At 39.6% G+C, this 121832-nt stretch overlaps 2 protein-coding genes across 4 annotated transcripts in view; one reads left to right on the top strand and one right to left on the bottom strand.

Annotated features, from left to right (window-relative positions):
- Positions 1–4519: 4519 nt before the first annotated feature.
- Reps (RALBP1 associated Eps domain containing) lies at positions 4520–68097 on the top strand. Of its 2 annotated transcripts, XM_068354710.1 has the most exons (16): positions 4520–4840; positions 8595–8769; positions 8964–9049; positions 10163–10355; positions 12091–12319; positions 15217–15352; positions 24692–24844; positions 30468–30554; positions 43149–43413; positions 57963–58029; positions 58346–58482; positions 59671–59729; positions 60778–60928; positions 61717–61792; positions 63330–63432; positions 64995–68097. In XM_068354710.1, the coding sequence occupies exons 1-16, from the start codon at positions 4691–4693 to the stop codon at positions 65055–65057; spliced, it is 2130 nt and encodes a 709-aa protein (XP_068210811.1). In that variant the 5' UTR covers positions 4520–4690; the 3' UTR covers positions 65058–68097. The 2 variants fall into 2 exon arrangements, with proteins under 2 accessions (XP_068210811.1, XP_068210812.1); XM_068354711.1 differs by lacking the exon at positions 30468–30554.
- A 47059-nt stretch (positions 68098–115156) lies between these two features.
- The window catches only part of LOC137624073 (zinc finger protein 585A-like), a 413407-nt gene continuing 406731 nt past the window's right edge, over positions 115157–121832 (bottom strand). For both annotated transcript variants that reach the window (XM_068354708.1, XM_068354709.1), the window contains exons 2-3: positions 118838–119111; positions 115157–118168 (exon numbers count right to left, since the gene is read on the bottom strand). In XM_068354708.1, coding sequence (XP_068210809.1) covers positions 115268–118072 — 2805 coding nt within the window. In that variant the 5' untranslated portion in view covers positions 118073–118168; positions 118838–119111 and the 3' untranslated portion in view covers positions 115157–115267. The remainder of the gene's footprint in view (positions 118169–118837; positions 119112–121832) is intronic.

Genomic DNA, 121832 nt, shown 5'->3' with positions numbered 1-121832 from the left:
GTGACCACGTACATTTTTTTTCCTCGGCATGTAGCCTAAATGACTCACTTCCTGCCGGGAAGTTTTCGGAAGTATTGACAATCTCTAGTTTGTTCCGGTTGTTTTAAAAATCTATTCACCCGGTTATTTATTGTGATCTTTTCCACTTGTGTATGAATAAAAATGAAGATGAAAAGGTTATTCACTGATAAGATAATAGAATTATTAGTGGTAAATTGGTATTATTATGTATTGAATTAGCATGAATTTTATTTCATCCGTAAGTTGTGATGTTCGTATTGTTTTAATGTTGTTTTGTTTCTTAACATTTGCACATTACCATGTTCCAGTGAACATTTTGTAAGCCTTTGATAGGATAAGCCACATGGCACATGTGATAAAAACAGATCGATAAACTAGAAGTAACATATTTTGCTGTGTTTACCGTAAATAAAAGAAAAAAAACGTAAGTTGCTTACTCATATTCCGTTAATGAATTTGTTCATCTTGGTAACTTTGCTTGAAAAGAATATATCTTATATTAAAACATTACCCTATTATGAGAAAAAGTTATACATGTTTCCGCGAGATACAAAGTGGGCGGGGTCATTGCAATTTTGACGAATTCCAAAATACTAAAGCATTCCAAATTGTATAAGAAAATATTTAATTAAAATTAACATAAATATTGTATATACTATTGGTATTTATATGCAAAATTGGAACCATATTACAATAAAGAAGCAAAAGTCAACGGAAAGATGAGCATTGTTATGATTACAGAACCAAAGGTTTAGTTCGTGTGCGGCACCCGCAATGTTGCCAACTTAAAATATTCTAATCCTGGTCGGCACTTTTTATGGATCATGGCACTTTCCCTACGGAGAAATTAAATTGCGATGCAGTGCTATTTATTAATTTATTAGGAACTATGCATGCCACAGGGGAAAAGAATAACATGTGTATATTTTGAAATATATATCTCCATGGGAATATTATGCTTTGATTTTAATTATACTTGACTATTAGCTAACATATCGTCGAAATATATTGGATGACATTCGTCGGGTTTTTACAATATGCAAGACTTACGTTGTCAAAACATACAATGCTGTGATACCATAGTCTCCTTAAAATATAGTAAAAAGATAATTTAAAATTAACTTATTAAAGCAGCTATGCTTCTATGAAACTAAGCATGATTCTTCTCTTTGCATAGACGATATTCAAATGAAAATAAATAATGACTCTGTGCCGATATCTAGTAAAGTTCGAGATCTAGGTGTATTTCTTGACTGTAACCTGTCTCTAAATGCCCAAATAAATAATGTAATAAAAAGTGCTGGCTTTCATCTAAGAAATATTGCGTTTATAAAAAAGTACCTGGACGAAAATTCTGTTAAGAAACTTGTGATAAACTGTGTTATTACAAGGATTGACTACTGCAACTCTCTCTATCTACTACAATTTACCAAAAGTACAACTTAAGAAATTACAAAACATAATAAACAGAGGAGCAATACTGATAAAAGGTGTCACATCTAGAGAAAGGATCACCCCTATACTAATTGATTTACACTGGCTGCCGATTAAAGCGAAATTTGAATGTAAAAATATGTACAATAACCCACCAAGTTATCAGAACCGGTCGTCCAAAATACTTAAGAGAATTGCTACATATTGCGCACCCAACAAATCGTGTCGGCACGAGAATAGAGTTACAGATGGCTTCAAACTGTCGGAATCTAGATTTATGTCTACTTTAGGCTCCAGAGCCTTTACATATGTGGCCCTGAGACTATATAATAAGCTCCCACAAAACATTCGAATGATTGAAGACATTAAGGCTTTCAAGAGGAAACTGAAGACTTTCTTATTTTATGAGTCTTTTGACAGAGACGATTTAACAGTAAATGGACAATATGTGACTTGAAAAGATAGAAATACTGTGAACGAACAAGGTAAAACGACAGTGGAGGTCCTGTAGAGAGTGGGGTTCCCCTGCTGTATGGGACCGGAAAAGCAGCCATCAAAGTAAGTAACATAAACTGCGAATAGTCTGGCATACTCGCATTCCTAACACGTCCGACAACACTTAAATCTAGCCAACTACCCACATAGTAAGCGCAGAAGAGGAAAGCTTTGCGATGCTAAGAAACTGTTAAATGAGAAATTTGAAATCAATCAGGTAGGGGCAAGGCACCAGCCATCCATTAAGACACAGCCACCAAAGAGTTACTGGGTCCTGTGACTAGACAGATAGGACTATATTGGATTCACCTTTGGTTACGGCTCAATAGTCTGGCCTATTCTTTACATATTCTCCCTTTTCCTCATACACCTGACAATACTTGAGTAACCGAAAAATAGAAACAATTCAAGGAGTACTGCACTGTAACTCTTCAGTGGCTACTTTCAACTTGGTAAGCGTAGAAGAGACTCTTTAGCTATCGTCACCCTCATAAACTAACTGCCTAAGTCATTTTCTCCACTTGTTGGGAAATAAAAACAGCCTTCTCATTTCCTAATTCTTTATATCATTGTGTTGAGCTTCAATTCACAAATTCTTCTATTAAGAATTTGTGAATTGAAACTCAAGACAATGATATAAAGAATTAGGAAATGAGAAGGTTTCTTTTTGATTTCCCAACAAGTGGAGAAAATTACTTAGGAAGTTAGTTTATGAGGGTGACGCTATGGTAAGCAGCTCTTCTAGAAGGACACTCCAAAATCAAACCATTTTTTTTCTAGTCTTTGGGTAGCGCCATAGCCTCTGTACCAGGATCTTCCACTGTGATGAGTTCTCTTGCTTGAAGGTACATCCGGCCACATTATTCTATCTTATTTATCTTCCTCTTGTTTTTTTTTAATTTCTTATAGTTTATATATGAAATATCTATTTTAATGGTTCTAAAAATACTCTATTCCCTTCCTCCCTGGGCTATTTTCCTTGTTGGAGCCCTTGGGTTTAAACCATCGAGCTTTTCCAATTGGGGTTGTAGCTTATCTAACAACAACAACAACAACATCAATAATAATAATAATAATAATAATAATAATAATAATAATAATAATAATAATAATAATAATAATAATAGCCTTGGATAGTGCCATAGATTCTGTACCATGGCCGTCCATTGCCTGGTTAAAGACAGTAAGCTATCTTGCTTTAGGATACACAATAGACTAAAACACCCTTTTCTGACAATCAGGTCCTCCTCTTTTATAGCAATGGTGTGTTGGATACACTTAATAAAATGGCTAAGGTTGCTTGGTGGTTTATAAAGAGGTTACCATTTTCCTTAGCTTTTGTTATCACAACCTTTAGTACATGTTTTTTATGTTTTAAATTTTTTATTTACGTTTGTCTTTTATTTCACAGTAGACTTTTTCTTTGAGGCTTATAACATCCTTTTATAATCAACTAGGGCTACAGTTTGGTTTACATTATTATTATTATTATTATTATTATTATTATTATTATTATTATTATTATTATTATTATTATTATTACTTGCTAATATACAACCCTAGTTGGAAAAGCAGGATGCTATAAGCCCAGGGGCTCCAAAAGGAAAAAATAGCCCAGTGAGGAAAGGAAACAAGGAATAATAAAATAGTTTAAGAACAGTAACATTAAAATAAATATTTCCTATATAAAGTATAAAAACTTTAACAAAACCAAAATGAGAGAAATAAGATAGAATGGCGTGCCCGAGTGTACCCTCAAGCAAGAGAACTCTAACCCAAGACAGTGGAAGGCCATGGTACATAGGCTATGGCACCACTCAAGACTAGAGAATAATGGTTTGATTTTGGAGTGTCCTTCTCATTGAAGAGCTGCTTACCATAGCTAAAGAGTCTCTTCTACCCTTACCAAGAGGAAAGTGGTCACTGGACAATTACAGTGCAGTAGTTAACCCCTTGAGTGGAGAAAATTATTAATGATAATAATAATTACAATATTTCGGCCTCTATTGCAAAATATATCAATCAGGAAAGGCAACTTACAAATTTATATATCTCATATTCCTTCTTTGGGGATTTCTAATTTCTAGACCATTTCATCCTTTATTATATAACGGAGAATACAATGCAAACATGATCTTGTAGTTGAAAATTCTATTCAAGTAGATAAGGTGAAACTGTTGACACTAAAGTTAACCTGGGACATTGAAATAAAAATCTATGAAGACCCAGAATTTACCGGTTAAATTTCTTATTGCTTGAATTTTAATAGTATTTTCATTTCTTCTTAGAAAATGAAACAGTAATGTTTAATCTACTCGTAAATTTATCATCTGTGGTTTAGTTTCCCTAAAATAAAGATAAAATGGGCTGTCTTTACTAGGTTTTTTGAGATAATAATATTTAAAACGATGTTAAATAGCTCCAGTATGCTATCTATAAATAGCTATTATTGTATATTCCAAAATTTCTTTTAACTGCGCCAGAATTACTCCAAAATAGCAACCAAGTAAAGCAGAAAAACAGACCCAAAGAAATGAGAGAACTTTCAAAAACGAAATCTGGCAACAATGTTTACTTGTCAACAAATATGTCTGACAAGTAAGAAGTTAAGCATTCAGGGTTAACTTGTTCAACTAAATGTTGATAGTTCTTTTTTCCGATGATGATTAATCCACTAACAGTGTCCGGAGAACACTTCTGGAGTGTCGTTTAGAGACTGAGATAAGAAAATAAGGAAAAAATGGATGAAATTACCTACACGGATAACGAAACAAAATATTATGGCGATTTGTTTACACATTTAGACAGCGAAGCTACGGGCGTGATTCCCCTCAATCAGTTTCATGAGTTTCTCAGGGCGTCCAAGTTGTCTCCTGAAGTGTTATCACAGGTAAGGTGCTGGCACTCGAGGCCTTCGAAACACTTGTGAAATAATTGATTTTAGGATATTTTAACCTGTAGAAAGTCGGGTCATTTGTCATCTTTGGTCAAACCTGGGTTGGGTCAGCCCCCCCGGTTAATGGTAGCTTACCGGTATTATTATTATTATTATTATTACTACTACTACTACTACTACTACTACTACTACTACAAGCTAAGCCACAACCCTAGTTTTGAAAAGTAGGATGCTATAAGCTCAAGGGCACCGACAACGAAAACTAATAACAAATAATAATAACAACAACATTAAGAATAATAATAATAATAATCATTATTATTACTACAAGCTAAGCCACAACCCTAGTTGGATAAGCAAGATGTTATAAGCCCAAGGGCACCAACAAGGAAAAATAGCCCTGTGAGGAAAGGAAATAAGGAAGTAAACTACGAGAGGTAATAAACAATCTAAATAAAATATTCAAAGAACAGTAACAACTTTGAATTAGATCTTTCTAGCATAAATCATAAAAACTATAACAACTGATATTAAGGCTGTTGCTGTAGATTGTTATTATACACCTGAATTCAAATATACATTAAAATTAACACTATGGACATTGGAATTATATGATTGCCCGAGGCATATAAATCCGGTTTTTCACTGGAGTTTCTCTTTATTAAATAGTTATAAGAATAGAGAATAATTGAATCATAAGTCACTGTTGAATATGAAGAACAAAAATAAAATCCCTGTTCAATGTAGCTATATACTAGCTATTTATAGTTATTTAGGCTAGCCTATCTCAGTGAGAAATCTTTGTTGGGTCACCAGGCCTGTCGTTCGTAAAAAAGAAAAAAGGTAGAATCCTTCATAATCATGTCTGTAGGCACCCACACATAATTAATCGTATTTACGCGTTAGTTCGTCTAAGTAACACTAATTATTCACTTACCAGTCTTTGCCATGGCAAAGTGGTACATATTGCACTACGTGCATTAGCGGGCAAGTATTTTGGGAGACAAAAATTGGGTGACCCTACTATTGGCAAACCACCCAGGCCCCAAACTATTGACAGCCTCACTATTTATAGGAGGATTGTAGATTTGCAAATATATTTTAGCTTGATTCATTTATAGAAAAAGAACAGTTCAATCCTATTCAACGAAATCAAATATGCCCTAACCCAAAGTAAACCCCCCCCCCCAATAACCCTACAAATGTTGGTGTGTCATTATAGGGGCTTATTGCTCCAAATGCAATCCCCAGTCACCTCTATTAGAACTGTTTAGTGGGTACGTCTTCTGTTCTACAAGCTAACCCTATTTATTGATACTTGTCCTTCTGTGCTTAACAAATAGGTTGAATAATTTGAATAATAGTTTGATGCCAGCTAATTTTAGATAAGCAAGCCATTGTGAAATATTATCTTTGGACTTCTTCCAGGTTTGACTTTAGATCCAGGGCTCTAATATCTTTGGGCGTAGAAAATGTCCAAGTCGAATGGTTTTTAACCAAACCTCTTCATTCAACCTTTTCTAAGTAACCTAACATAACTTACAGTAGCTAGGATAGAACTAAACATTGAAAAATGAGTGAATCCCCAGTTAGAATAAATTGAATGGTGTTAGGAAGTCATTATTGGCTTGACCTTATCATCTGTATATCCATTGCCAAAACTGGTGATTAAGTTTATGGTTTATCGAATAGGTTTATGTGATATTAAATCCCATTTTCATTATGATAAACATTGTTATGGTAGATTTTTCATATACTGTAGCGTGTTTTATATTATTAAAAATATACATAGTTGGTGAACTCAGTGAAAATTGCTGTTCCTACGTTAATACAAGCCTATCGATCTCCAGTATAGGAAATATCTCAAGCGGAACTAGAATGCTTATTGAAATTGTTAACAATGTAGTTAACTATAGGTGGTAAGCACGGGGTAGTAGCCCTGCCCTTGCTCTTGTCGAAGAAGCTTCGCTTTTGTCTTCAGCTGTAACGAATATAGATCTGTTGTGCTTTATCCATCGCTATTTTATTACTTTTTCTTCATACTATTTACTTTGAATGGTTCATGTTGGGTTTATCTTAATGATGAAACAAAACAAGAATTTTCCTACTGGTGATATGGTGGGCATAGTTCCAGTTTATGGCTAAACTGGGGATTGATCCACACCCACTCTGCTCTTTTGTAGGGCCATGATGGATTGTAATATTCCACATGTGCTGAGTGTCAATCAGGACCTCCTGTTAAAGGGTGGGCATATTTTTTGAGGAGGAAGGAAGGCCAAGTCTAATTCAGTGTCATTATTAGCAACACCCTAGACAATGCTGGAGAGTGTATAGTACTGTGCTCTCCTCTTCGGCTTTTCTGGTAGCTAACCTCCTGGGTTCACGCCCCTGGCCTGGTTCTTAGAAGAATACTTCAGGAGCCAGAAGAACTCAAATCTACTTCGGCGAGTTTTTTCAGGGTTAGTGGAGTGTGATGTAATTGCCGCACTCTTGTATGTGTTAGGAGCTCTTCCTAAGCATACCACCAACAATGACCTTGACCTAAGGGTTTTCCCTTCCTTAGGTCTTGCAGCTAGTCCCTCTTTGTGAATTTTGAGGAGGGAGTTGGTGCCTGCACTCTTCTTGAACAAAGTGAAGAAGGGAACTGCATCCAGTGTATTCTTTCCAACCAGGAACTTTGTTTTTACGGTCTTTGTTCTCGAGTTTGAAACTTTTAACTTCTGCCCCCTTGCGAGAGAAATCCTTATTTTTCCTGTGGTACTTGCTTATTTTGATTAGGACTCCTGGATGTTTTCATGTGTGGTCTGTATGGTGTTTTTTTTTTTGTAGCGCTTTTGGATTAACTCATTAGCACCATTTTCGTGGAGTCGTCCAAGTTCATTTTCCATTATGACTGGGATTTTAGTAGTTTTACCACATGTCAAGTGTAGTTAATGAGTCAGTTATGTTTGATTCATGGTGTAAGTGGTTGGCCTTAGTCCCTCTTATTTCGCTGGAAATTTAGTGAGTTAGACATCGAGGAAGACTCCCCCCTTGACCTTTTATAGCTTATGGTTATCCAAAGGCTCTGAGAGTGATTTTATCCTGGAGACCATTGGTGGTTGCTCAGCTTATTGTAGCTACCCAAGCTCTGAACAAGTTAGCATTTTGCATAAGGCTCGCAGGTGGATATAGATGGGAGAAGTTGACGTGAATGTTGTCTTATTCGTATCCATCCCCTCTCTCCCTGCCTGCTAACTGTCACTGCCAGTCTTGAGGGGTAGAGTGAGGATATGTATCCCTTAGCCATTTCAACGAGGAAATTGCTGAAGACCTTTAGATTTTTTCTCTGGATTTATCTTTCCCTATTTTTACTCATCTTTACTATTCATGGTGGACTACTGCCCTTCACACTTCAGTAAATGATCTTCATAGCAGGGTGCTCCATCTCTTGCCCTCTTTAATGAAGAGTCAGCCAGTCATTCCTTCTTTGCTGTATTTTTCAAGCTACTTACAAGTACTGTATTCTAGTGTAGAGCTTCATAATGAATGAGGTAGTGGAGTGTAACCTCTCTCTATCATTTATAAACTAGTTCTTTTTCAGCTTTTAATTTCAGTAATAATTTTCATTATGATGTATGGTTTGAAAATTTGTCCATCGATCAGAAAAGCAATCAGAACAAAGTGTGGTCTACAATATCTATAATAGTTTTATTTGCTATGATTATCGAGTGAGTTTCAGCTCTAAGCTTCTCATTTCTTATTTTAGATTTGTCAGCTAAGTGGGGGAATCGATCAAGGATGGTATGGGAGACGCGAAGTTTTTATAGCCCTCAAACTAGTGGCAGCAGCCCAGCGGGGCCTTCCTGTTCGAGCGGAATCTCTTTCTCTTGGTGTTGACTTGCCACTTCCGAGGCTTCACACCAATAATAATACTCACTATGGTAAGTTCATTAACATCTTTTTAAATGTAAATTTTGGTAAATACTTCAGGTGATATTACAAGGCATTTAGATATATATTTGATGAATTTATACTTTTTATATTGCATGATTAGAAGCACTTTTATTGTGTATATATGTGTCTTGAAAATTGCTGTCTATTTTACTCTCTATATTATATTCCTTCAACTTTTCAGAAAACAGTCTAACTTTCACTTCCAAGGAATATGCATCGAGTCCAGATCTCATCCAGCTCAGTGATTCTGACTGCAACACATCTCATGTAATGCATTATTCCGTTGTAATTATGCTGTAACATTTTTGTTTTGCGTTCAGGTGGTATAGGACCAGTCATGCACTTAACCAGTACTGCACGTACATGTATTTTTGTATAAAAAAAAATTGTAGCTTATAATTAAATACAGTATAGAAATTAGAGTTGTAATTGCATATGTGCATTTTTTTTAAGCTCCTACGATTTTGTCATTTAATTTTTTCTATTCTGGTCTTTTTATCATTTTCATTATGATGAAAATAATTTTTAGAATAGATTAATATTCTAATTTTTATTGCCTTGTTTAGGAAGTTTTTATACATTACATACAAACATACACAAGTCCAAAGACTTGTTTATATGAATATGGATCACAACTTTTAAGGTCGTCCTAAGGAATAAGTCTGCTGTTACCAATAAAATGAAGATAATTAATGCAAAATTTGGGAGAGGGGATGAAAATATTTTGGATTTTAAATGTCACTGATAGCTGTAATAGGTGTGAAAAGTATTTTATTTCCACAACACTTTGTTTCTAAGTGTATACAAAGCTTTTGTCCTTTAATGTTGGGAATACCTTCAGCAAAGCTGGAACGACGGTTGGAATCGTTAACGAAGTAGTTAAGGTAGTTAACGACGGAATCATTAACGAAGTAGTTAAGGTAGTTAACGACGGAATCATTAACGAAGTAGTTAAGGTAGTTAACGACGGAATCATTAACGAAGTAGTTAAGGTAGTTAACGACAGGATGTGAGAACAGGCGAGTAGCGCAACTAGCCTCATGTCAAAGACTTCACTTTCGTCTTTGGCTGCAACAAGTTGTGTCTTGTCCAAGACTATATAATTGCTTTCTCATAACTTTTTCCTTTGAATGGTTGATTTCGGCTTCATGTTAATGGTTTCAACGACCATTCCAGCTTCTTTAAGACATTCCTGATTTTAAAGGACTTGAGTTTGTACAGCTAGAAAAAATAAAAATGTAAAATTTTCATTTCATGGATGATAAAGGGAAAAATAGGGGCTGCCCAGGTAATTTAAAATTAAGAATTAGATATTTAGAAATTTAAAAATCATAAATATGTTTGTGGTAAGCTCACCAACATGTTTATTTCTTTGTGAAGATGGTTGACGGAGGGTATCGCATGATGGAAAGTGAAGATGTAGACGGGGTAGACGAGAGGATGAGTGATCCGTCGGGAAGAATGCTGGTCCGGTCCCCCTCGGTATCATCGCCTGCATCTGATTCTCCGACCCCAACTAATAGTGTACACGAAAAGAGCTGGAGCCAAGCACATACTCACTGGCATGGTTTAAGTTAGTATTTACATGATTATGTTGCATCATTACCACCCATGTCATATGAATGTTTGCTGTTGAGATATTACTTTGTGTATCCAATACATGTTTAATAAATTAGGATAAGGAGCTTCTGTGTTAATCTTATAAATATTTTACAATTATCTATTATGCTTACAGTACTAATTGAAGACCTCTTTGTCAAAGTTTAAATATCAAACATTGGTTGTGTATCATTTTCATTTGGTTGTAGGCTTGTAGCAGTTCTGTTACTAAAATTATCGCTGTACCTTGTTCTATAAAAAACCCATCATATATATTAGCCCACATCTGGGGTCTTCAGAAACCTTTAGACACTTCATATTCAGTTTAAAGAAGGAAGATTCTTTGTTGGCTGGTTATCAGCACTGTGTAAGCACACCATCGATCTGTAGTTTCCAGGCAGGCAAGAGCTGTACCTTTGGTGTCTTATCTCACTGACTACAAGTTTCACTTTCCAAGACTTATATTTCATTATTTACACCTAGATTAATCTTTCATGCGATTCAAGGATCACTCATCTTGGGTTATCTTTCCAGGCAGATACAGTACAACTCTCCAGGTTTCCAGCTATTTATTGACCAAACGAGAAAAGTGCCTATACGGACTAAAGGATCTCTTTTGTATCAACCTCGTGTTTCTTAAATTCCACGGGAGCCGGAGAATGTAGATATTCTAGCTTCTTGGTGGCACAGCTAGCTACAGCAGCACTAACTTTCTAGTTACCCTAATTTCATCTGAACAATGCCTCAAACCCACACCAGTCTTCATCAATTTAGCATCCTCCATGGTTTTAACATTTTCCTAAAGGGTCTGCTTTTGGGAGAGCATTTTTGAGAATAATCAATAAGTTAGGCTCTCTCCACAGATCACTCTTCCTATGGGTAGAGGCAAGACTTACCTCTATTACAGTTGAACTAATAGAAGGTATACAACTTAGTAACTTGTACCAAACTTTGGCCATCTTTACCTTCTAGAGACTAAGGGGATCATCTCTTTTGCATGGGCAGAACAATACAGTATGCTTTTCTCTTGGCTGGCTGTTCCTCTCAACTGAATGACCAAGGAAAGGCTACCTGAAGATAAGCATTTGTTTTGGTCAGTCCAGTCACTTTCAAGGTATACGTATGTAAGGCAGTATTTCGCAGTCTTATTGTTTGTCCCCAAAATGGGAACTCCTCCCTGTTTTTTTTTCCTTAGAAAAAAATCCTAATATCAACTCTTTTGCACTTCTATGTGAAGTTGCAAGGTATTTGTATTTTTCTGTGGGGAGGTATCTCCATCATGACCGATTCTCTTCAGAGTTGAACCTCAAGTAGAAGTGAGACACCTTATAACCCCTTGTAACCCATCAGTTTAGGGTTGGCCTAGTGGTGAGTACTGTCATATATCTACAGATATGTGCCCTCTCCACTGCCTTCGATCAAAGACATCCTCTTCCACCGTACCTCTTCTCTCCATATCATCCTTCATCTTATCTCTCCATCTAATTCCCTGCTCTCCTCTTGATCTTCTCCGCCTAACAGGTTCTTCCCAAGCCCTCCTCACTCCCTCCCCCCCATCCATCCTCAACACGTGTGCCCACACCATCTCAGTCGTGACACCATCTCAGCCTCGATACTCTTATCACCTGTAATTTTCATTACGCCTGAGAGAAATACGAGTATCACAGTGTAATTTTTTTTTCATTGAAAAATGTGCCCTTTGCTTTCAGTTAATGATGAACACAGACAGTTGTTGGGAACAGAGGAAGACTCATCCGAGCATCAGTCATCTGATGAGGAGGAATATGATGTGTGGACCATAACTGATGAACAAAGAAGTTACTACACTGACCAATTTCGGTCTATGCAAGGAGATCTGACTGCATTGCTCTCTGGAAATGATGCCAAAGAATTCTTTGAAAAGTCAAAGTTGCCAGTTCATGAATTGAGTAAAATTTGGTAAGGAAATTTATGGTTTTCCTTTTTTGAAATATTAATTAAATACTGTAAGTGTGCTGGACCAATGTGGTTAAAAGAGATGTAGGAAGTTTCTGTACACTTATGTTATACTTTATGTACTTTTCCTTCAACAGATATTTTCTCGGTTATATCTTCATGAAATATTTTAAGGAGACATTGCTTCAAATAAAAAACTTTACTTAATAATGCTGGGTCCATTTAAATTACCCTGTGCCTAAGTTGAGATCTGTACTTGTTGAGAGATTATGGCCCTGCAGCACTCCATTTGCACTGCACTGGATTTGGATAGTTAAAAGTAGATAATTTTATCATTGCATTTTAAATAAATACTCGTTACTCAATGACTAATCAGCAGTGTATTGATTGGTCATTATTGTTTGTTAACACTTTTACCCCCAACGCTATTTGGAACTTTCCAACCCTTAACCCCCAGGCCTATTTTTTTTTTTTTTTTTTTTAAAGCACATTTTGCAATATTTAAATTGCGCTAACAGCCTTAATTTTCGTCATAGAGAGGTCAGGTTTGTCTCATCATTTTGGAAAATGCCTGAAGTTTATCATAAAGTTATCAAAAATATGCAAAAAAAAAATGTAAATAGCAGTGTTTTGCAAGGACGTACAGGTACGTCCATGGGGGTAGAGGGATGAGTTTTGTGGAACGTACCAGTACGTCCATTGGGGTAAAAGGGTTAAATACTTGACTTGTGTTTACTTGTCTATTGTAATAAGGGTCAAATATTGGATAATTGTCAATTTTTACATTTAATATTTTTCATTAAACAGTCCTTGTGTCTGATATCAACCCTCAGCATGATCAGCCATTACCTAATTAATAAGGAAAGTGGAAAGGGGGTTCCCCTCACAGTTGTATCACGCACTAACTACATCACTATAGTCCATTTCTTTTAGCGAGTCATATTTGAACCGACTCGCAATGGTGGCCTTTTAGCTCGGAAAAGTTTCCTGGTCGCTGATTGGTTAGAATTATCTTGTCCAACCAATCAGCGATCAGGAAACTTTTCCGAGCTAAAGGGGCACCGCTGCGAGTCAGTGCAAATATGACTCGCTAAAAGAAATGCACTATAGTTAATGGTGATAGTGGTACAAAGGGAGTTTGGGTTCAATAACATCAGGTGATATAGTCTTGAAAGGGATTCGTTTGAGTGATTTGTACAGCAAATTGGGTTTAAAGTCTTTGGTGTTTTCACAGGTTCTTGGAGTATCTTTGCAGATTTTAGCTTTGTCATTTTGCACTTTTGGATTAAATATTCAAGATTTTTATTAAATCAAATGAGATGATGTAAAATTCATCACCTGAGATATCGAATGATTGATATTTATAAAAAAAAAATACAATTAAAAATTACAGATTTTTATATTGGGTAACATTGGGATGATGTCTGTAGTGTGTTTGAAACACACACACATAGATAGATAGATAGATATACACTGATTGTTTGATTGATTCCAAACTATTATGAGGAGCTGTATGCCACAACCGAGTGTGTTTAATCTTAGATAAGTTCTGCCCAACCCCGATTTAACTAGAATATTTGTAATGGTTGATCTTAACCAAAGGCCTTGTCCACACGATTGAGCATGCCCGACGAGCAAACCATGATACCAGGCCACAATAGTTAGTGAAAATAAGGGTTGATAACGTTAGAAGCGGGGAAAACTAAAGATAGGGATCTGGCAACACTGTAAGATGCCAGATCCCTGTCTGTGGCTTTCCCGCTTCTGACGTCATTAACCCTCAATCTTACTAACTATTGTGGTCTGGTATCACTGTTTGCCCGTCGGGCATGCTCGATCGTGTGGACAGGGCTTAAGAGTTTTGCTGTTTGATCATGCTCTCCTCATTTTCACTGTTCAAACTAAGGGATATATTCTGCTTATATAAATAACCCCGATGTATACATGGCCACACTCGTTTGACCTCGAGTGCCTGTGTCTGATAGGGCAGTTTGGTCGTCTTTCTTGAAAGAGGGTCCTGCTCATAGCGAGTCTGGTGTTTTCTTAGAATATTTGAGTTCATTATGTGTAATTTCCAACAGAATTAACTTCAGGTGATTGCATGTAATTTGATACCTCAGTTACTGCTATAGGCCAGGTAAAGTCTAATGTAAAATTACTTTTATTTTCTATGAAATTAGAATTATTTGAAGTCTTAGGAATTCAGAAGTGGCTCAATCTTACTTTGGGTTTTTCCTTTAGAACTTTACTTCTGCATAGTATAGAGCATATTTACTGGGTCTCTACTCTGTGTTCTTCCTTTAGAACTTTACTTATGCGTAGTATAGAGCACATTTATTGGGTCTTTACTATTAACCCTTTTACCCCCAAAGGACATACCGGTACGTTTCACAAAACTCATCCTTTTACCCCACGGATGTACCGGTACGTCCTTGCAAAAAAATGCTATTGAAATTTTTTTTTGCATATTTTTGATAATTTATTTTAGAAAATTTAGGCATTTTCCAAGAGAATGAGACCATCCTGACCTCTCTATGATGAAAATTAAGGCTGTTAGAGCAATTTGAAAAAAATATACTGCAAAATTTGCTTGAAAAAAAAATAACCCTTGGGGGTTAAGGGTTGGAAATTTCCAAACAGCCTGGGGGTAAAAGGGTTAAAATTACCATCTGTCTGGTTTATCCATGAAAGCAATGGTTTCATTTCGTGTAGGCTTGTTTTGTCCTTGACATATGTAGTCAGTTGTATGGTAGAAACCAGTGACTGATTTAAATATTTTATGATCTATTGTAAGGTAACAAATTTACATAAAATTTATCAATAGCAACTTCTTTGAATTCTTTGTAGCTACTGTTATATGTACCTTTATAGATAATGAAAATTCTTTTTGCTTTCCTCAGGCAACTTGCAGATGTTACTAAAGATGGAGCATTGTCTTTAGAAGAGTTTTTCACTGCTATGCATCTCGTAGTCCTAAGAAGAAATCACATAGAATTGCCAGAAACGCTTCCACCGTCACTTAACCCTCTAATGCAGGTACTATAGATGCAGTTTTATTTCCGTTTACAGAAGGTCGTCGATTTTCAAACATCCGGGGATACAAACACAAATCCAACGGAAAAAACAAACATACGATAAAGAAAGACTGTAATCAAACAATATATCATTCAATACAGTAAGCAAAACAACATTAGTAAAAACCTGATATCTATTTTATATGAAACCTGATTATTTGTTGACTTTTGTAGCTGGGAATCATAGGCATGGGATTCAGGTTAGGCCTACGATAGGCCAAAATTTTACAGAATTATTCTTACAAACAATTCTACTTACAAACAACTTGGAAACAATTAAGTTTGTAAGTTGAGGACCTTCTGTATTGTAAGTTCAAGTAAGGTATATATTGTGTGAAGGACCTCTTAAACTTGTGAGTATACCTGACCTTCGTAAATCTACTATGATGGTAAGTAAGGGTCAATGTAATCTTGGAGTACATTTGATGTGTTGTAGGTTTATGAACAACTTTACACAAAAACCACCGCACCAATTTTGACCAAACTTAAGCCAGGCTGACACTTGCACGAATTTGTGGCACGCATTGTCACGATTCGAGTCGTGAACTGGCGTGAACTTGTCGTGAACTGGCGTGAAGTGTTCGTAAACCCATCGTGACATCGTGGCATGTCTTGATGAGAATTTTGAAATGTTCAAAATTTTGGTCACAACAAAATTTCATGACCGGGTTGTGAACTATGCGCGAACTGTTCGTGAACTCGTCGACACGATGCGGGAAGTGCGCAAACTATGCTTGAACTAGTCGTGCCAGTTCGTGTTAATGTGGACAGGTCATCTGTGATTCTGAGGTAATTTTTTTTTTTTTTTTTTTATCTTCCAGTTCGTGCCACAAAATGTCACGACTTGCCACGACAAATTCGTGGCAAAAAGTCTTGCAAGTGTCAGGGTACCTTTAGTAGTCGTGGGTATGACCTAAGAATGAATCTTTAACATTTTGGGTAAAGTACATCACAGTACAAGTATGCAGTCGTACTTTGAAAATAATCGTAATATTAAGTAAATGGCAAATATTTTGCTACTGTTATTTTTTGTATGGGAACATTACATAAAACCTACTGAGTCAATTTAAATGAAACTCGGTGGACATTTGGGGTATGACCCCAAAGGACAAATCCATTAGATTTTGAGGAAAATGAATCGAAGTACAAGTAGGCAGTGGAGTTAAGAGCAAAATAAGACTGCTTGGTGTGACAAAGGCATGCTCTCTACCGAGTGCCCCTCTAGTTTCAGAGTCTTTTCAGCCTCCAGCTAGCCCACTTTAAATGTAGTTTTCTCCAATTAAAGAACAATGCCTTTGGAGGTTCCTTGAAGTAATGAAATGGAACTCCATGGAGTGTACAAACTTTTCTCATTTAGAATAAAATAGTATTTGGGTTGTGTAAAATAAACTCATCTTATTAGTGTGGGATTTCGTGCAATGCTTTTTAATCATGTATTATAAACTTTTGATAGCTTTCCCCTGATTATATATTACTGGTGTTATAGATTAGTTTAATAAAATCCTGAATCTTATTTTTTGACTCTTATGGCTTTCCCTAAAGATTGTTATAGATTAATTTAATATTAACAAAACCATTGAATCTTGTTTCTCGACTCTCTCTTACGGCTTTCCCAAAAGATTTGTTATCAAGTGAGATGGGAAAACAGGACCTATATAAAGTTTAAAATACTGTATGAAGAGACCAATGGAAACATTAAAAGTAAAGAAGAAAGTATCGAAATTGAGGTCAGAGTGACGGTGCATAAACCTTAGATTCTTGTGCAAATTGGATTAATCATAAATGTGACTTCATTATCTATTGGGTCTGTTCAATTTCTTAGCAGTGCATCTTTGCATGAAGTATGCATATCGTCACCCTCATAAACTAACTGCCTAAGTCTTTTTTTCCACTAGTTGGGAAATAAAAAAGAAAACCTCATTTCCTAATTCTTTATATCATTGTGGTGAGCTTAAATTAACAAATTCTTATTCACAAATTCTTCTATTAAGAATATGTGAATTGAAACTCAAGACAATGATATAAAGAATTAGGAAATGAGAAGGTTTCTTTTTGATTTCCCAACAAGTGGAGAAAATGACTTCGGCAGTTAGTTTATGAGGGTGACGATATTTATGATGTACATTTGACTTCACTGTAAGATGTCTAGGGTTGATTAAGTATCTTAAGCCTTTTTTTAGCAGTTTGTATCAAGGTTGACCTCAACCTTTTCACTGCCAGTGGTGAACTCAATAAAACTTCTGATGTAGCAAAATCTTTCAAGATCGCACAAATCCTTGCTTGTTGATATATATTGGAAGGCTCTCATGAAGACCTTTCCATTGAATACTAACTTGCTTTAGTATGGATGATATGAAAAGATGTTTCCATTTTTCAAATTTTCACTAAGTTACAAATGGCAGAAATTAATGAATCCATGTAAAGCCATTAGAGAAATTTAAAAACAGATCTGAAAGTTTATATTCTAAAATCATTTTTCAATATTTAACTTAGCCGGTGATTATAATAGCTGCAGCTCTGCTGCTCGACAGAAAACTCTACGGAAAAAATCCGCCAGCGATCGCTATGCAGGTAGGGGGTGTACTTCAACAGCGCCATCTGTCGTCCAAGTACCCAGTACTCATTGTAAACAAAGAACTCAATTTTCTCTCTGTCGTGCTACCGGCAAGACCTACTAATTCGCTGTTGCTAACTGGATTTGTTTTCACAACTATTTGGTGAAGTACACTTTTCTAGTTTTGAGCTTTCGCTGTGCAGGCTTTCTCTTCAATAAATCCTTGCATTCTTTTTTTGATATCGGATTATTTGTTGATGACTTTGGATAGTTTTTGAATTCCCCTTTGACCAATTCAAAATGGCTGACCCTTCTCAAGTCCCAAAATTCAGGAAGTGTAATGCTAGGGACTGTTCAAGGCGTCTTCCGAAGGCCTCTATCGATCCTCACACCGTTTGTTCCAATTGTCGGGATAAAACCTGTCAATTGGAAGATCGATGTGAGGAATGCGTTGGGCTTTCGGAATTCGATTTTATCGAATTCCAAAAATATACACGTAGGCTAGAGAGAGATAGAGTCAGGAGAAGTTCATCTCGTTCTGTTGATTTTTCCTCTCCTCATGCCCCACAACCTATTCCTTCCCCTGTAGTGGTTGCTCCTAATCCCCCTTCTGGCACTCAGGAACCTTCGATGGCTGATATGATGCGTGCCATCCAAGCTCTGGGTGAGAGAGTTGAGTCCCTGGCTAGTGACCGTAACCAGCTCATGGCGGACGTCAAGGAGCTGAAGTGTAAAAGTGCAGTGGGAAGTGATAAAGTGAGTGATAGTGTTGTGGATAGTGTTGCGCTTGAGGGTTCGTCTGTTCGTGCCTGTCGTCCTCCTAGTCCGGGACCTCTTGCAAGCTCCCAAGTCCAGGGGAGAAGCAATGTCGTACGACCAATGGGTTCGAGAGGCTTTAATCAGCGAACAGACGTTCCCTCCGTGGTTTCGGGCGTATCTACCCAAGATCGCCCCACCCACACAAAGACGAGAGAGCCCATTTATTCCTCGTCTGCGGAAGAGGTTTCTCGCAAGAAACCATGGACCAAGGTCTCACGACCGCTTAAGCGCAAGTCGGTCCCTTCCGCGCAAGTCCAACGGCCCAGTTGTAGCCACTGGGTCAGTTCGGACTCGCTGCAGTCTTCCGATGACTGCTCACCTCCTAAGAGAGGCAAAGCGGTACCGCCGCAGACAGTTACACCGTCTGTCGCCGCACCTGCTCCTGCAGACCCCAAGTGGTCTTTGCTGCAGAACATGCAGTCACAATTAACGTCTCTGATGCAGGACTTTCGTGCGGAGAAGGTTGCTGCTGCACCAGCCTCTTGCCTACAACCAACCACACACTCGGTTGTGCGTCCTGTGGACGCTGAGGCAACCTTCTTGCGCACTCCAGTTGAGAGAGTTCCGCCACCCATGCGTTCCAGTGTACCCTGCCAGCCGCATGTTGACGTTCAGCGACGCACGGAGCCTTCCGTTGACGTTCGCGAGACACAACAACAGTCAGAGTTGTTTTGTTTTGACGCGGTGCGTCAACCTCCGCAACCCAGTGTGGTTGCCACTGCTCACCCGCATCAGGCTAGACAGTCTGGAGTAGACGCTGTGCGTCCCCGCGCTGCTATGGTTGTTGCCAGCTCACAGACTGGGCAACAGTTCCATGACGTTGCGTCCGGTTCAGTCACGCGTGCACCCGTGCGACCGGACTCGGCTGACCAGCCGTTACCTACTCCATTGCCGCTTCCTCCTCAATACTCGGATGATGGACTTTCGGATGATGATGGTGCCGCTCACGTTGATGAACCACATTCGGATCTTGACGAGCCTAAGTCCACGCAACCCTCTTTGGACTTTAGAAAAGTTCTAGCTCTGTTCAAAGAGATGTTTCCGGACCAGTTTGTGTCTGTGGCTCCGCGCTCTCCTCCGTCAGAGTTTGTATTAGGTATGCCGTCATCCTCGCCTGCCTTTACTAGACTCGTCCTCGCACGCTCGTCCAAGAGAGCTTTACGAGTGGTAGGAGAATGGATGCAGTCCAAAAAGAGTCTAGGGAAGACAGCCTTTATGTTTCCCCCTGCTAAACTCTCTTCTAAATCGAGCGTCTGGTATGCCACGGGAGAAGTTCTCGGCTTGGGAGTTCCTGCCTCTGCCCAGGGCGACTTCTCAAGTCTTGTAGACTCTCCCCGCAGGCTAGCCATGAGACGCTCGAAAATATGTTGGTCATCTTCGGACCTAGACCACCTTTTGAAAGGGTTATTTAGAGCCTTTGAGGTCTTCAACTTTTTAGACTGGTGTCTGGGAGCTTTAAGCAGGAAGATCTCTCCGTCAGAGAAGGAAACTTCCTTGCTCATCATGTCCTGCATGGACAAGGCCATACGTGACGGGTCTAGTGAGCTTGCTGCATCGTTCGTATCCGGAGTCCTCAAGAAGCGTGAGAACCTTTGCTCTTTCCTGTCAGCTGGAGTGACACCTTGTCAAAGATCCGAACTTCTGTTTGCTCCTCTTTCTAAGTGCCTCTTTCCAGAGGACTTGATTAAGGAGATTGCTGCTTCTTTGATACAGAAGGACACTCATGACCTGGTTGCGTCCTCTGCTCGCAAAGCCACCCCTTTGCCTACCTTGTCAGCTAGACCAAGGATGGACACTCCAGCGTCCCGATTTATTCCGCCCTTTCGTGGCAGAGCCTCCAGCAGAGGAGGTGCTCGTGCCGAAGGAAGACGTGGAAAGAAGAAAGGAACCAAGTCCTTTAAAGGCAGAGTCTGACTGCCAGCTTCTTCAGACAGCAGTGGGAGCCAGACTCAAGAACTTCTGGCAGACCTGGGAGAAGAGAGGCGCAGATGCACAATCTGTGAAGTTGCTCAGAGAGGGGCACAAGATCCCGTTTGTACGAAAACCCCGCAACGTCTCCCATCGATCTCTCTCCCAGGTACAGAGAGGAAGACAAGAGACGAGCATTGAAACAGGAGGTGTCTCTCTTACTAGAAAAGGGAGCGGTAGTCAAAGTCCTGGACCATCAAACCCCGGGCTTCTACAACCGTCTCTTCTTAGTGGCAAAGAAGACAGGAGGGTGGAGGCCGGTGCTAGACGTCAGTGCGCTGAATGTCTTTGTCACAAAGCAGACGTTCTCCATGGAGACCACAAAGTCCGTTCTAGCAGCGGTCAGAAGGGAAGACTGGATGGTCTCTTTAGACCTAAGGGACGCATACTTCCACGTCCCCATCCACCCAGACTCCCAACCTTTTCTGAGATTTGTTTACGAAAAGGTTGTCTACCAGTTTCAAGCCCTGTGCTTTGGCCTAAGCACAGCTCCTCTTGTGTTTACGAGGCTGATGAGGAATGTAGCCAAATTCCTTCATTTAGCGGACATCCGAGCCTCCCTCAATTTGGACGACTGGCTTCTAAGAGCTTCTTCCAGTCGTCGCTGTCTGAAGGATCTAAAGTGGACTCTAGATCTGACCAAGGAATTGGGTCTCCTTGTCAATATGGAAAAGTCTCAAGTGGTCCCATCCCAAACTATTGTGTATGTAGGGATGGAGATTCACAGTCTAGCTTTTCGGGCTTTTCCGTCGGCCCCCAGAACGAGCCAAGCCCAGTTATGCATCCAGAACATGCTGAAGAAGGAACGGTGTTCAGTCAGGCAGTGGATGAGTCTGATAGGGACACTTTCATCCCTGGAACAGTTCGTATCGTTGGGAAGACTACACCTCCGTCCTCTTCAATATCACCTAGCTGTTTACTGGAAAAAGGACAAGACGCTAGAAGCGGTCTCGATCCCCATTTCCGAGAAGATGAAGTCTTGCCTGACTTGGTGGAAGGACAGTATCAGCCTCAGAGAGGGTCTGCCCCTGGCTGTTCAGACTCCCAACCACGTTCTCTTCTCGGACGCATCGGACACAGGCTGGGGCGCGACATTAGACGGTCGGGAATGCTCGGGAACTTGGAACTCGAGTCAAAGGACAATGCATATCAACTGCAAGGAGCTACTGGCAGTTCATCTGGCCTTGAAAAGCTTCAAGTCTCTCCTTCAAGGCAAAGTGGTGGAGGTGAACTCGGACAACACCACGGCTTTGGCGTACATCTCCAAGCAAGGAGGGACCCACTCTATGACGTTGTACGAGATCGCAAGGGACCTCCTCACCTGGTCAAAAGGTCTAAACATTTCGCTAGTAACGAGGTTCATCCAAGGCAGCTTGAATGTCATGGCAGATTGCCTCAGTCGAAAGGGACAAATCATTCCAACAGAATGGACCCTACACAAGGATGTGTGCAAGAGACTTTGGGCCACATGGGGCCAGCCAACCATAGATCTCTTCGCAACCTCGATGACCAAGAGGCTCCCAATATATTACTCACCAATCCCGGACCCAGCAGCAGTTCATATAGATGCCTTTCTCCTAGATTGGTCACATCTAGACCTATATGCATTCCCCCCGTTCAAGATTGTCAACAAGGTACTGCAGAAGTTCGCCTCTCACGAAGGGACAAGGTTGACGTTAGTTGCTCCCCTCTGGCCCGCGAGAGAATGGTTCACCGAGGTACTTCGATGGCTAGTGGACGTTCCCAGAACGCTTCCTCTAAGGGTGGACCTTCTACGTCAGCCACACGTAAAGAAGGTACACCAAGGCCTCCACGCTCTTCGTCTGACTGCCTTCAGACTATCGAAAGACTCTTGAGAGCTACAGTAGAGGCTTTTCGAAGGAGGCAGCCAGGGCGATTGCTAGAGCAAGGAGGACATCCACCCTTAGAGTCTACCAATCGAAGTGGGAAGTCTTCCGAAACTGGTGCAAGTCAGTATCAGTATCCTCGACCAGTACCTCTGTAACTCAAATAGCTGACTTCCTTTTATACCTGAGGAAAGAACGATCTCTTTCAGCTCCCACTATCAAGGGTTACAGAAGCATGTTGGCATCAGTCTTCCGTCACAGAGGCTTAGATCTTTCCAACAACAAAGATCTACAGGACCTCCTTAAGTCTTTTGAGACCACGAAGGAGCGTCGTTTGGCTACACCTGGTTGGAATTTAGACGTGGTACTAAGATTCCTCATGTCAGAAAGGTTCGAGCCGCTACAATCAGCCTCCTTTAAAGATCTCACTTTAAAGACTCTTTTCCTGGTTTGCTTAGCCACAGCTAAAAGAGTCAGTGAGATTCACGCCTTCAGCAGGAACATCGGATTTTCATCTGAAACGGCTACATGTTTCTACAACTTGGTTTTCTAGCCAAAAACGAGCTACCTTCTCGTCCTTGGCCGAAATCGTTCGATATTCCAAGCCTATCAAATATGGTTGGAAATGAACTAGAAAGAGTCTTATGCCCTGTGAGAGCTCTTAAGTTCTATTTAAGACGAACTAAACCTTTACGAGGACAGTCAGAAGCTTTATGGTGTTCAGTTAAGAAACCATCTTTGCCTATGTCAAAGAATGCTTTATCCTATTTTATCAGACTGTTAATACGAGAAGCTCATTCACATCTGAGTGAAGAAGACCAAGCTTTGCTGAAGGTAAGGACACATGAAGTTAGAGCTGTCGCAACTTCAGTGGCCTTTAAACAAAATAGATCTCTGCGAAGTATAATGGACGCAACCTATTGGAGAAGCAAGTCAGTGTTCGCGTCTTTTTATCTTAAGGATGTCCAGTCTCTTTACGAGAACTGCTACACTCTGGGACCATTCGTAGCAGCGAGTGCAGTAGTGGGTGAGGGCTCAACCACTACATTCCCCTAATTCCATAACCTTTTTAATCTTTCTCTTGAAATGTTTTTATTGTTGTTTTTGGGTTGTCCGGAAGGCTAAGAAGCCTTTCGCATCCTGGTTGATTTGGCGGGTGGTCAAATTCTTTTCTTGAGAAGCGCCTAGATTAGAGGTTTTGATGAGGTCCTGTGGTATGGGTTGCAACCCTTCATACTTCAGATCCTAGGGGTCGCTCAGCATCCTAAGAGGATCGCGAGGCTCCGTAAGGAAGACGTACTTAAAAAGGCAGAGTAATTGTTCAAGTCGACTTCCTTACCAGGTACCTATTTATTTTATTTTTGTTATTTTGATAACTTCTAAAATGAAATAAAAAATCCTTAGCTCATAATAATGTAAACATTTATTGCTGGTCTCTCCCCACCCCCCTGTGTGTGAATCAGCTATTATAATCACCTGCTAAGTTAAATATTGAAAAATGTTATTTTGATAATAAAATAAATTTTTGAATATACTTACCCGGTGATTATAAATTAAAGGACCCTCCCTTCCTCCCCAATAGAGACGCAGTGGACCGAGGAGAAAATTGAGTTCTTTGTTTACAATGAGTACTGGGTACTTGGACGACAGATGGCGCTGTTGAAGTACACCCCCTACCTGCATAGCGATCGCTGGCGGATTTTTTCCGTAGAGTTTTCTGTCGAGCAGCAGAGCTGCAGCTATTATAATCACCGGGTAAGTATATTCAAAAATTTATTTTATCAAAATAACATATTTTTAAATTTTTCATGTATAGATTGCAGCTTGTAGGCCTATATGTTGAGAAGTAGAGGGGATTCAGTAAAACGTGGACATATTGTAAGAAAATTGACAGAATACTGTATAAATTTAAAGAATTTGATATAGGTGTATACAATTATAGTCCTTTATTTAACATTTATTTCCTACCCTGCCTTTTATTTTCTATTATAACAATATTGCACTCATAAATTAGAGCCTCCATGTGGTAATAAAGGAAGTCTGATTTATGAAAAAAATTTATGTGCCTTAAATGTTCCATATTTTGATTAATATGTATAACTGATGTTTACAGAGAAGTGAAAGTAGCGGAGGAGAAGGGGGGAACTGTATTGCATCAGGGAACTCCTCGGATGTTGCAAGCACGTCTGTACCGGACACGGAAACTGTGACAAGAACTACTCCTGACCCCCTCTCGCCCTCGAGAAGTAAAGAAGCCGCCACGGCTGTAAGTATTTTATGTTTACTAGCAATTCTGTTTTGTATTAGTAGTGTTATACAAGAACTCTCATGTTTTTATTTATGCTATAACAGCTGGTTTTCTGATTGGATAATTGCAGTTATGAATAGCTGTTTTAAAGCAAGCAAGGTAGTCACTAAACAACTGACTTGTAGAAGCCTCTTGTTGCACCTGCTAAAAGCTTTAATTTATTATCAGTTTTTTGAGTGACTGAATTGTGAAGCCATATCATGATGAGACTATCACTTCTAAGGTCAGGTTTTTGTACCAGGCTGTTTATCAGAGTGCTTCTGTCGACCCTGTAAAAGGGGTTATCGTCATTTAACCTATGATAAACCAAAACAAAATAACAGTGACATTGTCCTGGAATGTGCTTATCGGGTAGTGAGCTGTAGTAATCTTTTGGTATTATATTGCAGCTTCAAGAATGCACAAAATCTATGAGTAGGAAACGTATCGTTTACCTCTTCAAGGGAAACAAGGTTAAGTGATTAATGAAGTCATGGATATACAGTACTGGGCAACACCACACAATGCAGCCCCATACAGAAAGGCCTAGACTTATTAGCCATTTCTTTATAGTCGTCTTTATCTCAGTTCCAGTTTTCTTTCTTCCATCTTGCTGCCTAACTTCTCATCTTTTACTTCTTAATACAACTAGATTTTTTCCCTTCGTTGCACGTTCCGCCAAATGGCATTCCCCTCATCCACAGCTCCGGGCTTCATGGCAAGTGCGTAAAACCCAGACTTGTGAAACTAAGATAAGATGCCTGTCACCAAGATTTTGCTTTTGATAATGGCAAGGTATGTAGTGAGTGACTACACCTCTGAAGAAGAACACAATTGGACATTATGTTGCCAATTTGTTAGCAAGATTCTAGAGATATCTGGTCTCCTTAATAGTTGGGCAATTTTCTCTTCAAAGTTAGAGGTGGAAATTGCAGGTGCATCCATTCCAAGATTCTCAAAGAGAATACTCCAGTATCATTAGTGCACAGTGCACCTGAGGGGGGAGCACTGTAGACATGCTAGAAATGCACCAACCCAAGGTGGTGGATGTTTTTGTGGAGTTTACAATCATGTCAGATTTAAAGAATGCTTATTATAAATGTATAGCACCAAACTTTAACTGTGAAGGGCTAATACAGTTTAGGAATGTACACAAAAAACTAAACTAGAGTTGAAAATAAGAAAGATTCTTGGCCTGGGAATATATAGTTTTTACGAGAACATGTTGAAAAACAAAATTAACCAAACATAATAATTGAATTTTAGGAAAAAAGTTTGTTCAAACCACATTTAAAAACAGAATTAACCAAACATAATAAATGGATATTTAGGATGTAGAAAATACCCAACAGCACCTTTTGGAAATGCAATGCAGGAAAAAATATTCAAAAAGGAAACTTTCCAAAAATTATAAGAAAATTTAAAATGGAAGAGACCCATCTGTGAAACTGAAGAGAAAATAAAGACAAAAAAAGGCAAACAAAAGCATGAATCAATTGAAGATAAAATTAAATAAAATGGAAGATGAAAGAGAAGAAATCATTCCATCGTTCATAATTATTACCAAGTACAGTTTGCAACCACAGGAAAAAATACATAAATTTGTGGCTGCATATAGACCAGGTGAATTAGAAAAAAACCCATTGAATGTAAAAGGATGCTCGCAAAATGTAGTAAAAAGAATGAACCTGATGTAAAATATGTAATTATTATTATTATTACTTGCTAAGCTACAACCCTAGTTGGAAAAGCAGGATGCTATAAGCTCAGGTGCCCCAACAGGATAAATAGCCCAGTGAGGAAAGGAAATACAGTAAGGAAATATTAAATATTTTGAGAACAGTTACATTAAAATAAATATTTCCTATATAAACTATAAAACTTCAACAAAACAAGAAGAGAAATTAGATAGAATAGTGTGCCCGAGTGTACCCTCAAGCTTTTGTGTTAATCATGTAACACAAAAAAAATACATGTCGATTTTTATATATTTTAAGAAATATACCGGTATGTCTATTTTAGATAAGTTTATGGAAAAAAATTAAAAGTGAGGCCCCAAAGTTAAACGAAACAACAGATATTCAAATCTTAATGCTAGGTGTGAAATAATTAAAGAGTAAAAAGAAGGATGTCGACAGCAGCTAATCTGTTATCTCAATTGGCACATATTTGGTAGCGAGATCATCCGATCATGAAGACGGCAATTACAGAATTGCAATATGTTTTTATAGGAAAGTAACGTAGAACTCGATGTAAACAACACTGACTACCAGACACTGGTAATTATATTCGGATGATTGTCATAACTTTATACTGTACAATATTGACAGTCGGCCAAATAATCTTATTTCAAACAATCTCTTTATTTTAGGGTGTGTTAATTTCCATATTCCAATTTTGACCATGATTACTACCTTGCAGATAGTTTCAACATCCCACTGAATGATTAATGAATATGATAGGCTGAGGAGGAAAGTGTAAAAAGGGGCTGTAATGTATACAGTATGTATTTTAGACAATGAGTGAATAGAAGGAATTAAGAAGATTCTAAAATAAAGAAGAATTATGAGCTTGCAGGCTTAATAATAGAGAAATGGAAGTGGAGGGAGTAGATGACAAGTTTTACAATTCCGTGATGGAGTTGGGGGAACAGCAGGTAGTGTTTGTAGGTATAAAAGAAAGGGTATGACAAAGTTGTGGATATGGAAAGGAAAGATTTAGTGAAGGGAAAAAGATTGTTGGATGCAAGTTATTAAAGATAATGAGAGAAAAAGACTGTCAGGAATTGGAATAGAGGGGAGAGTACTTTGTTCTCTAGGGAATTATATTAAGAGAAAAGTTAGGGAAGAAAAGGATCTTGGATCTCAAAATAAAAGATGGAATTTAGATGCACAATATGAAATTCATTTTTGGGTTGGTGGGGTCTATATTTTAAAGATTGTTTTTTAAATGTGTTGAAAAGAAAAAAAAAAGAGAGTGAGAGAGAGAAGTGAGGTTAGGTAAGTGAATATGCATGCTTAAGAAACTAATATTACTGTAGATATGAAATAAGCACAATTAATATCTGAAATAACAAAAAAATAAATAAATATGGCTTACTGTAAATAAAACACTCAATAAACCTAGCATGCAATAAATTTAATTACACACTTGCAAAATTTATGTACATCTACGTTAAGTACACCTACGTTAAGTACACCATCTGCATTTGTAAACAAAATCTACATTCAGCACAGTAAGGAAGTAAGCTACAATTAAACTTTAGTCACCGTCAGTGTTTTAAATATGTGGTCATTAAATGTTAAATCACCATTTGTGTTTGTGAACTGAAATGGTAATTTTAAGGCATATTAGAAGCACCCTCTTACCAACAGAGTCTATTCGAGAAAATTAGTTTTAAGCAAATAGTATTTAAGCAAGGAACAGAACATTAGGCCACGATTTACATATCCATAATAATAAATATAAGTTCCCAACACGTATAAAGCTATGTTAGGGTATAACACACAGTGTAGTTGTATATTAAAGGTATGGGAGAAATAAGAAAAAATAAGTTAAGGATGAGATTACTGGACACACCAAAGCAGCACTAATTCTATTGTCAACCAAGCACGATCTTTCACGAAAATTTTCCAATCTAGATTAGCAAGCATTGCTAACTACAGTACTAGGCCTTGAAATTAGTAGTTTATTATACAGTATATGTCTATGTGAAAATATTTATCATTAACTTTTTAAAGTTACAGTATATATGATATTTGCAATACCAATTTTCTGTTTTCTAAATTTTAGTATAAATGATATGCATTGTTTCCTTAACAGCAGTAGAGTGAGGTCAGCTTATAAAAACAGGATTAAAAATGAAAAGTAGAATACGCATTAAATGTTTGCTGTTGGAATTCACCCCCCAAAAATGTACTAAAGTATGAAAGTACTGTACTGTAATGTTGAACAGTTAACATTGAAAAATATGCATTTTATTACAGAACTATGAACTGCATTTTATTTTCTCTATGTTACCTGCTAAAACTTGTGAATGATAACTATCGTAGTAAAATGTAAGTAGCAGTTTCGATTAGTGTATTTGTGTTTTATTTGAAATGCTTTTTAATCAGAAGTTTGGAGTAAATTACGATTTACTGGATTTAACTTTTGCAAGACTTCTCAAAGTTTTTTTTTTGTACAAATAGCTGCATAAGTACATGTTTTCAATAGGTGCTATGGAAGGGAGGTGAAAATTACTAGCTGTTTGACAAGCCTAGCATAATGGAAAAATCAAACTCGCATGATACACAATATATATGGTGAAATCATATATTGTAGACAAAATTTGAAGGGTTGCATGATATGCGAGATCGCATGATATATCAGCATTTATGGTTATCCATCAATTATTTTCAAAAGTCACCATGTTCTCACATGCATTACAGCTTATGAATCACTGTTTGAGACTGAAGCCTGAGATAATTGCAGTTTTATGTTTATAGGAAATTCTTCAGTTAGAGATAATTCTATTAATCATAAAGAAATACTGACTTAGGGAATTTTCTACCTTGCTCTGATCCAATTTGCTGAGATGTGACGTAATGAGTAAGACAGGGGACAGCACTGATAGAAGTACAGGTTTCTTAGGCATGGAAATGAGTGCATGAACCGAATGTTTGTTATAAAGCAATTATGTGAGAAGATTGATAAAAATGAAAGCTCTATGTGACATCCATGGACGGAGTAAGAGATTTGATAAAATTCATAGAAAAAAAGTGAAGGATGTTTAAAGCCAGTAAGTTTTTATGATAGAAGACATTAGAATGACTGGGTTGGTGCAAATATGAGTTTGAGTTGATTATGTTGTCTCTTTGGCTGTTCTACATCTTTATGAATGGAGTGATAAATAAGTGAAGGGGTGCATTTTACAGAATACTAGTAAGTAGTGGGTTATGAAAGTCTTGAAATGGTTGAATGAATTATATGAAGGCTGCATTAGAAAAGGAGGCCATAATAGCCGGAATGCAAGAGTTCGTGCAATTTAGGGATAATGCACAGTGTAAGTGAGGAGGGCTTGGGAGGATCAAGAGGGAGGCAGATAATTAGATGGCGAGATAAGGTGAAGGATGATATGGAGAGAAGAGGTTTGGTGGAAGAGGATGCCTTTGATCGAAGGCATTGGAGAGGGGGCATCAGGCAACTGACCCCTTAATGTAGGGATAACGGTGGGGAAGAAGGAGGCACACTGCAAGTAGGAGATATAATGTGTTTCTGAGAAATCTTCATTTGTAGGTGTATGAAGCAACCAATTTTGTGGAAGGTGTACTAAATAGGTTCATCCATGACTCAGCTATTAAAGGATGAATGGGTCAATGACTTGTACTGTCTTTTTCCTCTCTGGATCCATCCCCTTTAAGGGAAACTCCTTAAAATGTTGAAAAATATGATGTTTATATAAATGTCCCTGCCAGGGTACCCATATCATGCAATTACTTGAATGATTTTTAGGTATTAAAACATTTAAATATTAATTTGTATTAGGGGTATGGTTAGATAGTATGTAATGAGACCTCTTCTAAAGTAGTATTTTCCCCTCCTTTTTTTTTCTTTGCCTCAGTGGACTAAGTTTGTTGATTCCCCCACTAGTACATCACCTGGACTCAAGCCAGTCAATTTCGATTTTCAAAAGTCGGCCGTGGAACAGGTGAGTGCTCTCATACTTCATTACTTTTTTATGCAGCTGTATGTAGTTTATTTATCCAACAAACTGTGCATTTGTATTAGCTTGCATCTGTGACCTTCCACAAATCATAATTTTGAAAAATTAGCTGAATAATGCATGTTGTGCCCTCATGGTTTATGGGTTCCATGTAAACGATCCTTTATTATTGTGTGTATAGCATTTTGACAATAAACTTTGGAATCCTAGACTTAGTTAATGTTTTTTTTCTTAGTATTTCATTACTTGAGCATGTTTCTTTTTAATCTCACACACAATCAGTTATTCACATTGTGTGATTCTTTTTTTTTCTCATTTAATTGAAAATTACCTAAATCATAAGGAATCACCAATTGAAAATTACCTAAATCATAAGGAATCACCATTTTTTTTCTAAGTGTAGAATACCTCTGGACTATATTTTCACCACCTTGTCCCACCATTTTGGATTGCAATGCATTAGGGAAAAGTATTGTAAGTTGAGTTTAGAGTTGATATCATAGTAAATCATGTCATAATTTAGGTAACAATGTTTTTAGTTTCCTAATGTTTGTTGATATTTAATTCTGGTCATTGGTAAGTTGAAGATTACAGAGTATTATACTCGCTAGTTGTCCTTTTTAATAGTACCATTCAGTCCTCTTGCTAACATAATTAATTGCTCATATATGAAATAGTTATTGAATTCAAGATAATTCATTAAGTTCTAACCTCTTCTTTGCTTGTCTATAATTTGTGCAAAATACAATATTAACTCCTTGTCACTAGATTTTGGGGAAATCTGCCAGTTGTACAGATAATGTCTTATTTTTTCTGATAATTATGAAGTTATTACTCAAGCTATAATATAAATTTCTGTGTAACTTTAACCCTTTTACCCCCAAAGGATGTACTGGTACGTTTCATAAAGCACATCCCTTTACCCCCATGGACGTAGCGGTATGTTCTTGCAAAAAAACTGCTATTTACAATTTTTTTTGCATATTTTTGATAATTTTTTGAGAAACTTCAGGCATTTTCCAAGAGAATGAGACCAACCTGACCTCTCTATGACAAAAATTAAAGCTGTTGGAGAAATTTAAAAAATATATACTGCAAAATGTGCTTGAAAAAAAATAACCCCTGGGGGTTAAGGGTTGGAAAGTTCCAAATAGCCTGGGGGTAAAAGGGTTAAGAGAAAAATATTATTTTCTATTTATTGTTGAAGGGATTTTTTTTTTTCACAACAGCACAATAAAAAGTCGAGTGAATCAAGTATGGAAGTAAATTGATTATACCTGCATAAAATTTTGTAAATAATAACTATTAAATGTGTATACTGTACAGTAGATGTTTTTTCTTCATAAAAGTCAACAAAAATCAATGTTATATGATAGGGATACGAAAAAGTCACTAACTCTAGACACGGAAATAATACTATACAGTAATCAACATTGTTTTACCAGTACAGTACTCTATATAAAGGTTTGTTATTACTGGGCAAAAAATAAATTGGAGTAATAGGGAAAAAGGTAGAAATTTTTTTCAATATTCTTTGAAGAGAATTAATACAAGTACAGTACTGCATTATTTGACAACATAAAAGATGCTTGGGCATAATATTTAAGCAGTGGATATTCGGGAAAGAATATTTTAGTTTATATATCCCTTTTACCCCCAAAGGACGTACTGGTACGTTTCACAAAAGCCATCCCTTTACCCCCATGGACGTACCGGTACGTCCTTGCAAAAAGATGCTTTAAATTTTTTTTTTCATATTTTTGATAATTTTTTGAGAAAATTCAGGCATTTTCCAAGAGAATGAGACCAACCTGATCTCTCTATGACAAAAATTAAGGCTGTTAGAGCAATTTAAAAAAAATGTGCTGGGAAAAAAATAACCCCTTGGGGGTTAAGGGTTGGAAATTTCCAAATAGCCTGGGTGTAAAAGGGTTAAGAGAGTCAAAGCATAAGGCTACGATCCACACATTCAATAATTAATTAGTACAATAAGCTTTAATTGTATTAAAAAAAAAGGAGATCAAATGCATGAAAGGTATAGAAGAAATAAAACGGAAAGTAAAGGATGAAATGACATGTAGAATCCATTAGATTTATAAACAAAAAGCACTATGTTTTTATTACATATGTTAATTGTTATCAATAGATTTTTTAAAGCTGGAATATATAAGCAATCCAATTATTTTAATTTTGCATTTACAAATAAAAAAGATACTGATTATAACGGAGGAATTCTCCCTAATTTTTGATGGTTGAAATTCATCTGAAGTCAATGAAAAATATAAAAGTAATTTTGAAAAATATACATTAAAAAAATATACTAGATAACAACCCATTAGTAAATTGATAAATGAAACTGACAGTCTTGATCATATGTCTATTTATAATGCTAAAATTTATCAGAAGTTTTAAATAAATTACAATATTTTCAGTATTAATTTTTGCAAGTCCATTTTAAAAAATTTTCTCTTACAAAAACAATGGTATTAAATGTTTTTAATAGAAACTGGGGTGGGGGGGGGACAGAATATATGATTTAAAGTATGTGTTATGTGTGTGTATTTCATATCTTGAAGGCACAGTGCTCTCCCTTGCATGTACAGCTTACACTACTGTATGAGACATAAGACTTGGATAATTGTAACCTAGTTGGGCCCCGACTTAACTATGACTTCTATTTTTTTTTCTATTTAGGTAATTTGGATTAAGTTGCAAGTAAAGAATGCACATTTAAAGTTTGGTTTTATTTATATTTCATGGTTAGCTGCTTCTTTTTGCTTAAATTTTAAAGTACTTAGCATGTGTGTGTACGTATTGCAATATCTTTTGTATTCATTTCAATTTTGACAACTGCTTCACCGTTGGAAAATATTTGGGATGTGATCAATTCTCTTGATCTCACAGCTCGACCTCCAGAGTCCGCTAGTGAGTGCGGGACTGATTTCTTTGTTGGTAACTTACATTTGTAGCATTTTATCAACAAATTTGTTTGTTAGAAGACCTTTGACTGCCACAGGGAATTTAGTTATTGCTGGAACCGTACGTGTTTCTTGAAACAACGTGATCATTTGGTGCTCGCTAATCATGAACGATAGGTAGAATTGATCAACAAAAACGTTGAATAAGGCGAGGGTTCTGGGCCAAGAAGAATATTGGGGTCTTGATCCCAGCAAGATCTACCATAAGACTGTATCATGGATGCATGTGGCCATTTTTGGGGAGACAGATACTGTTATACGTATAACTGATATTTTTAGTCAATGTTTAATAATAGCCTATGTATCTTTTCCTGTCAAGGCCTGTCTTCCATTACTGTTATATAACTGAGTGCTGTCCTGTGTTAATTCTTATACAGCTTTGAAAATTATTGAGGAAGAGGTTGAGGTTGCTGGAATTAAATTTTTGGTACGATGCCAAACACTGATCGACCCAACAATGGCACAGGAAAACCCATATGTACCCGGAATGATTAGGGAATGCAAATCCGTGAATGTAAAAAGCACTAATTTTAAGGAACAACTGTATGAAATATTTGACGGAAAATGAGGTGTGATTCTTCTTCCCCCAAAAATTCCTAACAAAATTGACTTTCATCTCATGAGAAGTTCCTTCTTTATGCCAATTTATCCTTCAACTCTGATGTTCACTACCATTGGCTATGGTTTTATCCAAAATGGTCACTTCTACCTACTCACACTTCATATTAATGTTAATGGTACTGTACAGTATTTAATTAATATATCAGTTCTATCATCATAACAATTACTTTAACTTTGGTATACATTATTCTGGCTTTTCCTCTCCTGATCTCCCTCTATCGCTAAGAACTCGCACGACTACGTTATTTGTACTGAGAAAAGTAAGATCAAGAAGAAGAAGGGTAATGCAAATATCATATATAAGATGTATAGAAAAGTCTAATGAAAAAAAAATATTGGGAATGCAGTGGACATGTGATAAAAAACTTTTACATGACTTTGGATTGTATAACAATACTGTAACGAAATGCTTAGGGGTTGCGGCAATTTTCATCATTTAACACATTCAAGTGCAAATGCATATTCTGTATTATAGCCTCCTCCAGGGTGTTAAAACCTAACTAATTAACTAACATGCACACAAAATCTCTCTCTCTCTCTCTCTCTCTCTCTCTCTCTCTCTCTCTCTCTCTCTCTCTCTCTCATAAATTTCCCTGAAAATTTTGAGATTATGAGCAAATTCCATAAACTGTTACTTAATTCTGTGCATGTCTAACACTTAGGCTTTTCACGCCATACTCATTGCATGTGCTAATCACCAAGACACCAAATTTTAACTTTTTAAATAACTTTTAAGTTTTTTGTCTGGTAGATTAACTTGTTTCCCAATACAGTATCTCCATAGGAAACCCTTATTTATAATAAAAAAAATGTAATGTTCAATGAAATATCGCAAATATTTGAAATTAATATCACTTAGCTCTACAATAGGTGTACAACAGTCTAACTAAACTTGACAACAATGCTTTGGTGGCCACGCCAAGCAGAGGTTTAATAATGACAGCAGTTTCTTGCAACATACAGGACTTTACTTTTATTAAATAGGATTGTATTAACATTAATACTACTAGATTTGGTCTAGATTTCTCAGTTAAAGAAAAACAGGGTTGTTAAATTAAAGATGAATTTAAAAATTTTATGACGTTCTCGAATCGTTTGGGATATACTAATCTAAATCTCGAAGGAAAAACCGCAAGGTTGAAGAACCATCATAAGTTAATTTTTCTTATTTTCCAATAAAAACATTATTTATGAGTCTCCGCTGATGTTCATATTGCTTCTCTCTTGAAGCTTGACTGTATCAAAGTTTACTCCAAAAAGACTAAAAGGTTTGTGGTTTTCTTTCTTTTCAATAGGCTTAGACCTTTAGTATAGTATTGAGGCAATCTAGCTAGATGGAGAGGGGCTGGGATACTGATCACGTGTATATATATATACAGTACATATATATGGCCAGTCTTTAGGACATTGTCCTGTTCCGTGCCCCTGCCATTTATGAGCGACCTATAATGGCAATAACCATGGCATGGGTAGCCCAAACCATCTTCAGTCTTTTTGTCCCTGTGTTGTACTCGACTTAACGCTGTTAAAATCTCTAAATAAAAGTGTTATTTTGGTTATCGGTGATTGTAAGGATTATCCTTTCCCGGATCTGTTAGTATGTACTGTGTAGGTTGTTCAGTGAAAATTTTCTTGGTGTTCATGTTTTGCATTATCTTTGTCTTGTACCATAGGCCATATTGTGGTTTATATAGCAGTTGTGAAGAATCCCAAAGGATTACCGTTCCCCTAGGGACCATTTGATTGATGGATTTAGAGAACTCTAAATCATTCAATCAATTTAAAAGTTCCAAACATAAAAGAAAACTAACTTTTAACTAAAAGGTAAATCCCGAGACGTCACTCCACGCGTTTAGGAGTCTAGTTTTGATTGTGATGAGCTTTATAAGCTCTTGTCATCTTTAGCTTTATTTGTGCATTCTCAGAAGGCATGTGTGGACAAATGCAGAAGCAAAGCCTATTACCTCTAGTTTTGCCTAGTGATTTTAGATGGCCACTTAGTAAGAGGGTTCTGATGGTACACAGTGCATGACAATTGAGATCCCCTCTCAGACCCATGAATTCCATCTGCTGCAAAAACCCTCTAAAATTTAGTCCACTCTATTAGACTACTAGGTCTCGAGGCAGAAGACCGAGCTGGTAGAGTGTATCCGAATATCCCTCAGCACGCTGAAGTAAGCCTTCATAAGATCCACTATTTTCATATACGAAGAGTATGGCATATCATATAATTTCCATGAGGCAAAGTAACGGAACGGTTGCATAGTCTTGGGTAGTGCCATAGCCTCTGTATCATGGTCTTCCACTGTCTTGGGTCAGAGTTCTCTTGCTTGAGGGTACATTTGGCCACACTATTCAAACTTATTTCTCTTCCTCTTGTATTGTTAAAGTTTTTATTGTTTATATAGGAGATATTTATTTCAATGTTACTTTTCTTGAAATATTTAATTTTTCATTGTTTCCTTTCCTTACTGGGGTATTTTCTCTGAGGCCCTGGGCTTATAGCATTCTGCTCTTCCAACTAGGGTTGTAGCTTAGCAATTAATAATAATAATAAAAACAGTATTTCAGATACTAAAACTTTCAGGTTGTTAAACTCATCCATTTGATGAAGTACTGGAGGTGATCATGATCAATCTCTTTATAGCTTTATTATTACTGTAAATAAATATCATATAATTCCTGTAGAACAGGAAAGATCATTTAAAATATTTTTTTTAAAGCATCAAAGATGTATATGTGAATCACAATTTGATGGAAGTTAGCTGATATCACACTTAACTTCATAGAAGCTGATAGTAATAGGGAGATGCGAGGAGGTATATTAAGACGACACAACAGCATTAGCTTAACTCTGTAAACAGGGGGAATCAGGTCACTATCCCTATATTGGATAGCAAAAGCACTATTAACTTTGACAAAGTTGAGGGAAATATTCCTTTCTCTGCACTTTTATCCCTGGAAAATCGAACATCTTAGCAGATCAGTTAAACAGTGGGATAATTGGATTCTCACAAACGGATGGTTTCTACATCCGTCTGTGGCTAAAGATTTTGAATATGTGGAGACTACCAAATGAGGACACGAAGTCCATGTCAGCTGGAATGTGGCAAACACTTCTGATAACCATGACTCCTTTAAAAAAAATTTTCCGATAGGACTCCTAGAGACGAGAGTTTTCCAATACCATCTCGGTCTGAATTGGGACAGAAGATTCGATCCATACACAATCTTTATTCCAGTGGTGAAGAGCAAACGTCAACGGCTGAGTTGGTGGTGGACGTTCGTCTGTGGTCATCCCAGATTGTTTCCTTGGAAAGAAGGATCCCAGGCCTATCTCTGTTCAAGTATTTTTCACAGGAAGGAGGAGTATCAGCTTTAGATTTTATCCATCTGTCGGGGAAATAGATTATGCAAGAAATAACTTCATATCAATTGCCTTGAATTTCTAGCAATGCTCAAGGTCCTTTGGAATCAGGAACCAATTGTAATCGTGGCAGTGTTTTCAGACAATACGACAGTGCTGTACTGTAGTAGCTTATATCCAGAAACAGGGGAGATCAAGGTCAGAATCCATAGACCTGATAGAAGAGATGCTACCCACACCATGGTTATTGATATTAGTTGCTAGATTGTCTTAATAGCACACTAGAGGCATAAGCCTACTGAAAAAAAAAATGTATACAGTATATATATTTTTTGTCGGGGTAATCGGCTATATAAGCAAGCTTTGAGAGAGAGAATATGAACATCAGGCGAGTATAGAAACAAATTTTATTATTGAACTTAATTTTTTTTTTCTATTTCTAAGCTACAATCTTAACCCTTTTACCCCCAAAGGACGTACTGGTACGTTTCACAAAAGCCATCCCTTTACCACCATGGACGTACCGGTACGTCCTTGCAAAAAAATGCTATAAAAATTTGTTTTTTCATATTTTTGATGATTTTTTGAGAAAATTCAGGCATTTTCCAAGAGAATGAGACCAACCTGACCTCTCTATGACAAAAATTAAGGCTGTTTGAGCAATTTAGAAAAATTATATTGCAAAATGTGCTTGAAAAAGAAAATGCCTGAGGGTTAAGGGTTGGAAAGTTCCAAATAGGTTGGGGGTAAAAAAAAAATTGTCGGGGTAAACGGCTATATAAGCAAGCTTTGAGAGAGTCAATATGAGCATCAGGCGAGTATAGAAACAAATTTTATTATTATTGAACTTAATTTTTTTTTCAATTTCTAAGCTACAATCTTAAGATTTGTGTTTTATTCTTCCACTTGATCTTAATTTTGTAATTTTATGATTAATTGCGATTTTATGGTAAATGTTAGTTAATTGCGTGTAAATATGTGAATCTAGTACTTCTATGAAAAATAAATTTTATACTGGTAATAATAGACAACATAAAAATAAAAAAAATGACTTATCATAACACCTTTCAATGATATCTGTTATGCATTTTTGCTATGTTCAGTTACCGCTGGCTCGGTCAACTAGTTTAATTCCCTTTCTGTCTTTCTCATTTATGTACACTTCTGCTTATGACACTGTACTGTGTTTTAAAACAAGAAAATATGTTAAGGTTAATAAAGCAAATAAAGTCCTATTAAACATATGTTGATCTGATCTTAATAAACAATACTCTTAAAGCAATTTTAACCCCAAATAAAAAGCGAATAAAGCCACATAGTATTTGAACGCATAAAATTACTTCCAGTATATTATTTCCAACGTATTAACCCTTTTACCCCTAAAGGACGTACTAGTACGTTTCACAAAACTCATCCCTTTACCCCCATGGATGTACCGGTACGTCCTTGCAAAAAAAGGCTATTTATATTATTTTTTGCATATTTTTGATAATTTTTTTTGAGAAACTTCAGGCATTTTCCAAGAGAATGAGACCAACCTGACCTCTCTATGACTAAAGTTAAGGCTGTCAGAGCAATTTAAAAAAAATATACTGCAAAATGTGCTTGAACAAAAAAAATAACCCCTGGAGGTTAAGGGTTGTAAAGTTCCAAATAGCCTGGGGGTAAAAGGGTTAAAAAAGAGTAATCAGAAATTTCAGACCTCTGTAAATGAAGATTGTCAAGTCTTTCGTATAATAAAAATCCTGGATCCAGACTACCGCCAAAATGTAATCATTTGTAAGTTAGCCCATTTCTGGCATATGAAATAGAGTTCATCCTTAACTTTTTGAGTTAGGTTGGAAAGGGAAAAAAAAAATTAAATAAACAAACAGAGGTGAAAACACAACCTCCGTGGCAGAGGTAATAATCAGTATTCTTAAAGCAAATTTTGACTCTTACTTCCCCTTCAAATTAGATAGCCCTGTGACAGATGAGAAAATGTTCACTCAGTCTAGTTAAACTACTGTATCGGATAAGTCTATAGCATAAAAAAGGGATTTTGATGAAGGAAAAATCTATTTCTGGACGAGGAACCTGTGTCGCCCAGTGAAATGCTCCTTAAAGCACCATTTCAAAGGTATAAATACTGCTAAATATACCAGAGAAAAAAGTTGCATGGATTGCCAGGAATATACCCAGCTCACTTAACCCTAAAGGGTGTCGGTATTAAAACTGGGGCGAGTGATGCCACTACCAGAGGTCCCTTTCCAATTAGATTTATCCCTCCTCAAAAACCCCCGTTACTACAAGGTGTCATTCACTACAGCTACTGCCCCCACCACCACCACCACCACCATCTATCCTCCTCCCATCATTCCTTGTTAGCACCCGTGAATGTTCGGACGTGTTTTTCGTAGCTCTGTGTTATTTTGTGTTTTTGAAAATGTCAGGCGTTTTGGAAATCCCTGCTCCCAAATTGAGTATTATATTTGTCTGTTTGGGATTTCTAGGTAGCAACACATGTTCATTCAATAACCTTGTTGGGTTTTTTCTCAGTCGCTTTGTACTCTTACTTCCCTTTCAAATTAGATAGCCCTGTGAGAGATGAGAAAATATTCACTGTCTAGTTAAACTACTTTATCTAATAAGTCTATAGCATAAAAAATAGTCTTATTTGTTTGTTAATTCTTAAATGCTCAATCAAGCTCTTGTAGTTCCTTGTATGCATTATATAAAGTCCCTTAGGCACCTAGCTGCACCATTTTTCAGTGCTTTATTTTACCTCTGTTTCCACGCCCTTCTTCCATATTTACAACCTCTTTTATGTAAGTGCTAATTGGCTTCTACCCAAGCGCTGTGCCATATTCTAATCAATCAATTTGTGGAATTTATTTCAATTGCGCCTTAACGCTAATGATTAAATTGCAAATCATTTGATTTTTTTAGTCATATTAAGATATGAATAAATTAATGTTATAAACTCTAGTGGTTTGGTGTTGTTATTTTGGTATCAGATTTACACTAAACCTTTGCAGATATGGCAGCATTTTGTTTAGATCACCCTACATTTAGATTATAAGAATTCTTCTTAATAAAATATCAGTGGAAATTTTGGGTACGAAAAAGTGTTGAAGTAACTTAATATAAGGTTCTGTTATATGATTGAAATAGTAAGTACTGGCGGTAGACTTACATAAAAACATTGTTATTTACATTAAGTAAAAGTAGAAATTGTGTAATTTTTTAGATACATATAAATACCCTGTACAATATAAACTAAATAGGATATGACACAAGTGAAAGGTTAGTCTTTTCACCAGCTCAGCCATATAAGATAACCCTTTTACCCCCAAAGGATGCACTGGTACGTTTTACAAAAGCCATCCCTTTACCCCCATGGACGTACCGGTACGTCCTTGCAAAAAAATGCTATAAAAATTTTTTTTTTTCCATATTTTTGATAATTTTTTTTTTTAGAAAATTCAGGCATTTTCCAAGAGAATGAGACCAACCTGACCTCTCTATGACAAAAATTAAGACTGTTAGAGCAATTTAAAAAAAATATACTGCAAAATGTGCTGGGAAAAAAATAACCCCCTGGGGGTTAAGGGTTGGAAATTTCCAAATAGCCTGGGGGTAAAAGGGATAAAATTACCCCTGAAACAGTGTAATACTGATTAAAAAGTACAGCATTAAAAAATTACTTTAATTTTTTTCCAAAATTGCCATTTATAGTAAAATTCAAGTTTATTTTTAGTTTTTTAATGTAAACAAATAGCACCATCGTGTTGACACCACACACTAAGAGGCAATTCTAAACTGGGATTATCATGCATTCAGGGCCATTCTGAACAGGTGTTGTTGTTAAAGAGAACAGTTTTTTTTTAATTATTTGTTAACAATATAATCTATTGTAGATATGACGTATTGTTTTTGACATACTTGTACTCGGCTATGTTAAATGTGATAATTGTGTGCCACTTACACAGCTTTGATAATGTGAAAATTTATCAAAAAAAACTGTAGTGTTTGTTTGCAATCATGTAATGGTTGGTTGTTTGACTTGAATTTTTTATAGTCTTCCATCAGTCGTATGTTTAATCAGTTGCTGAATTAACGGTTATTTCATAGCCAAGTATACACTACGTAAGTTTGTCGCTATGTACAATTTCCTTACGCTACGACTCATAGTATTTGGCTTAGGCTTTTGCATAGATATTTGCTAGGCTTTAAGTTTTTTTTTCAATAAAAATCAGTATCTATTAGCCTAACATACATTCAGAAAATCTGGTAAGGCTGTTTTGCCCTAATGCGCTAGATCGTCATGGATATACTGTGTTTAAAAACGAAATGGGCAATTATTATTTACCTTGTTCTTGGCTTGTCTTTTGAAATGCTACAGCAGGTACATTGCTTTTTACGCTACCATTCTTCTTCATTTACTCTAAATTCAAGAGATGGACAAGGTGTTGTGAATACTTTTGGTTGGTTAAAATCAAGCGTTTAAATACAGTTTAAACTATAACCTGGTCTTAAGTCCACTAGTCCAAAGACCAGATCTGCATGCATCAATAATTTCCTTGATAGTTACCTATCTGATGCTAGGGTGGTTCTTCATCCCTATGTCTTTTCTTGTTCTCTTATCATTTCGGCTCTACTTTTTCATTGGTATTTCCTGTTACAATATTGGAAAGATAATTTACATGCTTTAGTTTGGGAAGTCTAGTGAAATATTAACCCAGTTACTATTGTGTATGAAGCTACCGACATGTACGTTTTCTCCATTGCATGGTAGGCAGTATTTGTTTCAACTGGGTTAGGAAACAAAAAAGATGAAAATCATTGAATAATCTAAATGTTTTAGGATGATACAATTTTAATATAAAATACTAGTAGAGACATTTGAAACTGCTTTTTACTCTTTTGGGATGGTGCTCAGATTAGAAATTTCAAAAATTTAGTTGTATTTAATATTCTGGATCATTGCTATTGCAGTGTTGGCGTTTGTATCTCTGAAATTCCTCTAATACATCCCTCCATTTATTGGTAGCTATACTGAGGTATTATATAAAGAACAAAGTGCTTAGGTTGAGAACTCATTAGTATCTGTTTTGAAGATTATTTTTGTATTATTTGAAAGCATTGTACACTTTAGTATGAGGAATAAGTTGTTCTTCAGATGTGAAACCCTTTTCCAGAACTCCCTTATTTAGAAGTATTGTATCCTTAAGTGAACTGTAAATGTTTAGTCATCAAAGTTATAAGTAACAGTATTTCTACTTAAAATATTTGAAAATCTGTACTTAAAATATTTGAAAATCTGCCCAATTCAATACCCCTCTCCTTTTTTGTTTTAATTCCATGCTATGCGGTTTAAAACTGCTAGCTATATGCTATTTACAAAATATTAAAGGCAATATGTTTTATGAATTAATGCATTTACAGTATAAGAAGCCCTGCACAAGAATTCCCTTAATCATTATGCTGTACAATAGTATGCCATTGTTAGGTGATTAGAACATCCTCAGATTGATTTTTTTAACCACTGCAAGAATCCATTTTCTAGAAGTTGAGTGCATTCTGTATTTTGTTTACATTCACTTTTAATGACCTTCTGCATTTCTTATTCAGGATCCAAAGATTCTCCATCCCAAAGCACTTCGCCTGACACCAGAATCCAAGAGGCTAGATGTCCCCGACAATGAGGGTCCAACATCGTTTAGCCCAGACAACACTGGAACACCCAACAACCTTTCTGCCATGGCTGCAACTTCAAATGATCTTCCACCAACTACAGCTTCTACAACCTCACCACCCTTACAGCCCAGTCCTAAAAAGACGCCCGAAAGTCAAGACATCAAATCTATACAACGACCTTTGCCTAGAAAACCAGCGGGTAAGAAATAGAATTACAGCTTATATGGAAATTTAATTGTTAGCTATATCTGCTTTATACTTTTTTGTAAAAATATGAAATTTGACCCTAAATACCTACACCAATGAAGTTGGAATTAGGTTATGTTTTTGCCCCTGTTTGTGTGTGTGTGTGTTTGTTTTTTGTTTGTGAACAGCTTCCTGGCTACAATTTTAATGGTAGAGTAATGAAACTAATATAGATTAACTTATGTAAAAAAGTGGAAATGGTTAAATTTTGGAAGGTCAAGGTCACAGTCAATGAAAATGTCCAATTTACATAATCAGCCATAAATTTGGACATATTTGTCACAGAGACTTCAAACTTGTTTCATATTTTAGAGTGTGAAAATCCACACCATTTAATACATGTTAAGGTCAAAGGTCAAGGTCAAGAAATAAGCTGCTGCAATGGAGGTCTGTCTTCTAGAGTGCTTCTCTAGTTGGTTCTGTGTTATAGTACTTTTTAATAAGTCATTTAGAATGATACAGCTGGTATTACCACCATATAAACATACCTTTTGGTTATGCATGGTTTTGTATCTACCTATATTGTACCTAAGTGAATACTGTCCATCATTTTAATCCTCGGAGAATGTTAAGGGGATTACTGATATGATTTGAGCTAAGCCTGTTGCAATTCACTTAATTGAGTCATTGCTAATTGCAAAGTGCAATATTTTTGCTCTGAAATTATGATCATCACTTTTTATGTTTTGGCCTATCCTCATAAATGTTTTTTACAATGGCTTTTCCCCTTATTTGGTTATAATTTTTTGTATCATTCCATTTCAAGTGTTTATTGTTATGTTTTTCATGATTTTAATGAGTGAACAAGATGCATACAATTTATATTCCCGTCAACAAGGTTGAAAGGACTTTATGTTTTCACTGCTGTTTTTAATGAATCCATCCAAGTGTTTTGTGTATACTGTATTGCATAAATTTTTTTTCTTACATTAATCTATTAGGTCTTTCAGAACATTCTTGAAACAGAAGAGGAAATCTAGGCTACAGTTGCATACCTTCTCTCATTATTAGTTCTTACTAAGTACCAATTTCGTCACATTTTACTTTATTGTTAGATACTGCAACTGATGTACAGTAAATTTCATATTTAATTTTATTTTGGCTTCCTTCTATTATTGTGTTAGCCATTTGAGAAAAGGCTGACATATCAGGACAGTCCATAATTTGCTAAAAGATCCTGTTTCCTATAACTTTTTTTTTTTTTCATGATCTAATTTTAAAAGGTTTTTTTAAATATTTAACTTAGCCGGTGAATATATAATAGCTGCAACTCTGTTGCTCGACAGACACATACATAAAAAACTCGCGAGCGATCGCTATGCAGGTTGCGGGTGTGCCCACCAGCGCCAACTGTCGGCCAGATACCACTCTCGGATGTAAACAAAACCTTCAATTTCTTCTCTGTCGACGTGTCGACAAGACGTACTTTTACTCGCTGTAGAACCTGGAGTTTTTCCCATCATATTTGGTGAAGTACTTTAATTTGGTTTGAGCTTTCGCAGTACAGGTGTTTTTCTTCAAATAAATCCTTGAACTCTTTTTTTGAATCGGATTAATTGTTGATGACTTAGATCGTTTTTTGGAATTTTCCCTTGACTAATTCAAAATGGCTGACCCTTCTCAAGTTCCCAAGTTTCAAAAGTGTAATGCTAGGGACTGTAATAGGCGTCTTCCAAAGGCTTCTCTCGACCCTCACACTGTTTGTTCCAATTGTCGGGGTAAAACCTGTCAATTGGGAGATCGGTGTGAGGAATGCGTGGGCCTTTCGGAATTCGATTGGATCGAATTTGATAAATATACACGCAGACTAGAGAGAGATAGGGTAAGGAGAAGTTCTTCTAGGTCTGTAGATTTTTCCTCTCCACATGCCCCTGAACCTAATCCTTCCCCTGTAGTGGTTGTTCCTAACCCCCCTCCTAGCACTCAGGAACCGTCTATGCAAGACATGATGCGTGCTATTCATGCCTTGGGGGAGAGAGTTGAGGCTTTAGCAAGTGACCGGAATCAACTCATGGCGGACGTGAAGGAACTCAAGTGCCAAAGTGCCACGGCGGAAAGTGTCAAAGTGCCTAGTGTTACGCAAAGTGTTGTGAACAGTGTTGCGACCGAGGGTTCGTCTGTTCGTGCCTGTCGTCCACCTAGTCCGGGACCTCTTGCAAGCTCCCAAGCCCAGGGGAGAAGCAATGTCGTACGACTTATGGGTTCGAGAGGCCTTGATCAGCGAACAGACGTTCCCTCTTTGGTATCAGGCGTATCTCGTCAAGATCGCCCCTACCATAAGACGAGAGAGCCCATTTTTACCTCGTCGTCCGAAGGTGTTTCACGTAAGAAACCTTGGACCAAGGTCTCTAGATCTTTAAAACGTAAGCCGGTCCCTTCAGGACAAGTCCAACGTCCCGGATGTAGCCACTGGGACAGTTCGGACCCGTTGCCGTCATCTGATGACTGCTCGCCGCCTAAGAGAGGCAAAGTTGTGCCGTCTCATTCGCTAACCCCGTCTGTTACCGCACCTGCTTCCGTAGACCCTAAATGGGTGTTACTGCAAGACATGCAGTCTAAGCTTGCATCCTTGATGGAGGACTACAACGCTGAGAAGGTTTCCGTTGAACCTACTGGCCATCAGCCATCCAAGCGTTCTGTTGTGCGTCCTGTTGACGTGGATGTAGCTTTCTCGCGTCAACGAGTTGGGGTTGTACCTCCACCGATGCGACCCAGTGTGGATTTCCAGCCGCACGTTGACGTTAGGCAACGCACTGCTGCGAATGGTGACGTTCAGGACGTTCACCAACCATCAGAGTTGACTTGTTTTGACGCGGTGCGTCAACCTCCGCAACCCGGTATGGTGTTGACTGCACAACCCAGACGGTCTAAACAGTCTCGGGTGGACGCTGTGCGTCCTCGCGCACCTGTTGTTGTTGACAGTTCCCAGACTGTTCAGCAGTTCCAGGACGCTGCGTCCTGCTCCGTCACGTATGCACCAGTGCGACCGGACTCTGCGAGTCAAACGTTGCCTACACCTTTGCCGTTTTCTCATCAGTTATTGGATGAGGAACTGTCAGATGAGGACGTTGCTGAACCACAGCCTGAGGATCAGCCTTCAGAATTAGATGAGCCTAAAGCAGTTCAACCATCCTTGGACTTTAGAAAAGTCATGGTTGTTTTTAAAGAGTTGTTCCCTGATCACTTTATTTCTGTGGCTCCTCGTTCGCCGCCGTCCGAGTTTGTCTTAGGCGTTCCTGCTACCATGCCTGCCTTTACGAAACTCGTTCTCTCTCGCTCATCCAAGAGAGCTTTACGGCTGTTAGGCGATTGGTTAGAGACCAAGAGGAGTTTAGGGAAGACAGCATTTGCCTTCCCCCCATCTAAACTCTCGTCTAGATCGAGCGTCTGGTATGCCACGGGAGAAGTTCTCGGCTTAGGAGTTCCTGCCTCTGCCCAGGGCGACTTCTCAAGTCTTGTAGACTCTCCCCGCCGCCTTGCCATGAGACGCTCGAAGATTAGTTGGTCACCCTCGGACCTGGACCACCTTCTTAAAGGCATATTTAGGGCGTTTGAAGTTTTTAACTTCCTGGACTGGTGTTTGGGAGCCCTGAGTAGGAAAATCTCATCTGCCGATAGGGATGTTTCCTTACTCATTATGTCCTGCATGGACAAGGCCGTCCGCGATGGGTCCAACGAGCTTGCCGCTTCATTCACGTCCGGAGTCCTTAAGAAACGAGAGTCTCTGTGCTCTTTTCTGTCAGCAGGAGTGACGCCATGCCAAAGATCTGAGCTACTCTTTGCGCCCTTGTCTAAGTGCTTGTTTCCTGAAGTCTTGGTTAAGGAAATTGCCTTGTCTTTAGTGCAGAAGGACACCCACGATTTAGTTGCGTCCTCGGCTCGCAAAGCTCCCCCTTTGCCTGCCTTGTCTGCTAGACCTAGGATAGACACTCCAGCATCCAGGTTTATCCCACCCTTTCGTGGCAGAGCCTCCAGCAGGGGAGGTGCTCGTGCCGAAGGGAAGAGAGGAAAGAGGAAAGGATCCAAATCCTCTAAGGGCAGAGTCTGACTGCCCGCAACTTCAGACAGCAGTAGGTGCCAGACTCAAGAACTTCTGGCAAGCCTGGGAGAAGAGAGGCGCAGATCAACAATCTGTGAGGTTGCTCAGAGAGGGGTACAAAATCCCTTTTGTACGCAGACCTCCTCTAGCGACGTCCCCCATCGATCTCTCTCCCAGGTACCGAGAGGAAGAAAAGAGACAAGCCCTGAAACTGGAAGTGTCTCTTTTGCTAGAGAAGGGAGCGGTGGTCAAAGTCTCGGACCTTCAATCACCGGGGTTTTACAACCGTCTCTTCCTAGTATCAAAGAAGACAGGAGGTTGGAGACCGGTGCTAGACGTCAGTGCTCTGAATGTCTTTGTCACAAAGACGAAGTTTACCATGGAGACCACAAAGTCAGTCCTAGCAGCGGTCAGAAAGGGAGACTGGATGGTCTCTCTAGACCTAAGGGACGCTTACTTCCACATCCCCATTCACTCAGACTCCCAACCTTTTCTGAGATTCGTCTTCGACGATGTGGTGTACCAGTTTCGGGCCCTGTGCTTTGGCCTAAGCACAGCTCCTCTCGTGTTTACGAGGCTTATGAGGAATGTGGCAAAATTCCTCCATTTATCGGACATCCGAGCCTCCCTTTATTTGGACGACTGGCTTCTCAGAGCCTCTTCCAGTCATCGCTGTCTGAAGGATCTCAATTGGACTCTAGATCTGACCAAGGAATTGGGACTCCTAGTCAACTTGGAAAAGTCACAGCTGGTTCCATCCCAAACTATTCTGTATTTAGGGATGGAGATTCACAGTCAAGTTTTTGGGCTTTTCCGTCGTCCCCCAGAATAGATCAAGCCCTGCTCGTCATCCAGAAGATGTTGAAGAAAGAACGCTGCTCAGTCAGGCTTTGGATGAGTCTGGTAGGAACGCTGTCATCCCTGGAGCAATTTGTCTCGCTAGGAAGGCTACACCTCCGACCTCTACAATTCCATCTGGCTTTTCACTGGAAAAAGGACAAGACGCTAGAGGCGGTCTCGATCCCGATTTCCGAAAAGATAAAGACTTGTCTGACTTGGTGGAAAGACAATATCAGCCTACGAGAAGGTCTTCCCCTGGCAGTTCAGAAACCCAACCACGTTCTCTTCTCGGACGCATCGGACTTGGGCTGGGGCGCGACGCTGGACGGTCGGGAATGCTCAGGTCTGTGGAACTCGAGTCAGAGGAGCATGCATATCAACAGCAAGGAGCTTTTGGCGGTTCATCTGGCCTTGATAAGCTTCGAGAATCTCCTTCGAGGCAAGGTGGTGGAGGTCAACTCGGACAACACCACGGCCTTGGCGTACATTTCCAAACAGGGAGGTACCCACTCATTGACTCTGTACGAGATCGCAAGGGACCTGCTCATCTGGTCAAAAGATCGAGGCATCTCCCTAGTAACGAGGTTCATCCAGGGCGACTTGAACGTCCTAGCGGATTGTCTCAGTCGGAAAGGTCAAGTAATTCCAACCGAATGGACCCTCCACAAGGATGTGTGCAAGAGACTTTGGGCGGCTTGGGGTCAACCCACCATAGATCTCTTTGCAACCTCGCTGACCAAGAGGCTTCCAATCTATTGCTCTCCAGTCCCAGACCCAGCAGCAATACATATAGATGCCTTCCTCTTAGATTGGTCACACCTAGATCTTTACGCATTCCCACCATTCAAGATTGTCAACAAGGTACTGCAGAAATTCGCCTCTCACGAAGGGACAAGGTTGACGTTAGTTGCTCCCCTCTGGCCCGCGAGAGAATGGTTCACCGAGGTACTTCGATGGCTGGTAGACGTTCCCAGAAGTCTTCCTCTAAGAGTAGACCTTTTACGTCAGCCACACGTAAAGAAGGTACACCAAAGCCTCCACGCTCTTCGTCTGACTGCCTTCAGACTATCGAAAGACTCTCGAGAGCTAGAGGCTTTTCGAAGGAGGCAGCCAGAGCGATTGCTAGAGCGAGGAGAGCGTCTACCATTAGAGTTTACCAATCGAAGTGGGAAGTCTTCCGAGACTGGTGCAAGTCAGTTTCCGTATCCTCGTCCAGTACCTCTGTAGCCCAAATAGCTGATTTTCTCTTATACATGAGAAAAGTTCGCTCCCTTTCAGCTCCTACGATCAAGGGCTACAGAAGCATGTTGGCCTCGGTCTTCCGGCATAGAGGCTTAGATCTTTCCAACAATAAAGATCTGCAAGACCTCCTTAAGTCTTTTGAGACCTCTAAGGAACGTCGTTTGGCTACACCTGGGTGGAATTTAGACGTGGTCCTAAGATTCCTCATGTCAGACAGGTTTGAGCCTTTACATTCAGCCTCCCTGAAAGATCTCACTCTTAAGACTCTTTTCCTGGTATGCTTGGCCTCGGCTAAAAGAGTCAGTGAGCTTCATGCCTTCAGCAAGAACATCGGGTTTTCGTCAGAAAAAGCTACTTGTTCTCTGCAGCTTGGTTTCCTAGCCAAGAATGAGCTACCTTCTCGTCCTTGGCCTAAATCTTTCGATATTCCTAGCTTATCGGAGATCGTAGGCAATGAACTAGAAAGAGTATTATGCCCTGTTAGAGCTCTTAAGTTCTACTTAACTCGTACTAAACCTTTACGAGGCCAATCTGAAGCGTTATGGTGTTCGGTTAAGAAACCATCCTTGCCTATGTCAAAGAATGCTTTGTCATATTTTATCAGATTGTTAATACGAGAAGCTCATTCACACTTGAGTGAGGAAGACCGATCTTTGCTTAAGGTTAAGACGCACGAGGTTAGAGCTGTAGCAACTTCCGTGGCCTTTAAGCAAAATAGATCTCTGCAAAGTATCATGGACGCAACCTATTGGAGAAGCAAGTCAGTGTTCGCGTCATTTTACTTGAAAGATGTCCAGACTCTTTACGAGAACTGCTACACACTGGGACCATTCGTAGCAGCGAGTGCAGTAGTGGGTGAGGGCTCAACCACTACAATTCCCTAATTCCATATCCTTTTAATCTGTCTCTTGAAATGTTTTTAATGTTGTTTTTATGGGTTGTTCGGAAGGCTAAGAAGCCTTTCGCATCCTGGTTGATTTGGCGGGTGGTCAAAGTCATTTCTTGAGAGCGCCCAGATTAGGGGTTTGATGAGGTCCTGTTGTATGGGTTGCAGCCCTTGATACTTCAGCTCCTGGGAGTCTGTCAGCATCCTAAGAGGATCGCTGGGCTCCGTAAGGAAGACAGACTTACAAGGCAGAGTAATCGTCTAAGTCGACTTCCTTACCAGGTACCTATTTATTTTGGTTTTGTTAAATTGATAACTGTCAAAATGAAAAAACTCTTAGCTTATACGATGTAAACATATTTAACTCTGGTCTCTACCCACCTCCTTGGGTGTGAATCAGCTATTATATATTCACCGGCTAAGTTAAATATTTAAAAATGATATTTTAATTATAAAATAAATTTTTGAATATACTTACCCGGTGAATATATAAATTAAACGACCCTCCCTTCCTCCCCAATAGAGACGCAGTGGGATGAGAAGAAATTGAAGGTTTTGTTTACATCCGAGAGTGGTATCTGGCCGACAGTTGGCGCTGGTGGGCACACCCGCAACCTGCATAGCGATCGCTCGCGAGTTTTTTATGTATGTGTCTGTCGAGCAACAGAGTTGCAGCTATTATATATTCACCGGGTAAGTATATTCAAAAATTTATTTTTCAATATTAAACTTACCCGATAATCATGTAGCTGTCAACTCCGTTGCCCGACAGAATTCTACGGGAGGGATACGCCAGCTATCACTATACTAGAAGGGGGTGTACTCACAAGCGCCACCTGTGGCCAGGTACTACAGTACTTGTTGTTGACGCCACCTCACTTTTTCCTCTGTCGTGCTTCCGGCAAGACGTTCTTGGATACGCTTATGATTTTGGAGTATTGTTCACGGTTTGGTGAAGTATTTCTCTAAAATTTGCAGCTATTCGCTATACTAGAAACTTCTATATTAGCTTAGTTAGCTTTTGGAATTAATTTAATTATGGTGACGAAGAGAGTATGAACTCTCTTTCACCTTTAAATGGCCGACCCTTCCCTTAGACGGAAGTGTTGGTGTCTAAGAGAGTATAGACTCTTTCTTAATTTTGCTTAACAAAAGTTATAGATTTATTTTATATATCTCCGCCTTTTATAGGCCTCTTCGATTAACTTCCTTTTATTATAAAATTATTAAAATTAATTTTTATATATTCGACCTTTCCTAATGGTAGGCGGTCTTTTCTTGTACCGAAGTTAATTAACATTGAGCCCGTCATTTCGGTTTTACCTGTTAACATATTATGCTATTTTAATGTTTTTGAAAGAATTTCTTTGATAGTCTCGTACTGTTTTCAAAGTTGAACTAACGTTTTGTTTTGTCTCTGCAGTTGTTGACGTTTCAGAACGTTCAACTTGCGCTCTATCGTTACGATAGAGAGAGAATTTTCACGGTGTCACGTTGCAGTAAGAGTAACCGTGTCTAGCGTTTTGTTCATTCTTTCTTAACTTAATGGTTTTAATTCTACAAAGGAACTTTTCATTTTGGGAAATATTTTCCTTTAACAATAATATGTTTTAACGATATATATGATTGGGCTCTTCTCTCAGGTTCTAAGTCAAGAGAGAGAGAGAGAGAGAGAGATAGAGACGGAGGGAGAAAGAGGAGGATAAACGTTTCGTTCAAGCGAGTAACGTTGTTATCGTTTTTGCTCTTCTCCCTAGTCTCTTTAGGGGAAGAAGGTAAACGTTTCTAGAGTTTTTCTTGTTCTCAAGCTTTATGCGGTGAGAGATTTTAAACGTAGTTTATTTGATCTAGTGTTTAGTCTCTTTCCAGCCACTGAATTATTTATCTTTCATTAGATTTTTCTGTTACATTGTAATTCTGTTTTCGCAATTACTAACTTTTGAGAAAGGATAGAATTGCGTGTTTCAGGTACAAACCACTTAAAGTTTCGAGTTCAGTGAAATAAGTGCAAACAGAAAATCAAAAGTGATAAGTGATTAGCGCAAAGTGTGTCAGTGTTGTGCGTGAGGGTACTTCTGTGCGTGCCAGTCGTCCTCCCAGTCCGGGACCTCTTGCAAGCTCCCAAGCCCAGGGGAGAAGCAATGTCGAAGGGCAAAAGGGTTCGGCAGGCCTTGATCGGCGCACAGAAGTATCCTCGGTGGTTGCGGGCGTGTCTTAAGAGACCGTCACTCCCACCCGCAGACGATTGAGCCCTTATTTTGCTCGTCTGCAGAAGAAATTTCGGGGAGAAAACGCTGGTCTCAGGTCTCAAGACCTCTTAAACGTAAAGTCCAGACCTATGCCAGACGTACGAAGTTAGAGTTCAACAACCCGGATGCAGTCATTGGGTTAGCTCTGACTCTCCTCAGTCTCAGGTGACTGCACACCTCCTAAGAGAGGTAAGGCGATGCCACAACAGACCTTATCGTCTGTTGATCCCAAGACGACTTTGCTGCAGTCCATGCAGTCGCAGCTTGGGGTCTTAATGCGTGAGTTTCAGGCTGAGAAGGTTACACCTCCTCCTGCGAACGCTCCGCCTCTCCGCAGTCCAGTCTGCCAGGCGTACGAAGTTGAGGTTCCTCAGGCTACCTTACCGCGTTCTGAGTTGCCAGTTACCAGCGGTGTGCAGCAACCTCCGCCTCCTCCTGCGAGAGCTCCGCCTCACCGCAGTCCAGTCTGCCAGGCGTACGAAGTTGAGGTTCCTCAGGCTACCTTACCGCGTTCTGAGTTGCCAGTTACCAGCGTTGTGCAGCAACCTTAACCTTCCTTAAGGCAACCTCAGCAATGGGAGCAGGAGTCTTATGCCTTACTTCCTCCGCTTCCGCTTGCGGTTCCACCAGCGAGGCAACAATCTCTTGAGGTACGACAACCTCTTCCATCAATGAGGCAGCCACCTCAGCACTCGCTGCAGCTTAGGCTAGCTCCTCAGGAACCTCAACTCGCGAGACAAGAACTGCGTTCTGCGCAGCCGCTATCTCACTCTCGCAGCTCACACCTCAGGAACCTTAACTCGTTCCTCAGGAACCTGCTACTGCGCATCCGCAACCCTTACAGCAAGCGCAACTCTTGAGGCAGCAACCTCATGCTATGAGTCAGCCACCTCAACGCATGCATCTGCCACTTTCTCCTCAACTTGAGAAATAACAAATGACAATAATAACACCTCATTACTTTCATGACTTGCATTTGTAATCATATACATGTATGCCTACACAAACATTATGATAATGGAGGTTATTTGTCTTACTTATATAAAAATATATATGTATTCCTTGCAATATATTTTTAACAATATCGCAAAATATGGCAAAAATATCTTCAAAACAAATGAATCATGAGTTATGAATGTAAGGTAAATATTATGTTGATATTAAAACCCCATGCAAGCATGCATGAAGCACTCTAGCACTGGTCATGGAATTTCTGAGAAATGTTAAACGCCATGCAACACGCTCTGCTTACCTTACAGCATGCTCTACATACAGCATGCTCTGCATACAGCATGCTCTGCATACAACATGCTCTGCATACAGCATGCTCTGCATTCAGCATGCTCTGCATACAACATGCTCTACATACAGCATGCTCTGCATACAACATGCTCTACATACAGCATGCTCTGCATACAACATGCTCTGCATACAGCATGCTCTGCATTCAGCATGCTCTGCATACAACATGCTCTGCATACAGCATGCTCTGCATACAACATGCTCTACATACAGCATGCTCTGCATACAGCATGCTCTGCATACAACATGCTCTGCATACCTTACCACATGCTTCTCAGTCATACATCTTTGGTTGTTGCCAACTCACTAGACTGTCAAGCAGTTTCATAATGTTGCCTTCTAGTCTGCTGCTTTTGCACCATTGAAACCCTCACTGAGAGAACTTAACTTTTCTCGGATATGGTCCCTGTAGATGAGAAAGTGCTTTTCTCCCTCCTTCTGATATTCCCTTGAGGACTCTGTCATTTGGAGAGGAGCCTTTAGCTGCGTAGCCTCCTATGGACTTTTATTTAAGCATAACATGCTTCCAGGGAAGGTAATGGTTCCACTTCAGTCACTAACCCCGTCTGTTACCACACCTGCTCCCATAGACCTTGAGCTGTGTTGCAAGACATACAGTTCAAGCTTAGTCCTTGTTAAAGGATTTTTTGTTTACGGAGTCAGTGTGTCACTGGGAAGACGTTCAACAACCAGCAGAAGTGACTTGTTGTGACGCAGTGCGGCAACCTCAGCAACCCGATAAGGAGTTGTCTGTACGACCCAGACAGTCTAGACAGCTTCGGGTTGTCACTGTACTTCCTCGCTTCCCCATGGTTGACAGTTCACAGACTGTGCAGCAGTACCATGATCTTGTGTCCGGCTCCGTCAGACGACTGGCTTTTAAGAGCTCCCACAAGTCGTCGCTGTCTGGAGATTCTCAGATGGACTATGGATCTGACCAAGGAACTGGGCCTCCTGGTCAATTTTGAGGAGTCTCAGCTCATCCCATCCCAGACCATTGTCTCCCTGGGTATGGATCTTCAGAGTCGAGCTTTTCGGGCTTTTCCGTCGGCCCCAAGGATCTTCCAAGCCCTAGAATGCATCCAGAGCATGCTAAGAAGGAACCGATGCTCAGTCAGGTAGTGGATGAGTCTAACAGGGACACTTTCATCGCTAGCCCTGTTCATCGTGTTAGGGAGAATCCACCTCCCCCCCTTCAGTATCATCTAGCTGCTCACTGGATAAAGGACATGACGCTAGAGACGGTCTCAGTTCCTGTTTCCGAAGAGAGGAGGTCTTCTCTCGCGTGGTGTAAGAACAGCTTTCTTCTCAAGGAAGTCTACCTTTGGCTGTTCAGAAACCCGACCGCCGTCTCCTCTCGGACACATCAGACACGGGCTGGGGTGCGACTTTGGACGGACAGGAATGATCGGGAACATGGAATCAGGAGCAAAGGACACTTCACATCAATTGCAGGAGTTGTTGGCGGTTCTTCTGGCCTTGATAAACTTCAAGTCCCTCCAGCTTAACAAAGTGGTGGAGGTGGACTCTGACAACACCACAGCCCTGGCTTACACCTTCAAGCAGGGAGGGACTCTTTCGTGAAGTTGTTCTAGATCGCAAGGGACCTCCTCATCTGGTCTAAAGATCGAAAGCTCACGCTGGTAACGAGGTTCATTCAGGGCGGTATGAATGTCATGGCAGATCACCTCAGCCGGAAGGGTCAGGTCATCCCCACAGAGTGGACCCTTCACAAGTATGTTTGCAGCAGACTTTGGGCCCTGTGGGGTCAGCCAACCATAGATCTGTTCGCTACCTCGATAACCTAGAGACTCCTATTGTATTGTTCTCCGATTCCAGACCCAGCAGCAGTTCACGTGGATGCTTTTCTGCTGGATTGGTTCCATCTCGACCTGTATGCATTCCCGCCGTTCAAGATTGTCAACAGGGTACTTCAGAAGTTCTCCTCTCGCAAAGGGACACGGCTGACGTTGGTTGGCTCCGCTCTGGCCCGCGAGAGAATGGTTCTTAGAGGTACTGCAATGGCTGGTCGACATTCCCAGGACTCTTCCTCTAGGAGTGAACCTTCTACGTCTACCTCACGTAAAGAAGGTACACCCGAACCTCCACGCTCTTCGTCTGACTGCCTTCAGACTTTCGAAAGACTCTCAAGAGCTAGGGGCTTTTCGAAGGAGGCAGCCAGAGCGATTGCCAAAGCAAGGAGAACATCCACTCTCAGAATCTATCAGTCTCAAGGGGAAGTCTTCCGTAGCTGGTACAAGACCAATGCAGTTTCCTCAACCAGTACCACTGTAACCCAGATTGCTGACTTCCTGTTATATCTAAGGAAAGTAAGATCCCTTTCAGCTCCTACGATCAAGGGTTACAGAAGTATGTTGGCAGCGGTTTTCCGCCACAGAGGCTTGGATCTTTCCACCAACAAAGATCTACAGGACCTCCCTAGGTCTTTTGAGACCTCAAAGGAACGTCGGTTGTCCACTCCAGGCTGGAATCTAGACGTGGTCCTAAGGTTCCTTATGTCATCAAGATTTGAACCTCTCCAATCAGCCTCTTTTTAGGACCTCACATTAAAAACTCTTTTCCTCGTGTGCTTGACAACAGCTAAAAGAGTAAGTGAGATCCACGCCTTCAGCAGGATCATTGTTTTCACATCTGAAACGGCTACATGTTCCTTGCAGCTCGGTTTTTGCTAAACGAGCTTCCTTCACGTCCTTGGCCTAAGTCGTTCGAGATCCCAAGCCTGTCCAACTTGGTGGGGAATGAACTGGAGAGAGTACTTTGCCCAGTTAGAGCTCTTAGGTACTATCTAAAAAGGTCTTAACCTTTACAAGGACAATCAGAAGCCTTATAGTGTGCTATCAAGAAACCTTCTTTTCCAAGTTCTAAGAACTCAGTTTCTTACTATTCAGGCTTCTGATTAGAGAAACACATTCTCATCTGAAGGAAGAAGACCTTGCTTTGCTGAAGGTAAGGACACATGAAGTGGGAGCTGTGGCTACTTCAGTGGCCTTCAAACAGAGCCATTCTCTGCAGAGTGTTATGGATGCAACCTATTGGAGAAGCAAGTCAGTGTTCGCATCATTCTATCTCAAAGATGTCCAGTCTCTTTACGAGTACTGCTACACCCTGGGACCATTCGTAGCAACGAATGCAGTAGTAGGCGAGGGCTCAGCCACTACATTCCCATAATCCCATAACCTTTTAACCTTTCTCTTGAATACTTTTTATGGGTTGTACGGTCGGCTAAGAAGCCTTCCACATCCTTGTTGATTTGGCGGGTGGTCAATTCTTTCTTGAGAAGCGCCGAGGTTAAAGGTTGTGATGAGGTCCTTTAGTATGGGTTGCAGCCCTGTATACTTTAGCACCTTTGAGTTGATTCAGCCTTCCAAGAGGAACGCTGCGCTCAGTAAGGAAGACGATCTTATTAAAGGCAGAGTAACGGTTTAAGTCGACTTCCTTACCAGGTACTTATTATTTCATTGTTATTGTGGATAACTGATTATATGAAATACGGGATACTTAGCTATCCTTTAGTCTTGTACACTGGTTTTTCACCCACCCCCCTGGGTGTGAATCAGCTACATGATTATCGGGTAAGTTTAATATTGAAAAATGTTATTTTCATTAGTAAAATAAATTTTTGAATATACTTACCCGATAATCATGATTTAATTGACCCACCCTTCCTCCCCATAGAGAACCAGTGGACCGAGGAAAAAGTGAGGTGGCGTCAACAACAAGTACTGTAGTACCTGGCCACAGGTGGCGCTTGTGAGTACACCCCCTTCTAGTATAGTGATAGCTGGCGTATCCCTCCCGTAGAATTCTGTCGGGCAACGGAGTTGACAGCTACATGATTATCGGGTAAGTATATTCAAAAATTTATTTTACTAATGAAAATAACATTTTATAATTAAAATATCATTTCTCTCTAATTTCATTAGGTTCAGGAGCTGGAGGTCTACCACCACCACCTCAGGCTTCCGGAGGAACCCCTCCTGATGATAATGGGTGAGATTCTCTCGTAAAAAGAAAGGAGACTTTAAGTCTTTTAATGCAATTGTGTTATAATTGTACTATACTAAAAAAAATTACTTATATCAGTTCAGTTTGTGTAAATAACAAAGAAAACTTATATTAATTTTGCATTGAGCAATCCATGAAAAATATAAGTAGCAAAAGGTGACATCCAAAGTACTGTCTTGTCTATTTATTTTAAACTTTTTCCGAGATATACTGTACGTTTGTTTCAATTATATAAATTTTCTTAATTCTTACAATCCTAAATTGAGAAATTAGTTGACTAACTTATATCTCTTTGACACAGGATGTACGGACCAACAAGCTTACCAATGATGCCCAGTGCGCCATTACCCGGGGGGAAGAAGGAACCCCCGCCTCCCCCACCACCAAGACCAGCGAGAACTCACATACGTTCATCTTCGCTTGATCTCAACAAATTTAGTAAGTTTCAGTTTAGTGTGGAAGGCCCCAATCACTAGTAAGCTTTTAAAAGATTTTGGTTAGGTGATAACAGTATTCTTATACAAAAGTTCCTCAATTTACAAACATTTAGAGATACAAACAACTGAAAATAACTAAGATAACATAAAGAAGTACTGTAATAAAACAATATTATATCATTCAATAGAGTAAGCAAAACACCATTTTTGATAACCTTATATCTATTTCATAGGAAACTTTACTATTTGTTGACTTTTGTTGCGGGAAATCATAGGCATGGAATTCAAGTTGGGCCTAAATGTAACAGAGTTTTACTTACAGTTTTTTTGAACCATTTAATTAAGTTTGTAAGTTGAGTACCTTCTGTACTACAGTATTCTGTATTTATATTGTATTTAAGAGAGGTATATTACTGTGATAAGGAAGCAGATGAAATTTCTGGGACATGTAATAAGAAGAGGAAAAAAAATAAAACTTTTGGGCTTTATGGAAAAAGATAGAGGGGAGAAGAGCAAGGGGCCGGCAAAGGAAGGAAGTATTAATCCCCGGATGTATAAAAGTAGTTACCCTCTTTATGTCTGTCTGTTCGACATGTCAGTTCTGACTTTACGTCATTCATCCTTAAATAATATACAAATATAAAATCCACGTTATGCTGTTTTACCCAATACTGTACTTCAAATGGAAGCTTTTTAATATTGTCTGTTTTGTATAAAATGATCCTGTAGCTGCTTGCAAGTACCTTATCATGTTCCGAATGCATACAGTATAGAGAACATATAAGACCATTTATATGGGGAAGTTCCGCCCTACTTCAAAAATAGACTTGGAACCAATTAACGATGTAGGCAAGGTATTACTCTAGATTCAGTGGCACTCAAAAATCAAACCCTAGCTTTAATTGATCAGTTAATAATTATAGTTTACTATGCAACAACAAATGATTCCCCTGAAGAAAGGAAAGATGAATACTGTACCGTACTGTGAAGAATTGTAGGATGTAATAGATGTGATCCTACAGAGATATGAAAATTGTGATTGGGGACTTCATTAAATGTTTTTCATTGTTTGAGAGTTTTAATGCATTTAAATGTTCTTAGTACATAAATTATAATTATAAAAATTTTCATTTTAGAAGGCCACATGATTGGATATTCACTTTTAATTATTAACTTTTTTTTTTTTCAGATCGAAATACTTTTCTAGGTGCGCCTCCAGCAGTTCCACCTAGGGCATCTCCTGGAGCTGTAAGTACAGTAGCTAAGTATACATACACCTAAGGTTTATAAGAATTCTTAGTACAAAATATTGTTTTACAAATAACAGTATAACTTTTACCATTTACAGAATTACAGTATAGGGAACTATTTACAGGTGCCCTTTAGGGAGAAAATTTTCATTTCCCATCACTATTGCTGGCTTTTTTCATATGTTCTGAGTAGAAGTATTGTTAGAGAACTGATTTTTAGAAGTAAACTTTCTTCCATCTTTTCTGTATTGTTAAGTATTATACTATAGATTCAAGTAAAAAGGCCATTAACTTGTTGAACAAGCTTCCAAATAATGTACAGTAATGCCTATTTGTCTAAAAAGACACTTGAAAGGTTAAGTATATTACAATGCAGAAAATAATAAATTGACAGTAAAGATAATTAACAGAAAATAAACATATCAGTATATAAACATATGTTGAAAAGAATTTAAATAAAATGCAACATGATGGAGATTGACGCAACATGCAGAAATGAACATTCCCAAGAATTACCAAGCAATAACATCAATAAAAATGCCGGGAAATTTGTTTGTCAGCTTTTGACTCATGGAGACTGCTAACCTTTACTAAGGAGGGATAATTCCTACAATTGTCAACTCTTGACCAAAGTAATATCCCTTTCCCATAAAATGAAATCACCTGTTGCTAATCCCGAGGCTCCCTTATAAGGTCTAGTATTGTATTTGCAGAAATTCTCTCCTATGTTTTTGCATGATCTTAACAAAACAACAAAATGAATTAAAAGTATAACCTCCTGTTAGAGGTACTATAAGATTCATGATACTTATATTGTAACATTGCGAGAATATTTAGTGTAACATAAGTAAGCAAGTTTCTTTCAGTCGATTTATCATGATCTGCATTTAAGATTAATGGAACAATTCTTGTCCAATTTAAATTTGAATAATCAAAGGATTCATTTTGTGTAACTGTAGTACTTAATTTTAAAAGTTTTATAAGTATCCATTTTCTTTACAGAAACTATATACTAAATATTCATAAACCATCTTTACTCCGGACAGAGTTCACCAAAAAAACTGATTTATCAGAAGAGTGATGGCGATATGGCAAGCACCGAAGAAAGCCAAGATGGCTCTCGTAGTTTTGCATCTCGGTCGGGTGTGGAGCAAACCAGAATGTCTGCTTTTGAAGTATATAAAAAACCCAATCCAGGTAAATAGGTTTTACTTTTATAAGCTAAACTTCCTTTAATGATATATGGTTAATCCCTATGAGAACTGCTCCAATGATATTCACACCATTTTACTTAAATAATTTATTATAAATTGACTGAGAAATCATGAGTAAATTTATTAATTATCAGAAGAATTTTGAGTACAATAATCATAGAAAATATTCCATTTTCAAATATCACATGACATTTTGACATAGTGCTTCAATTACTCAGTGATATAATGTACTTGTACAGTAACTACTTCTTTTTGCCAATTTTTTTTCACGGAAAACAATGGACATTTAACAAATTGTGTATAACAATTATATTTTGTACAGATTAAAAATAAGAATCTTTGCTGATGTTTTAAAGTCGGGACAGCTCGAGATGTATCTATGGGTCAATTACTGTAAACAGAAGGTTTTGAAATTATTTGTATTTAATATAGGTTTTGAAATTATTTGTATTTAATATAATCTAGAAACTTTTCATAGACTTTGCTTGTATTACAATGTTGCTTTCACAAGGCAGATATTTGCAAGGTTTTTTTCAAAGTCCTAGTTTTGAGGGACATATGGCTGAAAACAAGAAAGTGCAAAGGTGAAGCACTATTTTCTAATAATATTTTTTGGAGGTCTCATATATATTGATATTCATTATATAACCCAATTATTGACTAAACTTTGTGTTGTAATTTATGGATATCTCATATCCATGACTGGTTGGTAATAACAATATTTTGATTTGCTATTTAGACCTCCGTATAAAAATCCGACTACTTTTTCAGATATTGGTTCAGCATTTGAACGAGTGTCCAGAGGGGAAGAGGAAGAGAGAGTTAGACACATGTCAACAGGGGCAAGGTAAGTGCCAATCTTTATAATGAAGTTTATTTTTTTAAACAGTAATTATGTAATAGCCTAATTAATCTATTGGTTTTGTCTATTTAAGGTGTTCTACCCTACGTAGATCTTGGCATTTATTTTTGGTAGTCTTGTCATATGTTTTACATACCAGTGTTTGAAGTCAATTTTGTTTCACTGCCCAGCATTCGTCAAGTAATTTGTCATTTAAGTTGCTATATATATCATATTTAAGCTATGATTCATGGTACCTATCCCATCTAGCCTTGGCTAAGTCTGTTGTGTTTATACATTGAGGTGTTCCCTGTATCTTTACTCCCTTGAAGTGTTCCCTGTATCTCTACTCCCTTGAGGTGTTCCCTGTCACTCTACTCCCTTGAGGTGTTCCCTGTATCTCTACTCCCTTGAGGTGTTCCCTGTATCTCTACTCCCTTGAGGTGTTCCCTGTATCTCTACTCCCTTGAGGTGTTCCCTGTATCTCTACTCCCTTGAGGTGTTCCCTGTATCTCTACTCCCTTGAGGTGTTCCCTGTATCTCTACTCCCTTGAGGTGTTCCCTGTATCTCTACTCCCTTGAGGTTTTCCCTGTCTCTCTACTCCCTTGAGGTGTTCCCTGTCACTCTACTCCCTTGAGGTTTTCCCTGTATCTCTACTCCCTTGAGGTGTTCCCTGTCACTCTACTCCCTTGAGGTGTTCCCTGTATCTCTACTCCCTTGAGGTGTTCCCTGTATCTCTACTCCCTTGAGGTGTTCCCTGTCACTCTACTCCCTTGAGGTGTTCCCTGTATCTCTACTCCCTTGAGGTGTTCCCTGTATCTCTACTCCCTTGAGGTGTTCCCTGTATCTCTACTCCCTTGAGGTGTTCCCTGTATCTCTACTCCCTTGAGGTGTTCCCTGTATCTCTACTCCCTTGAGGTGTTCCCTGTATCTCTACTCCCTTGAGGTGTTCCCTGTATCTCTACTCCCTTGAGGTGTTCCCTGTAACTCTACTCCCTTGAGGTGTTCCCTGTATCTCTACTCCCTTGAGGTGTTCCCTGTACCTCTACTCCCTTGAGGTGTTCCCTGTATCTCTACTCCCCTCCCTGTCGCTCTACTCCCTTGAGGTGTTCCCTGTATCGCTACTCCCCTCCCTGTCGCTCTACTCCCTTGAGGTGTTCCCTGCATCGCTACTCCCCTCCCTGTCGCTCTACTCCCTTGAGGTGTTCCCTGCATCGCTACTCCCCTCCCTGTCGCTCTACTCCCTTGAGGTGTTCCCTGCATCGCTACTCCCCTCCCTGTCGCTCTACTCCCTTGAGGTGTTCCCTGCATCGCTACTCCCCTCCCTGTCGCTCTACTCCCTTGAGGTGTTCCCTGTATCTCTACTCCCCTCCCTGTCGCTCTTTTCTGATCGAGTTTTGTCTGTACTGTATGATGTACTTAGAATTTCATGCAGCATGTGGTTCGCGAAAGATTAGGGCTGTACGTGTTATGCACCAAGTAAAATCATGTATTGTTATTTCAGATGAGTTTTAAGATTCATTGTTTTATTTTAATTTTCAGGCCCAAGGATAAAAGAGAAATTCAAGCCTCCATAAGAGCCACGGCGGACAAGAATACAAGATTAACAAGACTAAATTCCGAGCTGAATCAGGAATTAGCAGAGGTAAGAGAAAAACTATTTCTCATTTTCCAGATTTTCCCTTGGTTTTTACGACTGACCATTAAGTGATTAAGTTGAAGAAATTGCTATCTGTTTATCAAATTTAGCTCAGTATTGATCTTATGTTCATAGCAATGGTTTAAATGGCTCAAGTAGTGAAGTGTATACAGAATACAGTACTGTACATTTGTGTATTCGAAGACAGTTTCAATTAAAACTATAGTAAAACTGGCCTTTGCCTTGCAAGTTTTTCAGATGAATACTAATATTAAATCAGAATCTCCAAGAGTTACTTTTAAAAGATTCTAAAAACCAATGGGAATAAATTACAGTAATTGGTTTTGAAATTCATTTAATGTAAGAGAAGGTCATGGATATTTAAGTAAAAATTATAATTCCTGAAAAAGGCGTCGGGTTGTTTATATGATGTTCAATAAATTTTCTAATCCAGAAGTAGTGTTTAATATAGAAGCCATAGATACCCTTGCATTGTCTTTCATACGGTAGTTTTTTTTAAACTTGTCAATAAGAGAAATAGTTTGTTGGAAATAAACATCCTTGCTTATGACAGATTTTGATAGGATACTTCTAGATGAGAACTGCTTTGAAAATATTACTTTCCACTTTTGGATGGGGATAACTTCTGCTGGGCCCCTGAATTTTGGTTTTGGATAAAAATGTTTCTTGCTATTTTCTTAAATTTATATTCACAATATAAAGATAGTTTTGCAGTGGCATTCATCAGTTTCCTTCCTTTTCATATTGAAATAGCAATGTTTTTATCCGGGGTATAACAAATTTACTGGGCCCCTTAAATTGTGGTTCTGGATAAAAATGTTTTTTTGCTATTTTTTAAAATCTATATTCGTAATATAGAGTTGGTAGTTTGGCAGTGGCATTCATCAGTTCCCTTCCCTTTCATATTGAAATAGCAATGTTTTTTATCCGGGGATAACTAATTTACTGGGCCCCTGAATTGTGGTTTTGGATAAAAATGTTTCTTGCTATTTTCTTAAATTTATATTCACAATATAAAGTTAGTTTTGCAGTGGCATTCATCAGTTCCCTTCATTTTCAAATTGAAATATCAATGTTTTTATCCATCTTTTAACCCTTTTACCCCCAAATGGACATACTGGTACGTTTCACAAAACTCATTCCTTTACCCCCTTGGATATACCGGTACGTCCTTGCAAAAAACTGCTATTTACAATTTTTTGCATATTTTTTATAACTTTATGAGAAACTTGAGGCATTTTCCAAAATAATGAGACCAACCTGATCTCCCTATGATGAAAATGAAGGCTGTTAGCGCAATTTAAAAAAAATATATTGCAAAACTGCTGTGGTAGGGCACCACAGTGGGGGGTTGGGCTTGCCCGGCTGACGTTCTGGTGAGCATCTATTCTGATGGAACTGGAACTGAAACCAGACACCTTTAACCTTTAAAACGTGCATGAAAAAGAAAACGCCTGGGGGTTAAGGGTTGGAAAGTTCCAAATAGCTTTGGGGGTAAAAGGGTTTAACATGATGAAACCCAAATTATACTTTGTTTTTGTTCTCAGGTTATGGAGGAGAGAATTGCCTTGGAGATGCAGTTAGAGCAGATGAAACCGTTTTCAAGTTAGTCCTATAGGTGACCCTCCCCCCATCAGAATTTTATCAGCAGAATTTGTCCATGTATAGAAAGATCTTTACCAGAAAATTTTATAACTTTTCAACATTTGGGAGGTTTGATTTATTTGTTATATATATATATATATGCTGTAGGGAAGAACTATTTTTACATTTTAATATAAGTAGTTTCATTGATTAATTGTCAATTATTGTAAATCAATTTTCTGTCAAATTCTGTGTTATACATATATATATATAGATATATAAGGCTTCAAGAATTCCGTATTTTACATTTCATAATTTTTAAAATTACCCTATAATAAAGAGACTCCAGTTTTATCCCAAATGTTGTTGATTATGGTAAGAGTATTTGTACATTTTTTTGTAGTGTTTTCCATTTTATTTATCAAATTGTGTAAGAAATAATTGTAAATATTATAGAGTAGTTTTCAAATATTAGACCCTAGGGAGAAACCTTTTTAATTACCTTGTATTTCAATTGTATATTTTTTGTGAAATAGGGTATCATTTTTATTGTCATGTTACATTATGTGATTTTGAAGTCCTTACTTGTACCGATATGCTTGGTTTACTGTTTTCTTGTTCACTGTTTTCTTGGCTGCTAAGGAGAATTGGGCTATTCAAAATGTGAGCGTTCCATTGATAGCGTAAGAGTCAGGTGTACAGTTTATAAGTTATTGAGGTAAGGGGTACTCACACACACGAATCCAGAGCGTAATCTTAATAGCTTCCATTTCAGTGATCAAAATAAAGTAAGCAATATTTATTTTTTCTGAAGTGGCGTATGTGATGTTGTGTTAACAGAGATGATGCAAATCCCTTTCAGTTTTTATCTTCTTTATGATATTTTAAGCATTACATAGACCTGTTCTTTGTAGTGCGGTAGAAACTCGGCTCGAGTAACCTTCTGAACGTGTTCATTTCCCGTCTTCCTAACCTAATGTAATCTTTCCTGTAATTTTTATACTTTTTCATGATACCTAGCATGCTTGTTGAGCCATTTGCGAATTTGGTACACTTGCATAGAGTTCTTTCCAGGCTTTCCCAGCAAAGTTAGCATGTTTTTAGTCACTTGTTATTACAGAGGATTATCATAGAACCAAGTAAACAGAGCTGTTTTCCACTTTTATGGTTTTACCATTTCTACATATTCCCTCATTATGATAATAGTGGGTCACACTTTTTTCCCCCAACTTTAAAGACATAATAGATGTAGAGGAGCCAGAAAAGCTATCATTATTATAATTATTATTGTTGTTGTTGTTGCTGTTTGACAACAATAATGATTTTTGGGTTGCAAATTGTGATATTGATTTACTCCTTACTACTTAGTGTTGTACAGGCAAGAAAGTAGGATTGTGTTTTAGTTTGCCAATTCTTTGTATTTTAACATAGGTTTCTTTTACCCTTACTTTTAGTTCTTATCATTAAAAGTGTAGGTTTTATCCTAGATTTTTATTACAAGTGCTCATTATATTTATTCTTTTTAGTCGACACTTTTATACATATTTTTCCTCTTCCTATCCATGGCATTAACAGCATTGTTAAGAAATGTAGCAATTTTAATAATATTTCCCTTAGTAGCAAGTTCACTACCTCTAGGAAATGGAAAGAACTTTTTTCATGCTAAACTGATATCATGAAGCCCCAGTCTTCTAGACACATCTCTCTGTTAATTAGAGTTCTGGAGCAGTTGCACACGATCTTATTGTGTTAATCGATCAGAAGAGACTTGTGTTTATAGGTATAGAAAACAGCCAAGTGTATTGGAGATTCATTTCCCTTTTGCTTACGAGTTTGTATCGCAGGTCAGGATTTCTGATATCATATCAGTAATTGTATTGGTTCAGAGCATGTATCTGAAAATAGGAGTAGAGTCATTTCATGTACATAGGTTAGTGTTAAAGCTTTGAGGACAGATCATATTTATCAACATTTTATGGTTATGTGTGATGAAGATTAAATGAGAACGATGAATGACTTAGCTACTGTACAGCTCATTGGATAAAAAAAAAAAATTATAGTTAATTTTAAGTCAAAATAGGGCATTGAATTTGCATGGGTAAAAGTGATAATACTTAGGTTGGTGTAGCAGATTTTAATTTTATTAGACATGATGCAGAACTTTTATTATTTATTTTGGGTTTTTATACACATAAAAGCGGGTGTGAATGGCGTTTCATGTGGTATCCGTAGTCCCAGACCAAGTGTGCCATTGACAGTGATAGCAACTTGTTGAAACCTGTTTTTTTGGGGATTGTGAAAAGTATATAGATTACGGTGTTGATAACTGTGAGGATGCCTTTTGAATTTCTGTTTTCAGAGGTTATTATACAGTAGTGCTCTTTGCCCAAATTGAGAGAATTATATCTATATTTTATCTGGCCATTGGTTTCCACTGTTGTAGTTTTATACAAGCTGTCTGTTTGAAAATCATCAAAAAATACATTATATAAATTTTTATGGGAGGTTATGTTGTCCTCAGACAACATTTATGGAAGAATTGTTACAATTGTCTAGTAGGAGGTATCCCTGATATTGTTAACTCTAGGTCTAAAGCGTGACAGGCTGTGATAATTCTTTGAAATGAATAAATAAATATTCATTTTTCTCCTATTTTAGCTAACATAAGATGTCAAAGAACTAAAAGTTGATATCAAGGAAACTTCCTAGCATATAAATATATTGTATGTTGGCTCAATCAATCCTTTATAAAACCATTTTTACCTTTCAAGTATGGAAGTTCCTTCAATTGTGATGTTTTTTGTCAGTTTTCCATTAACTCGACCTAGATCTCAGTTAGTGCTACATTTCCTATATATACCGTAGTTGTTACAATCGACATTATTAAGAGCTTCATCTGAATTGTAGTACAGCCATTTCCAAACCCCTATGGACCCCAGAGTATATCCAGCAAAATCAAATTATTTATATACCCAATACAGTCCTGTTGTGTGTGTCACAGTTTGAGGAAAAATTTTAGAAAATGCCTTTAATATGAATGGTAATAAATAAATTCCTGAAGAGAGAGTAGTTTTTTACTAATTTTGTACCCTTGGGTGAATAGCTTTTTAAAGAAAAGTATAGTTTAATATACTTTTGAAAATGTAAGAGGGAGACTAAAACTAGAAATGTATACATGGATATTCACACTTTGTAAAAACAATTAGAATAGCGCCAACGTTATCCCTGCGTTTCGTAAGAGGCGACTAAAAGGGACGGGACGAGGGGGCTGGGAACCCCTCTCCTGTATCTACATCCTGTGAGACATCATCAAAGAGATGGAGCTGGGGGGAGAGTGACTGCTCCCCGTACTCTAGTTTTGTTTCATTTGTTGATGTCGGCTACCCCCCAAAATTGGGGGAAGTGCCTTGGTATATGTATGTATGTATATACTATTTCAAGGACCTGGGTATCATAACTTTCTCCAAGGTCTCTAGAAACTGTGTAGGTATGATTATACCAAATGGTTATGTTACCATTAAGTAATAATTTATTTTTCAATATTAATCTTACCCGATGATCATGTAGCTGTCAACTCTGTTGCCCGACAGAAATCTACGGTCGGGATACGCCAGCGATCGCTATACAGGTGGGGGTGTACACAACAGCGCCATCTGTGAGCAGGTACTCAAGTACTTCTTGTCAACAAGAACTCAATTTTTCCTCTGTCGTGCCACCGGCTAGACCTACTTGGATACGCTGTTGATTCTGGAGTTATTGTTCACGATTTGGTGATGTATTTGCTCTAGAGTTTAGCCTTCGCTATTCAGGAAGCTTTATCATTAGCTTAGCAAGCTTTTGGAATTAATTTGATTTAATTATGGTGACGAAGAGAGTATGGACTCTCTTTCACTTTTAAATGGCCGACCCTTCCCTTAGACGGAAGTGTTGGTGTCGAAGAGAGTATAGACTCTCTTTCTCTTTTTATACCCACCCTTCCCTTAGACGGAAGTGTGTTTAGGTTTTTGGTAATTTTGCTTAACAAAGTTATAGATTTATTTTATATCTCTCCGCCTTTTATAGGCCTCTTCGATTAACTTCCATTTATTATAAACTTATAAAAATTAATTTTTATGTTTGTTTATATGCGACCTTTCCTAATAGTAGGCGGTCCTTACTTGGAACCGAAGTTAATTAACATTGAGCCCGTCATATCGTTTTTCCTGTTAAGAATTTATGCTATTTTAATTTTAATGTTTTTGAAAGAATTTCTTTGATAGTCTCGTACTGTTTTCAAAGTTGAACTAACGTTTTGTTTAGTCTCCGCAGTTGTTGACGTTCAGAACGTTCAACTTGCGCTCTATCGTTTCGATAGAGAGAGAGAGTATTTCACGGTTTCACGTTGCAGTAAGAGTAAACCGATTCTAGCGTTTTGTTCATTCTTTCTTAGCTTAAATGGTTTTAATTCTAATAAAGGAACTTTTTATTTGGGAAACCTTTCAGTTTTTTTCCTTTAACAAATAATATGTTTTAACGATATATATAATTGGGCTCATCTCTCAGGTTCTAAGTCAAGAGAGAGAGAGAGAGAGATAGAGACGGAGGGAGAGAGAGGAGGATAAACGTTTCGTTCAAGCGGGTAACGTTGTTCTCGTTTTTTGCTCTTCTCCCTAGTCGCTATAGGGGAAGAAGGTAAAACGTTTCTAGAGTTTTATTCTTGTTCCCAGGCTTTATGCGGTGAGAGATTTTAAACGTAGTTTATTTGATCTAGTGTTTAGTCTCTTTTCCAGCCACTGAATTCTTTATCTTTCATTATGTTTTTCTGTTACATTGTAATACTGTTTTCGCAATTACTACCTTTTAATGAAGGATAGGATTGTGTGTTTCAGGTACAAACCACTTAAAGTTTCGAGTTCAGTGAAATAAGTGCAAACAGAAAATCCAAAGTGATAAAGTGATATGCGCAAAGTGTTACAGTGTTGCGTTCGAGGGTTCGTCTGTTCGTGCCAGTTGTTCACCTAGTCCGATACCTCTTACAAGCTCCCAAGCCCAGGGGAGAAGTAATGTCGAAGGACTTATGGGTTCCACAGGCCTTGATCAACGAACAGACGTTTCCCTTCGTGGTTTCGGGTGTATCTACACACGTTGCCGACGTGATCACCCCACCCACACAAAGACGAGAGAGCCCATTTATTCCTCGTCTGCGGAAGAGGTTTCTCGCAGAAACCATGGACCAAATCTTGCAGCTTTTAAGTGCAAGTCGGTCCCTTCCGCGCAAGTCCAACGGCCTAGGTGTAGCCTCTGGGTCAGTTCGGACTTGCTGCAGTACGACAACTGCACACCTCCCAGAGAGGCAAGGTGGTACCGCAACAGGCAGTAACTCCGTCTGTTGCCGCACCAGCGGTTTTAGACCCTCAGTCACAACGGACAGTAGCTCCGTTTGTTGTTGTCTTTCATAGACCCTAGTGGTCCATGCTGCAGACTATACAGTCTCAGCTTGCTCCTTCATGCAGGAGTATCATGCTGGAAGGTTGACAATGCACCTGTTAACCTACAACCCGCCGAGGTTGTGCGCTCAGCAGATACTGCGGCTGCCTGCTCCCACCCTCCACCTGTGAGAGCTCCACCACCGATGCGCAGTCCACCCTGCCAGACGCATGTTCTTGCTGCACCATCTGCTAACATGCGTGAGCTACCGCATCAGCAGTGGGAAGGTTCTGTAGAGCTGCCGGGTTCCAGCACTATGCGGCATTCTCCGCAGCCCATGCAGCATGCTCTGCATACCTTACAGCATGCTCCGCATACCATGCAGCATGCTCTGCAGACCTTACAGCATGCTCCGCATACCATGCAGCATGAGCCGCATACCTTACAGCATGCTCCGCATACCATACCGCATGCTCCTCAACCCACCGCAGCCCCTCCCACGCTCCAGCACTCTGCTTTTGTTGTTGCCAGCTCCCACACTCCGACTGCGGAGAAGGTTGACGATGCACCCGTGGGCCTACACCTCCCACGGTTGTGCGCCCGGCATGGCTTCCTGCTCTCACACTCTTGTTGTGAGAGCTCCTCCACCCATGCACAAGTCAACCCTGCCAGATGTATGATGACTCCCACACACAGAGCACTCCGTTGCCGTGCGTGAGCTACCACAAGCTGCCGTGTTTTGACACGGTGTGTCAGCCTCCGCAACACACTGTGGTTACCGCCACTCGCCAGCAGCAAACTAGTCAGTCAGGAGTTGAGGCTTCCCCACACAACTTTGGTTGTTGCCAACTCACAAACTGTCATACAGTTACATGACGTTGCCTTCTGGTCTGCTGCTTATACACCAGTGCTGTATGTCCTCACGCACCTGTTGTGGTTGACAGTTCAGTTTTTGACAGTTCACAGACTGTCAAGCAGTTTCATAACGTTGCCTTCTGGTCTGCTGCTTTTGCACCAGTGAGACCCTCACTGAGATAACCTAGCTTTTCTCGGACATGGTTCCTATAGATGAGAAAGTGCTGTTCTCCCTCCTTCTGATATTCCTTTGAGGACTCTGTCATTTGGAGAGGAGCCTTAAGCTGCTTAGCCTCCTATGGACTTTTAATTAAGCATAACATGCTTCCAGGGAGGGTAAATGGTTCCGCTTCAGTCGCTAACCCCGTCTGTTGCCACACCTGCTCCCATAGACCTTGGGCTTTGTTGCAAGACATGCAGTCCAAGCTTAGTCCTTGATAGAGGATTTTTTACGGAGTCAGTGTGTCACTGGGAAGACGTTCAACAACCAGCAGAGGTGACTTGTTGTGACGCAGTGCGGCAACCTCAGCAACCCGATAAGGAGTTGTCTGTACTACCCAGACAGTCTAGACAGTTTCGGGTTGTCGCTGTACTTCCTCGCTTCCCCATGGTTGTCAGTTCACAGACTGTGCAGCAGTACCATGATCTTGTGTCCGGCTCCGTCACGCATCCACCAGTGCGACCGGATTCAGCGAGTCAGACGTTGCCCACTCCGTTGCCGTTTCCTCATCAGTTTCGGATGAGGAACCCTCTGATGAGGACATGGCTGAACGAGAAGATCAATCCCCAGCCCTGCTATCCATCCAGAAGATGCTGAAGAAGGAATACGGCCCTGTCAGGCTGTGGATGAGTCTGGTTAGGACACTGTCATCCGTGGTGCATTTGGTGTCACTTGGAAGACTACACCTCCGTCCTCTTCGGTTTCATCTAGCTCTTCACTGGAAAAGGACAAGACGCTACAAGCGGTCTCGATCCCGGTTTCCGGAAGATAAGTCTGGTTTAACCTGAGGAAAGGACTTTATCAACCTTTTATAGGGTCTTCCCCTGACTGTTCAGACTCCCAACCACGTTCTCTTCTCAGACGCATCGGACGTAGGCTGGGGTGCGACCTTAGGCGGTAGGGAATGCTCGGGATTATGGAACTCGCGTCTAAGGACAATGCATTTTAACTGCAAGAAGCTTCTGGCAGTAAGTCTGACCTGGAAAAGCTTCAGGTCTCTCCTTCAAGACAAAGTAATGGAGGTCAACACGGACAACTCCCTGCTTTGATGTTCATCTCCTAGCAAGGAGGGACCTACTCTCTGACATGGTGCGAGTTCGCTAGTGACCTCCTCTCCTGTTCAACAGGTCTTGACTTTTCACTAGTAACAAGTTTCTTCCAAGGCAACTTGAATGTCTTAGCAGTTTGTCTCAGTAGGAAGGGACAATAATTCCAACATATTGGACCCTCCACAGAGATGTATGCAAGAGACTTTGGGTCACTTGGGGCCATCCAACCATGGATCTCTTCGCAACCTCGATGTCCAAGAGGCTCTCAACAGACCCAGCAGTGGTTCTTTTAGATGCCTTTCTACTAGATTACTCTCATCTAGATCTATATGCATTCCCTCCGTTCTAGTTTGTCAACAAGGTACTGCAGAAGTTCGCCTCTCACGTTGGGACAAAGTTGACACTAGTTGCTTCCCTCTGGCCCGCGAGAGAATAACTTACCGAGGTACTTCGATGGCTGGTAGACGTTCCCAGAACTCTTCCCCTAAGGGTGGACCTGCTACGTCTGCCACGCGTAAGAAGGTACTCCAAGGCCTCCACGCTCTTCGTCTCACTGCCTTCAGAGTATCGAAAGACTCTCGAGAACTAGAGGTTTTTCAAAGGAGGCAACCAGAGCGATTGTTAGAGCAAGGAGAACATCCACCCTTAGAGTCTACCAATCGAAGTGGGGAATCTTCCTAAACTGGTGCAAGTCAGTATCCGTATCCTCGACCAGTACCTCTGTAACTCAAATAGCTGACTTCCTCTTATATCTGAGAAAAGAGCGATCTCTTTCAGCTCCCACTTTCAAGGGTTACAGAAGCTTGTTGGCATCAGTCTTCCGTCACAGAGGCTTAGATCTTTTTAACAATAAAGATCTACAGGACCTCCTTAAGTCTTTTGAGACCACGAAGGAGCGTCGTTTGGTTACACCTGGTTGGAATTTAGACGTGGTTCTAAGATTCCTTAGGTTAGACAGGTTCGAACCACTTCAATCAGCCTCCCTGAAAGATCTCACCTTTAAGACTCTTTTCCTGATATGCTTTACCAGCTAAAAGAGTCAGTGAGATTCATGCCTTCAGCAAGAACATCGGATTTTCATCCGAAACGGCTACATGTTCTACATCTTGGTTTTCTAGCCAAACACGAGCTGCCTTCTCGGCCTTGACCAATATCGTTCGTTATTCCAAACTTATCGATATGGTTGGAAAGGAACTAGAAAGAGTATTATGTCCTGTAGAGCTCTTAAGTTCTTTTTTAAAAACCTTTATGAGGCCCGTCTGAAGCTTTATGGTGTTCAGTTAAGAATTCATCTTTGCCTATGTCAGAGAATTCTTTATCCTATTATTTTCAGACTGTTAATACGAGAAGCTCATTCCCTTCTGAATGAGGAAGACCAAGCTTGGCTGAAGGTAAGGACACACAAAGTTAGAGCTATCACAACTTCCGTGACCTTTTAATAAAATAGATCTCTGCAAAATATTTTCGACGCAACCTTTTGGAAAAGCTAATCAGTGTTCGCGTCTTTTATCTTAACAATGTCCAGTCTCTTTACGAGAACTGCTACACTCTGGGACCATTCGTAGCAACGAGTGCAGTAGTGGTGGGGGCTCCACCACTACAATTCCCTAATTCCAGAACCTTTTTAATCTTTCTCTTGAAATATTTCTGGGTTGTCCGGAAGGCTAAGAAGCCTTCCGCATCCTGGTTGATTTGGCGGGTGGTCAAATTCTTTCTTGAGAAGCGCCTAGATTAGAGGTTGTGATGAGGTCCTTTAGTATGGGTTGCAGCCCTTAATACTTCAGCACCTAGGAGTCGCTCAGCATCCTAAGAGGATCGCTAGGCTCAGTAAGGAAGACGTACTTAAAAAGGCAGAGTAACGGTTCAAGTCGACTTCCTTACCAGGTACTTATTTATTTTATGTTTGTTATTTTGAATAACGGCTAAAATAAGATACGGGATACTTAGCTTCTTTGTTAACATGTATGCTGGTCTCCACCCACCACCCTGGGTGTGAATCAGCTACATGATCATCGGGTAAGATTAATATTGAAAAATGTTTTCATTAGTAAAATAAATTTTTGAATATACTTACCCGATGATCATGAATTTAAGGACCCGCCCTTCCTCCCCATAGAGAACCAGTGGACCGAGGAGAAAATTGAGTTCTTGTTGACAAGAAGTACTTGAGTACCTGCTCACAGATGGCGCTGTTGTGTACACCCCCACCTGTATAGCGATCGCTGGCGTATCCCGACCGTAGATTTCTGTCGGGCAACAGAGTTGACAGCTACATGATCATCGGGTAAGTATATTCAAAAATTTATTTTACTAATGAAAATAACATATTTCAGGATCAAAGATGGACTTTGTGCTTATAACATTCTCGGTTGTGTGGGCATATCTGACCCTCTAGAATGTTGGTTTTTAAATATTGCAGTTTTTTGGGGTAAAATTCTGTAATAAAAAGGATACAGTCAGACCTTACCGTTTGAGAGGGTTTGGTAATCAAATTACTCACGGAAGGGTCCTAGCATTTCATAAAGCAATTATTTCTATATGGACCTCCCCTGATTTATTATTATCATTATTATTATAATTATTACTGCTAGCTAAGCTACAACCCTAGTTGACAAAAACAAGATGCTATAAGACCAAGGGCTCCAACGGAAAAATAGCCTAGAGAAGAAAAGAAATACAGAAATAAATAAACTGCAAGAGAAGTAATGAACAATTAAAATAACATAAACAGTATTGCAGCTTCCCCATTGTTTCAGCTACGATCACTTTTCTCCAGATTGTTTACAATCTGCCGAAGGCCTTATGCAAGGCCTTTGAGGCCTCCCAGCACTGACGTGCAGTAGAGGATACCCCCCCCCCCCTGTTGCACTGACACTGAAATCTGGGAGGGTACATAGAATAAAGTAGCCCACAATGAATGAGCAAAATGGCTCAAGAATATAAAAAGCAATGAAAATTGAAGAGCTAAGCAAAGGTTCTCTGATATCAGAACTGAGGCTAATTAAGATGTCTTCACCTGGTTTTGTTAGCAATTTCTGCTTGGAATGTATACAGAAATCGTTTCTAGGAGGTCACGAGCTGCATTCCCCTTGTGGATTGTGGGGGGGGGGGAATACTGTGATTCAGTGATTCATATAATCGTAAAGAGTGAGTTTTGCTCTCAGTACCACTAATGGAAAAGTATATTTCAATGGTTGATAATCAAGTTAACAGACTGAGCACAAAAATTAACTTGCTGTTAGTTAAGGGAAAAGCCAGGGAAGAACAGGATAGCTGATTACAGCAGGGATAGCTGATTACAGCAGGGATGATAACAAAAATAACACCCCTCCACCTATAGACAGTACACAAGTTCAGCCATCTTTGATAGTGACGAACGTCACCATCTCTTGACATCATTTGTTTCCTTTGTTAAATTTCAGAATCCAGATGAATCCTTTAATGATGGTGATTCTCGTACACACCCCATTGTTAAACCCAACCTAACCTAACCTAATCCCCCAAGGGCAACTTATTGTTAATAGCATTTCATTCAGTAAGGGGTCTGAAAGTACACAGGAATACAGATTCGAAAGCCTTACACAATGCATCAAAATATTTATATACTTTAGATCCTTCTGCTGAATCCTTGCAAAACTGAAATCCTAGTCATTATATGAGATGAGTAGATTGTGCGGAAGAAGACCAAGAGGGTCGTCTTGATCGTAATATCCCTCCATTAGCTTAAGTAAGAGCTTCTTATTAGTCTATTAGTATATTGAAGACCAAAACAAGTACTCTATGTGCTCCCTTTATTACCATCTTTTTAAATGGTAAACAAACTGAGAAATCAGCTAATTTTCACACGGCTCTTCTTGCGGTACAGAAAAGTGAAAAAGAAAGACAATTAAAGTGAGGAAGTCTCACTTTTTCATAAGAGAAATACCATAAATTTATTAAGTTTGAAAGCATCTTATTCTACAAAATTGAAAAAGTGGCTGCATCTCTACTCTACAACTTCGTGTTTAATAGAAACCTACGATACAGGAAAATCAAGGAGGCAACCTTGAAAGTGAGGAATTATCTCCTTTCTCAGCCTTACATAACATTTTTGTTAAGAAATACCCTAATAAGTTGAGTATGTTTGGAAGTCCCTTGACCTTCCAATTCTCAGGAAATAGTGCCCATAAGCAACATTGTTTTTATTTTAGGAGATAGCATTTCAGATTGTAGATGCTCTTAAATTAATTGAATCTTTATAAATATTTTTGTTATTGGGGATATATTGTTTGCAGTATGACAGACTTCATTTAATTCTCAGTTCAAAGTAATATTTCAGGCTTAACCTACCGCCTCATGTGGTAACTAGTGGTTCTAATGCACTTTTCAATAAAGGCTAGTGATACACAGTATATATCAGAGCTGTTATTCTCACAGACTCAAATTCTGTATTCAATTTGCCCCTCAAGAGACGACATTGATCTGCAGCATTTATGGCTGATCTTTTAGACTCCTAGAATTTGCAAGGCTTAAAACAGAGATGCTAGTCTGGATCCCTATACTCTATCTCTCCTCTTGATAACGTAAGTACTGTACTGTACTTCTAAACCTCTACCTATTCCTCAAATGCTGAGATATTAGCTAGATATATTAGTACTCCTGAAAAAACTCTTTACTGTAATTCTTACCATTTCCAGCACTTGCCATGGTTCAGCAGGTGTTAAGAATTCAGAATCTCTGTAAACAGCAGGATGATGCTAATAGCTCCACCACAGAAGGAATAGTTCACATATCTGTGGCACCTGTTTTTGGAGTGTCCGAGACGGTTGCCCTACGAAGCCAGTATGCACAAACAACCTCTCTCAAAATTGATTCATCCAAACCGATCCATACTACAACTGATCGAATGGAGACTATATAACGCATCCTCGGAAACAAAAGGTTTTTGAAACACTCTAGATTGTCTTATAGCTTCTAAAATAAATTACCAATATTCCCTTCAAAATGCAAAGCTATGAGTTCTGTCAAATGATTTTTATGATTAATTTTTCCTTAAAAGATATGTTCAATTTCTGCTATTAAGAAATTTACACCCAGGCTTAATTCTGTCCTAAAGCATTGGTGATAGATCTTTCCCTTTCAGGAATTATAGTGGTTTATTATATTACTAATTGTTGAAATGTCTACAGTATTAAGTTCCATTCCCAAAAATTTGGATGCGGTTTAACCACAGTATTTAAAATGTACGAATTTTGAACAGCTTGAAATATTTCTCACAGCTAAAACCCTATTCCTGTTGACCTTAGCTTCAGCTAGGCACATAAGTGGATGACAGACACTATCTGACACTTTAACCTTCAGGGAACACAAGATGTTTTCATTCCTTTTGCCTTCCTTCTAACTAAAAACTGACAAATTTTTTTTTAAGTAATTTGTATTTTTCCTAATTTTACAAGCCTGAATCTTTTACATAGGAGAATGATAACAGCAAAGCCGAGAATAAGACAATTAAAAACCTATAATGACTGTTAACGATAGCGAGCAGGCGACCGGTCCAGCTGGCTCACTGACAATTCACTTATATAACAACTAGGATTTTTTTTAGGGGGTTGGTGTTGGCAGGAAAGTATGAGTAAAGGACTCAGGTTTGTACTTTATAATTAGAAAACATACAAATTGCATTAAAAATTTTCGTTTGTTCCTACACAAAATAGAAACCAACAACCTTTAAACAGAAGACTCATCCTTAGGCAGGAGGAAGTCCAATTCCAACCGGTTAGAACACTATCCCAGGAACTCGAAACCTGAGCACATAAAGATGCTACGGGGGTTAAGGTTCCTGTCACCTCGTGCACCTGTGGTTTGACTATACCAATGGGTCAATGGTCCTGGCTTTAAGGGTTGTTTATGAGCTAAATGTCTCAGTTGTACACCTAGCAAAATCATTAAATGGAGCTTAAGTTTTATGAAGACCTTTTATGATACGTACTATATTTGCATCTGGTGCTCACTTGGAGTACAGTACCTGCACTACAGAGATGTTCTTCTTGAAAGCCTGAGAGGTTCCCATGCTTCTGATGTCAGGAGCTTTAATTGGCACTTCTCCAATAGAGGAAGTTGAAGGAGAAAGATATTGTGAGATCACTTCTCTGAGGCAGAACGAGATTGTGTTTCTGGAGATCCTCTTCTTTATTCTACCTGTGCTGACAAACAGGTTTTGTGAAGTCTTACAGTACTTAAATGCCTTAGTGCTCTCACGGAACACAATAACAGCTAATCAGAATCATCAGTTACCTCTATAAGGCTAAAGATCTGAAAAGTTAAAAGCCCAGAATCTGAAACAGATGGATGGGACACAGGGCCAAAGAGAAGGGAAACCCTTTTCTTGGCATTGGTACTGGAAGGGGATGACCCCGGGCCAATCCTAGTGGGAGCAAAAGAGGCTGCTGCTCTGTGCTATGCTTCAACTCCTCCAGAAGCCAATCGTTCAAGGGGGAACCATAAAGTTCCAAAGAAGGCTATAGCTCAAGAAGAGCATCAATGGAGGACTTCTCATAGGAGGAAGGCACCATTCCTTCTCAGAGGAAGCAACACGGTATTCCAGACCAAAAAGTCGAGCGGAAGAAAAAGCATATCCCTTTTACTTGTTCATCCTACAAAGGAGATTGAATGAGCACACAGGAGGGAAGGAGTTACCGCAAAGAAGAAGAAAGTCTGGGAGAATCCTTTTCGACTTCTTCCATCTTCAGTGGAATCATTTCCACTAGGAATACGGGTGCTCCCGACGCTTGTTGCCGAAATACTCCTCTAGCAGGAGAGGCTTCTGCACGATGAGCAATGCTAACGAAGATCAGTGTCGAAGAAAATATGGTATGTGCCGAAAATATGGTATGTGCCAAAAACATGGCCGGTCGTGCCCGGACAGAAAACACAGTGGTCATCCGTGAAACGATTAAAGAAACTAAGTTTGAACAGCCAGAAATAGAAAAATGGAGAGGCAGAGCACATATGCTCTCTCCAGAGACTAATAAAGAAGTGGTTATACTGGTAAATGTGCAGGCAGTTGCAGGAGTGCTCTCCCACTACCCTGCTGCCCCACCACCCCCTTCTCCTGGGGGTTGGCTGCCACATCGATCAGTTTATATAGGCTGAACACCATCTCATGCTGATCAATCTCCTAAGTAAATTACAAGGGTTTGTATTTGAGTCAGAACAACTGCTACTTTTAAAAATCACCACTCCTTGGTACTAATCTTGAAAACTAACAACATCGTTGTAAATGTGTTGTGAATGATTATAAAGAAACTTTCATTCATGGATCCCATCTTCCCCCTTGGAAATTAATTCTATCTTGGAAACTATTTTCTTGAATCAGAAGCAACTGATCCTCGACCTTCTCATCCTATTTAAGAAGAGGTGATTAACAAAAATATTTAGCTTTTTTCTTAGTTTGGTAGTTTTCCGGCATCGTAAGTGAGCTTAAGGAATAGATGGGGAGTTGCCAAGTGCCCTCTAACCTCAACCCAGTTAGTAAGGAAGATCTGGTCCATGTGTTATGTTAAGTGGTGAAAGTCCAGGGGCTTAAGCTTTAAGCATGTAAGGGGTCGGCAAACTGAGTAAGGTTAGGTAAGGCTTGAATGCATCCCTCTAAACCTGGATCAAAACTATGTACCCAAATAATCCAAAATATTATGGTTTGATTTATGCACATCTGCCATACTTGAAAATGCCAGTTTCCCACTGGGATTCCCTCATAATTACTTTATATGGTAAATATATAGTACACTTCAGTAGAAAATTAAGGTATATTATAATACAGATAAACAGTAAATCTATATTAGTACAACACTGATAATAAACAATGAATATTTACATTATACTAACGCAGACAGGACTAGAATGCTGTGTTCCTAATCATAGAATAGGCCCGTACAAATATCTTCGAACGGCACATGAGTTAAGTTATGCAGAAACAAATCGTGTACAATTGTAGGTTTTATTTTACATTAACAATGTTCCCCAAACTAATCAGCAGATTTCTGTTAATAATTACTAGCACATTAGTTTAAATCCATAACTATGAACAGCCTAAATTAATATAGGCCTACAAGTGAGTCACCTTAAGATGGTTTCTGTGATGATAAATTTGTTAAAATAGAGATTAGTCTATTTAATTACGAGGCATATTGATATGATGGTAAAACAGTGATATGTAAAACGTGAAGTATAAAGTTATTGCGTGGAAAAATATCAAAGGGATTTTGACGTAGGAAAAATCTATTTTTGGGTAAGATAGCCATGTTGTCGAGATGGAAGTTCCCTTCGGCTGCTTCCTACAGTATAATATTTCTGCGAGTGATATTACAAGAGAATTACCGTCAGGAATCACGGGTTTCCAACCCCAGGAATAACTAACCGAAGATATCGTTTATAAACAGGGACATATCCTAAGATATCCATAGATATCTGCACCCCCAATAGACTTTACCCAGTTTAATCCACTAAGGGGAAGGATAAGTGAGGAGCCATTGTGAGGAAAATTATCAAATAGATTCAAAGTCGTAGGCCTAAGGTGTATGCATGGCTAATCTAATGTCAAGGATATATACTTAAAACATAACTGGACTAATAATTAGCAAGTAAAAGTAATGGTACGTTATATGAAGCTAACTACTGACATCAGTCACATATTTAATCGTATACCTAAGAAAAAATCTAAGCTTAAAATAAATCACGGTAAAGTTTTACTGTATTACAAGGTATCATTTCGAACCGAAAATATATATTTCCTGTAGTAAATAACGTGATTTAACTAAATTTGAATTTAGGTTAGGTTAGGTTGGGTTAGGTTAGATTGGGTTGGGATCACATTCAAGTTTTTTGTTCATTTTCGAAAGTCTTCTTGGTAAAATCACACTGAAGGTATTAGTAAAATCATGTCAATCATAGGAGAATTAAATCACACTTAAGGTATTAGTTAAATCACGTTAATTATAAAAGAATTAAATACTGTACTTTACCCTTGATGAACTGAAATGGCAGAGAGACGGGAACTTAATATGAATATGTATATAAAAATCTTGGATTTAACTTCACAGATTTAATTACACATTGGCAATGTTACTTTAACGTAAACAATGAAGTTACTGAAGTGAATGATGGAGTTGGTCATTATTGGCTTGATCGCGTTAACCTAAAGAGACATTTAACACTTCATAAAATAATAAAACATAATAATCTTATAACCACAAGACAATTAAATTTCTTGTTTTCAAGTACAGGACTATAATATTTTTTATTTTACTATAGAAGACGCTATCCATGGAGAAATAGCATAAATTCATTAGCATCACTATGCCCATTTGTTACATCAATCTTAGGCCTATTACTTGCTAAACAGATATTTAATACTTTGTAAGATAATAAAACGGGATGTTTTTATTAATACAAGACAATAAAATTTCTTGTTTTCCTACAGAACTATATATTTTTGTTCTTATTTTACTGTAGAAGACACTATCCATGAAGCAATATGATAAATTCATTGACACCACTAGTCCACTATGCCCATTGGTAACATTAATCTTAGGTCTAGTACTTGCTATTTATTGATCTGTAATTGACACATCATAATCATACTTTAACTGAGAACAGTTCATCATTAATAGCTAAAATTTACTATGACAATATTTTTTTTTCTTTGTACAATATAGCCTACATTTACAAGTTCTGTTAGCTTTAAAATGTAGGTCAACCTTTACACTTTCATTTAGTCATCTATTCCTTTCACTCTAATTGTTTATTATCATTATTATTATTATTATCACAACCTGAGCTACAACCCTTGTTAGAAAAGCAGAATGTTATAAGCTCAAAGGCTCCAACAGGGAAAATAGCCCTGTGAGGAAAGGAACCAAAGAAATAAATAAATTACAAAATAAGTAATAGATAATTAAAACAAAATATTCTATTCCAATATATGCTCTGTTTTTCATCTTTGCAATAAAACTATATAGCTCACATTTTCATTCTTTTGTAGTTCAGATGTTGTCTGTATTTTTACCCTTCCTATTTGTGAGTCTCAGTTTAGTTTTTAATTCTTTCATTCTTTTAAATTTCTTTAGCAATCGTTGTTCTTGTTAGTTTAAACAAAGTCTTATAGGCCTAATATGTCTGCAAAAAGACTTCAAGGTATAGCACTGAGAGAAGACAAGCTGTTGAATATATCTCATTATCGTAACTAGAAAATATTCAGGTATATATGTCTATACCATAAACTGCGAATTACTAATTACGAAATATATCATGGAAAGGACAGAACATTTCTCTTTGTAAGGGTAGAAGAGACTCTTTAGCTATGGTAAGCAGCTCTTCTAGGAGGACACTCCAAAAATCAAATCATTGTTCTCTAATCTTGGGTAGTTCCATAGCCTCTTTACCATGGTCTTCCACTTTCTTTTGGGTTAGAGTTCTCTTGCTTGAGGGTACACTTGGGCAAGCTATTCTATCTTATTTCTCTTCCTCTTGGTTCGTTAAAGTTTTTACAGTTTACATAGGAGATATTTATTTTAATCTTGTTGCTCTTCTTGAAATATTTTATTTTTCTTTGTTTCCTTTCCTCACTGAGCTATTTCCCTATTGGAGCCCCTGGGCTTATAGCATCCTGCTTTTCCAAACAGGGTTGTAGCTTAGCAAGTAATAATAATAATAATAATAATAATAATAATAATAATAATAATAATAATAATAATAATAATAATAAGAGCATTTCACTCGTATTCTCTGATTTAAAGAAATTTCTAGATGACTGCTAAAGTGAGACTCACTACTCAAGAAGAACAGATTTCTATATAATATTAACCATTCTACATTCCCATTATTGCAATAATCACAGAATAATTAACAGTGCTTTTATATTAATATCAAGAAAAAATACAACAATGGCTAAAATTAATTTGTTAAAAGTCAAAATATTGGGGGAGTTCGGTGAATATCTTTTTATGAATATAGACTATGGTCATATCCTGTATCCTAACATATTACTGTTAATTGAATCAGTTATCAATTAAGAGATGTTAATTATTTTATAAAACTGTTATACTTGGATTTAGTTATAGTATATGCCAGCGCATATTATATATGTTTTGACTTAAAATAAAAATCATTCCACAACTTTCATTTTCAGTTAAAACGTACGTAGTATGCACTGGCATACACTATAATTAAATCCAAGAAAAAATAAAATATTTTAAGAACAGTAACAACATTTGAACAAATATTTCATATATATATATATATATATATATATATATATATATATATATATATATATATATATATATATATATATACATATATATATATATATATATATATATATATATATATATATATATATACATATATATACATATATATATATATATATATATATATATATATAAACAAAAAAACAAGAAGAGAAATAAGATAAAACAGTGTGGCCGAGTGTACTCTCAAGCAAGAAAACTCTACCCCAAGACAGTGGAAGACCATAGTACAGAGGCTATGTCAATTTATAATAAATATATATATATATATATATATATATATATATATATATATATATATATATATATATATATATATATATATATATATATATATATATATATATATATGATGTTTTAATGTTGTTGCCGTTCTTAAAATATGTTATCTTAATTGTTGATTAGTTATATTGTTTATTTATTTCCTTGTTTCCTTTCCTCACTAGGCTATTTTTCCTTGTTGAAGTCCTTGAGCTTATATCATCCCGCTTTTCCAACTAGGGTTGTAGCTTAGCTAGTACTACTACTACTACTATTACTACTACTACTACTAATAATAATAATACTGCCAAGCGGATTTGTCATATAATAGCAACATGGATACGAGAAAAAAAATGAACATGGGGAGGACATATAGGCTAATGAGATTAATAGATGAACAAGAAAAATTATTAGTATGTGTCCCTAGAGATGGCAAAAGCAGGGGAAGGAAGAGAAGAGGATAGATTGACGAGCTAAGACAGTTTTCGGGGGTATAGACTGGAAAAGAAAGACTATTAACAGACTGGAGTGGAAGGACATGTTTGAGGCCCTTGTCATGTGGCTTAAATTCTATGATATGTATTTCTCTCTCTCTCGTACAGATATACCCTTTTCATATAAAAAGCAGTTGGCCTACTACTACTGTCTCCTCCCTTAAGGTAGAAAAATAGATTATTTCAGCTATGACCACACTGTGGAACAATCTCCCTTATATACACATATGATCAGCCCCAAGCCTCCTCTCCAACCACGCTAGGACTAGGGAGGGCCAGGCAATGGCTACTGATCATTCCACAACTTGGTCACAGCTGGAATAAACCTTCCATAGTAATGCGTAGTATTGAGCTTCATGATGGAGAAGGGATGACCTAGTATTACCAACAGGATGGTATTGTTCGGGAAGATCTGAATGTAAAGGATGGTCAGAATTATGAAAAATCTTATGCAATATGCATCATATTTGAATGGCGGTGCCAGATATGAATAAATTTATCAAGATGAGGAAAGCCATGGTTTAGATAAAATTAAAAGGTGGTTGTGGAATTATTGACATCCCATGAATATTTTACAAGATATGTGCCCCTAGCCATCAGCAACAAAGGTATTTATTGCTAAAAAATCACTCTACCCTATAGGCAGTCTTTACTAATCAAACACATTAGTACAGTATATAATAAATTAATTTTACAAATACAAAATGAATGTTATTGCAGTCAAAACAATTTCAAGGTTTTTCCACAGACTTGGGACAATCTCTCTCTCTCTCACTCTCTTTATCACTGAGGGTATGGCAAGGAAGACTTGAAGATGATCATCATACCCATTATATATTACAAACATTGTTACAACACATTGCTGAGAATGTTGTCGACAACAACATATCAACAGAGTTAAAACTCGAGATCTTGTCACATCTCGCTTTCCTGTCTCAAAGCTTTAATATGTTATTTTCATTAGTAAAATAAATTTTTGAATATACTTACCCGGTGATCATATAGCTGTCAGCTCTGCTGCCCGACAGAAAAACCTAAGGACAAAATACGCCAGCGATCGCTATACAGGTGGGGGTGTACATCAACAGCGCCATCTGTCGAGCAGGTACTCAAGTACTCCATGTCAACACAGAACCAATTTTCTCCTCTGCCCACTGGGTCTCTATTGGGGAGGAAGGGAGGGTCCTTTAATTTATGATCACCGGGTAAGTATATTCAAAAATTTATTTTACTAATGAAAATAACATTTTTCAATATTAAACTTAGCCGGTGATCATATAGCTGATTCACACCCAGGGGGGTGGGTAGAGACCAGCATTACATGTTGACATTATTATGAGCTAAGTATTTTGTATTTCATTTTAGCAGTTATTCAAAATAACAAACATAAAATAAATAAGTAACTGGTAAGGAAGTCGACTTGAACAATTACTCTGCCTTTTTAAGTACGTTTTCCTTACTGAGCCTCGCGATCCTCATAGGATGCTGAGCGACTCCTAGGAGCTGAAGTATGAAGGGTTGCAACCCATACTAAAGGACCTCATCAAAACCTCTAATCTAGGCGCTTCTCAAGAAATGACTTTGACCACCCGCCAAATCAAGTAGGATGCGAAAGGCTTCTTAGCCTTCCGGACAACCCAAAAACAATAATAAAACATTTCAAGAGAAAGATTAAAAAAGGTTATGGAATTAGGGAATTGTAGTGGTTGAGCCCTCACCCACTACTGCACTCGTTGCTACGAATGGTCCCAGAGTGTAGCAGTTCTCGTAAAGAGACTGGACATTCTTAAGATAAAAAGACGCGAACACTGATTTGCTTTTCCAATAGGTTGCGTCGAATATACTTTGCAGAGATCTAATTTGTTTAAAGGCCACGGAAGTTGCGACAGCTCTAACTTCGTGTGTCCTTACCTTCAGCAAAGCTTGGTCTTCCTCATTCAGATGGGAATGAGCTTCTCGTATTAACAGTCTGATAAAATAGGATAAAGCATTCTTTGACATAGGCAAAGATGGATTCTTAACTGAACACCATAAAGCTTCAGACGGGCCTCGTAAAGGTTTTAAACAGAACTTAAGAGCTCTTACAGGACATAAGACTCTTTCTAGTTCATTTTCAACCATACGATAAGTTGGAATATCGAACGATATTGGTCAAGGCCGAGAAGGCAGCTCGTGTTTGGCTAGAAAACCAAGTTGTAGAACATGTAGCCGTTTCGGATGAGAATCCGATGTTCTTGCTGAAGGTATGAATCTCACTGACTCTTTTAGCTGTGGCTAAGCATATCAGGAAAAGTCTTAAAGGTGAGATCTTTCAGGGAGGCTGATTGTAGCGGTTCGAACCTGTCTGACATAAGGAATCTTAGTACCACGTCTAAATTCCAACCAGGTGTAACCAAACGACGCTCCTTCGTGGTCTCAAAAGACTTAAGGAGGTCCTGTAGATCTTTATTGTTGGAAAGATCTAAGCCTCTGTGATGGAAGACTGATGCCAACATGCTTCTGTAACCCTTGATATTGGGAGCTGAAAGAGATCTTTCTTTCCTCAGATATAAGAGAAAGTCAGCTATTTGAGTTACAGAGGTACTGGTCGAGGATACGGATACTGACTTGCACCAGTTTCGGAAGATTTCCCACTTCGATTGGTAGACTCTAAGGGTGGATGTTCTCCTTGCTCTAGCAATCGCTCTGGTTGCCTCCTTCGAAAAGCCTCTAGCTCTCGAGAGTCTTTCGATAGTCTGAAGGCAGTCAGACGAAGAGCGTGGAGGCCTTGGTGTACCTTCTTTACGCGTGGCTGACGTAGAAGGTCCACCCTTAGGGGAAGCGTTCTGGGAACGTCTACTAGCCATCGAAGTACCTCGGTGAGCCATTCTCTCGCGGGCCAGAGGGAAGCAACTAGCGTCAACCTTGTCCCTTCGTGAGAGGCGAACTTCTGCAGTACCTTGTTGACAATCTTGAACGGAGGGAATGCATATAGATCTAGATGTGACCAATCTAGTAGAAAGGCATCTATATGAACTGCTGCTGGGTCCGGGATTGGTGAGCAAAATATTGGGAGCCTCTTGGTCATCGAGGTTGCGAAGAGATCTATGGTTGGCTGGCCCCAGGTGGCCCAAAGTCTCTTGCAAACATCCTTGTGGAGGGTCCATTCTGTTGGAATTATTTGTCCCTTCCGACTGAGACAATCTGCCATGACATTCAAGTTGCCTTGGATGAACCTCGTTACTAGTGAAATGTCTAGACCTTTTGACCAGGTGAGGAGGTCCCTTGCGATCTCGTACCATGTCAGAGAGTAGGTCCCTCCTTGCTTGGAGATGTACGCCAAAGCCGTGGTGTTGTCCGAGTTCACCTCCACCACTTTGCCTTGAAGGAGAGACCTGAAGCTTTTCCAGGTCAGACGTACTGCCAGTAGCTTCTTGCAGTGAAATGCATTGTCCTTTGACTCGAGTTCCATAATCCCGAGCATTCCCTACCGTCTAATGTCGCACCCCAGCCTACGTCCGATGCGTCCGAGAAGAGAACGTGGTTGGGAGTCTGAACAGTCAGGGGAAGACCCTCTCTAAGGTTGATATAGTCCTTTCACCAAGTCAGACCAGACTTTATCTTTCCGGAAACCGGGATCGAGACCGCTTCTAGCGTCTTGTCCTTTTTCCAGTGAAAAGCTAGATGGTATAGAAGAGGACGGAGGTGTAGTCTTCCTAGTGACACAAATTGATCCACGGATGACAGGGTCCCTACCAGACTCATCCACAGCCTGACTGGGCAGCGTTCCTTCTTCAGCATCTTCTGGATGGATAGCAGGGCTGGGGGTTGATCGTCTTGTTCAGCAACGTCCTCATCAGAGGGTTCCTCATCCGAAACTGATGAGGAAACGGCAACGGAGTGGGCAACGTCTGACTCGCTGAATCCGGTCGCACTGGTGGATGCGTGACGGAGCCGGACGCAATATCATGGCACTGCTGCACAGTCTGTGAACTGTCAACAACCATGGGTGCGCGAGGAAGTACAGCGTCAACCCGAAACTGTCTAGACTGTCTGGGTTGTGCAGTCAACACCCTACCGGGTTGCTGAGGTTGACGCACTGCGTCACAACAAGTCACCTCTGCTGGTTGTTGAACGTCTTCCTAGTGACACTGAACGTCAACAACCACCTCCGAGCGTCGCTTAACGTCAACGTGCGACTGGCAACCCACACTGGGTCGCATCGGTGGAGGAACCACCTCAACTGGCAGACGCGAGTAGGATACCTCAGCGTCAACAGGGCGCACAACCCACCGGTTGGAAGGTTGTTGGCCAGAAGGTTCTTCTCCGTATTAAAGTCCTCTATCAAGGACACAAGCTTGGACTGCATGACTTGCAGCAAAGCCTATTTAGGGTCTACGGGAGCAGGTGTGGCAACACACGGGGTTAGCGACTGAGGCGGAACCATTTACCATCCCTGGAAGCCTTGTTATGTGTGACATAATAGAACAGCAAAACTTCAAAGGCTCGCAAAAGTTGAGAAGTTGACCTGTAAACAACTTGGAGCGTCTCCTGGCTAGGCGCCAGGGCGAGTCTACCAGAATTGAGAAGTCTATCTGGGCAGAGGCATGAACTCCCAAGCCGAGAACTTCTCTCGTGTCCTATCAGACTCTCGCTCTATAAGCCAGTTTAAAAGAAGGGAAATCAAAGGCTTGTTATGTATTATTGTAACAATGTACTATATTATTTCAAGTGTTTCAGGTATTGCACAACATTGCATCATATTGTATGAATAAGACGCTCCATATACACTTGAGAGTCAGCTGTCACAAAGAGAAGTTCATAATGTAGTCTTTTATACATTAAAGACGTATTTTATTAATACCAACGTATTATTATCCATCAAGCATACAGCGACGAAGATGAGATCAGCTGAGAAATAATTACTAATTATTATACATCTCTGTTCCAGGTAATTATTATGGTTAATAGAACTTCCTACCTAAGCACCCATATCTTATATTTGGCGACGAAGATGAGATCAGCTGAGAAATAATTACTAATTATTATACATCTCTGTTCCAGGTAATTATTATGGTTAATAGAACTTCCTACCTAAGCACCCATATCTTATATTTGGCGACCGAAGTTTGAGGACGACGGACAAGCAGGGAGAAGCAAGCAGGGAGAAGCATTGGATCCTTTGTACAAAGACGGCCAGCACAAGAGAAGGTCTTCTTACATTGGAAATCAAGAGTAAAATCGCCCAATGAAGATTTTACCAGCAGCAGAATAGGAATTTCATCAAATACACAAAAGGGTGAAATTTTAAGTTGGGTAGGTAGGAAGTATACTTGTGACTGCAACTTAACCTACCACAAGGTAAGCAAACAAAATGCCTTTTAACATCGAAGCACCTCAAGCTTTTAGCGTCACTGCTGAGCCTAATTCTGTTGCAACACGATGGCAACAGTGGTGTGAGGAATTTAAGATTTATTTAGAAGCATTAGGGAACATGAAGGATGCACAAAAGAAGGCATTATTACTTCATACAGCAGGTAGGGAAGTTCGGGAAGTATTTAAGACTTTGCAGCCTACAGATGACACAAGTGAAGCTGCAATTAAGGCTCTTACCACATATTTTGCTCCTCAAGTCAATAAATTTTTTGAAAGATACCAGTTTTCAGCGCAGGCTTATCAGAAAGAAAATGAAAGTTTAGATGCATTTGTGACTAGACTAAAGAATTTAGCTGTTTCATGTGAATTTCTAGAGTTAGAGAATGTTATCATAGATCAAGTAATTGCACATTGCACATCAGAAGAGCTAAGAAAGAAATTATTGCAAGATAAAGATTTAACATTAGAAAAGGTATTGATAACAGGCAGAGCTTTAGAAACATCAAATAGGCAAAGTAACATAATAGGTAGTTCTACAAGCAATAGAATGGAAAATTCTAAAATTAATACAGTAGGTTCTAAGTGGAAAACCAATGAGAATCAGAGAAGAAATATGACAAAGCCTAGTCATAGAAAAGTGCCTAACACTAATGTTCATAGATATCAGAATCAGGCTTATACACAGAAACAACAGGAAAAACCCAAGTGTTTTAGGTGTGGTAAAACTGATCATCTTGCATACGAAGCAAGGAAATGCCCTGCTACTGGACAGACATGCCAGAATTGCAGAAAGCTAGGTCATTTTGCAACTGCTTGTAGATTTCCTAAACAGTACGCAAAGAAAATAAATGCTACAGTTGATACTATGGGTCAAGAGAATAATGAGGAAAATGTTCATGATAATCAGGTTAGTTCAGAAACTGATTTTGCGTTTCACATAAATTCAGTCAATAAAGGTGCAAAGAAACATATCATGGTAGAAGTAATCATAAATGGTAAACCAATTTTGATGCAAGTTGACACAGCAGCCGATGTATCAATTATGTCTGAGAAAATGGCTAAAGGCATTCCTAATTTGTTATTAGAAGGTACAAATAGAGTTTTGAAAGGTTATAATGGTTTTGATATTCAGGTAATAGGTGTTTCGAACGTAGAAGTACAGTACAAAGAACAGAAATTAGAGAGAATGCCATTAACAGTAGTAAAAGGTAATGGACAAACTTTGCTAGGTTTAGATTGGCTACAGTATTTGAAGTTAGATTGGCCTAGTATTTTGAAGGTTGCAGGTAGACAAGATGAAAACAAAAATGAAATGTCTATGAATGATATCCTATCAGAGTTTCAAGACGTATTTGAAGATAAAATAGGTACAGTAAAGAACGCAAAGGCAATTTTAGTTTTGAAACCTGACAGTTCTCCTAGATTTTTTGCTCCGAGACCAGTACCATATGCATTGAAAAGTGCAGTTGAAACAGAAATCAAGAGATTAGAAAGTGAAGGTTCTTGGGAAAAGGTCACATATTCAGATTGGGCTACACCATTAGTTCCTATTGTGAAGGAAAGTGGACAGGTTAGGTTGTGTGGAGATTACAAAGTAACGTTAAATCCACAACTGCAAGTAGCTCAACATCCCTTACCAAATCCGAAAGACATGTTTGCAACTATGTCAGGATGCAGTGTTTTTTCTAAATTAGATTTAAGACAAGCATTTCAACAGCTTCCCATGGATGAAACTTCACAAGAATTATGTACAGTAAATACATCCTTAGGTTTGTTTAGGCCAAAGAGATTACCTTATGGAGTTGCAAGTAGTCCAGCTATATGGCAACAAACTATGGATAAGATTTTTTCAGGAATGCAAGGAGTATTCATTTTTATAGATGATATTTTAATTGCGGGTAAAGACACAAGAGAACATAGAGAGAGATTGCGAACAGTTCTGAAGAAGTTGAAGGAACATAATATTAGAGTAAATAAGAACAAATGTATTTTAGAAGTTGATTCAGTGGAATACTTAGGTTTTGTAATAAATGGCAAGGGTATTCACAAAACTAAAGAGAAGATTAAAGCTGTACAATCAACAAAAGTGCCAGAAAATGTTAAGGAATTACAATCATTTCTAGGTTTAGTAACATTTTATGGGAATTTCATTCAGAATTTGTCTACAATTGCACATCCATTGTATAATCTGTTGAATAAGGGTGTAGAATGGAAGTGGACAAAAGAGTGTCAGGAATCTTTTGAAAGAATCAAGCAGGAAATAACATCACCTACATTCTTAGTACATTATCGAATGGATTTACCAGTTAAATTAGTTTGTGATGCATCAAACATAGGTTTAGGTGCAGTATTATCTCATGTAATGCCAGATGGAACAGAAAAACCAATTGCATTCACTTCTAGAGTATTGAACAAGGCAGAAAGGAATTACTCTCAAATAGAAAAGGAAGGTTTAGCATTAGTTTATGGGGTTAAAAAATTCCATATGTATCTTTATGGTAGGAAAAAGTTCACACTTGTTACAGATCATAAACCTTTATTAGCAATATTGGGTCCAAAAGCAAGTTTACCTACGTTGGTAGCTGCAAGACTACAACGTTGGGCAGTTACGTTAGCAGCGTACCACTATGATATAGAATACCGTCCAACATCAAATATGGGTAATGCAGATGCTTTATCCAGATTACCCGTAGACAAAGCTCCAGAAGAGTATGATGACAGTGTTCTGTTAATTTCAGTTTACAATGTACCAATAACTGCAAAAGATGTAGCACACAGTACCAAGCAAGACCCAGTACTTAGTAAGGTTTTGGAGAGTTTAATGACAGGTAGGGACTTATGTGGAAAAGAGGAAAATTGTAAACCGTATAAGGATATATGGTATGAACTGAGTGTGACACAAGGAATAGTGATGAGAGGTTCCAGGGTAGTTATTCCTAATTCACTGAGAAATAAGGTTTTGTCTGAAATACATGCTGATCACCAAGGTATTGTAAGATCAAAGTCAATTGCGAGAACTTTTGTATGGTGGCCAGGTGTAGATAAAGATGTGGAATGTTATATAAAGAATTGTATGAATTGTGTTATGCAACAAAACAATCCTCAATTTGCTAGAATGCACCCGTGGGAGTTACCCAGGTATCCATGGCAACGAGTGCATATAGATTTTGCAGGTCCTTTTTTGAATTATTTGTTTTTGATAGTAGTAGATGCTTACAGTAAGTGGCCAGAAATTATCCCAATGAAGACGACAACGTCTTACGCCACAATAAAAGAGTTAATGCAAATTTTTTCAACGCATGGTATTCCAGAAAGAATTGTTACAGATAATGGTCCACAATTTACCTCACAAGAGTTTAAAGAATTTTGTAATGTCAATGGTATAAAGCATACATTTTCAGCTACATATCATCCATCTACTAATGGAGAGGCTGAAAGATTTGTCCAAACATTTAAGCACAATATGAAGTGTAGAAGAGCAAATTCAAGTAATATATTTTTGCATGTGTCAAAATTTTTATTGTCTTATAGAACAACGCCGCACAGCACAACAGGCGTGGCACCCTCAAATTTGTTGATGGGAAGGAGGATAAGGTGTAAGTTAGATTTGTTGTATCCAAGTTTGCAAAGTGATTTAGAAGATAAAGGGTATAAACAAATAGCAAAGCTTCCTAATGTAAGACATTTTTTACCTTTGTCTGATGTCATGGTAAGATCGTACAACACTCCAGAGAAGTGGGTACCAGGAGAGATTGTAAGAGAGATAGGAAATTTACATTATGATGTTCGTGTTGGTGATAATGTTGTAAAACGTCATGTTGATCAATTACAGCCGTTAAACAGAAAGACAGTAGAGCATGTGAATGTTAGAGATGAGAAACTTAAAGAAGTTGTTAGATCAAATGAGTCAAGTATTAACCAAGATGGTCCAACATCCAATGTAGATTCAGAACCAATTCATGTACCAGTACAAGATGAGGTTAAAGTGCTTCCTAATAGAATTAACAGAGGAAAGCCCCCTGAGAGATTAGATTTATGAATATTTTTACAATGTCAAGTTAAGGGGGAGGAGACTGTTATGTATTATTGTAACAATGTACTATATTATTTCAAGTGTTTCAGGTATTGCACAACATTGCATCATATTGTATGAATAAGACGCTCCATATACACTTGAGAGTCAGCTGTCACAAAGAGAAGTTCATAATGTAGTCTTTTATACATTAAAGACGTATTTTATTAATACCAACGTATTATTATCCATCAAGCATACAGCGACGAAGATGAGATCAGCTGAGAAATAATTACTAATTATTATACATCTCTGTTCCAGGTAATTATTATGGTTAATAGAACTTCCTACCTAAGCACCCATATCTTATAAGGCTGTATCCCTAAAACTCCTCCTGGTGCAAAAACCAGTCGCCTAGCCAACGTAACGCTCTCTAGGAGAGCGAGAGAGCACTAGCTTAACAACAACGGCTTCGAAGTAGCTAGGCCTAGTGTAAGTTCTGACGTTAGGCGAACGAGGAGCAGCAGTTACAAGATCCGGACGAAGATCCTTAAAAAATCATCATGATTTAATTAAAGTCCATAGGAGGCTAAGCAGCTTAAGGCTCCTCTCCAAATGATAGAGTCCTCAAAGGAATATCAGTAGGAGGGAGAACAGCACTTTCTCATCTACAGGAACCTTGTCCGAGAAAAGCTAGGTTATCTCAGTGAGGGTCTCACTGGTGCATTAGCAGCAGACCAGAAGGCAACGTTATGTAACTGCTTGACAGTCTGTGAACTGTCAAAAATTGAACTGTCAACCACAACAGGTGCGTGAGGACATACAGCACTGGTGCATTAGTAGCAGACCAGAAGGCAACGTCATGTAACTGCTTGACAGTCTGTGAACTGTCAAAAACTGAACTGTCAACCACAACAGGTGCATGAGGACATACAGCACTGGTGCATTAGTAGCAGACCAGAAGGCAACGTCATGTAACTGCTTGATAGACTGTGAACTGTCAACAACTGAACTGTCAACCACAACGGGAGCGTGAGGACATACAGTGTTCACTCGAGACTACTTTGACTGTCTATACTGAGCAGTCAAAACAACTCTAGAATGCGGAGGTTGACGCACCGCGTCAAAACACGGCAGCTTAACTCCACCCTCCTGTTGTTGTGGTAGCACACGAACATCAACGGAGGGTTCCGTGCGTCTGTGAACGTCAGCATGCGTCTGGCAGGGTCGACTGCGCATGGGTGGAGGAGCTCTCACAGCTGGAGTGTGGGAGCAGGCAGCCTCAGCGTCTGCTGGGCGCACAACCGTGGTAGGTTGTAGGCTAACGGGTGCAGCGTCAACCTTCTCCGCACGATACTCCTGCATAACAGCAGCTAACTGAGTCTGCATAGACTGCAGCAAAGACCACTCAGGGTCTACAACAGCTGGTGCGGCAACAGACGGAGTTACTGCCTGTTGCGGTACCGCTTTGCCTCTCTAAGGAGGTGAGCAGTCGTCGGAAGACTGCAGCGAGTCCGAACTGACCCAGTGGCTACAACTGGGCCGTTGGACTTGCGCGGAAGGGACCGACTTGCACTTAATAAGCTGCGAGACCTTGGTCCATGGTTTCTTACGAGAAACCTCTTCCGCAGACGAGAAGTAAATGGGCTCTCTCGTCTTTGTGTGGGTGGGGCGATCTTGGGTAGATATGCCCGAAACCACGGAGGGAAACGTCTGTTCGTTGATCAAGGCCTGACGAACCCATAAGTCGTTCGACATTACTTCTCCCCTGGGCTTGGGAGCTTGCAAGAGGTCCCGGACTAGGTGAACGACAGGCACGAACAGACGAACCCTCGGACGCAACACTGTAACACTTTGCGCATATCACTTTATCACTTCGATTTTCTGTTTTGCACTTATTTCACTGAAATCGAAACTTTTACTGATTTCTATCTGAAACACGCAATTCTACCCTTCATTAAAAGGTAGTAATTGCGAAAAGTCGTATAATGCAGCTCATTAATACTAGCAAAAACAGAAAACATATAAGGATAAAGAATTCAGTGGCTGGGAAAGAGACTAAACACTAGTTCAATTAAACTACGTTTACAATCTCTCACCGCACATAGCCTGGGGACAAGAATAAAACCCTAGAAACGTTTTACCTTCTTCCCCGTACAGCGACTAGGGAGGAGAGTGACACGAGAACAACGTTACCCGCTTGAACGGAACGTTTATTTTTTTCCTCTCTCTCCCTCCGTCTCTATCTATCTCTCTCTTTCTCTCTTGATTTCGCACCTGAGAGAAGAGCCCAATTATATATCGTCAAAAAAACATGTTATATGGCTAAAGGAAAAAACTGAAAGGTTTTCCAAATAAAAAGTTCCTTTAATTTAGAATTTAAACTATTTAAGTTAAGAAAGAATGAACGAAACGTCAGAATCGATTTACTCTTACTGCAAAGTGAAACCGTGATACAATCTCTCTCTATCGTAACGATAGAGCGCATGTTGAACGTCCTGAATGTCAACAACTGCGTAGTCTAAACGTTAGTTCATCTTTGAAAACAGTACGAAGACTATCAAAGAAATTCTTTCATAAAACATTAAATTTAAAAAGTTATAAATTCTTTAAAGGCTAAATACGATATAACGGGCTCAACGTTGATTAACTTCGGTTCCAAGTTAAGACCGCCTACTATCAGGAAAGGTCGCAAATAAACAAAACATAAAAATTTCTTTTTATATGTTTATAATAAATGGAAAGTTAATCGAAGAGGCCTAATAAAGGCGGAGAGATATAAAATATACTTCTAGCGTCTTGTTTAACGTGTTAAGCAAAATTACTAAAAACCTAAACACACTTCCGTCTAAGGGAAGGGTCGGCCATTTAAAAGTGAAAGAGAGTCCATACTCTTTTAGTCACCATAATTAAATCTATCCAAAACGAGTTCAAGTTTTGAGATGAAGATAAAACCCCTGCATAGCGAAAGCTCAAAACTAGAATAGTGTACTTCACCAAATAGTTGTGAAAACAAATCCAGTTAGTAACAGCGTATTTTAGTAGGTCTTGCCAGTGGCACGACAGAGAGAAAATTGGTTCTGTGTTGACATGGAGTACTTGAGTACCTGCTCGACAGATGGCGCTGTTGATGTACACCCCCACCTGTATAGCGATCGCTGGCGTATTTTGTCCTTAGGTTTTTCTGTCGGGCAGCAGAGCTGACAGCTATATGATCACCGGCTAAGTTTAATATTGAAAAATGTTATTTTCATTAGTAAAATAAATTTTTGAATATACTTACCCGATAATCATGTAGCTGTCAACTCTGTTGCCGACAGAAATCTACGGTAGGGATACGCCAGCGATCGCTATACAGGTGGGGGTGAACACCACAGCGCCATCTGTGGTCAGGTACTCTAGTACTTCTTGTCAACACCACCTCAATTTTTTCCTCGGTCCACTGGTTCTCTATGGGGAGGAAGGGTGGGTCAATTAAATCATGATTATCGGGTAAGTATATTCAAAAATTTATTTTACTAATGAAAATAACATTTTTCAATATTAATCTTACCCGATAATCATGTAGCTGATTCACACCCAGGGTGGTGGGTGGAGACCAGCATACATGTTAACACAGAAGCTAAGTATCCCGTATTTTATTTTATTAGTTATTCAAAAATAACATAAAATAAATAAGTACCTGGTAAGGAAGACGACTTGAACCATTACTCTGCCTTTATTAAGTACGTCTTTCTTACTGAGCGTAGCGGTCCTCTTAGGATGCTGAACGACTCTTAGGTGCTGAAGTATAAAGGGCTGCAACCCATACTAAAGGACCTCATCACAACCTTTGACCTCGGCGCTTCTCAAGAAAGAATTGACCACCCGCCAAATCAACAAGGATGTGGAAGGCTTCTTAGCCAACCGTACAACCCATAAAAAGTATTCAAGAGAAAGGTTAAAAAGGTTATGGGATTATGGGAATGTAGTGGCTGAGCCCCCGCCTACTACTGCATTCGTTGCTACGAATGGTCCCAGGGTGTAGCAGTTCTCGTAAAGAGACTGGACATCTTTGAGATAGAATGATGCGAACACTGACTTGCTTCTCCAATAGGTTGCATCCATAACACTCTGCAGAGAACGGTTCTGTTTGAGGGCCACTGAAGTAGCCACAGCTCTCACTTCATGTGTCCTTACCTTCAGCAAAGCAAGGTCTTCTTCCTTCAGATGAGAATGTGCTTCCCTAATCAGGAGCCTGAATAGGTAAGAAACTGAGTTCTTAGACCTTGGAAGAGAAGGCTTCTTGATAGCCCACCATAAGGCTTCTGATTGTCCTCGTAAAGGTTATGACCTTTTTAGATAGTACCTAAGAGCTCTAACTGGGCAAAGTACTCTCTCCAGTTCGTCCCCCACCAAGTTGGACAGGCTTGGGATCTCGAACGACTTAGGCCAAGGACGTGAAGGAAGCTCGTTTTAGCAAAAAACCGAGCTGCAAGGAACATGTAGCCGTTTCAGATGTGAAAACTATGTTCCTGCTGAAGGCGTGGATCTCACTTACTCTTTTAGCTGTTGTCAAGCACACGAGGAAAAGAGTTTTTAATGTGAGGTCCTTAAAAGAGGCTGATTGGAGAGGTTCAAATCTTGATGACATAAGGAACCTTAGGACCACGTCTAGATTCCAGCCTGGAGTGGACAACCGACGTTCCTTTGAGGTCTTAAAAGACCTAAGGAGGTCCTGTAGATCTTTGTTGGTGGAAAGATCCAAGCCTCTGTGGCGGAAGACCGCTGCCAACATACTTCTGTAACCCTTAATCGTAGGAGCTGAAAGGGATCTTACGTTCCTTAGATGTAACAGGAAGTCAGCAATCTGGGTTACAGTGGTACTGGATGAGGAAACTGCATTGGCTTTGTACCAGCTTCGGAAGACTTCCCCTTTAGACTGATAGACTCTGAGAGTGGATGTCCTCCTTGCTCTGGCTGCCTCCTTCGAAAAGCCCCTAGCTCTTGAGAGTCTTTCGAAAGTCTGAAGGCAGTCAGACGAAGAGCGTGGAGGTTTGGATGTACCTTCTTTACGTGAGGTAGACGTAGAAGGTCCACTCCTAGAGGAAGAGTCCTGGGAATGTCGACCAGCCATTGCAGTACCTCTATGAACCATTCTCTCGCGGGCCAGAGCGGAGCCAACCAACGTCAGCCGTGTCCCTTTGCGAGAGGCGAACTTCTGAAGTACCCTGTTGACAATCTTGAACGGCGGGAATGCATACAGGTCGAGATGGGACCAATCCAGCAGAAAAGCATCCACGTGAACTGCTGCTGGGTCTGGAATCGGAGAACAATACAACGGGAGCCTCTAGGTTATCGAGGTAGCGAACAGATCTATGGTTGGCTGACCCCACAGGGCCCAAAGTCTGCTGCAAACATTCTTGTGAAGGGTCCACTCTGTGGGGATGACCTGACCCTTCCGGCTAAGGCGATCTGCCATGACATTCATATCGCCCTGAATGAACCTCGTTACCAGCGTGAGCTTTCGATCTTTTAACTAGATGAGGAGGTCCCTTGCGATCTAGAACAACTTCCACGAATGAGTCCCTCCCTGCTTGGAGATGTAAGCCAAGGCTGTGGTGTTGTCAGAGTCCACCTCCACCACCTTGTTAAGCTGGAGGGACTTGAAGTTTATCAAGGTCAGATGAACCGCCAACAGCTCCTTGCAATAGATGTGAAGTGTCCTTAGCTCCTGATTCCATGTTCCCGAGCATTCCTGTCCGTCCAAAGTCGCACCCCAGCCCGTGTCTGATGCGTCAGAGAAGAGACGGCGGTCGGGTTTCTGAACAGCCAAAGGTAGACTTCCTTGAGAAGAAAGCTGTTCTTTCACCACGTGAGAGTAGACCTCCTCTCTTCGGAAACAGGAACTGGATCGTCCTCTAGCGTCATGTCCTTTATCCAGTGAGCCGCTAGATGATACTGAAGGGGGGGAGGTGGGGTCTCCCTAACTCGATGAACAGTGCCAGCGATGAAAGTGTCCCTGTTAGACTCATCCACTACCTGACTGAGCATCGGTTCCTTCTCAGCATGCTCTGGATGCAATCTAGGGCTTATTATATCTTTGGGGTCGACGGAAAAGCCCGAAAAGCTCGACTCTGAAGATCCATACCCAGGTAGACAATGGTCTGGGATGGGACGAGCTGGGACTCCTCAAAATTGACCAGGAGGCCCAGTTCCTTGGTCAGATCCATAGTCCATCTGAGATCTCCAGACAGCGACCGACTTGTGGGAGCTCTTAAAAGCTAGTCGTCTGACGGAGCCGGACACAAGATCATGGTACTGCTGCACAGTCTGTGAACTGTCAACCATGGGGAAGCGAGGAAGTACAGTGACAACCCGAAGCTGTCTAGACTGTCTGGGTCGTACAGACAACTCCTTATCGGGTTGCTGAGGTTGCCGCACTGCGTCACAACAAGACACTTCTGCTGGTTGTTGAACGTCTTCCCAGTGACACACTGACTCCGTAAACAAAAAATCCTCTAACAAGGACTAAGCTTGGACTGCATGTCTTGCAACACAGCTCAAGGTCTATGGGAGCAGGTGTGGTAACAGACGGGGTTAGCGACTGAAGTGGAACCATTACCCTCCCTGGAAGCATGCTATGCTTAAATAAAAGTCCATAGGAGGCTAAGCAGCTAAAGGCTCCTCTCCAAATGACAGAGTCCTCAAGGGAAAATCAGAAGGAGGGAGAATAGCACTTTCTCATCTACAGGAACCATATCCGAGAAAAGCTAAGTTCTCTCAGTGAGGGTTTCACTGGTGCAAAAGCAGCAGACTAGAAGGCAACGTTATGAAACTGCTTGACAGTCTAGTGAGTTGGCAACAACCAAAGATGTGTGACTGAGAAGCATGCGGTAAGGTATGCAGAGCATGCTGTATGTAGAGCATGCTGTAAGGTAAGCAGAGCATGTTGCATGGCGTGCGGCTTATGCTGCATGGGATGAGGCTCATGCTGCATGGGATGAGGCTCATGCTGCATGGTATGAGACTCATGCTGCATGGGATGAGGCTCAAGCTGCAAGGGATGAGGCTTATGCCGCATGCGTTGAGGAGGATGCCGCATAGAATGAGGCTCCTGCCTCATGGGTTGAGGCGGTTGCCGCATAGCATGAGGCTTTTGCCGCATAGCATGAGGCCTTTTGCCTCATGGTTTGAGGAGGATGCCGCATAGCATGAGGCTCCTCATAAGCATGAGGCTGCCTGATGGGTAGAGGAGGATTTTTTAAAGAAATCTGAACCTGACACTAATCTAGCTGTCCGAGGATTTACCTGGTGAGACATCAGTCTCTTTACCAGCGAGTTTTACCAGATTTCCCCGGGCCACCACGTGACACAATTGGTAGTAATTCATTCAAATTACCCCTAATGAGTCAATATGGATAAATATCAACACAACATCGTGTTCAAATAGAAAATAAATTTCTACCTCATACTTGGGATCGAACGCTAGCCCCTTCTAATGAAAGGCCAGGTCGAAACCAACCATGCCACGAGAGCCCATTCAAGAGTTGAGGTTCTTGCCTCAAGAGTGGAGGTGGCTGCCGCAAGAGTTGAGGTTGCTGCCTCAAGGATGGTGGAGGTTGCCGCAACGCAAGAGGTTGCTGCATAGCGCTGGTATCTGGCAACTCCCAATGCGGCAGCTCACGCGTGGAGGTAGGTTGAGGAAACCTCAACATCATACGTCTGGCAGGGTGGACTGCGCAGAGGTGGAGTTGAGGTTGCTGCCTCGAGGATGGTGGAGGTTGTCGCACCGCAAGAGGTAGCTGCCTCGAGGATGGAGGAGGTAGTCGCAACGCAAGAGGCTCCTACCTCAAGGGTAGAGGAGGTTGCTGCAAAGCATAAGGCTCCTGCCTCAAGTGTTGAGGAGGTTGTCGCGTGGCAAGAGGCTCCTGCCTCAAGGAAAGGGGAGGTTGCTGCACAGAGCTGGTATCTGGCAACTCCCAACGCGGCAGCTCACGCATGGAGGTAGCTTGAGGAACCTCAACATCATACGTCTGGCAGGCTGGACTGCGTAGAGGTGGAGGAGCGCTCGCAGGAGGAGGTGTGTTAACCTTCTCTGCCTGAAACTCCTGCATCAACACCGCAAGCTGAGACTGCATTGTCAGCAGCATAGACCACTAGAGTTTAAGAAAGACAACAACAAACGGAGCTACTGTCCGTTGAAACTGAGGGTCTAAAACAGCTGGTGCGGCAACAGACGGAGTTACTGTCTGTTGCGATACCACCTTGCCTCTCTGGGAGGTGTGCAGTTGTCGTACTGCAGCAAGTCCGAAACTGACCCAGTGCTAATGGCACCACCTAGGAGTTGGACTTGCGCGGAAGGGACCGACTTGCACTTAAAAGCTGCAAGATTTGGTCCATGGTTTCTGCGAGAAACCTCTTCCGCAGACGAGGAATAAATGGGCTCTCTCGTCTTTGTGTGGGTGGGGTGATCACGTCGGCTACGTGAGTTGGTTACACCCGAAACCACGGAGGGAAACGTCTGTTCGTCGATCAAGGCCTGCTGAACCCATAAGTCCTTCGACATTACTTCTCCCCTGGGCTTGGGAGCTTGTAAGAGGTCCCAGACTAGGCGAACAACTGGCACGAACAGACGAACCCTCAAACGCAACACTGTAACACTATGCGCTTATCACTTTATCACTTTTGATTTTCTGTTTGCACTTATTTCACTGAACTCAAAACTTTAAGTGGTTTGTACCTGAAACACGCAATTCTATCCTTCATTAAAAGTTAGTAATTGCGAAAACAGTATTACAATGTAACAGAAAAACATAATGAAAGATAAATAATTCAGTGGCTGGAAAAGAGATTAAACACTAGATCAAATAAACTACGTTTAAAATCTCTCACCGCATAAAGTCTGAGAACAAGAATAAAACTCTAGAAACGTTTACCTTCTTCCCCTAAAGAGACTAGGGAGAAGAGCAAAAACGATAACAACGTTACCCGCTTGAACGAAACGTTTACCCTCCTCTCTCTCCCTCCGTCTCTATCTCTCTCTCTCTCTCTCTTGACTTAGCACTTGAGAGAAGAGCCCAATTATATATATCGTTAAAACATATTATTGTTAAAGGAAAAAAACTGAAAGGTTTCCCAAATAAAAAGTTCCTTTATTAGAATAGAACCATTTAAGCTAAGAAAGAATGAACAAAACGCTAGAATCGGTTTACTCTTACTGCAACGTGACACCGTGATAGACTCTCTCTCTATCGTAACGATAGAGCGCAAGTTGAACGTTCTGAACGTCAACAACTGCAGAGACAAAACAAAACGTTAGTTCAACTTTGAAAACAGTACAAGACTATCAAAGAAATTCTTTCAAAAACATTAAAATGGCATAATATGTTAACAGGTAAAAACGAAATGACGGGCTCAAAGTTAATTAACTTCGGTTCCAAGAAAAGACCGCCTACTATTAGGAAAGGTCGAATATAAACAAATATAAAAATTAATTTTAATAAGTTTATAATAAAAGGAAGTTAATCAAAGAGGCCTATAAAAGGTGAAGAGATATAAAATAAATCTATAACTTTGTTAAGCAAAATTAAGAGAGTCTATACTCTCTTCGACACCAACACTTCCGTCTAAGGGAAGGGTCGGCCATTTAAAAGTGAAAGAGAGTTCATACTCTCTTCGTACCAAAATTAAATCAAAAATTAAATAAAATTAATTCCAAAAACTTGCTAAGCTAATGATATAGCTTCCTGAATAGCGAAGGCTAAACTCTAGAGCAAATACATCACCAAATCGTGAGCAATAACTCCAGAATCAACAGCGTATCCATGTAGGTCTAGCCGGAGGCACGACAGAGGAAAATTGAGGTGGTGTTGACAAGAAGTACTAGAGTACCTGACCACAGATGGCGCTGTGGTGTTCACCCCCACCTGTATAGCGATCGCTGGCGTATCCCTACCGTAGATTTCTGTCGGCAACAGAGTTGACAGCTACATGATTATCGGGTAAGATTAATATTGAAAAAATTATTTTCCTGAAGTAAAATTTTAACCATTTAAGAAAAGGCTTTGGATAAAAAATCTCTTTGGTTTCCAAAGTCCTGAATCAATAATAGAGGTAGACTTATTACCTGAAGAGGAAGCTGAACTGCTGCATCTTAGCTGTTACTTTAAACTTAGACCACTTTGGAAAATTAATTGTGTGCTCATTTTAGGTTAAGAATCAAAGGGAATGCCCACTACTAAGTAAAAACGCCATTCTTTTACAATCACCTTTAAGAACTACCTACTTGTGTGAACTGGGATTTTTCACATTAATTTAATTAAAGACTATGGACAAAAACAGGCACAAAACTGCACCTGATATGGATGTAGCATTGTCTTCCCGTGTTCCATATTGAAACAGCCATTTATGAACAAACAAGCATATCCATCTCATTAAATGTTTTTTTTTTTATTTCCTTAATAATATGTACTTTACTTTTGTGTTGGAATTTCCTTCATATTTGTTTTTCTAAAAGTAATATTTTATTCATACAAATAAATAAAACAATGTGCAGGTCATAAAAAGATATTCATATAAATTGACAATGCAGAATACAAGAACTTAGTGAACAGAGTTTGTCTTTGAACACCTAAGTATTATGGGTCGCAATGCAAACTGTGAGTCGAAGTAAAAGAAAAAAGGGTTTGAAAAACACTGCTGTAGAGAGTAGGGTTCCCCTGCTGTACAGGACAGAAAAAGTAGCCCTTAAAGTAAGTAAGAAATGGACATGGGCAGGAAATATAATAAGAATGACAGACAATAGATGGACATTGAGAAGAACAGAATGGGTCTCTGGAGATTGCAACCGAAGCAGAAGAAGGAAGAGAAGACAATGGATTGACGAGTTAATAAAATTTGCAGGTATAGACTGGCATAGAAAGACACACGTGGCTGGATGTGTCTGAAGCCTATTTCTGCAGTTGGACTAGTAACGACCTATGATAATATATATACGTGTGTGCAATACAAATTTAAACATCTATATAGTATTTTCTTGTAATTTTCTATCAAGGACATCATAACTGTTACCATATTGAGATGCATTTCTCAGACATAGGGTTTTAGCATTTACATCAGTACCAAATGCAATACTGTATAACTGAATTTCTTTCTTAAAATAACCCACAGGTAATTCGACACAAGCCCTCTATCAATGCTTATAAGGTAATTAGTAGATTGAATTAAATAAAGATCAATATAACATGATAATAATATAATATAGAGCTTTCGTTTCTGTTTCAAATTTTGTTGCAACCGCGTTAGGGTTCATCAATGTCCGGAAGCTAATGTACTCAACTAAATATTTCAACCCTTAAAAAAATTGTAATGAGAGTCGTGATTGGCTGTTGGGACTTGTTACTTATCTATTTCCCCAATCATGCATCAAATGAAGTGTAAAAAGACTCATGATTAGCTAAGGGAACATGTTGAGTCTTGGTGCCACCTCTCGTACATGAATGGAAGCTCTCGATCGGCTGGTGGAACACGTCGGATTACGATTCCGCTTTTAATTGGTTAATGGTTGCAAGTGCATCTGTGTTTTTCACAAACCTACCAATTCAGTGCAGGGGCCCTAGGCAGTAGGCACTGACACCATTCCATTTCAATCTTCCAGTGACAATGGGTCACATTAAATTTGTTTATACATACAGTGCAATCATACCCGGTGATAAAAGGGATTTTGACACGAGAAAAATAAATTTTTGGGTGCGATAGCCATGTCGTCTTGATGGAAGTTCCTCCAGGCAGCTTTCTACTTGGGATATTTCCTGCGAGTGATATACCAGAGAATTTTACCTGTAGAGGTATCACAGGGTTACTACCCCTGGAGTGAATATCCTGAAAGATATTGTGTATGTAGCAGGGAAGTGTTTAAAACAACCACGGCTATCCTTCCCCGAAAAGAGTTAACCTTGTCTCAAAGCATATGGGATAGGATTGTATACATGGGAGATCCATTGCAACTCCGATACTAGTGTTACTGTAAACACGTTCACTGGATTGCCATTCCAGCAGCAGCCATCGCATGAAAAATGGCTTGGCTTCACACTGAGAATTGGGAGAGGATGAAAAGTAATGGGCAGGTCCATCAGGACAACATGGTTTCAGTTTAGTACAAGCCTTCAGGATCTTATTGAATAGCTCGTTGTTGAGTTTTATATCGAAAGCATAAGCGATATGTCTGGTTAGGAAATAGTTGTGGAGGCCAGACCCTGTTTATGTAGTGTGATAAAGAATGATAAACAGAAGTCCCTTGTAATCGAAGTGGGCTTGTTTCTTAACAAACTCCACCCATTTCTTCCAAGAGGACGAATATTGTCTCTTTCAAGTAGAGGACTTGTATTCTTCTATAAAATGATATTTTAATTATAAAATAAATTTTTGAATATACTTACCCGGTGAATATATAATAGCTGCTGCTCCCGCGGCTCGACAGAAAAACACACAAAAACTCGCGAGCGATCGCTATGAAGGTTGCGGGTGTGCCCACCAGCGCCAACTATCGGCCAGATACCGCACATGCATGTAAACAAGCCTCAATTCTTCTCATCCCGCTGCGTCTCTATTGGGGAGGAAGGGAGGGCCTTTAATTTATATATTCACCGGGTAAGTATATTCAAAAATTTATTTTATAATTAAAATATCATTTTTAAATATTTAACTTAGCCGGTGAATATATAATAGCTGATTCACACCCAAGGCGGTGGGTAGAGACCAGAGTTAATTAAGTTTACAGCGTATATGCTTAGAGTTTTTGACAGTTATAATATAACAAAACCCAAATATATAGGTACCTGGTAAGGAAGTTGACTTAGACGATTACTCTGCCTTGTAAGTCTGTCTTCCTCACGAAGCCCAGCGATCCTCTTAGGATGCTGAAAGACTCCCAGGAGCTGAAGTATCAAGGGCTGCAACCCATACAAACAGGACCTCATCAAACCCCTAATCTGGGCGCTCTCAAGAAATGACTTTGACCACCCGCCAAATCAACCAGGATGCGAAAGGCTTCTCAGCCTTCCGTACAACCCAAAAATCAATATTAAAAACATTTCAAGAGACAGATTAAAAAGGATATTGGAATTAGGGAAGTGTAGTGGTAGAACCCTCACCCACTACTGCACTCGCTGCAACGAATGGACCCAGTGTGTAGCAGTCCTCGTAAAGAGTCTGGACATCTTTTAAGTAAAATGACGCGAACACTGACTTGCTTCTCCAAAAAGTCGCGTCCATGATACTTTGCAGAGATCTATTTTGCTTGAAGGCCACGGAGGTTGCTATAGCTCTAACTTCGTGCGTCTTAACCTTAAGCAAACATCGGTCTTTCTCATTCAAGTGAGAATGAGCTTCTCGTATTAAAAATCTGATAAAATATGACAAAGCATTCTTTGACATAGGCAATGATGGTTTCTTAACTGAGCACCATAATGCCTCAGATTTACCTCGTAATGACTTAGTACGAGCTAAATAGAACTTAAGAGCTCTAACAGGACATAATACTCTTTCCAGTTCGTTGCCTACGATCTCTGATAAGCAAGGAATATCAAAAGATTTAGGCCAAGGACGAGAAGGCAGTTCATTTTTGGCCAGGAAACCAAGTTGAAGTGAACAAGTGGCTTTTTCTGTAGAAAAGCCAATGTTCTTACTGAAGGCATGAAGTTCACTGACTCTTTTAGCCGAAGCCAAGCACACTAGGAAAAGTGTCTTGAGGGTGAGATCCTTCAGGGAGGCTGAATGTAATGGCTCAAACCTGTCTGACATGAGGAACCTTGGGACCACGTCTAAGTTCCATCCAGGAGTTGCCAAACGACGTTCCTTAGAGGCCTCGAAAGACTTAAGGAGATCTTGGAGATCTTTATTGTTGGAAAGATCTAAGCCTCTATGCCGAAAGACCGAAGCCAACATGCTCCTGTAGCCCTTGATCGTGGGAGCTGAAAGGGAGCGAACCTTTCTCAGATGTAAAAGAAAATCAGCGATTTGGGCTACAGAGGTACTGGATGAGGACACAGATGCTGACTTGCACCAGTCTCGAAAGACTTCCCACTTCGACTGGTATACTCTAATGGTAGAAGCTCTCCTCGCTCTTGCAATCGCACTGGCTGCCTCCTTCGAAAAGCCTCGAGCTCTTGAGAGTCTTTCGATAGTCTGAAGGCAGTCAGACGAAGAGCGGGGAGGTTTTGGTGTACATTCTTTACGTGGGGCTGACGTAACAGATCTACCCTTAGAGGAAGACTTCTTGGAAAGTCTACCAGCCATCGAAGTACCTCGGTGAACCACTCTCGCGCGGGCCAGAGGGGAGCAACCAACGTCAACCTTGTCCCTTCGTGAGAGGCGAACTTCTGCAGTACCTTGTTGACAATCTTGAATGGTGGGAATGCATATAAGTCCAGATGAGACCAATCTAGGAGAAATGCGTCTATGTGTATTGCTGCTGGGTCTGGGACTGGAGAGCAATAGATTGGAAGTCTCTTGGTCATCGAGGTGGCAAAGAGGTCTATGGTGGGTTGACCCCAAGTCGCCCAAAGACTCTTGCACACGTCCTTGTGGAGGGTCCATTCCGTAGGAATTACCTGACAGTCTGCTAAGACGTTCAAGTCGCCCTGGATAAACCTCGTTAACAGGGAGATGCCTCGATCTCTTGACCAAATGAGCAGGTCCCTTGCGATCTCGTACAGCGTGAGGGAGTGGGTGCCTCCTTGCTTGGAGATGTACGCCAAGGCTGTGGTATTGTCGGAGTTGATCTCTACCACTTTGTTTCGAAGGAGACTCTCGAATTTCATCAAGGCCAAGTGGACTGCCAAAAGCTCCTTGCCGTTGATGTGCATGCTCCTCTGACTTGAGGTCCACAGACCTGAGCATTCCCGACCGTCCAGGGTCGCACCCCAACCCAAATCCGACGCGTCTGAGAATAGTACGTGGTTTGGGTTCTGAACTGCTAGGGAAAGTCCCTCTCTCAGACTGATATTGTCGTTCCACCAGTTCAGGCATGCCTTTACTGGTTCGGAGACCGGGATTGAGACCGTCTCTAACGTCTTGTCCTTGTTCCAGTGAAAGGCTAGATGGAACTGGAGAGGTCGAAGGTGTAGTCTTCCTAGCGAGACAAACTGCTCCAGGGATGATAGAGTTCCTACTAGACTCATCCAATTCCTGACTGAGCACCGTTCTCTCTTCAACATTAGTTGGACTTTGAGCAGGGCTTGCTCTATTCGGGTGGCAGACGGAAAAGCCCGAAAAACTGGACTGCGAATCTCCATCCCTAAATACAGTATAGTTTGGGATGGAATCAGCTGGGACTTTTCTAGGTTGACCAAAAGTCCCAATTCCTTGGTCAGATCCAATGTCCAATGAAGATCCTGCAGACAGCGATGACTGGACGAGGCTCTGAGAAGCCAGTCGTCTAAGTACAGGGAGGCTCGGATTCCCGATAAATGGAGTAATTTTGCTACATTCCTCATAAGCCTCGTAAACACGAGAGGAGCAGGACTTAGGCCAAAGCACAGGGCCCGAAACTGGTATACCACATTCTTGAAAACAAACCTCAGAAACGGTTGGGAATCTGGGTGTATAGGGATGTGGAAGTACGCGTCTCGTAGGTCGAGAGAGACCATCCAGTCTCCCTTTCTGACCGCTGCTAAGACTGATTTCGTGGTCTCCATAGTGAACTTTGTTTTCGTAACAAAGACGTTGAGCGCACTGACGTCTAGCACCGGTCTCCAACCTCCTGTCCTCTTCGGGACTAGGAAGACGGTTGTAAAACCCCGGTGATTGAAGGTCCGAGACTTTCACCACCGCTCCCTTCTCTAGCAACAGAGACACTTCTAGGTTTAGGGCTTGTCTCTTTGACTCCTCTCGGTACCTGGGAGAGAGGTCGATGGGGGATGTCGCTAGAGGAGGTTTGCGTACAAATGGAATTTTGTACCCCTCTCTGAGCAACCGAACAGACTGTTGGTCTGCGCCCCTCTTCTCCCAGGCCTGCCAGAAGCTCTTCAATCTGGCTCCTACTGCTGTCTGAGGCTGTGGGCAGTCAGACTCTGCCACGTGAGGACTTGGCTCCTCTCTTCTTTCCTCTCTTTCCCTCGGCACGAGTACTTCCCCTGCTGGGAGCTCTGCCACGAAAGGGCGGGATAAATCTGGACGCCGGAGTGTCGATCCTGGGTCTAGCAGAAAAGGATGTAGAAGGAGTCCCCTTGCGAGCAGAGGACGCAATCAAGTCATGGGTGTCCTTCTGCACAAGCGAAGAAGCTATGTCCTTAACCAATTGTTGCGGAAACAAAAACTTTGATAAGAGAGCAAAGAGCAGTTCTGATCTCTGACAGGGAGTAACTCCTGCCGAAAGAAAAGAGCAAAGGGACTCTCGCTTCTTTAAGACTCCCGACGTAAAAGAGGAGGCGAGCTCATTGGAACCAACGCGGATGGCTTTATCCATACAGGACATTATCAGTAAGGAGACATCTCTATCAGCCGATGAGATTTTCCTACTTAAAGCTCCCAAAGACCAGTCAAGGAAGTTGAAAACTTCAAAGGCTCTGTATACGCCTTTCAGCAGATGGTCAAGGTCCGAGGAGGACCAACTAATCTTCGAGCGTCTCATGGCTAGGCGGCGGGGAGAGTCTACGAGGCTTGAGAAGTCACCCTGGGCAGAGGCAGGGACTCCCAAGCCGAGAACTTCTCCCGTGGCATACCAGACGCTCGATCTAGACGAGAGCTTTGACGGAGGGAAGGCAAAGGCCGTCTTCCCCAAACTCCTCCTGGTATCCAACCAGTCGCCTAAAAGTCGTAAAGCTCTCTTGGAAGAGTGAGAGAGCACTAGCTTTGTAAAGGCTGGCATGTTAGCAGGTAAGCCTAGAGCAAACTCAGACGGTGGCGAACGAGGAGCAACAGTGACGAAGTGATCGGGAAAAAGCTCCTTGAAAATTAACATGACTTTCTTAAAGTCCATTGATGGAGGAACCGTTCTAGGTTCGTCTACATCCGAAGGATGATCATCATGATGAGGGTCAGCAACGTCCTCATCTGAAGGATCCTCATCCGACAACTGCTGAGTAACAAGCAAAGGGGTTGGCAATGCTTGACACGCAGAGTCCACACGCACTGGTGCATTAGTAGCAGTCCAGGACGCTACGTCATGTAACTGCTTAACAGCCTGACTGTCAACAACAACAGGAGCGGGAGGACGCTCGACGTCAACTCGAGACTGTTTTGACTGCCTAGACTGAGTAGTCAAAACAACTCTAGACTGCGGTGGTTGACGCTCAGCGTCAAAACAAGTCAACTCCGCTGGTTGGCGAACGTCCTGAACGTCAACAAGAGCATTAGGAAGTGGCTGAACGTCCATATGCAGCTGAAAGTCAACACGTGACTGCATCGAGTGAGGCTCTACAAAGCGTGACTGACGTGACTTAGCAACGCCAACGTCAACAGGACGAGCAAAGGCTCGTTTTGGCGGCTGAAGGCCAGGATCCCGATGAGTTAAGCAGAGAGGATCATAGTGAACCTTTTCAGCAGAATAGTCTTCCATAAGGGAGGCGAGCTTGATCTGCATGTCTTGCAGCACAACCCATTTAGGATCAACGGGAATGGGTGCGGTAAAAGACGGGGTTAACGTCTGAGACGGCACAACCTTGCCTACACCAAGACTCTCTGAGCCTGTGTAACGTTGCTGCTTAGGCGGCGAGCAGTCTTCCGATGACTGCAAAGGGTCAGAGCTGTCCCAATGGCTACAACCAGGACGCTGGACCTGTCCTGAAGGGACCGACTTTCGCTTATGGGGCCTAGAAACCTTGCTCCACGGTTTCTTATGCGAAAAGCCTTCGGATGACGAGGAGAAAATGGTCTCTCTCGTCTTATGGTAGGGGCGATCTTGATGAGACACGCCTGTTACCATAGAGGGAACGTCTGTTCGCTGATCAAGGCCTCTCGAACCCATAAGTCATAGGACATTACTTCTCCCCTGGGCTTGGGAGCTTGCAAGAGGTCTCGGACTAGGCGAACGACAGGCACGAACAGACGAACCCTCGGTCGCAACACTGACAACACTTTGCGCACTAATCACTTTCCCACGATTTTCCGCTGTGGCACTCTGACACTTTAGCTCTTTAACGTCAGCCATGAGTTGATTACGATCTGTTGCTAACGACTCAACTCTTTCACCCAAGGCATGAATGGCACGTAACATGTCTCGCATCGATGGTTCCTGAGTGCCAGTAGGGGGTTCAGGCACAACCACTACAGGGGAAGGATTAGGTTCAGGGGTATGTGGAGAGGAAAAATCTACTGATCTAGAGGAACTCCTCCTTACCCTATCTCTCTCTAGCTTACGAGAATACTTGTCGTATTCGAGCCAATCGAATTCCGAAAGGCCCACGCATTCCTCACACCGATCTCCTAATTGACAGGTTTTACCCCGACAATTAGAACACACAGTATGTGGGTCGAGAGAGGCCTTTGGAAGACGCCTATTGCAATCCCTAGCATTACACTTACGAAATCTAGGGGCTTGTGAAGCGTCAGCCATTTTGAATTAGTCAAAGAAAGTCCAAAAAAACAATCCAAGTCATCAACAATTAAATCTGTCCAACAAAGAGTTCAAGAGTTTAAGTTGAGGAAAAAACACCTGCACTGCGAAAGCTCAAACCAAAATGAAGTACTTCACCAAATATGTTGAGAAAACTCCAGGTTATACAGCGAGTATTGATACGTCTTGTCGTCAAGGTCGACAGAGAAGAATTGAGGCTTGTTTACATGCATGTGCGGTATCTGGCCGATAGTTGGCGCTGGTGGGAACACCCGCAACCTTCATAGCGATCGCTCGCGAGTTTTTGTGTGTTTTTCTGTCGAGCCGCTGGAGCAGCAGCTATTATATATTCACCGGCTAAGTTAAATATTTAAAAATCAACCCTTTCCTTCAAAACTCTGTATTTTCTTTTAGCAGCTAGGACGAGTAAATCATGAGCTTAAGGTTGTTCGTTATCCAATCAGAAGCAAAGACGGTCTCCTGTTGAACATCCTGGGGCAGCATGGGTGTTGGCAGAGGAATCTGGCCAGGTTTGAGTTCCAGAACAAGAGGGTACCAATTGCTTTTGGTCTTACTGCTTGAATGACCATGTCTGCCGTTTCCATTCTGAACGGAGTTTCAAGGACAAACTTGTTCAGGGATGAGAGGTCTATGACTGGTCTCCATCTTCCAGTCACCTTTTTCACCAGAAAAAGTCGACTGTAGAAGCCTGGAGACCCGTGCGAGAACTCTTGGAGAGCGCCCTTCTGCAACATAGTCTGGACTTCGGCTCGGAGGCCCAACTGCTTTGCTGATCCCTTCGCAACTGGGAAGGTAGGGTTGCCACCTCGCACTTTTTTCAATCTATTGGCTGCCTTCCAGATTTGCTGAAAAATATACCCTATGTAAACAACAGAAGGTTTGTTCGTGTGGGAACAAATTTTTTTTGTTTACAATCGCTAAACCAAGTATAGAACTTTTCTTGGACTCGAGACAAAATCTAGTACAGTACTACTGTAATTTGTCTATAAAATCACAGAAACTGCAAAAATAAGTTGTCTTACTGAACATTTAGACAACAACTTAATGCTAAAAGAAGTAAAAACCTTGCCTCAATTACTTATTTGCATACCTTACCAAAATAAGTTTCCTTATACTTCATGCCTCTCAAGGCAAAGAATACACAATGTAAAATTGCAAATGAGCCGGGCTCACTGCCAATCAAAACATGAACCTTTAGCTTTCTAAAGTTATATAAAAAATTCTTTATTAAATATTCAAGTATGATAAAGGTATAATATGAGAAATTGTCATGATCACCTACTATCACGCCTATAGCCAAAATAATGTAAAAAAAAAGATGAAAAAAAAGAAAAAAACAAAAGACAACTATGTAAATTTTAAGAAGTTAAACTAGTATTTCCAGTCTTCTTTGGATTACCCTGAAGTTCCTGAAAGAAATGTAAGTAACGCACCAAAGGTAAAGGAGTTACTAAACTTTAACTTTCGATTACTAATCAAAGCAGTCAACTAACACTTAACATTACTTCAAAGAAGAGGGGCTGTAAGTGAACAACATACCTCCATACAAATAAACACAACAAAGCTATGAACATTTTAAATTACATTATGATTCATTAGTTCAAAATGAACTACCAATATTTTATTTGTATTGTGGGGCCAAATGAAGATCTTATTACACACCCGCAACAAGATGAACTGAAGAGCAGGAGGTGAATGGTTGTGTCATTGACTAATTAGTTACTATCAACGCCAGATGGCATGATGGTACCAGGATAGGGAGGGATTATGCAGTGAGAGGGAATGGGAAATTTCTATTTTGGGGTAGACGTCAACACAGCTTAGAATAGAAGCAATGTGAACATTAGTAGAGCTTCATAAAAAAAATAAACCTTACTCTTATTGCTTTAAACATTATCAGTGAGTTGAGGTTAAGCCCAACAAACATCGAGGGTAAGATTTAGCATTAAAATTTCCCCTCTTTCTACCTTGTCAGGTACAGTAATACAGTTCTACAAGTAGAAAGGCTTGTTGGTCAATTCAGCCTTTCTTCAATGTTCTACAATCAGTCATTTTCAAATATAAAGTTACTTTTATGTCTTCAGTGAAGGGTCCATCCTGTAAGAGAAAGAAAAGAAAAATTGAATAATAAGGAAGAAAAGAAAGGTCCATCAAAAATGAATTGGGTCGACAGTTGAAGTCTGAGGCCCCCAAGGCTTTGAAGTCTAACCTCGATAAAGCACCAGGGGTATCAACATCAGCTGGCATCCCTAGGGTCAAGGATCTAGGAGGGTATACAAAAGGACATGGGCAAATGAGGATTCAGGCAGAAAGTGGATAAGGGAACTAAACACACAACTGACATCATAAAAGGAAAACCGATCGTGATAACGATGATGAAGACAGGACTATATTTTTACATTCTTATTTAGAAAGATTTCATATTGCTTAAATTTTTCCCAAGGAGTGACTCTTATTTCAATTTCTCAACCTGCTTTGTTCTAGTAGTACATAGGGAGCCTAAATTAATGAAATTTTTTACAATAATTTTACTCATCATATACATAAAAGTTCTTTTCTTTAAGGTAATATCTTAATTTCTATGGTATTCAGTAAACAAAATATAGAAAAAAAATCTTTATTTCCAGACACTGCCCGCCAAGGGAAACAAAATCATCTGCGGAAAAGATTTCAATATTTGAAAATGATCACATTTTTCATCATAGTACAGCACATACTTTTTAACACACCCACAAGATGGTCAATAATTAGTTTCAATACTAACAACTAAGGTATCAGTTAATTTGGGAGAAACACTCTCAATTGTGATAGTCTCTTGCTGGACATTCTGCTTATTTTTGTTTCTAATTGTAACAGCTTGTCCTTTATGGTACCTTTTTATGTGAGCCTTGACACTTGAGGACTGTGCAAAGGCTGCATGACAAACACTGCAACTGAAAGGCTTTTCCCCAGTATGCATTTTGACATGGTCTTTCAGATGAGAGATTTGCCTAAAGGCTTTTCCACAATCACAGCAAATATAGGGACGAACATCATTGTGCAGTCTAAGATGGATAGTTGCATTTGATCTGGTGTTGAAGATCTTACTACAAACTGAACATTCATATTTTCCATGACCTACGGCGATTATTGATGGAATATGTTCATGTGATGTCTCACACCTCTTTAAACTATCTGTCTTCGTATCACTTGGACAAGTATGTTCTTTAGCATTATTAGAAGAATCTGCAAGAGACTGGGAATCACTCTGCATAGCTGGAGTTTTCATGTCCTCATTTTCTACTCTATGTACTTCCTCTTTATGCAAATTTAATGCTTCAACATTCTTATACTGAAAACCGCACAGCTCACAAATACCAGAATCAACACCTTGTTGAAAAATATCTTGATCATTACCTTTTCTTTTTGGAGTTTCATGATTTTCTTCTGTATTTTTACCCTTTCCATGAGTTCTCATATGATCACTTTTATAGCAAGAGTTAATAAATGTACGGTCACAAATTCTGCAATAAAAATTTCTTACATAATGCTGCTTCGCAACTTTGATTCTCTTTTTCTTTATATTAATATGTTTATTTTGTAAGTGATATCTCAACCTCGATGACTGGTTAAAAGCCTGATCACATAAGTGGCACTGGTATGGTTTTTCTCCAGTGTGTACTCTAACATGGCTTTGGAGGTGAGCCATCTGCTTGAAACCTTTTCTACAAAAGTCACAGTAGTATGGCCGTTCACCCGTATGTGTCCGCAAGTGAACACTGAGGTTTGATGAGGTTTTATAGTTTTTTCCACACTGATAACAACAGTAAAACTTACTAACATTAGTTTTTTTACCTTTCTTCTTCATTGATCTTTCTATTTTCTTTGACTGTAAACAGCTTTCACTTTCTAAATCATCATAGAGCACACTTTTAAATTTTTTTACCTTCTTAAATTTAATAAGAGCTTCTTCAGCATCATGTTCTTGATTCAGCTGAATAGCAGAATGTCTAGCAGAGTCAATATTATCAGCATTTACGAAAAAATTACCATTACACTGTAAATCCTGTTCATTATCTCTATTAAAAGTAACCTGAGATTCATCATTCACTTTGTTACAAGAGATTACTGAAGATGGGCATGCAGTATACAAAGTACAGTTTTTCTCCATTAACATTTTAGGTAACATTATGAAATAACCTTTACCATCCTCTTGCGATTTTAAGATTGTACCAGAAGAAAGTACCTCCTGAATGACACCTGGATGAGGTATATGTGTCCCCTCTACCTCAGACAAACATTTCTCTAAATTGAATCTAGTTGTATCTGTACCCTCACTCATACAAGTTGGAACTTTATCATCAGGCTTTAAAGAAGTCTCAATAACTGAACATTTCAATATTTTACTTTCTGATTTTGTCTCTGATAGATGAGAACTGTCTGCTTTTGAGTCTGGTTTATCCTTCATGCAATTTTCCAAGCATGAGTTACTACCCGGTGGTTTTGCTGAGGGGAGGCAATTCCTCTTGGGCACGTAAGAATATGTATCATCGGTCTTATGAACTCTCTGGTGCAATGTTAAGCTATTTAAGCGAGAAAATTTCTCCCCACATATATCACATAGATATGGTGCACGCGATAAATGGACACTCATGTGAATATCCAAAGTATGTTGCTCACGAAAAATTACCCCACAAACTTCACATTGAAAAGGTCGCTCTCCTGTGTGAATCATCAAATGCCGTTTCAGCCTGGATTTGACAGGAAACTTATCACCACACACTATGCATTTATAAGGTAAGTCACTTGTATGTTTGATGGTATGTATCTTTAATTCGTATTTTGAGTGAAAAGCTGCCGAGCAAACGTTACAAACATAATTTTTTATTCCAAAATGCTTATTCATATGAGATTTTAAAGATGACTTTGATTTTAGAGTTTCCACACATATGTCACACTTGAAAGATCTTTTTCTGTGAATCTGTTTATGCATATTAAAATGATTCAGTTGTCTGAATGTTTTGGAACACTGGTCACACTGATGAACTTTTTCTGAACTATGGATTTTCAAATGCTTGTGTAAATCTGAGGACTGATCAAAAACTTTTCTACAAATATTACACTTGAATTCCTGTAAGTTACTTTCACCATTTGCTGACGACATCCAAGTTCTATCAACATTATTTTTATTACATCTCTTTGGTGTACTTGCACGTTCCACATATGTAGCACATTCATTTATAATCAACTGTTCAGTATCTAAAGCGCCTTCACTAACAAAAGACACATTAGGAGGCTTTCTTGTTGAATTATGAACGTAAATATTAGGTTCTTTATCATCGTTTTCATAAATTTTCAATTCAACATAATCAGCTGTATCTTTTTCTATATGCACATCATATTGCTCAAGAGAGAAGTGGGAGCTCACTATGGGGCAAGATTTACCCATCTTGTGGGCATTGACCTCCAATACCTTTGATTCAGAACTATTGGTTGAAGATTCTTTAGTACCGCCAGCATTACTTATCAAACAGTCATTCAAGAAGTTAGGCAATACATCATCCATTACTGCGAAGATATATAACTTTATTCTCTGCGAGTCATAAGCTTGTTCATTTCACATCTTTTTCTAAAATTCGTAATTATATTGTGAAAACAACACCTATAAAGAGATAGAAAAGAATTAAATTAATGTACACTTGTCAAATTATACAGCATCAAACTATATAAAATATCAAATCCTTCTCAAGTTCCAGTAATAAAAGATTCAAATTTTACTTATGTCTCATGCCTGTAAAGGTATGGTTGGTAAAGTGAAAACGTACAACCAAAGACAAAATATTTTTCAAGTTACACACTTTAAATAAATACTGTACTGCACTCTATGCCTATAAAAACAGTCATGTAACTCTTAGTTCTGGTAATATCTAATACCTTAGTAAACTGAATCAGTTATCATTATTATTATTACAAGCTAAGCTATAACCCTAGTTGGAAAAGCAAGAAGTTATGAGCCCAAGGGCTCCAGCTGGGAAAAATAGCCCAGTGAGGAAAGGAAACAAGGAAATAAATATACTAAAAGAGAAGTAATAAACAATCATAATAAAATTTTTAAGAGCAGTAACAACATTGAATTAGATTTTTCATATATAAACTATAAAAACTTCAAAAAACAAGAGGAAGAGAAATAAGATAGAACAGCATGCCTGAGTGTACCCTCAAGCAAGAGAACTCTATCCAAGACAGTGGAAGGCCATGGTACAGAGGCTATGGAACTACCCAAGACTAGAGAACAACAGTTTGATTTTAGTATCCTAGAAAAGCTACTTACCATAGGTAAAGAGTCCCTTCTACTCTTGCCCAGAGGAAAGTAGCCACTGAACAATTACATTGCAGTAGTTAACCCTTTCAGCAAAGAATTGTTTGGTAATCTCAGTGACGTCAGGTGTACGAGGAAAGAGGAGAATGTGGAAAGAATAGGCTAGACCATTCGGTGTATGTGTAGGTACAGCCAAAATGAGCCGTACTCAGAAAGAGGGATCCAATGTAGTACTTTCTCCTAGGAGTATCTCAATGGGTGGCTGGTGCCCTGGGCAACACAGTACCTAAAATTTATAAACAGAAGGCTAAAGTAAAGTCCTCCACCAATGCTAGAGGTTTGTATTCATGGAATATAAAAATTTCATTCAATTTTGTTTGTTTCAACAATACAAAAAGCTTTAATGCTACTTGTAGTACTATATGACAGTGACAAGTGGTCATACCTACACAACTTTGCCCAATTAACAATCAATGAAGTTGGAAGCATATAAAATATAAGTACTCTTTATAAATACAACAAATTCTAAAAGTAATTTGCATTTTGCTTAGCAATATAAACCTGAGTACTGTATTAAATAGGGGATATGTTTTCAATGTGAGCTGGAATGACACTTGAAATTATTAAGAGGCTAGTTAACGACAGGTAGTTAGCGCAGGCAAAAAGCCTCACCCCTCCAACTGTCGAAAGCTCAGCACTTTGGACCTGTGGCTCAGGACAGTTAAACTTTAAAGGATTCAAGTTTGCATAGTTGGGAGAAAAGGGGTTTTGATGATGGAAAAGGGATAACCCTTTTACCCCCAGGCTATTTGGAACTTTCCAACCCTTAACCCCCAGGGGTTATTTTTTTCCCAGCACATTTTGCAGTATATTTTTTTTAAATTGCTCTAACAGCCTTAATTTTTGTCATAGAGAGGTCAGGTTGGTCTCATTCTCTTGGAAAATGCCTGAATTTTCTCTAAAAATTATAAAAAATATGAAAAAAAAATGTTTATAGAATTTTTTTGCAAGGACGTTCCGGTACGTCCAAGGGGGTAAAGGGATGGCTTTTGTGAAACGTACCAGTACGTCCTTTGGGGGTAAAAGGGTTATCAACAGGTAGTTAGCACAGGCAAAAAGCCTCACCCCTCTACCTGTCGGAAGCACAGCACTTTGGACCTGTGGCTCAGGACTGAGAGGGGTGGTTGAGGTAAGAAGTTTAACTTTAAAGGATTCAAGTTTGTATGGCTGGGAGAAAAGGGGTTTTGATGATGGAAAAGGGGGTTTTAAGAAAGGAAAATCTATTTTGGGGTTAATGTGCTGTATGGTCTCCAAGGACTTTGCTGTGATAGGCTAGAACAGCGAATCCAATACTGTACAACAAAAATATCAAAGGGATATTGTCTCCCCGGCTCTACGGTCAGTGTATCAACATGCAAAGCACAGACTCAGTGATTATAAGAGAAACCTTTGAGTTCAAGTTCAAGTGCTCTTAAACTTGACACAGCACCTCCAATGTTGAAAGCCATCTGTTATGGTTGATGTCATTACTAAGTAATCATCGAATAGCCAAAAGAGCCAACGCTATAACTGAAGACCAGCCTACCTACACATCAACTTGCATCCAGCTGTCATCTATTATTCCCAGGTGAGAGTCCATTGCTCCACTTCTGTGCATGATGCTAGGGAGGGAGGGTCCTGGAGACCACAAAGTACCTCTCTACTAATAGTTCTGTTTCTACACTAATACAAGCCTTTGTCCTTTAATTAGGAGACTGATTCTATCACAGCTGGAACTAGGCTATTTAACTTTTAACGAGGTGTCTGTAGTTGTTGGTAGGTACCGGCTGGTACACTGAAAAGTTACTTTGATTCTGGCCACTGACTAACACCGGTGCTATCAGCGCTCATACAAACTTGGCTTTTCTAACTTTTTCTCTTTTCAGAAGTGAATGTGTTTGCCTGACCCTATAGGTGGACATGCGGACCTGCCCGAGTGTACAGTATTCAGAAAATGCGGCACTTTCATGAGAGGCAGATAGGTTTATCCCTCCCAGCAAGTACCAAAGAGATTCTTTGACTCCTTTAGAGTTCCAAAAAAGTGGGATAAAAACAACTGGATCGTTGCTCAGTGACTATGGAGAGACGTAAGAGTTCTACAGCAAGCAACAGTCTCACCCAGAAGACCTTTTATTTTGTGCCTCTTATGCAGGGGTTTACTGCAGCTTAGATTACTGTTAGGAATGTAATGAGTGGTCACTCTCCCAGTGACAGGTGTATGTCAGGAAGCAAAAGAAGAAGGCAAAGCGTGATTCTTCCCCCCCTCAGGCTCATCCTTGAGGTTACAGAAAGCAAATGGACCTGCTCTTTCCAACCCCGTACTCTGCCCTCTGATCCTTTACCATTGGTCTCTTCTGGAAGCAAGATGGGGAAGATTGGTGGTGAATTAACTCTTGGTCAAGTCTTGAGGCAGGAAGATTCGCTTCTTTTCCCGAGCAGAACAGGTAAGCCTCTCCCTTGGGAGGAGCCCTCTAATGATTATTTGTTTACAGTTGATGATGCTATGCTACAACTTTGGACTTCCTTTGGAATAAAGGGTACCCTATCCAAAGAAAGGCTAATCTTAGCACTAGAATTCCATGAAGGGTTTTGAAATGACCACTCATGATTCTGACCTCCAATTTAAACTCGATTGTTCGGTTAACAATCTGTCCTTGAGTCAGAATTTACTTTATTTACTACACTCTAAGGGGTCCTTGAGTCAGAATTTACTTTATATCGTAAGGAACTATATCTCCTTTCCACAAGAAATGCTGTAGCCCTTTCAGTTACGATATGCGCACTTGCTCTTGCAAGTCTTCAGAGCAGCATGCGCCCTCACCTACTAATGCATGTTCTCGCAAGCAGTATGTCCCCGAGCGAGCAACATGTCTAGGATCAGACTAATTGTATATTGATGAACGCTCTGCTTTGCGCAAGCATTCCCTGACTAATTTGGAAGAACCTGCCTAAGCAGACCTTGTCTGTG

Source organism: Palaemon carinicauda, chromosome 2 (genome assembly GCF_036898095.1).
Source record: "Palaemon carinicauda isolate YSFRI2023 chromosome 2, ASM3689809v2, whole genome shotgun sequence".
Lineage (NCBI taxonomy): Eukaryota > Metazoa > Arthropoda > Malacostraca > Decapoda > Palaemonidae > Palaemon > Palaemon carinicauda.
Note: the sequence above shows the minus strand (reverse complement) of the source record. Positions and strands in the feature narration are given on the sequence as shown.

Bases quoted from the DNA above. Each gene is read 5' to 3' on its own strand.
- Reps (XM_068354710.1), top strand. From the start codon at position 4,691: ATGGATGAAATTACCTACACGGATAACGAAACAAAATATTATGGCGAT. The intron at 4,841-8,594 runs GTAAGGTGCTGG...TTCTTATTTTAG, and splicing joins CTCCTGAAGTGTTATCACAG to ATTTGTCAGCTAAGTGGGGG. The intron at 8,770-8,963 runs GTAAGTTCATTA...TCAACTTTTCAG, and splicing joins CAATAATAATACTCACTATG to AAAACAGTCTAACTTTCACT.